Source organism: Parasteatoda tepidariorum, chromosome 11 (assembly GCF_982258835.1).
Source record: "Parasteatoda tepidariorum strain Cologne lab strain chromosome 11, Ptep-v5.0, whole genome shotgun sequence".
Taxonomy (NCBI): Eukaryota; Metazoa; Arthropoda; class Arachnida; order Araneae; family Theridiidae; genus Parasteatoda; species Parasteatoda tepidariorum.
The window spans coordinates 63,170,032-63,314,210 of NC_141765.1; the positions used below are offsets into that span (position 1 = coordinate 63,170,032).

At 28.6% G+C, this 144,179-nt stretch overlaps 3 protein-coding genes across 3 annotated transcripts in view; 1 reads left to right on the top strand and 2 right to left on the bottom strand.

Moving 5' to 3' along the window:
• Nucleotides 1-10,924: 10,924 nt before the first annotated feature.
• On the top strand, nt 10,925-69,701 carry LOC107456707 (uncharacterized). The gene is made up of 5 exons (XM_016074644.5): nt 10,925-11,073; nt 25,042-25,174; nt 45,855-45,997; nt 58,845-58,986; nt 68,035-69,701. The coding sequence occupies exons 1-5, from the start codon at nt 11,016-11,018 to the stop codon at nt 68,303-68,305; spliced, it is 747 nt and encodes a 248-aa protein (XP_015930130.1). The 5' UTR covers nt 10,925-11,015; the 3' UTR covers nt 68,306-69,701.
• Nucleotides 69,702-94,986: 25,285 nt separating this feature from the next.
• LOC107456721 (thyrotropin-releasing hormone-degrading ectoenzyme) lies at nt 94,987-135,186 on the bottom strand. Its single transcript, XM_016074666.5, has 21 exons — nt 134,249-135,186; nt 123,179-123,435; nt 121,479-121,634; nt 118,119-118,230; nt 117,149-117,269; nt 116,911-117,065; nt 113,686-113,799; nt 112,437-112,565; nt 109,965-110,030; nt 108,222-108,287; nt 107,010-107,188; nt 104,917-105,005; nt 101,943-102,073; nt 101,788-101,843; nt 101,516-101,663; nt 100,670-100,752; nt 100,396-100,509; nt 97,380-97,547; nt 96,517-96,660; nt 96,338-96,419; nt 94,987-95,514 (listed from the first exon to the last, which is right to left on the bottom strand). Exons 1-21 carry the CDS (start codon nt 134,636-134,638, stop codon nt 95,344-95,346), a joined length of 2,931 nt encoding a protein of 976 aa, XP_015930152.2. The 5' UTR covers nt 134,639-135,186; the 3' UTR covers nt 94,987-95,343.
• Nucleotides 135,187-143,512: 8,326 nt separating this feature from the next.
• The window catches only part of sel (canopy family protein seele), a 17,396-nt gene continuing 16,729 nt past the window's right edge, over nt 143,513-144,179 (bottom strand). The window contains exon 5 of the mRNA XM_016074663.5: nt 143,513-143,732. Within this exon, the coding sequence (XP_015930149.2) occupies nt 143,704-143,732 (29 nt within the window). The 3' untranslated portion in view covers nt 143,513-143,703. The remainder of the gene's footprint in view (nt 143,733-144,179) is intronic.

Here is a 144,179-nt window from a genome sequence, read left to right on the forward strand (position 1 = left end):
GAATTTGAAGCATTTAGTAAACAAATTTTCCGGAAATTAATAAAAACCTTGGAATTTTAAATTAAAATTTCTTGACGGTATGAAACTAATCTATTAAAATCATATATCTTATTTACAACCTCAAAAATTCATACTGACTCATTGTAAAAGCTAAACTCTCATAATACATTTAATATTTTTAGAATTTTTATCATGGTATTTACTATCTATTATTTAGAGTTGTCGTAAAAAACCTTCTATATCTAATATTCTTATAGCCTATCAGTTAAACCAATCAAAATGAGATAGCTTTAATTGAAGATATGGGCTTGATTATAGTGTTTTATAAGAATAGAGCTCTCGGCTACTGGGAACATATTTCAATGTTTTTAACTGGTAGCATCCAGGCTTTTTCAGCAAAACATGATTCTCACTATAAAAAACATATATTGGAGTGTGAATGATGTTTTTAGTTTAAAAACAACGGAGCTAACAGATGTGAAGACAGTAATATGCAGCATATAAATCCCTACTGTACTTTCTTCTTCCTTCAAGTTGTTGTCAGAGAGCGTTGAGTCGTAGGGCTGAATCCTTGGCAAGTCAAGATCACATAAAATATATTTTTTTTCCAACGTTGTCCAGCCCCATTATACATTACACTAAAAATATTGTTCGAACTCTGATTTGTGTTTTTCACGGTGGAGATCAAATTTTGATCCCCCCTTCCCCCAAAAAATATGGGAAATTGAAAATTCTCAAATTTCTTCACTGTACCCACTACCGAAACCATAAACTGTAAAATCTCAATAAGGATAAATGGAAACATGGTTAAATTTAACACTCTAATTCGCACCATATTATTGCATTAAATCTGCACCATATTATGGTGCCGATAATATGGTTCAACGTTGAAAAGAGCAAGCGGAACTTTTAAGATATTATAAACATTAAAAGTAATGTTTTTTTTTTTTTTTTTGTGATTGCATCAATATCTTTCAAATTATTTGTATTAAAGAGCCTTTTAATGGATGTTTGTTAGATTGGCAAGGAAGAGAGTAAATATTATTTACATAAAAAATATATTTTTCTCTTCAATTTGTTTCATTCTTTATTTATTTAAAATTTCGCATGAAATATCAAAGTTCATGAAATATCAAATTAAACTTACAATAACTGAAGCTCTGAAAAACTCTTTCGCCAATTCTGTTCCCCAAATTAAATTAAACAGACATATTATGCATAATAAGTAATTGCATTTCTTGTCAAAATTATTTTTTAAATAAACTTGTAAAAACACTTTCTACTGGAATGCATAAAACTCTCTTAAAAAATTACTTAAAAGGTGTAAAATTATAAGTTTCAATTTCATAACTTGTTAATGATAATCATAGAACAAATATCTTAATTAAAAGACTTCACTTTACATTAAAATATCATTAACAATAAGTTTTCATGGTTTCTTTTCTTTACAGAAGATTCTTTTATTTTAGAAAACATTTCAAAAGAATAATATTTGAAGTATATTTTCTAAGAGCTCTTGGACTTGTCTTTGTTTAAAATACCCCAAAGCGTTCCATTATTTTTAATGAGCTAAGAAAGTTCTAAATGAATATCTGATATGAATTTATAGCTCTAAGAATAAATACCCTGAGGGAGACTCAAACTTTAAAAGTAAGGATACAAACGAAATTTGGAGCCCAAAAGAAATGAAAAGTAACTATTACGTATCAAACCTTTTAGTTAGGCAATATTACCATTTTTTGAAAGAAACAAACAACTAAATTCAGGACGATAGCTTAAAATTTATTAAGGGAATGCTATATTTAAAATCAAGAAAAGTTTTATTGTAGTTTTAAAAGCATTTTTCCGAACCGCACGATAAAATTTTGTTGTATAATGGAAAATAAGTTAACGAATTGTTTTTTAAATTTTTTGCCGGACGCTATATACTTTTACTGCTTATGATAAACAGTACTGAAGATAATCGTCTCAAGACATTATTGCACATTTTTCTGATTTCAAAATTGCATATTCTACCCAGCTTCTTTCCGATTCACTCAAAATTTTCCGCAATTCTTACCAAATGTGAACGATGTTTTTTAGGGCTTTTGCATGTATCTTATCAAATAATTGAAAGAATTTTTATTATTATTAATTTGAGGAATTTTGTTTGTTTTTAGACTTACGCTTCTTTTAGACTTAAAATATTGTTGAAAAAAGATTAACATAGGCTATTTTCATGTACAATTTAGATCCTTATATTATAAATTTGAAACATATAGCATATCAAAATACTTTATTCAATAAGATATAAATTTATAGCAAATATGATTATATCTATAACAATGCTTCATTCAATGTGTTGTAAATTTGAAATAAATAACCATATCAAATCAATAGGTTGTAAATTTACAGCAACTGTGTATCAAAACATTTTATCCAACTCATTATACAGTTACAACAACTAAGTATGTCGATACGTTTTATTCAATACTTAAACTTAAAACAAATAAGCAGTTCAGACAACACGTTATAAATTCACAGTGACTAAGCATGCAATTCCTTTCATTCAATACACTATAAATTTCTAACAAGTACATATCAAAATATTTTATTCAGTATGTTATAAATTTACAAAAACTAATCATGAAAAACAATTTACTTAAATAATTAAAACTTAGAAAAATTATATTGAAATCGGCTTCAATAGTTTAAGTTATGAAATTTTGGCAAAAACATATTTTTAAAATTCAATTTTTCAAGGATTATTCAATAAATTAATTTCAATTTTTTATTTTTTTATTTAAAATTACATAGTTTAAAATTATGTCAAAATTTGCAAACTTCATAATTTAAAATATTTTTGACCCTTATTAAACTATTTACATTGAATATCTTTTGATAAACTAACTTTATATTTGCGTGCAAAAATATTTTGTTTTGTTTAAAATATTGGCGTATACGTAAGAAGTGAAATTAATATTAAAGGACCCAAACTTTCAACCATTCTCTTGACTAAATTATTGGGACAATATTTTCTTGGCTGCGCCTATCCGCATATTTTAAGTCAAAAGCTAAATTTTGTTAAAAAAGGTACGTCTATTAAGAGAAAGTGAATTTTTGTGTCTGATTCTGAAATTTAATAAATAGTTAGCAGTTATTAATTAATATAATTAATATTTTTCCTTGAAACCATTTTGATAGGCTCAGTGCCTGAAACCAATAATCCCATTTATAGCACTAAAGTTATTTAAGATATCTTTTTCATTTGCACACTGTACAACCAATATAACGAGTTAATAACTTTCAGTAATAAAAAGAATTGCTTTTCAAGTCAACAGTTTTTTATTATTAATTTATGGTAAAAATGAAATAAAGTATGAGCTTTTTCAGATTTTGATGCAGTTAAAGGTTTGTATAGCTTAGTAAGTTCATATTTATTTTTATATTATTAAGCTAAGGTAGCTATCTAAAGAAACTTTTTCTCCAACTTAATATCCTAATATAGGTGGTACTATAATAAAAACCAAAAATATGGAGAATAAAACTAACTAAAATACTGCAAAAGTTCTAAAGTTTTGAAATTTTAATTTGTAGAAATTATTTAATGGAATATCAAACGAAAAGTACAGGGTGGTTATGACAATTACTCAATGACCTTTAATAGCCTACCCGTTTAAGTAATTTAAATGAAGATAATGCGTTATTTAAAAGTATATCAAGCGAACTTATGACAACATCTCGATTTATTGCATTCAAGCTGTTGAACCAAATTATTCTTAATATAATGTTGATTTTTATCATTCGTGATTTCTAACGTTCCTGCGGTTGAACTAAATTATCATAATTTTAAGATATTCTAATTTGGTTTAATCTACTGCCATACTAAGGGTTACAATTATCTGAATGACAATAAGGTCCAAAATACCCAAAAATGTCAATTAGTGTACTTTTAACGTAACCTAAATTTACAAAAAAATTCGACACCTCTAAAATTCCTTATAAAACTGGTAATTAATATGAAATCAAGGAGTGATTCCTTATATTACTTGTGAACAAAAAAGTTAATAAACAAAAATCACTTTAAAAAGAATTATGTGTTTAAAATGTTTTTTTTTTCATAAACAATACATTTCTAAGGAATAAAGTGTTTTGATACAAAATAACCATTATAAAGTAACAATATTGAAGCTAAGTGAAGACGTAACACTTCTAAGTTATCATTATATTTATAAATAAAAGAAAATATGGGAATCAAAGAAGACGTAGGAATGTTTTTATTTGTGAGAAAAGAAAAAAAAACTATTTTTTTACCTAAATGAGTCGTATTTTCAAGAAAAAATTTATTTTTAATCAATAAGTGAGTTTGTTTTGTGCGATCAAAATATTTAAAAAAAATGTTTTTGGTCGTTTTAGTGAATGCACAAAAATTAGTTTTAATTTTGGATAGATATATTTTGATGCAAATGTTTCTAAACAAACAAAAAGGGTTTTATTTATTTCTTTTGAAATCTTTGTGTCAACTTCAGCTTTTTAAAATAGTACATTTTTAGATCGTATTTTAAATACTTTCAACTACTTATCATTGAATTGTACTGCAAACAAAAAATGTTATCTTTCCATAAATAAAATTACAATAAATCTTGAAATAAAATTATTCTCTGAATAAATGTACCCATTTCTTATGGTTCAGGATTCTTAAACCTCAATGTCTAAAGAGTCAGTATTTTAGTTCTCACTAGATAGAAACAGGATAGATCTCAATAGTTTAAACAGCAAAATAATTTAAACTTCATCCCCCTCCCTGTTATGCTACTTTTATAACTAATGCTATTTTTCATCTTTTCTTCAAAATAAATGGTGCAAATCAAAAAATTCTCATTGACCATAAAGTAACTTTTTACATTATTAGATTTACATGGTTTATGCGCAATGCACTAACTGGGCTGAACTAATTCTAACTGAAAGATTGCATCAATTCAGTTAGGCTGTTTGAAAAGTTAAGAAGATGAAATATTTACGTACCAATATTTTAGTGAATTTGAATAAATATGTTTAGTTATACGTTTACAGTAATAAATGAAGAATATGTCATGTCTTACGTTATTGTTCGCAAGTTTCCAATTGGTAAAATTTATAAATAAAATCACTCACACTGATTGGAGCTGTATGCTTTATAACAGTTGCATTCATCGCATTACGATTTGCTTGAAAAAAGAAAAGTCAAAAATCAAAAAGTTTTCTTATCTTACTTGTCAACTGTTTATTGCCAAATGCGCTTGTATTATTTTTTTGCCTCAAAAATATTCGGGGACTGTCACTTAGATCCTTCATCCACTTAGTTTCTCGAGAAAATTAATGAGAAATTAATTTGGATAATTAATTAGCAAAATAAATGAATGTCGTATTGTTAAATAAAACTAAAATGATAACTTTTCTCGATAAATCTAATTTTTTTTCTTCAAAAATTTCATTAGTATCTTTCATCTGCTAAGAAATGTTTTATTGAACCATTCAGATTGCACTTTTACAGGAAAATAGATGTTAGATTAAAAGATATCAGATTGATTACAGTAATGTGCTTTTACTCTTTCAGAAAAACCCGTTCAACGTTAAAGCATAATATCTGTGCCTTGAAAAGTAATAATTTGCGGCAGCTTTAATATGGTGTAAAACAGAACCATGTTTCCATACAGGTTGAGATATAGTTAAGTACGCTAATATGGATATGGTTCAATTTAGCACCGTATTAACTTTGCGGCAAACTTGAATGATACACTGTAAGAAATTTTTCAGAAAAAGTAGTTAAATAACAATTCGTTTAATTGTTATTTTACTATATTCAAACAAAACAGGGAAATAACTGTAAATAAAATGGTATTCAAACTGTTAACTGTTAGAAAAACCGTTTACTAACTGCTTTCACCAAATACGGTTAAACAACCAGAATTTTATCGAACCAACTAGGCCCATCTAATAAAGTCGCTATAGTTCCTTGCACCTGGGTACATATAGCCAAAAGGTCCAGTCTGTCAATTCTATGACCGACAGAACGGGAGTTCGAGTCTTAGCGTTGACATCACAATATTTCCGCTTGATAAAGCAAAACTAAACTAAACCATAACCTAACTCCAATGCTCAATACCTAATGAAATACCTAACTCCAATGTCAAGTTAATTTATTTTTCTACTGTTTAAAACCATGCTAGTTGCAAATGGTTAAAAAATCTTCTATTTTTGCATTCATGTCTTTTTTTTTAACTAAACTAGTTGTAAACAGTTTCAAAAAAGTAAAAGTAAAAATGTTCTTTAGCGTAAACTTTACGGTAAATTGGATGGACAGACTGCTACCAATTATTTTACCATAATTTTAGAATGAAAATTATAACAGTGTATATTGCTTCAAAATGCTCGAAAACGTCTGGCAAAGTAGACCAGAACCAGAAATAAATCCTTTATTAGTAATATAGAACGATAAGAATTACATAGTTTCATTAACCCCTTAACTTGTGCTCCCGAGTTTATTCGAGCGCGCTAAACAGGCCAAACTGTGCACACTCGAGATAATTCGAGCGGCGTTGTATTTTATGCTGCTATAATTTTTCACACTCGATTATAATCGGGAATTGAAAATAACAATGTGAAAGCTAAGAAAAAAAATCGTTTTATTGATATTTATCATTTACATAGGATTGTAAGCTATAACACTTATTTATTCAAGAATAAAATATAGCCTTTTTCCATTGAACAAAAGCACAGTATATCAAAATTTTTCACCGAAGGAAAAGATAATGCTCTAAAGTGTGTTTTTTTACATTATAAAAAAATGATTTTTTTGGCCGGTTTCTTTCAAAAAATCTGCGCGTTAAGGGGTTAAATGTCAGAGATTCTGCTGACGTTATTCTAATTGGCCAACAATAAATCATGAAGTTGACTGCGACTTCACAGCTAAAAATGTGTCGCATAGAAAAAAAAATTTTTTACTTGAGTTTTTTCAATCAATATTTAATTGAATTCTGAACTGATTTTATTTAATTTATTGTTGTAGATTATATAATCTTGTGTTATTTTCCTTTTTAATGTTTTTCCTTAAACATCACTTATGCTTTGAAATAAAATGTGACATGATTTTGATCTTTTTTAAGATAAGAGATTTTTTTCTGTATTAAATACTTTAAATCAAAGCGAATGTGTTTCATTTTATGTGTCATCAGTCCATAATTAATTATTAAATGATTAAACACTATTTATTTAGCCATATTTTTAGCAATATAAAAGTAATCATCATTAGAGTTTTTTCTGCAATGGTTCAAATAAAATGCAACACTAGTGTATTTTTTGTTTGTTTATTGCTGTAAAACTTTTTTTAATTAAATACATTCAATAATAATCATTGTCACTATTTTATTAAAACCTTAAAAAATGACTTCAAATAATAAAATATCACTTATATGGTTATTTTGTACAAAGAAAATGTATTATTTATTTAATAAAATATTAGACTAAAAAATATTACAAAGCATTAAGCATATTCTTATACTTATACATTTAATTGAGTACTTTTAATTGAGATCGCTTTTTAAAAAAATGTAATTGTTTAAACAATATATCGATAATTTTTTTAACATAGATTTTGTGAAAGGATTTGTTGTTTTTATAAAAAGAGTTATAAAATTGAAAGGAAATATCGTATAAAATAAATTCTTTATCATTTAAATATGTCTCAAAATTTAAAAATTTTATTCGAAAAATGTCAAACATAGACTATTTAAATAAACAAATGGCAGAAATTCGCTGTTTGTTTTAGAAAAAAGCATATCTAGAAACATTCCCGTGCTCATTACTTTCCTAAAATATGTATTCAAATTAGAAATTCATTATCTCTTGGTTATTATGTATACTTTTTCTTTTCAAGAGCACTGCATATATTTGAGACTAATCCTTCTTAATATTTCAACTCCATCAGGGGTAAAGTTATATAATTAAAAAATTACCTTGTTTAATTCTAAAATAATAAAATCTTCAACAGATAAGATAAACATTTTCCTTTCAATTAAAAAAATTGCAAATAAACAGATAAATTATGCATAAACTCGGATTATATTCTTTAATTTGGAAATGTGTTCTTTAATAATAAAATTAAGCTTGAAAATAATTTATTTTAATATTTTTTTATAACTTGTTCGAAGCATTTTAAAACTAATTTTTACAATGCTTTCATAACTTCTTCAGATAAGATTTTGTTTTAATAATTAAATTAAATACTTTTTGATACATAAATACTATTACCGCTCAAATTTTTTTTTATTTGCTTTCAAGCAATTTATTTTATAAATAGTCGTTTGCATTTTAATATACATTAATAAGTTAGTATCTATGGTAGAGCTAAAAAGTCATTCGTAAAGCTTATTTTAAGCATTATAGATTTCTGTTACACTTTTTCGAAACGTAGAATATTATAAAAATAATAGTATAAAAATTAGTCAATTGTTATATAGAAACTAAATATCACTTGCTTATTTATTTTGCAGGCTTTTGATAACTAAATATTACTTATATTAATAACTTACGATTTTTAATAACTTATTATATTAATAACTTACGAATTTTCTTTTAACATGAAAGATCAAAACGAAGATAATTACATTTTTCATCCTTTTGTTCAGACTGAAGTTATACTTGACTATACCTCATACGACTTATCGTTAACTTGGAAAAATGAAATATATATATATATATATATATATATATATATAGCACAATAAAAACAAAGAAAAATACGAAAAAAATTAATAAGTTTTATTAACTGCGCATAAGCTGCAAGTATATAGAATTCATAATTAATATTATCTACTATTAACTTACTTTCGTTTCCTTTTTGTTTCCGTTTTTAGATCGGTTTTCTAATTTCGTGTGTTTAGGGCATTGCTCTTTGAGCCTAATTTTTGGATTTCAGCAGTAATAATAATTTGGCGCCTGCTAAAAATCAATTAAAAAGCGAGCAAATCTTACCTCTTTTTTTTTTAAATAATTATTAATTTTCTAAAATTATTATGATTATCAAACGTATTAATTACAAGCTTTATATTATCCTGTATAATATTATTACCTAGCGCACATCCATTTTCGGGCCCATCTAAGGTAACTAACATATTAGACGCGCTTCAGTATTGCGGTAAAAAAGTGCCATAATATATAACTTTATTTATGCTTCTGTTTTCATATTTTGTAATCTGGCAATCTTGTTACGAAAATATTTTAAATCATTCTTGAAAGATTCCAGTACGCGTAAGTTCATTTTAATTCGCTCCTCACTATGTGGATTTCCTTTCGTGTACTGTTCTCTAATCTCTTTACATTTTATTTTCTGTTTTTTGCTTGATATATTTGTTTGTTTTTTCGTATATATTTTTTATTTAATGTGTTCTAATTTCGCTTCAATTTTTCTGAATGCTCCTCACACTATTGTATTGATATATATTTTTTGCTTTGGCTATATTAATACAATGTTAGTAAGCACTCCTTTTTGCGGATATAATCGTGTGGGCTGATGAGGAGATTATATCTTTTCTTTGTTTTGTTTTTTGGATTTTTAATTTTTTTTAGATATTAAAAATTATATATTTTTAAATACTTTTGAAATATATTTTTAATAATTTTCTTCTCTTGTCATTATTTTTTATTATTTTCCATATTTTCTCAATATTTTAGTTTACATATATATATAAATTTATAAATTTGAAACGTAGAGAAACAAAGAAAAAGTGGATTTAAGAGATCCCCAATAAATTTTATTAAATAATTCCTTAGTTTAAACATAAAAAAAATCTAAAAAATCAATTAAACATAAAAAAAATGTTGCGCGGAATTGTGTTGGATATACGAATTTTATATTTGTGTGCAAAAAGTTTATAATTCGTTTTAAAGGTTCTCCAGGTAAGGCGAAATGCGCAAAAAGTAATTTTTTTTCAATGTCCACCCGATGGACACTCGTCATTCAGGTATCAGTAGGGTAGATTTGTTGGCCTCTCTTTCAGAGGCACCATATTAGGTGAGCAAACGTTGTACACGAAGTAAGAATAATATATTTTGGGGGTCAGAAGTCCGAATCCGTCGAAAAAACAGGTATTTTATTTGATTGAAGTACGTTTTTGTGCCTGATTTCATAAAATATCGTTTGCACTAACTAACTAGCATATTTGAGGTCATCCCGTTATACCCCTTGAGTTCTAATGCAAATTCAATAGTTTTTCAAAGTCTTTCTGCGTACGGTACATTGCAACATCGATTTTACAAAAAGTTTAAACTAGAAAGCTCCGGTAAACTCCTGCAAATTCAGAAAATGATTAATAAATATTTACTTTGAAATGCAAGAATGTGGGACCCAATGGAGCAAAATATTGGAGATTTTACTTAAAGCAAAACAAGCAAAAAATTAAACAGAATCATATCCAAGAGTCTATGAACTTTCATAAATAATTTCGAAATAAATTAAATTTTCTTAAATCTTAATAAAATTAATAAAATCTAAAACTCTACACATTTTCACCACTACCCATTCCAGTCCATTTAACTTTACTTTTTATAAATTTAAACTTCAAAAAGCAATTGAGGTAATCAGTAATAAAGGAAGAGCAATTTCTGTAGTCACAATTTCTTGAGATGTCTGTGAAGTATGCGAATAATATACCTGTAAAACTATCTTAAATTGGGAAAAATCCAAACAAAAATTATAATAAGGAGAATATGATCACTTTTCAAGTATCAAATCATTCAGTTGCAAACCAAATAGTTAATATGTGTTTTAAAGCTCGGAGGAAACTTACTTATCCTCCTAACTCACGTTTGTTTTACAATCCACGTGTGTTTTGCAATCCACGTGCTCCCGGTATTTTATCCAGGAGAAACAGGAGCGCCACCGTTGATCAGATACAATCCCAGACTCCGGTAACATTCTGCGACGTGAACATCGCTCAGGTCTGCACGGAAACTTCTTTAAGATTTTCCGAGTTTCTTTTTTCACGACTTTTAACGAGATGATTATTATATTAACTGTGACAGTTTTATTGGAGATTAAATTGTTTATTGTTACAGGTAAGAAACAATTGCCTTGAATGATATATTTTATAATGGAAATTTTAAAAACTTTATTACAATTGTATTTAATTTGCGGTACAAAACTCATGACAAATTAAAGTTACGACCCGAATTTTTAGTCAAAATAACGAAATGAATAGTAAAACTCATATAGTAAGTGTGTGATTAATTTTCTTCAAACACATTTATAAGAATTTTTTAAAGTGGGCAGCAAGATAAAATGTTCCCATTTTCATTTATCAAAAACTATTGCTCAGAAATTTTTTGAATAGTTCAAATAATTCTATAAATTTGAAATGAAACTAAAAATTCTTTACAATTTATATTTATTTTAAATTTAAGCGTTTTGGGTCTTAACATTTGTGTCATAAGTTAGCATCTAAAAAGTAGAAATTATAACTCATTTTTCGCTTTTACATAATCATAACAGATCAAGTGAGGCCGTGTTTAAAAAAGTTTAACTAACAAGCAATAATTGAGAAGTAATTTGGTTAAGTAGAGACTGGTATAGTAGAGACCTTAGATTAGTATTAGGGATATTATTTCCAAATAAAAATTTATAGAGATATTATTTGAAAGTTTTTTTAATTACTCAAAATGAAAAATATCCCTTGAACTGTAAATAATAAATTCAGAAATGATTTCAGGGATCATTTTTTTATTTGTAAGTCTTATGATTTTATGTGATCGCAGCATTTGATACCACTTTTTATAAATTCTGATGAACATTTAATTTTTATCAATATTTTTCACGATTGAAATTCAGACTAGCTTTTTTTAAACAAATTTTAGTTAAAACTTCATAATACGTAGAATAAAACTACGCATGGAAAAGTAATTATTCTAAATATAAGAGAAATAAATGTTTTGTTATAAATTTCTTCAATTAAGTTTTAGCGAAATTAATATGTGTCTAGATCAATTTATTTTAGTTTAAAATTTCTGGACAAAAATATTAATTTTTTTCAACTTTTAAGTAATCCGAGTCTTGTCCTCGAATAATCAAAATATTTTTTTACCACAAAATGTCATATTATTAAGCATATCTTCAAATCTTTGCATGATGCTATAGGACATTTTATTAAACTAGCTTTCGTGGAGCACTTTTTGAAGGAAATGACGAAAACCAGCATTTCAGTTACATGGGGAGAAAATCCACGAAAATCTCCCACGGTTAGCCTGACAGCAAGAAAACTCTAATCCGTATTCCGTCTACTACTGAGAATATTTTACGTCATCACCGTAGTCAGTGCAAGCCGAGTGATTGATATTATTGACCTGTCATCTCTGAGATTCGAACCCAGATCATCTCAATGGGAGGAGAACACTCTAACCCCTGAACTACCGCAGCTCACGATATGACATTTGAAAAATAAATGTCACTTATCGCCTTCGTTATGACATAATAACCTCGGTTATGTCAAGCGGTTTTGTTGTCTTGCAGTAAAGGTGCCATTATTTACTTTATCGTAATAGTTATTTATTAATGTTTGAATATACACTTAGTCATTCTACCTCTAGTCTTAAGGGTGGTAGTTTATAAGAGTTCTGTTTCCATAATATCTATATACTCTAAAAAAATAAAATGGAGAAAATATGCACATTTCTTTTTTTTTTTTGATATTCTGTTTTTACTCTAGATTTACGAAAAATGTAGGGAATAAAATTATCAAAATCAAATCAATTACAAAATTATCAAATAATTAACGAAATCGTCTAGAAGTTCCATTTTAAATTAACTAAATTCGTCAAACGTCATCACTCAAGTTGTATACCATTAATTTTTAGATAAACAAAATAGATTTAGAAAATTGATGGCTTCTATAGAAACACCCCTTTACGTTTCAAAGTACATTTAGAATGTCTGAATTATAATGTTTCGGTGTTATCTGTAATGAAAAGAACTGAAAAATAAATTAAAATGCACTTTTCTAGTAAAGTTTATAAAATTTTATAACTCAAAGCTATATTTTAACAAAAAAATAAAATTCTTAACTCGAAAATAAAATAACGTTTTATGACTTACTTTAGAACATCATTAAGAGCCAAAATTTATGTCGTGTATTTAACTATCAGTTGCATATATGTAAATCAAAATAGTTATTTTTCTTGAAATGTAGTGATAGTTTCTGGAATAGAAAGAAAACCATCACTCGTATTTCTCCGAATACCTTTTTTGCTTTAAAAAATCAATAGAGTAAAATTTTATTTATCTTAAATAAATATCCGTATTTCAAAATCTCAAAACAATATTGAAAAGTTGTGTTTAAATTCTAAGAATAAATTTTTTGAGCCGTACATTTTAGCTAGAAATTCTTGACATTTTTCAATATAACAGAAGAATTTCATTCTATGACGTTAAGGAAATCATATGATATCGTGAGTAATTTAAATAAATTTAGATTTACAACAAAAATAATATTTCAGTTCAAATAGTTAAAAAAATCGTTAAACTATTTGACAATTGTTTAATATACGCATCAAAAATATAATTTATTAAAACCTTGGGCTTTTAAAGTTTTGGTTGAAACTTACTCCTCGTTTTAATTTTATTTTTTGAAACTAATCTCAAAAATTAAAACTGAATCGGCATTAATTATATACAGTATTTATTTTTCAAAGTATAGTGTACTATTCATTACTACTTTGAGTTAGTTCTAATACAGTCATTAGTTTTACGCTTTACTTTAGGTTTTTAACGTGTAGAGCATACTTAGTGACTAGTTTAAGAAATTTTTATAACAGCGTAATGGTCCCATTATACTTTTCACATTTGTTTTTCAAAGTATGGAGTACAACTAATGGCAAGTCTGAACAAGTTTCAAAGACTTATTAGTAGATAACAGCCTTCCAATCATTTTTTTCCAATGCCACCCTGGATATTGACTTCGTCATTCGAGTAACAGAAGAGCAGACGTGTCGACTGCTCCCTCAGGGGCACCATATTAGGTGGGCCAACGTTGCTTTTGCAGTAAGAAATCCAGATAGTACAGCGAGGAAAAGCAAACAACATACATACCTTATTCGGGATTCGAACCCGGTCCTTCCTGACTGAAAGTCAGCCTTCTGGTCGGCGCTTTCCAATCATTAATCTCACTGTTTATGTTAGTATTTCTAAGTATAGAGTACAGTTAATGACAGGTCTGAGCCAGTTTCAAAAGTTTATTATTAGATAACAGCCTATTCACACTTACAATTAATTACTGGTACGAGTCTGAGTCAGCTTCAAATATTAATTTTAGGATATTGATATTACATTCATTTTAAGTTATACTTTTCTTTTATCAAAGAATAGTGCGCAATTAATGAAAATACTGAGCAAATTTTTAGCTATTTTGAAAACTATTTTAAGTGTATATTGTATTAATTAAATATTATTAGTTGATGAGTATATTATATTTAAATATATAAGTTTTATATATTATAATAGCATAAAAATATGCCCTCATATACGTTATAAAGTGATAAATATTGCAAAAATTTTAATATTTCAAAAGCAAAAATATATTTTTCCTAAGGGAGTCAAATATACCGAGGCCTCCAATTACTTAATGTTGAAGAAATCAGTTAAAATTTTGAAACCAGTGAGTTACATAAAATGTCATTTCGAAAAATTATATTAAAAGTTTTTGTGCTTCATTTCATCCATTCGAGTTTCAATGTAAATTTTTTCATTTGTATTTACTTCTGCGCAGACTTTTAGAAAAATATTCTTATCTTGCGAGATTATATTAAAAAGAAGACAGAAATCGGAAAAATTCCATTCCCTTAATTAATTCTACTATTAGACCGACGACGGAAACGAAACGATTATTTTTTTCTCTCAAGAGATTATTATATAAAACTTATTGCACCTAAATTGCCTTAATTCAGATAATTTCATTATTTCAGGTATCAATTGTATTTGCCATGGTTTTGATTTTTATTTAAATGTAAATTATATTGATTAATTTATGTTTTTTTGCACATGTTTTCTTTAAGTTTTGTATTACACTTTTTCGAGAAACAAGTTTCATTATTTTCAGCAAAAAATACCATTTTTTAACTAATATTTAGTATTATTTAAACATGTAAGCATTTAAATAAAACTATTAAGAATTTAAGCACATTTTAAATACAGTAAATTGGGCATAAGAATTACCTTTTTATAGCAATAAATAATAAATAAAATTAAAAATCTGACAGTTTATAATGAAAAGAGGTAGACAACACGTTGCATTTTTAATAAAAAATTAAATTTTAAAACTTCATGCTTTCATGTATATTATTAAGCAATAATAAGAAAAAGTCATTCACAATTCCCATATTAAAGTCTCATAAAGGCATATCAGTCATAGATTTGTACTAAAAAATGATCTACAAGGATATATAATTGTGTAAAATAAATGGCAGAGGTACAAATTCAAAAAAAAAATTTTGAAAAACTGTACCAGGAAGCAAATATATTTTTTCAAAAATTGTTTAAAATTACCTGACTCAGTCATTTTTTATTTGTTGAGAAAGTTAGAAATAGCTCAATTAACTCAAATGTTCACACGTAAAAGAAAACTGTTATATACATCATTGCAACTATCTAAAGACACATTCCTACAAGGAAAAAACTTATTTTTGAAAAAGAATTGAACAAAACTAGAATGGTTTTTTCTAAAATCAAATATTTTGAGCAAAAATAATTTATTTGAAAAAAATGACATAAAAGTTGAAGAATAGAAAAAGAACAAATTCAAAAAGAAAATGCCAAAAAAAAAAGACATTTCGGCGACATCGATTACAATTAAGTTTGCTACTTTGAGAGAAAATTGAGAAAAAAAAATATATTTTTTTCGTAATGTTTTTTTTTGAGAAAAATATAAATTAAAGTAAAAACATTTTCAACTTGATAGCTAAAATATTTTTTTTAAGTTGATTGAATTTAAAATATCGAAATACTAGAACATTAATAACCAACTAACCGCTCTCTGTTTTTCTTCTAATTCTTCGAAATTTAATTCTTTAGAAATTGTTCTATTTTGACAGTTGCGTGATGAAAACAATGAATAAAATAATTTTCAATAAGAAATGTCTTCTAAAATATACGCTAAGGCATCAATTTTGTAATTAGTGAAATTTCACAAACAGTTTTGAGACATAATTATTATTTCCTTGAAAAAAAATTCGAATTGTATCTCCTTTGAAAACGCTCAGCTGCTCTTTTCTTGTATCGATTTAAAACAAGGTAAAAGAATTAAGGAAAAAAAACACGATAACCTACAGTGTTAAATTACATATTAATTACAACTCACTTTCTTAAACTATATAAAAAAATAATCGAAACTAACTCTAAAATATTGTTCCATTCTCAGTAAGAGAGGAATTTTTCATCACTTTTTTTAGACGTCAATGTCATGATACATAAAGATATCCTTTGATTAGTATATTGTTAAGCATAAGGAAACGACAGTAGATAACAGAGTATAACAAGTGTTACTAAAATATTTTCACTTAATGTAAAAATACCAAGATCTTAAGATAATATTTCTCAATGTTTTATTAAAATACATCTTTCACTTTAACTCATATCTTCAATTCATGAACTATCTCCAATAAGGTGATTCGTAAAGACCGCCCTTAATATGTAGTGTTGAGAATTCTAATCGAAAATTAATGGGAAAAAAAGCGCAAACATTGGGGATCACAAATTAATATTTAAGCCAGGAAAAAACAAAGCCATCGAAATCTGACTAATCATAAAACAAGAAAGCAAATTTAAAAAACTTCAAAACAAATTTAATTGGAGGCTGAAATTTGAAAGTGTTTTTAATAATTGACTTTTAACTCCTACCAAACCTGTTTTGTCATTTTTTGCGTCCATCTTTCTGTTCCGTGATACGTCAGATTCTTATAAAATGTTTAGGGTTTCATGTCATAAATTTTAATTCGGAACCCCCAATGCGATACTTTTCTATTTTTATTTTTAAAAGAGCATTTAAGCAAACATATTAACGGAGCTATTTGCGGAATACCTTGCTTGCATATTTGAATGGGTGCTTTGATCAATGCATAATGTAAAACATTTTAAAACTTTTGAGGGAGGTAATCATATTCAGTTTTAAACTTTAAGTTATTTCTTGTCATCCTGTATTAAACACATCCAAATAAACTATTTCTTGATAAACATACTGATGTGATACATTAAAAATACAAAAAAATACTCATGTCTCAAATGTACACTACACCTAAACTTCTTAATTTCTTTTTATCTGGTATTGAAATCAAAATACTTCTCTAGATGGACTAAATTTGTATTCGGAGCAACAAAATAATAGAAGAAATGCCGAGGCCAGGATAGCCTGGTCGGTAGGGCGCGTGACCCATGTCCGAGAGTTCGTGGGTTCGAAGACTCCCCGTGTAGTAAAGTGACTGATGCACGTTATATCTGTCGAGTCGCTAAAGTCCTCCATGCTCCCATAACAAATTAATACCTCTGGGAGTACAGGATGGGAGATCAATCGTTCTCTGATTCAGGTTAAAATTACGATCTGTGAATGAATGAATGGATGTATGAATGGGTCCGCCCTATAAACGGGTGCGACGTATGGTGTGACAGAAGTCGAATTCTTGGCCATAGATGGCGCCATTGAAAAACAAGAAACGCACACTCTGCCTTAAATTTACTCGGTTTAACGAAGCAGACTTGCCCGTGTGGCAAGTGCCATCAGAAACAACTACAACAACAGAAATGCCGAAAACAAAGATAATACACTTTTGTACAAAAAAACCGAGAAATGCCTCTATTGATTTAAAATTATACAGTAAAATGAATTGTAAGTTACACGAACACTAAAATATTTCGAATAAAGTTTGTGAGCGAAACTATTTTTGAGAATCTGGTCAAGAAATTTTTTCAAAAAAATTAAACTAAATGTTATTAGAAATGATGAATAAAAAGAGAAAAAAAAGAGGAAAAAATTTCAATAGAAATTGGGTATAAAATGGATATAATGCCCAGAATTGTATTTAAGTTTTTGTAGCAAAATAAAAAAGAAATTAGGCACAACTTCAACAAATAAATATATTCGGGGCATTATCCTTCAATCGTATACTCTCATAGAATAAAAATAAAATATAATCTTCTGTGCTGTGTTCAAAATTGTACGGAATTGAACTTTGACAGTCGTTTACTCAAAAATGGATTGATTGTTCAATGCTGGCTACATAATAAAATGACGATTACAACGGCTTACGAACTAGGAATGATTTAGAAATTTCCCATAAAAAACTTATAGCACAAGTTTAGAACAGCATTCTACTTTTTACTATTAATTACAACTAAAGTACGAAATACTTTTGTAATTAACTAAGCAAAACAAACTTTCTAACTTAGATGCTTCAAATTTTCGAATTAAATTTTTTTGTTACTTAAAAATAATATAAATATTATTGAATTAAAATTTAATTATTAGATAAAACATTACCCTATTGTCGCCTTTAAACTTTAAACGTTTCAAACGTTTCAAACTTCAAACGTTTTTCAGATTAGGTCAAAGATTTTTTTTTCATTGAAGTTAAACAACCAACAATTTTTTATTGGTGTGAAAACACTTTTCCATTATAATCCTAATATATATCAATTGCATTTTCTAATTACTTTTATTTGTTATAAATGGTATTTTTTCAAACATATACCTCCTACCTCCAAAAAAAAATCTATTCCCTATATTTGATTAACATTAAATTCTTAATTAAAAAATATTTGTTTTAAAAAAACAGCAGATGAAAATATTTAAGTTTTTTATTTGAGAATTAAAACATTATTAGACAATAATATATCTTCTAGTGTCTTAGAAAAATCGAAATAACCCTTAAACAATATTTCTGATGCCTTGAACCATAATGCGGTAAAAATTTGCCGCAATTCGCTATCTTATAAGGTTTTATTTGAACAATGTTTCCATTACTATAGTATAATAAAGTTTAAGATGTACACTGATATGGTTCAGTTTAGCACCATATAAAAATTATATCAAATTTGAACAATATTATGGTTCAACCCTCTTCAAAATTTCTTCACTGACAAAAAAGTATTGCTAAATTACCAGATTATGGTAAAATTTACCACGTTTCTGGCTATATGGGAGGACCAAAGAGTTTGGTATTTTACCGAAGTGCCTTGGGAATGATTTTGGCAAAATTTACAATAAAATTTGGCTTTATATGTGTATATAATGTGTTATGAAATTTGGTAATTGCGTCAAAGTTTGGAAATTTTATCATGATACCTTAGAATGTGACTTTAAAACTATTTATTCGACTTTATTTTTCAGTTTTGAATTTCATACTAAATGCGTGGTGATAAGAACTATAATTTTGAAAACCGGAATTTCCGATAAACTGTTACCATATGAACGAAAAAATTACCAAATAAGTGATTTTAATACCGCATATTTTGGTTTTATTAGCTAGAATTATGGTTTTCGTTTCCAGAAATGTCATTATCATACACTATGGTAATTTTACCAAAAGGTGTATTTAATAAGTTAAACAAAATAAAAAGTTTTCCCTCATTGCGTTAATTTCTTCCAAAACTTCATAGAAATTCAGAATCACGAATGTAATAGTAATGAATTCATTCAAATGAAGTTACTGGTATGAATTTCTGTGATTAAAATATCATTTAAATATACTTAATATTTCACAGTTTAGGAATAACTCTTCATTAGTTAAATTTTAGGAAATCACGTTCGTGTTTTCAAATATAACACACTGCTTTATGAAATGTCTGCTGTTTTATGATAACACGCAAATATCAGACATTTTGGAGATTTCAATTTCTACACTTTAAATATATGTTTACGCATTAAAACACCTTATTGTTTAACCTCGGAAACGAATAGCTTTATTCTTCGTTTTTTTAAATAAGGGCTGCTTTTAGTTTGTTTAACGTAAGAAAAAAAGTTGAGCTTAAGTTAAAGTTTCTCTCAACCAATCCCTGAGTTGCAATTTTACGTTAATATTTTTCATATTATTAATGTCTTGAAACAAACTGCAAAAATACTCAACGAACTCTCCTCCGAAAACTTTTTGTTTATTTGAAAAAGTTGAACATTTGAAAAATTGGCTGGCTTAGTGCAAAATTGCCAAAAATCATCAAAATCTAAAATTATATGAAATCCAGAGAAAAAAAAGTTTTTACTTTTACATATGTTAAAGTCAATTTAAATTTCATATGTTGAATTTGTCACCGTATAAAATTTCCTATTATACAGATAAGCTAAAAATTGTATTGGATGCCTAAAACGACTTACAGAATATAAACCATTAATCTTTCACACATTGCCTCAACTATCTATATAATGATTAATTAAAACTAATAGACAATGAGTAGGCAAAGAATTATTATTTTACTATTTATGTGATCAATAAATGTAGTTTGAAAAACAAGCTTTTTTTAGATAATATGCTTGAAGGTTTCCTTCTGTTATACCAAATACATAAACAATAACACTATTTAGCCATTTTTAGATGTAATTCCAAATATTATGTAATAAATAAGCTCTTTATCTGTTTTTTATACATTTTTTACACATTTGCAGAATTACACATTTTTCAGAGATATTCAATATTTGTTCTGTTAAAATCTTGGCTAAAGAGACGCAAATTTCATCTTTATTTTTAATGACAGCTTTTTATTCTTAATATTTAAAATTACTTTATAGCTTAGTGAGCTACTTAATGATCATTATGGAGATTTTATTGATTTGATATTAGCTTATTTTTCTTCTTATTGCTTAGCAAATTATCTTTAGAAATAACTCCGAAGTATAGAATGTTTAAAGAAGGAACTCTTCAAAAAATAAAAGATTCGATACAATAACTAACCTAGATTGATGAAGGTCTTATAACTGACCAACTTTTAAAGAAGTTTCTGAAAAAAAATGTAGCTTACCGGAATAGGTTAAATTTTATACTCTCGAATCAAATAATTTTGGTTAAATAATATAAATACTGTATTATTTTACAAATACATATTGTATTATTGTATATCAGAAAATCTTAGTGGTGTTCTTGATCAAATCTAGTCGTGTAAAAGAAAGAAACAATGTTTCAGAGAATTAAAACTTGTTATTCAAACTTTAATTTCAAGTAGCCTGAATTTTCCTTTTTAAAACATGCAATATCAATAAATGCAATAGTTTGCAATTAAAATTATATATGTATGTAATCCGTTGTGTAATAAAGATATATATAATTTAATTTTCAAATCTCTGTAAATTGTATCAAATAATTTTATACTGTATAAAATTCTATCCGATTCTGCTCTGCCAAGCGTAGTTTGAATTTGTCTTAATATTTTCCGTGCTTCGCGTATGCTTGATTTACAAAGTCATTTTATTTTTAGAATATGTATGAAACCTAAATACTGAACATAGCTTTATATTGTCTCGTAAAAATAACTTTAATGATTCTTATATATATCATATCTTACTTTAGTTATAAATTTTAGTGTTATTAAATAACAAACATAGTGATTGATGGCTGCGGCTTCTTTGCACTAAGTAGTGTAAAAGAACATTCTAGTTATTTCACAGCATCAGAAACTTAATGTGGATTTCGGTGTAGTGGAATGCCACATTGGTGTAATGAAGTTGCCACCATTTTTGATGTTCAGATGCACGACATTTTTTTACGGTTTACATACATACTTCAACTTGTGATCATTGACTATACGAACGTGAAATAAAAATTTATATTCGGAAAACATGTATTTCTTACACTATAAAATATAACATTTTTCTATACTCTGTGTCAAAAGAAAGATAATTTTTTTTTAAAAGAAAGTGAAGTGTAAGATTTATTTTTAATTGCGTTAGTATTTTTAACTAAGAAGTGTTTAATTAATTTCCCTATAAATTTCAATTATTTAAAAAAAATAACATGCTGTATGTAAAATATTTTGCTTGTAATTATAATTTTTGTTTTGCTGACATACAAAATTAGGTTTCTAGTATCAAAAATAAAATAAATTAATCTCTCAAAATTTATTGTCGCAAAATAATGGTGCTTCTTACTTTTAGAAAGTATCATAATTAAATGGTATTTTAAAAATAAACCCAAAAAAGTAACTACTAGACTTCAAACAGATTTCACTAAAACCTTTAGAGATAAAACTTATACGAATCATAAAGTAATCAACTACCTATTTTTCCTACTATTCAAGTTTCAGTTTTATTTAAAACAAGATATTTTTAGCATTCAATAAATTTATACATTTTCTTGGAATAATCTTTCAAGTAATTGCTATTAAGTACTAGTCTACAAAAATGTATCGTATAAAATAAATTTTGTTAAATGTTTCTTTTTCCTTTTATCTTTGGTTTTATTTGCAGAGTTCGTTTCCGCGTAAACAAAAGTCTTAAGAGTTATTTTTAATGCATGATTTTTATCAGTCATCAAAAATTTCCTTTTAAGATAGATTTATATTAAGAGGAAAATATTTTTTATAAAAATACAAGGGGAAACAGATCGATGTTTTCTTATTCATTATAGATTGAAATGACACAAAGTTTACAAAAACTTTTGAATTCTAGTGATTAAAATATAAATAGTTTGATGCTTTTCATTACATTCGAAGAATTTTCCAAGAACTGAAATTGGAATTAAAAAAAAATTATAAAGAAAGAAATCTAGAAAAATTGTATTTTGTTTTTCTATATATGCTTTAAGTTTGTTTTATTTTTATTTTTCATTCTCTTGAATGTTACTGAAAATGAAAATTTATTTTCTCTCTTAGATTTCAAGTGATTGTTGGAAAAAAAAACAAATAATTTTGTTCTTGCACAGACGAAAATTCTCTGTTATGGAGAACTTCAGATTTTCTACCATTTTATTTCCATTTTTTAAACAGCTCATTTTAAAAACTCATTTAAAATTGAAAATTTATATTGCAATAAATAAAAAGAAATTTAAAATATTAATGTGACAATCAACAATTTAATCACTAAATTTAATAAAATTATTTAGTTAAAACTTAAACAAAAACTGTCTTAGATTTACCGAAGAAACAAAGCAAAAATTAACGTTAACAGAGAACAAATAAAGTACAAAAATGGACATAGTATCAGTTCTAGGAACAAGAAGCTTCCTCATTTTTTAAATTCCTAAATGATTTGGTGTTTAGAAACTGAGGAAGGTTTTGCTTTATAGAACGAAAACTAGCGTGCCCACTTCTGCACTTTATTTGTGCTTTAATTAGTTTTTTTTTTTTTTTTTTTTTTTTTTTTGCTCAACACACAAAGTATCCTCCTTTTTTAATGTTACATCAGAATGGTTTGTAATTAAAATTAGAACATTACAATTATTATAACATTTATAATATTTATATCTAATATACATAAGACCGGTATAAATGATTGGAGATCGGACAAATTTGCAAAATAAGAAAAGAAAATATTAACAAATGAAAAAAAAATTGACGTTTTAACATGGAATAGTACCGAGATAGTATCGAAACATATTAAATTCTTTACCTCTAAAAGTTATAATCTTGAACTCAAGTTATTAATAGAAAAATTTTATGGCAAATTATATTCTATAAAACATAACAAAGTATTCACTCGCATTTGACTAAAACTAATACTATTCCATAAAAAATTTAAAAACTTGACAAAGGGAAAGTTTTTAAAGACCAACGATGCTCATATTACTGACAATAGCCAACAGATGTCTATCTATTTATTCCTTCTTTGAAAACGTCAAATTTTTCCTCATAGATTACATTCTTTTGAAAATTTAGTAAGCGATCATAATAAATAATTTCTCAATTTTTGCTTTTATTGTTTATTTCCAAAAGAACTTCTCACAGTTAGAAAACGGTCCAAAACCGTTAAAACCCTCTTTTTAAATAGATCTTCAAACTGTAATCATTTTGCAAAATAAATATAATATCGTACGGATAAATCATCTAAAATAGGAAAATTCGTCATACAATTTCAACTTTTTTTCTTCAAAATGTTACTCAGAACCTTCGTCTACTAAACTCTTCCTTTTAATACCTCTATTTTCTTAAAACATATAATATATTTTTGGAAATAGAATACTTTATAAAATTCGCAAACAATTCTGGGAAACTTTTTTTAAAACTATTTTCAACTTGATTCAAAATGTATTTTTGGAGAGAGGTATTAGTTAAAGGCTGATACTTCGTTAGTTTGTCTGTGGGTATTAGCAAAATATGTTTAGACAAAGGATGGAATAATCATAATCTCATATTTCTTCTTCGAATTTTAGTACTTATATTACTTTCCTAGATAATCTAAAGAATACCGGAATTGTTTATTTTACCGGTAAAACATATAACTAAAAACATCTTAAAATTGAGACAGGATCTTTTTCGCAGAAGACAACTCAATAGTTTAATTAAATGTGAGTATTGTACGAAATGATAACTGATCCTGATAATTTTTTCTTGGTATGTTTCTTTAAAATGACTCTTTTTCGAATTTTTTTAGATATAAAAGAATAATGGAGAACGAATAATACCACAATATATCTTAAAAAATCTTAACTTCAATAAAAAAAATAATTGTTAACCAAAACTTACACTAAAATAATATTTTAAATACTTTTATGAAGGAAAACATTAAATTTAATTTTCATCCAACAAATATCAGCTAAGGTATCAGCTGAAACTGAAAAGTAAATCCTAACGAAATATAAATGGCTTTCAATGTCAACTATAAAATAATTTGGTTTTTCATGATTTTGGCCGATAATGTTTCGTCTGATTTTGATGCAAAAAATTCTTTGCTCATTTAAATATTAATTTTCCGCCTTTGAAATGCTGGGTTCATACTTAATATATAGGTTTAAAGACTTAACGTTTAACAAAAACTCAACGAATTTGTATTAAAGGTGGTGATTATGAACTATCATGTCTATTCTTCCTTATATTCCTTAAAATTAACAGTAAAGCATTTTATATTACAGTAATTGCTCTAACTGCAAGCCAAAAATGTACACTGGTGGAATTGAACGGATGTCTTGAATCTTTAATGTCGGTTACGAAAAGTAATGATTTCACATTTGCTGCTACACGGGATCAACTGAAAACAGTTTGTAGGTAGGTAAAAACTTTAAAATTGTTATTTTCAAAATGTCTATTACTCTATAATTTTACATAGAAAAATGACAATTGCAAGAATTATCATATATCTTTGTTTCAAATAAATGAATAATATGAAACTCTGTAATAAATGCTACTCGTAGGTTACTAACATCTTTTTTAAAAATTGAATGCCGGAACAATAGTAATGAAATTGCGAATCCAGAAGTTGAGTTTGCCAACCAAGCCTGTCCTTGAAGTCTTTTACATATTGTTAGTTTAAATATATATATTGAGAATATTTTCTGTGCAAAGTGATCCATAAATACAGCCATAATATGCTTGTTAAGAATACTTGTTTAAATTTAAATAAAAGAATATTCAAATTAAAGAATGCCGATTTTTATCTTAGGGAGAGGAGGAAAACCTTTATCAAAATGCAACTAATCATTATCGTGACAAAACGCAAATGATTTAACGATTCACTATTGACCAGGGACTAAAACAAACAAAACCAGTTCATTTGCCTGAAAAAATAGGAAAATGATAAAAATCATTCTTAATCGAATTATATTAAATTAAATCAATTAGTTAATTTTCATTAAAATTTATAAAGAGCGAACATAAAATATTTTATTCTTCTCTTATTGATCAATGAAACGGATAACTTTTTATTTCTATACTAATGTAAACTCATTAGTTCACTGCCATCCCTAATCGAAATCTAAAATCTATTTTTAACTTTTTAACTCCTTATTTTTTACCACAAAAATGTTTCAGTTACATGGTTATACAAATTCTGATAGTCTTGTTGGTGATTCGCGACCGCCAAAGTATTTTCAAACCTAATATTATATTAATTAGGGGAAGTGACTTTATTTTTAGCGATATTATCTTTTGATAAATCACCAATCTTGGATCTCTTCCATGCTCCTAACTGTCTGTTGTGAACAATTCAATCACTTTTTAAATTGGTTTTAATTATGCTGGTCATGGGGGAATTATCTCCCATGGCCTGTCCTTATTAATATTATTATGCAAAACTTATTCAACTTTAATTCCTATGCATAAAAATTTAATTTTGTATCTCGAGCTCTAGAAATATTACTATATAAAAGTTTTATTATAAATATGGTCAAGTTTTCATCTTCAACTGTCATTTTCATTATCCCCGCTTTCATCAAAATCTTCAATTAGTCAATTATACCAATTCCAACTATAATTTTGTATCTCGGCTCTACGAATATTACTAAATAAAAGTTTTATTATAATTATGGTCAAGTTTTCATCTTCAACTGTCATTTTCATTATCCCGTTTTCATGAAAATCTTCAATTAGTCAATTATACCAATTCCAACTATAATTTTGTATCTCGGCTCTACAAATATTACTAAATAAAAGTTTTAATATAATTATGGTCTAGTTTTCATCTTCAACTGTCATTTTCATTATCCCGTTTCATCAAAATCTTCAATTAGTCAATTATACCAATTCCAACTGTAATTTTGTACCTCGGCTCTACAAATATTACTAAATAAAAGTTTTATTATAATTATGGTCAAGTTTTCATCTTCAACTGTCATTTTCATTATCCCGTTTTCATCAAAATCTTCAATTAGTCAATTATACCAATTCCAACTATAATTTTGTATCTCGGCTCTACAAATATTACTAAATAAAAGTTTAAATATAATTATGGTCTAGTTTTCATCTTCAACTGTCATTTTCATTATCCCGTTTCATCAAAATCTTCAATTAGTCAATTATACCAATTCCAACTATAATTTTGTATCTCGGCTCTACAAATATTACTAAATAAAATCTTTATCATAATTATGATCTGGTTTTCATCTTCAACTGTCATTTTCATTATCCTGCTTTCATTAAAATCTTCAATTAGTCAATTATACCAATTGCAACTATAACCACACCTAATTTCGTCATTATGTTAAATGAAATATGGAATACTTATTGTGCCATCACGAATAATAAGTAATAAATTTAAATGCATGATCAAAACAGTTAAAAAAAAAGCGTTGATTCAATGATAAAGAAAGCTGAGCAAATGTCTATATCATCAATAGGGAAAAGTCGGGAGAGACCGTATAACTAAGACTCGAAGGTTTTTTGGAGCTAAACTGTACGACCCAGAAACTGGTAGATTTAATTAAGATATTCACCATTTTGTTATGTAGAATAAAGCATTCCTAAAAGGTAATAGATGCAGTAGGCTGGGATAGCCTGGTCGGTAGGGCACTGGGCCCATGTCCGAGAGTTCGTGGGTTCGAACCCCTACGGCCGAAGACTCCCCGTGTAGTAAAGTGACTGGTGCACGTTAAATCTGTCGAGTCGCAAAAGTCATCCATGTTCCCATAACAAATCAATACCTCTGGTGGTACTGGATTGGAGATCGATCGTTCTCTGATTCCGGTCAAAATTACGATCTGTGAATTAATGAATGGATGTATGAATGGGGCCACCCTATAAGCGGATGTGACGTATGTTGTGGCAGAAGTCGAATTCTTGGCCATAGATGGCGCCACTAGAAAAACAAGAACAATCGCACCCGTCTGCCTAAACAGGCATACGTCAACAACAATGATGCAGTAATTTTTTTATTAAAGATTCTAATCTTAAAAAGTAAAATCACTCAGTCTTACACAAATAATGGACTAAGACTACTCCATAGGAAATTTATTTCCGCTAGAATTTCAAAGGAAAAGAAACAGATATTTTCATTTTATATGATAAATTAGGAATATTATGTACACAATTTACATGCTATTTTCTTCCTCCATTCTACTGTAGCCCAACAAAAACACTTTTCACTTCTCTTTTTTTTTTAGTTAGAAAATACATCATTGCAGGTTTTGAAGAAAACTGGTATGTTTTGATCTTCTTCATCTTCTGGGGACTACTCCATCCCCTACTTGCAGTACCCAGTCTTAACCTGAGTGCAGAGGCTATCAAAACGAAACAAAACCATGCTATAATAGACAAAATTCTTACTATTTGTTAGGATATGAATCCATAGTAAACGTTATTATCAGGGCTAAAGTAACTGAAATGACCAATAAATGAGAATAGTTTAAAAGCAAAGGAATATTAGAGAGAAGACACTTTAAAACAGACTTATCTAGATGGACACTATGATTTCAACAGCAACAAGCCCATATGGCAGCACTTTCTTTTTACCTAGTAAAATGTTATTCTCAGTCAGTCCGATATAAAGCAAAAGTAATTTTGCCATAATTGATGTGTCCGATTTTACCAGCTTTACTCGTTCATTCCCCACTCATCCCTACAAATAGTTAGTAGCCTTATGTAAAACTACGTTTTGTTTTTTAACGTGCATGTAAAAAATAAGTATCTATATTCTCTTTTTGCTCCCATTCTCATTCAGTATTTTCTGTATTCTTAATTATTTAATTCGATATATTGAATCTATAAGTGTATTTTGTTTAGTGCAATACATCAAAAAAGAGTTAATTTAGTTTATGACATCAAAACAACCAATTAACATTACTTTTAATTCCTTACTTTGAGAATTTGAACACAATAAGTCTAGGACATTATATTTTAAATCTCAATTTAAAAAAATTATTTTAACGATGACGAAATGAAATAAAATCAATTTTATTTTATTTTATTTTTGCAATTTAAGTTATAACTTAACTTTCAGTACATATGTATTTTAAATACGTAGAGAGAAAAATTCTAGCTAAATTACCGCATTGTATGATAATGACATTTCTGGTAATGAAAACCATAATTCGGGTAAATAAAACCAAAATATTCCGTATTTTAATTTATTCATTTATTCGCTGCTTTCCTTCATTGGTAATTTTTCGTTCATATGGCAACGATTAATCGGAAATTCTGGTTCTCAAAATTATAATTCTTATTACCATACATTTAGTAAAAAATACGAAACTGAAGAGTAAATTTAACCGAATAAATGGTTTTTATGCTATGTTGTAAGGTATCATGATAGAATTACCCATTTTAACCACATTCACCATAGTTTATTACAGATTATGCAACTATATTTTATTGCTTACTTTACCAAAGTGCTCAATTAAAAATTACTGAGCTTTTTGGTGTTCTCATTGTTCCAGAAATGCGATAAATTTTATCAAATTCTATTAGTTATGGCCATATTTTTTTTCTCCGTGAAAGTTCACCTAAGAGAAAACTGAGTAATTTTTCTTTTCCGTTTAACTGTTAAAAAATACACAAAATAATCAAATGTAGACCTTTCAAAAATCGTTACACTAACAAAGCAAAATTTCATTTTTATGTTCGATAATTTACCAAAAGTAAAACCTAATTTTCTAAAAGAATTTCGTTTCCGTAAAAACTAATAGTTATTTTTATACAAATAAATGTGTATATGTATTTAAACAACCCCGACTTTCAAACTGTCTGACTTAAATTTTTAATGACAAATAAATTAGATATATCTTTAATACTAACGTAAAATCGATTGTTATGAAAAAGTTAAGAACTTGTAAAAAATTGAAGACTGAAGTCAAGAATGTAGAAACAATTGCTTTCTCTTGAAAAAAATTCTCATGTACAATACATTTAAAACTCATTTTCTCTTCCTCAATTTCGAACTTCACATTTTTTTATGACATGAAATGTTTAGAAACTCTTTTTAAAAGACAAATAATATCACGTAAGTATTTTTTAAGCTGTATAAAACATGATAGATTGTCGTTTCCTTGTAGAAAATTTAAATAAGAAATAGTATATATTTGCATACCAAAGGGTAATAAGCTTATTTATTATTAAACTTTTAAGATCAAAAGATTTTGCTTTTTAAATGAGTGTGCAGTGTTATTTTGAATATTTATAAAGTATTTACAATATAAGGTAGGCATTTGGGACTTACGTATATAACAGCAAATCAGGTAAAGGCCTTTCTGATTATACTGACATATTTGCTTTTTTTCTCAGAAATGTTTTTAACAAGGATAATTGTAAATATGGGTGGATTTAAGTGATACTATGTCTTACTTGAAGGGGTCATACGCGCTTGAAAAATATTAAAAAGTGCAATAATATTAATATATTTTTTTTAGATTATTATTTCTCTAGCTACCAGAAAATTTTATTTTTCCTAAGGAAATATATATAGATCCGAAGGTGGAAGATATGAACTTTTATTTTGATAGTGAAAGTAGTAAGAAATTTTGAGCTTTTTATAAAAAAAAATAGATCATCATCATCAATGGCTCGATAGCCCAGGATGGGCCTTGGTCTTCTCAAGAAGTTTTTCCCAGGCTAACCTGTTCCTGCTGGTGTTTTCCAGTTTTTAGTTTTTGAGACCAAAAGGTCTTTTTCTAGGCCACCTATCCATCTCAAATTCGGCCCACCTCTTTTTCGTCTGCCAACTGGTCTGGCATTGAAAACTGTTTTTCTGGCAGGATCTTCATCCATTCTGATAACGTGGCCTGCCCATTTTATTCTATGTCGTTTAATGAAGTTGATTTTGTTGGATTCATTAATTGAGTGATAAAGCTCTAAATTTGTTCTTTTAAGTCACACACCATTTTTTCGAATTCCTTCAAAAATTCTTCTTAAGACCTTTCTCTCAAAGGTACCCAACATAAGCTCATCGGTACAGGATGTGGTCCAGGTTTCACAAGCATATGTTAAAATTGACCTTAGAAGAGATTTATAAAACTTTTGTTTTTCACTACATTACATTAGATTTTATGTATTTTTGAATTCCATTAAAACATCTATTGGCTATAGTGATTCTCTTTTGTATTTCTATTGTAATATTGTTGATTACAGAACACAAATATGCAAAATTGTCAATAACTTCAAAAAAATATATTCTAGCTATTAATTTTTCACAGGTGCGTACGAATCCTGACTTGCTGCAATAAAATTTTGACGTGACTTTATCACAAATTAGTTTATATATTATGAATAAATAAGAATTTAGGTAAAAAAATTTTTAAAAAAACTATGTTTATTAGAAATTTAATTTTTCCCCACCCATATCAGCACAAGACTTTGTTTTAAAGATATGTTTTAAATGAATGTCTTTAAAAAGGGACAGAGTACTAAATTTATTTATTTTTAAAATTCCTTGGCAGTATCTAATCAAAAGTTTAGACTTGTATTGATTTTTGTTTTAAAAAATGAAAGCCAATCGAAACAATACTTGCTTCTCGGTAACTGTTATAAGCGGCATATTACAGGGTAACAAAAAAATATAGGGATCATTTTTGGATGCTTTTATTTCCAAAATTTATTACATAAATTCAGCGATGCTTCTCAATATGTCGACCTCCGGCATATTAGATTTGTCTACAACGCTTCGGCCATGATTTTAAAGCCCGCAAAATGATTTCCTGGGGGATTTTCTTCACCTCTTCTCTAATAGCTCCTTGAAGGCCTCTCAATGTAGAAATTCTTCACTTATTCAGTTTGTTTTTCAGGTGTCCCTATAGGAAATAGTCGCAAGGTGCAGCATCAGGACTATTTGGAATCCATTGTTCTGGTCTCAGGAATTGCACTTGCTGATCTGTTAGGAATTTCGGGTGACCTTAGATGCATGCGATGGGGCAGAGTCCTGATGAAACACAGCATCACCATTAGGGTACAATCTGCAGTAATCATCCTTAAAAAAGGGCTTTAATATCTTCTGTATGTAATACTCAGAATTTATTTTGGTTCCAGGTTTCACAAAACGAGGTTTGGTCACACCATGGGCGGATATGCCCATCCAAACCATTACGCCTTTGGGATGAGGCACCGTGGTTGATGGTGTCAAGTCTCGCCTGTTCTGCCCACGGCTAATATATTGAACTTTAGATTTAGCATTGGTATCAGATAGATAGATCCAAGCTTCATCAGTTGTAATGAACTTTCGCCATCTGTCCTTACGGAGAAGCTTGTAGAGGGGCCATGAACGTTGCCTCCTAATCTGCACCGATCTCTCACTTAAATGATGACATTTTGGTTTTTTATGGCATTTTTTCTTCAACTTTTGTTTTAGTTGATAGCTTACAACTTGTTGACTCACGTTAAGAGCTTTAGCCATGCTTGCCTGTGTTGGTGGATCCGGTTTTGATGTCATCTTATCAAGCTTCTGCAAATCTGATTTCTTCAATTTGCTTGGTCGTCCACTTATTTTTGGTTTTGCATTATTTTGCATCTTTCCGAGTTTTGAATTCCTAATGCGACTGATATGGCTGAGTGAAATCGCTATACCTTTTTTTTTTAAATGGGTTTGTATAATCCTGTGGCTCCAGCGAAGTTCTAAAAATGCTTGTACTTGACCAATTAGCTTTTCGTCAAATTTCTTCAAAGGCATTTTTGTGATTTTATAAAATAGTATTGCAATTGAAAGTCTAATAGCAGAGCTTTGGATCAGTATGATATATATGTAAAAAGGTTTTAAAACTTTAGTGGTAGATAACCACAAAAGTGATCCCTATACTTTTTTGTTGCCCTGTATTTTACTATATTATATTTATTTGGATCCCTATTTAATAATTTTTACACTGTAAAAAATCTGTTAAATTTACGGAAGAAATGTCAGAAGGTGTGCCAGAATAAAACCGCTAATTTCACAGAAAAATATTGTTATTTAAAAACAGACAACTGTTTTTTAAGCTCATAACTATTGTTACTTAAGCAAAAAAATTTCGTCATTTTACAAACTCCGTTATTTAAAGAAAAAAACTCGGTTATTTTCATTAAATAATTTATTATTTTGTTTTTTATTATCTACAAAATATCCATGATAACATTGAGGTCGGTGAGAGCCGAGAGTAGAGCTCGTACGACCAATCAACGCAGGGATTCGAACCTAGGTTAACTCATTGCGAGGCAAGTGCTACACCCCCCTGAGCTACAGAAGCACAAGTTTTCATTATGAAGAAAACACGCAAACTGTTTTGATCTTAAAAGTCTCATTGAAATCTTATTTAAGTGTAACATTACATTTAAATCTAAAGTGACCTCCCCATTCATAAAATTGTTAAACTGCTTAACAAAAAATTACATCTAAAGAAACGTTATAATCCGGTAGAGTATCATTTTTAGAGTAAAATCCATTTACAGTTTTATTTATTCGATGTTCATAACCGTAAAATAATTACTGAAAAGTAAGAACTAGTATAAAAAACAATTATAAAATGATATGAAAAAGATAAAGTTATCGTACGAAAAGCAAAATTGAATGCCAAAAACTAGAATTTGAACTGAATGTTTTGTCCGTTTGTGATTTGAAGGAAAAACATAGAAAAACTGTTTTGTCAACAAAACAGCCTTAAACCGTCAAATATATAAAGACTATAAAATAACGGGAATTATTAACATTTTGCAAATATCGATTAAAAATCGAAAAATCTGTATTCTTCTTTAAAGAGTTTTTAAATTTATAGTTACTTTTTAGAGTGTAGTCTTTGTGAATCAGAGATGTTAGTTGCACAAGAAAACATAAATCTAGAAATTATCTTTTAAAATACTTTCGATTTGCAGGCTACTCATCATTTTTCAATCATTTGTTTAGATTAATAACCCTTAAACTATTTAAACTGAATGTGGGAATTAAATAAATATAGGCGTCGAATTTTTTCTAGAAATTTATCAGTCATGTTTCTTTACAACTTCACTACAATGATTTTCTCAGTAATATTGAGTTACAAGATGCTGGGTAAATCAAATTTTATTAAATAAGCTTTTTTTTCAACAGTTCTTTGCAAAACGTATGATGCTCATTTTAATTACGCCTGCTTTAAACTACGCTCGTTTATGCAAGGTAATAGCATGTTAATCATATTAAGTTTTTTTTTTTTTTTTTTTTTTTACTTAAGCTTGTAAATAAAGCAAGTCTTATCATAAAATTATCTTTTGAATTTTGCCTTGTACAATAGGTCAGAAAAAAATTTCTTCTTACACAAAATTTTCCTACATGGAAGTTAAAACAAAAAATTTAAATAATTATCTTTTTTCTTAAAAAAATTAATAAAATTTTTTTACACAATTCAAACATATCTCAGTAGCAATTAAAGCCCCTCAGCAAATTTTTCATGTTAATTGGATATAAAAATATAAAATATCAAATTGATTATTTAAACATGATTGAATAATTAAATAAAACTAAAATAAATAGCTTTTATGATGAGTTGAATGATATAAATTTATAAATAGCTGAAATGCTGAGCTTTTTAAAGAAATCAATGCAAAAAAATTTTGCACATCTCTTTCACGAAGAAAAAATTCTGCTAAAAGGACATTTTTAATAAAAAGTCATAATTTAGGTAATTAAAACCAAAATATACAGTATTTAAGCCACTTATTTGGTTGTTTTTTCCTTTCGCATGTTAACGATTTAGCGGAAATTTTCGTTTTCAAAATTATAGTTCTAATTACCACACATTTAGTACAAAAGTTAAAAATTAATTTAACTAAATAACTCGTTTTTATGCCATGCTCTGAGATATAACGTTGAAATTACTAAATCTTGCCACATTTACCAAACTTTATCACACTTTATAAAACCGAATTTTATTGTTAATTTTACCAAAATCTTTACGAAAGCGCTCCGGTAAAAATTAACGAAGTTTTTGGTGCTCCCACCGAGCCAGAAATACGGTAATTTTTATTATATTTTAGTAGCTTTGATCATACCTTTTATTTTCAGTTTACGTATTTCAGTGGGAAATAAAATCTTTTTACGCAGTTTTCATGTTAGTTGGATAAAAAAAAATATGAAATATCAAATCAACTAGATAAAACTATTTTAATAAAAACGAAATAAACAAACTCCCCCTTCTTTAAATACTTATTCTATTCTATCAATGTCTCAACAGAACTGTTTCCAAATCCAAGTATGATTTTTTTTTTTAGTGGCGGTAATGGAAAAAGACATAAGTTCACCAAAATCATTAAAGAAATTCAATCCTAACCACATGCCGAAAAAAATAACTGGAATAAAGTTTGTTATTATTTTACAAAACAAAACAATATTTCTTTTTGCAAAGGAATTGTCAAGAAACAGAATACTTTTTTATCTTATTATCTATCCATTAGCCGTTATACTAGAGGTTAGCTTTTGAGAATCCTCAAATTTTTTCAGTTAATTGCTTTAATAATTTTGCTAGTAGAAAACTCGAAATAAGATACCCAGAAATACTCAAAGAAGGAAGTTCGCTTTAAACGTAGTACTTACAAATCACCCTATTTTTAGAAAAATTGCAATTTTCTTTCATTGGGTGAACTTGAAGTAAAATTTGCAACAAAGTCATTATAAATTCTATTTACAAGAAAAGGATTAAATAGATTGTTTTTACACACAATGATCGTAAAAGGGAAAAATATAAAGTAACTACATGTTTCTGCTTGTAAATTTAATAATTAACTTATCACAGTAAGCTATTTTTATTCAGCACCTTGCTTAATATCATATCTATGAGCTATTTTTATTTAATAACATTAATTTTAATTCTTTACTTTGAAAATATTTTGTAAGAACTGCAACAAATATTATCGCTATTATACTGATAACTAATAGATCCCATTAGTTACATTATAATATGTGAATTTAGATACCTATTTACAAACTTATACTATCATTACATGTAATTAGATAGGAAATTTGATTACTATTTAGAAACCTAATTACATATTCTCAAATTGTCCTATCTTTATTTTGAAATGAAATGCATTGAATGGTTGCATAAATTTCTATAAATTAAGCTGAAAGATAAATGGGAAACAAGATGCTTTCCATTTATCAAAATATTTTCATCGAGTACCTTTCATACGCCAATGATTTTACATAAATAAAAAAACGAAGATTATCTAATTAACATTTCATATTCAAATGACTCAATATCTTTTCAGTTCTTTTCTTTTCCAAATAAACCATTATCCATTCACATGAAGAGAAAAAAGTTCTTGTCATGTTAATTCCTGCCAACCAAACCTCTAAGCCAAGAAATTAAAGTTGGAAATTTTAATGCCTGAACTGGACAATAAAACAGTTGTGAAAAAGTTCCGCTACACTTCAATAACTTTATATTGGATTAAAAATAGAATGCATAATTCTCTTTAATGGAAGTTAGATAAGCCTATAATAAGAGCTTTTATTTCATAGGTAGTACATTATAAAGAGAATTGCCTTACGACTCTATCTCATCATCAATCAAATCTTTTTTTATCGTGAAAACACACTTTACTGAGAGCCATGAGAGTTTCTACACTGCTATAGTAGGATTATTTTTTTCCTATAATAATGATAAGTGAATTCCCTTATCATTTGTCAAAATGTGCTACAATTTTATTTAAAAATTGATGATATCTAATGTTGTTAAACATGAATTGCTATGTGCTATATGACTCGGAACTAGTTAAACTTTAAAACTAAGCAATTCACAAAATGTCTTAATTTCCTCAAAGCATAAAAATACGAGAAAAAAATTAATTATATTTATAAACAATAAGTTCTTAAAAAAAATGTTTGAGTAACTCTCAATAACAGGAAAGTTTGGATTTGGGTTTTAAAATATTAATGAAGTCAAGCCATGAATTTTTAACATTTTTGTGTGGTTCTCTTTTCAAACGTTGCACTTAAAGTCTTTAGAAAAGTAAATTTTCAATGTTTAAAAAATGTGAAAGTTGTAAATGCCATAACAAAAGCTTGACCGAAACTTTATTACCTGAATCTATATTTTAAAAAATTAGAAAACTTTTAAACGAAGTCAATAATTACACTAAGGGACAATTCTTTTCGATTGCATCAGATTTTCTAACAGATTTTACGTATTTTCGTAACGTGATTTCAAATCTGCAATCGGTTTCTCTCTTTAAGCTACCAATTTTAATACTGATTACATGCCCTAACTCCCCTAAAAGTTTGTAGCAACATTTACATGAACCCCTATTATATGTAACGTTTTTAAGCTTGTGCATTTCGAACAAAAATTGACTAAAAGTATTTTTTTTAAATCTGCAGCTTTAGGAGCAAAACTAACTTCATATTCTGTATTTGTTTCTCAAGTGTTATCTATCAAGGAAAGGAAAATTTAATTGAGGATAAAATTTGGTATAATATATTAATGGTGCTCACAAGGGTGCCTCGTTTTTTAACTTTTTTACAGAGTAAAATGTAGCAACTGTAATGCTGTTAAAATCTAAAATATTTGTTAATTGTATTATAATCAATTTCTTATATACATTGGTATCATATCTGTAACATTAAGTGAAAAGGTGGATGAAATTCTTCTTAACTTGATATTCCTTTTTAATGATTTGAAAATTAATATTAACTAGATTAATATTAACTAAAATTGACTAGAGCAAAAAACATAGATTCAGGTAGAATAATATTTTCTTTTCTGAATGATCTAAGACATCATGTCAAAAACATTTAATAATATGTGAAACATTAAATATTTTTCCAAGTTTTTTTTAAAAAAATTTATACGTTTAAACCTTTTTATTTCCTATTTCTTTCTTGTGAACCTGTTACAAGATTTTATCAGAATGATTTTGACAATGGAAAAAGTTTTTTTTAACCCTTATAGTTATTTAATTTACAAAGAACACGATTCATAAATATTTTGCTAAATATGTGTTACACAAATGATCTTATTAAGTGAAATGTAGATAGAGCTATTATTCAAGTTCTAACTGCGGATTTGTTCAAGTATTTTATGAAGTAAATCACCCTCGTGTAATATCTTACCCAATGTAATATATAGTATAATTAAGCTCGCAGATTTACTAAGACATGCTATGTGATCAAGATTAAACTTACGCTGTTTGAATCCTCATTATTATTAAACTACTAGACAAATCTCAAACACGTTGAGCAACTATTAATTTTGAACTATGTTAAGAAACTTATTTAATAAATCAATTAAAAAATTTTAATTAAATTTTTTGAACAAACTAAGTATTTTTAAGGCATATAAATTAAAATTATCCTGATAATCAAATCCTGATAAGGATTATTTAAAATGATCAATAAGATTTCTTAGTAAAAACTTTATAAACAGGTTAATTCTAATCTTTTCATTTTAAAATGTTTAATGTCAATTACGCTTTTCGCAGTCTTTTTAACAGTTTTTGAATTAAAATATGTGTTTTCTTAAAAATTCTTTATTCAAAGTACAATAGGCATTCATTCTTGAAGAGGTTTTTAATTAAGACATTATTTTGACTGTTGGTTTACCATTTAGCCTTGTTTTTATAATTTTTATTATTATTTTTCTTTTTCCCTTTTTTCATTGTTCTGTAATTTTTCCATGTTTTCTCCACATTTTGAACTCATTTTATTAGTTCTATTTACTTACAGCTTATGCGCAGCAAATAAAACTTACTGTTTTTCTTAATTTTCTTCGTTTTTTTCCTTTTGGTCCTTTTTGTATTTATCTATTATTCTATACATATATAACTGATTAAAAAAATAATAAAAACACGCTATGCCCTTGTTTGTCAAGGAAAAGTACTATAAATTTTGCTTTCTTTGGGAAAGCATTCAAAACTGTAATTAAAGATATGTTTTGAAATCTAGACACCAATTTGTTTCATGTGAGATACTAAACCAAAGTAATAATTTTCAAGATTATGAGAAATTGTAATACTTTTAATCATTTACAAAGGTTTCTTAAATTCTTCGTAAAGAAGGATTTAAGAGGGAAAAAAAGGGTAAATTACTCCTCAGCTAGGGTGTCATGAAAAAGATGGCTCTACAATTTCAAGATCAAGGACAAATTGAAGGCATTGTTGAGGCAACCCAGTTATTAATTTTACTCACATACAAGCTGATTTTCATCGATTTGAATCTGGCAGGGTTTCATGCCTTTACCGGTAAACAAACCCTGTCCTTACATAGTGAGAGCTCAACGCCTTTTTGCACCATCGCAGCTCGGTATTATTTACACTCTAGAAATTTGGTTGTACGCTAAGATATAAATACTGCAAAAGACCTGTCTGGATACTCTGTATACATTAGATATTGTATTGTATCAGAACTATATTACTGTGTATCAAATAAATGTATGTTACCATGTGTCAAATGTTCAATTTATATTTCACATTTTTAATTTTATTTGATAACATCTATGAAAACAAAACTGCCCCAACTTAACAAGTTTTTTCTAATAAACTTTTTAATTATTTGCAAAAAGATACATCAATGTTCAAATTACATTACTACACCCCTTTCAAGCGTAATTATAGAGTTTGTTTATTAGATAAATCACATCATCTTAGGAAAACGAAAAAAATATCAATGAAGAGAATGCAATTACACAAAAAAAGATCTATCGCAGGTGGCAACTAGCTGAAGAGCTCAAAGGCAAATGATCAATAGAACAGAACACAGAGATACAAAAAAATATCTGACGGATTTTCCCCCCGGAAAATGTATGAGATGCAAGAAAACTTAATTTGGAATAAAGCCAGATCCTATCCTTAAAACCTTCATAGTTCGAAATTGACATTTCAAAATAAATTATTTATAAATCTGTTTTAAAAAATAAACATAAACATAGCGAACAAAGAATTGTAAATTATCGTCTATGTCATTTTTAGTTATCGTTTTCCATCTCAGATTTGCTTTTTGTTGCTTCGAATGTTCATTTTTCAATTCAATTTGATGTCCGCAAAGAAAAATATTTCTTAAGACAAAAACGAAAAAGAAATTTTTTTATAAAAATTACATTGGATTTTTAGATGACTGTAAGTACACTGTAAAAAAAATTTGGTGTTTAGTTACCACTATTTGCGGTACTGTGCTTAACTAAATAAGTTTTTAAAAAAACATAACTGTAATGCGAAAAAATGTAGAAAATTGACAAAAAGAATTAGTGTGAAGATATTACTAAAGATGTGCTTGTTTTTAAACCAAATGTTTTCTCAAAGAAGCTGTAATTTGATTTAAATATGAATTAAAATACACATTGTCAGTAAACACACAAATAAATGAATAAAACTATAACTGTGCAAACGGAAATAGAAAAATGTGACTACAATCACAGTAGAAACTTTTAGCACATCCTAACATCAAAAATTGTGGCTACTGTACACCAAATTTTTCTTATCGTGTAGTGACTGCGTTAATTTTGACACGTCTATAAAATTATTATTTACTGACCCAGAAAACGAACTTACGTGTCATTAACGTTTTCTGTGTCAAAACTGATTGAAAACAGAAAACGAAAATTATTGCTGACATTTCCACCAATAATTATTTTCCTTGCTAATCCATAAAAATAAAATCCATATTAATTTTTTAAAAATATTTTAAATCAAATATTATGTTAACTTGTTTTAATCAAAATAAAATACATAGGAATTGGCAGGAATTTATTGAGTTTTAATTATTGAGAAAGAGAAATAACAAACATCTTAATAAGTTATTACGTACCTTATTAAAAACTAATTTCTTTTATATATCTCATACTTATAATATTTCATACTTATAATATTTCATATTTACTATATTTCATATTTATAATATTTTTTATTCATAATATTTGAAGAAATAGAGGCAGATTTCCCTGTAAATAAAAGCATTACATGGATAAAAGGTAAATTGAAAAGAATAATTTATTTGCAAATATTAAATAGGTATTCTTCAAATCAGTGTTTTTCAATGAAAACTCTTTTACTTTCCAAGTATTCACTCTAACTATTTAAGTAAATGTTGGCTAGTTTCACGTTAAATCTATCGAGTCACAAAGTCCTCCATGTTCCCACAACAAACCATACCACTAGGGGTACTGAATTGGAGACTGATCGTTCTCTGATTCAGGCCAAAATTATGATCTGTGGATGAATACATGGATGTATGTATGGGTTCGCCCTATAAACGGGTAGTAACAATTTGAATTCTTGATCCTCCAAGTATGTAGGATAGCCAGATTCTATAAAATACTGTTGGTGAAAAAAAGTTTGGTCAGGATAGCGGTGAAAAGTTTTATTCACTTTAAAATTCACTTTTTGCGTATTTCGATATATATCTTGAACACCTACAGCGAATCACAACTTTTTGAAAATAATTGTATAACTTATTATTTGAATTTTTCGAAAATTACTGGTACGTTGCCTTGGAAACTGGTGTGTTAATAAGGCATTTAGATGAGACTAGGACAGAATTTGTAGCCCAAGAAGCTTTCATCTGACCCACGAAAAGTTAAATTTATTAAACATTAAGGTAGCTAAAAGAGATGTTTATTATATTTTTGCGATATTTTTTTCCTTTTATCGATAAAACAGAGAGAAGACAAACCTTTTATTAAATAATTACACTAACTTGGGAACTTTCAAATTGACTAAAGGAACGTAAATACACACACACACACATATATATATATATATATATATATATGTATATGTATATATATATATATATATATATATATATATATATATATATATATATATATATATATATATATATATATATATATATATATATATATATATATATATATATATATATACTGCTTGCGAGTAATAAATATAATTCAATGTAATAAAAAAAGTAATCTAAATTTCTTTTGTTTAAACAAACAAATTGTTTTTCGCTGATTTATTTTAACTCAATTAAGAAACATTCACCAATGCTGGCTATGAAATAGAAAAGAAACTCAAATATATAGCTATTTGTAAATTTGTGAATTAAAAGTATGAATGCAAATTCTGAAAAAAATGTTGGTGAAAAACTCATCGTACTTATCGTTATAAAAATATTTATATGTTTTACTTTTCCAGGTTCTATTCAAATTATTTCTTCGTTTGAATAGATTTTAATATTTAAACAATGTGAAAAAGTGTATAAAGATTTTAAATACCAAAATGCTATTTTCAAAAAGATAAAATGAAATGGAAAAGACAAATATTAAACTTAAACAAAACACTTACGTGAAACAGGATTCTTTCCTGATAGAAATTGTATTTACATAACGATTTTGTTTGTTCCTCTAAACTTTTTTGTGAAAAATGAATTCGTAGACAAACTCGTTGACTTCAAAACTAAGTGAAAACAGGCTAACATGTATAACTTATTTTTTAAATCAATATACATTTTCTATAAAGTAATTATTTGTAAAATACTTGGAGAAATTCAATAAGAAGGTTAAGATAGTAAGATAAACAAAGTTATATCATAACCAAAGTAATTTTCTTAGACTGCGTTTTTAAAAATATAATTTTTTTGTTATTGTTATACTTAAAAATATTGCATTAGTAACTACTTCTTACTTAACTATTTTCAATTCTTAAGATACTTTAGAAGTACGCATTGGGTCAAGTAGTAAACTGTCCGGTTTTTTTAAAAGGAAATAAGCACTATATTAACCCTTTATGGTTATGTAACAGCTCTTGGTCACCGGTTACAATTTATTGTCAATAAATTCCGAACGTAAAGGTATAATGATGAGTGATAAACACTGAGAATAAAAATATAGTCAGAACCACCGGAATATCGATAAATTTGCGGTATTTCTTGATCTATGGGAAGATCAGAAAGATCGGTAATTTTTACCGAAGCGCTGTGGTAAATTTTTCTTGATATCTTAAAGCATGGCAGAAGACGATTTATTTGGTTAAATTCCTTTTTGGTTAAATTCTTTCTACAGTTTTTTGTTCTTCTTACTCAATGTGTGGTAATAAGAAACTAAAACTTTAAAAAACATAATTTCTGGTAAACCATTATCATATGAAAGGGGAAATTACCAAATGAAAGGTTTGAATACCGTATATTTTGATTTTATTAACCAGAATTACGCCTTTTTTTTTACCAGAAATGGTTGGGTTGGTTGATTCTAATGCCACTTGCCACACGGGCAAGTCTGCTTGGTGAAACCGAGCAAATTAAGGCTGAGTGCGCGGTTCTTGTTTTTCAGTGGCGCCATCCATGGCCAAGAATTCGACTTCTGCCACATCATACGTCACACCTGTTTATAAGGCTGACCCATTCATACATCCATTCATCCACAGATCGAAATTTTGACCTGAATCAGAGAACGATCGATCTCCAATCCAGTACCCCCAGAGGTATTGATTTGTCATGGGAACATGGAGGACTTTGCGACTCGACAGAATTTTAACGTGCATCAGTCACCAACTACACGGGGAGTCTTTGGCCGGCGGTGTTCGAACCCACGAACTGTCGGACATGGGCCAAGAGCCCTATCGACCAGGCTATCCCGGTCCACCAGAAATGTTATTGCCATACAGTACGGTAATTTTACCCGATTTTTTTTCTCACAACTAACACTACGAAAAGTTTTGGTAAATAGTAGCCGCCATATTTTGATGTAGAGGTAAACTAAATACATCTCTGAAAAACTGTAGTTATCGCGCAGAAAATTATACAAAATTGAGAAAACCATAATTGTTTGAAAGAGTTAGAGCAAATATAGTACTAAAAATCTGCTTGTTCTTTAAACGAAACGTTTTTGCAATGTAGCCATAAATTGATTCTAATGCGCTTGAAAACATATGTTGTCTGTAAAGGAGCAATTAAAAAACGAAAATTACGTGTATAGTTCCCACCACTTTTGGTGGCAGCTATACATCAAAAGGTTTTTCAGTATAGTAACAAAAGTTGATAGCAGTTTAAATCCTTTACAAAAGTAGCTGAAATTGATTCGATACAGTAACTTTTAATTCGGAAGCCCGATACAGTATTTATATCTATGTTTAAAAAGGTGCTCCGAAGCCCAGACTGATCAGCTCTCCCTCATAACAAAATAAAAAGATTTCACTGCATAAAAAAAAAGAAAATATCGTTTATTTCGGTGTATAGGTCAACTTTTCAAACCCCCAAATTTTGATGAAAATCAGGGGGTTGGGGTAAGTAAAGTTAGACATTCCTTGATCGTGAAATAGCGATGCATTATAAACAATGAGAAAGATATACATACTCTAAATCAATTTACCCCTTTCAAAAACTATTTTCATTATATGTTATATACAATTAATACAATTATAATTTTTTTAGAAACAATACTTTAAATTACGCAGCAAAGTTAAGATAATCTTTTCATGAATATTTTAAAAAGTTTAACACTTTTAAAAAATACCGTTTTTTAAAAACCGTACCGTACTTTAAAAAAATACCTTTTAAAAAATACCGTAAGGCTACAAATGTAAAGATCATCATCTTTGTCGGATTCAGTAACGTAAGCAATTACGTCATACGGACTGCAATATTTTCTACTTCATTCTCATCTTAGTTATAATTTAATTAATTTTTACAAGTTCCTTAATTTTAGAGATTTTTATACCTGACTTTTTCAGGGATCGACTTACACACGCGACATAATAGAAATTTGCTATCAAAAATAGAGGGTCGACATATACAGTGAGATGTATGGTATGTTCTTTTGAAATAAATTTTAATATCAAAACAATGTTTCGTGATAGGCATTCTTTATTTTTGCTCCAGGGGGTCACATCAATAAATTCTACTGAGTAATTTAATACATCAGAGGGGAGGTAGAGCACATCATAATGATTGAGAATTGCTTTGCTACCAATTTCCAGAACTATCGTAAACCACTTCCTATGCTTTTATCTATCTTAATCAGCTTAATTTTACGTTTACTAGCAATTTTTCTCAAAAATTGCATTCAAATTGCCTTAGAATTACATTGTCGTGCATTAATAATTTGGAGAGCAGCTTAGCAAGCTTGTCGAGTAAGTCGCCAAATTACAATTAAAAACTATTTCTGATTCAATTTGAAAACAATTTTTGATAATAATTACAAGAAAATGTCAAATTAAGATGCTTTAGATAAATTAAAATACCAGTCAAAAGTAGCAAGAATAGGAAACTCAGAATAATTCAGCGCTCCTAGCAGCGCAAGTTGTCACTTTTGAATAGGGGTTCCTAGGCAATTTTCAATCCTCGTGATAAGTTCTGCCACCCGTCCATGTTTGTATCCGCTATACTGAATCACTATTAAAATACAATGAAATTCATTAGGATCCAATTCATTGTTCTTATGATGTTGACTTTTTATGATGCGTTAAAATTAAAATAAAATAAGATTATTATTTATTTTATCCGTTTTTGTAGTTGTTTCAAATTGCAAGATATGGTTATACTGGGATACTAAACATCTCTACAATACTTAAAAAAATGGCATTACTAAAGGAACACCAGTTTTAATTTGAAATAAGTTTTCTATAATTTTGCTCATTCACATTTATATTTTATCTTTCTCATGTGAAAAATTTATAATTGCAAATTGTGCTCCTTAACCGAATTTATTTAGTGATTTATTTTTCGGTCTTAATGAAGCCACAATCGATATTATTTATCATGAATTTTAAACTACTAGTTAACATTTGAAATAGCTTTCATTGCACGTCTTTTTCATGTTTCTTATGGAACTATTGCTTTAAACTGAAGGAAATGACTTAAACTAGCCGGACACTAAAATACCATCACCACACGCTGAAGACCCTTACTTTATATGAACCTGATTCATGCTAAATTATAAGGATTAATTGTTAAAACTTTCAAATACAATTCCTGGTCATAAAAAAGTTTAAACGTAAAAGGAATTAAATAGTACATTTTAATGTTGAATTACTACATAAATTATAATTCGGAAGAAATGAAAATCCGATGATTGAGCACTAACTTGCGTGTTCAACTTCTATGAATTTTCTTGAAATTAAACGATATGTTTGTATTTTTCAGTTCATTAAAAGAAAGCGTGCAATGCGTCGATGAACACATGAACCTTTGTTTTACTCCAACACAAAGAAAAGTGTTCAACCATGTTGTATCAGGTGCAAGACAAGTCCTAACAGATTTATGTGTTCCAGGTACTATTCAAGAAGGTAAGTACTTTAAGAAGTTTATTTGCGCTTTTTTTTTTTTTTTTTTTTTTTTTTTGTATACACCTGGTTTTTTTTTATTGTCTTGTCCATTTCTCCCTCCATTTCAATTTTAAGATTATGTATTTTGCTCAAAAATGAGTATATGCTGTTTCAATTTTGTGTTATGAAATTCAACTTCTATGTTTCGGAGCTATTTTTGACAACTTTATGCTCAATTTTGAGTTTGATACTTTTTTACGATAAGAACAGTGCAAATAGTTGCGACACGATTTTCTTTTCATGAATTCCGGTTCTTCAAAACATTAACAAAGACAAACCTTATTTTTATTACCAGAGATTGCAGCTTAGTTATTGGTAAAGGTGGGCATGGTCAAGCAAATCTAATATTCAATCGTGGGGATAGGGACCAACTATGAATTACGACACGCTTAGAAAGGAGGAGATTTTTGAAATTGGGGCAAAGGGGAGTGAGGGGTACCAAGAAGTGTAACATCGCGAATTAAAACGCTTAAAATCAGCAGATTAAATAGTTTAAATAATTGCATTTTTCCTCAAAAAGTAAGTACAAATTATTGTTATATGACCACAATTTCGAATAATGTTGTTCAAATTCGTTGCAGCCTTTCAAGGTGAACTATACCATTGTGCAGTTCTATTCTATCATTCAACAAACACGTTGCAGTACATTTGCACAATGTTGTGCAATTTTACTTTACTTTTGAACCTTATTTAGCTATATTGACATTTAAATGTTTGAAACAGTGAAATATCATTTATTAATTTAATATATATAAAGAGGGAGAAATTTACAGTATTGCACCAGTACTTGAAGTGGTATACAGAGGTAACTTCTTCTTTAGATACTTACAAAACAAGTGCATATATTTATAATTCAAAAAATATATTCAATTAAAAGAAAAATATTAGATTTTATCAAATATCAGTTTATCAAATTTTTATTCGAATTTTAAATTAATTTTTAAGTAAAGTTAAGTAAAGTTAGTTTTTGTAGTTATTTTGTGATAGTATATTAATTTTTATAAATATTAAATACCACAAAATACTAACTTCTTTTTTTAATCAAGATATTCTAAATCACTAATTAAGTTTAGTTTAAAATCTTATTTTTTTATAAATTTATATTAACTTTTTTGAAAATTATATATTATTTTATACATTATTTCCCACACTGTAAAAAATTTCGGTCTGTAGTTTCCAGCATTTTTGATGTTGAGGTAAACTATAACTTTTTACAGTGCATGCATTCAAATTCTTTTATTTACTTTTATTACTATTATAGTTTTATTTATTCATTTTATTAACTCGATATTAAATTCATTTATTCATTTTATCAACTCGATATTAAATTCATTTATTCATTTTATTAACTGGATTAAATATTATTGATTATCCATTTTTTGTCTTTATTAACTGACCACACATATTTTCATGCGCATTAGAATCAATTTATGGTTTCATTGCAGAAACAAATCGTCCAAAAGACAACCTCATTTACAGTAATATATTCACACTATTTCTTCCAAACACTTATTATTTTGACACTTTTATATAATTTTTTGCTCAATAACTACAGTTTTGAACTTAAAATAAAACATTTAATTTACCTCAACACCAAAAATGGATGCAACTATGAACATGAATTTTTTTACAAAGTAAGACCAAATGTTAATCTGCTAAAAATTTGATCACTCATTAAAATAACAGTTACAGAATCAAAGTTTTGCTGTCCTTTACTACTCATTGGATAGCAATAAATAACAAATAAATTAAAAATGAAAAAAATTAAATTAAAAAAATTAAATTAAATATTAAAGAATTAAAAAGAACAATTAAAAGAAAAAATTAAAAATGAAATTTATTTCTACATTATCAATTATTATTACACAGGAAAAAAATATTCTGTTTCACATGTTTAACTTTTTTCCTTTCCTTTCTCACATTTGTTTAATAACGTATAAATACGTCTTTCTATTAATTTGCAATGACTGAAAGTTATACAAAAATACCTACTAGGATTTTAAAATTTAAAAAGCAATATTATATTTTTTGCTCACAAATTTTCTGTAAATATTATAAAACAGCAAAGAAAAGAATGTGTTAATTAAGTCATCAATTATATTAACTTTAACAACATAATGAAGAATCTCATCTCTCTGATATTTAAAAAAGAAATTGCGCTATTTTTTTCAAAAAAAATGAAGCTAAATGTTTCAATTTCGTTGTTTTTAATTTTATTTCAAGTGAAAGAAACTGGTTATTTGGAATTCCCTAAGATACAAAATAAAGACGCATTTTTCTCGAAAAGCCCATTAATTCTTGCGTGTTGTTAACGACTTGTACAATAGTTATAAAAATAGTGTTAGGAAAAAAAATAGATGTGCGGGGAAAATAAAATTGACGGCTTAATTTAACGACACAGTGTCTCGTTGATGTGAAGTTATTTTTTTTATTTTATGGTATGCTTAAATTCCTTAGAAATGAGCCTATTTAAAAGCAGATATTAGAAAAGTCATATAAAAGTTTTTATTTTTATTATTTTATCTTATACCAAATAAGGAATTTTTATTAGCAGTAAAACAATTGGAAGAAATATAATTTTGAAAAAAAAGTATTCTGCAGGAAACTAACAATAAAAATATATGATTAATTTCCATTTTTTACACGCTCAGTTTAAATTAATTATAATTTAAACAATATTAACAAAAAAAATCTATATTTTTTTCGTGTCAACACGTTAACATTTTAATTTTAATCCGTAAGATCTTAAAATTCTCATACGAAGGACATTTTAGTTTTATTATGTACCATGAAATATTTTAAAAATTATATAAATAATTAATTTGAACTTAATGAAAATATTCTCGATTATTTAAATTTATTTAAGGTTGTTTTTGAACTATTGGTAAATAAAGCTTTTTTTACTCTAATTATTTATTAAGTATCTAAATTTTCTATTCATTTGAAACTTTATAATTATTTTTTTCATTTTTAAAAATTTATTTAAAGATTTAGTTCAAACAATTATGGGTAAACAAAACGTTTCGTAGGTTATTTCATGTTTTTTTTTATATAACATATAAGTTTAATCTATTGAATCATTATAATGATATAGAGAAATATTTTCAAATACATAAATTAAATAATTACTAGTATCTATACATCATTCGTTTCGATATCTTAACTTTTTCAAAACAAAATGTTTTAAAAAAACATAAAAATTTGTTTATTTTTACTTATAGTGATTTCACTTTACCTTTGTAAGGTAATGTTTATAATTTTAGATTAGTTGTTCTTAAAAAGTGTCTTAAAAAGAAATAAAGAGTTAATAATTTGCACTGCACTTTTTAGGTTATTGAGACCACATATAAATCAGTATGTAATGCAAGAATTAAATTTAAGTTGTTGTTGTTGTAGTTCATTTACGTCGCACTAGAGCTGCACAATGGGCTATTGGCGACGGTCTGGGAAACATCCTTGAGGATGATCCGAAGACATGGCATCACAATTTTGATCCTATGCAGAGGGGATGGCACCCCCGCTTCGGTAGCCCGACGACCTGCACGCGAAGTCGAGCACTTTACAGTAGAACAGTTTAACGAGGACCAATATCGCACACCCTCTGTCCCTACGCAGACTGATCCAAGAGGTCACCCACCCGCACACTGACCGCAGCCAGTGATACTTGACTTCGGTGATCTGATGGGAACCGGGTCTTAACGATCAGTCCACTGAGGGACGAATTAAATTTAAAAAATAATTGTATAAATTTATTATTCTTTGAATAAATTTTAAAAAAAACTATTTTGCTTAAGTTTACTAAACCAATGCCTAGCATATAAATAGTTCCTTAAATAATAAAAGTATGAATGATTTACTGTATAAAGCACTAGTAGCGTTAGCTGCTAAAACTCATAATAAGATATATGGATTACTTCTTCCGATTTCTTTTTACATCTTAACTAAAAAAAATAATGCTTGTATTGTAAATGAAATATTTTGTATTATTTACAAGGCAATTTGTATTTCCATTTACCTTTAGCTGCAAACATAGAAAAAAATTATTACAAATCATTCATTTGTAATTTTTTTCTGAAAAACTATTATTTAAAGCAAATATAATATCAATTGCTTTTTTTTTCAACATAAAATAAACAAGCTAGAGGCCACCAGTTTAAAGGGCACACAAAGATATGTCCAGTGGGTCAATGCATCCCTGATTGGTACTTGAACCTACTGTAATTTAATCTGTTTGACCCGTGGTGGCTCTGTTGATGGAGATCTTGCCCTTCAATTAGGTGACCCAGGTTCGAATTTCAGCTGCTGCCACCGGCTCGCACCGACCACAGTGCTGACATGATATCCTCAGCGGTAGACGGATCTTGGTTTAGATTCTCTTTCCATCGGGCTAACCGTCGGAGGTTTGGGAGGCATTTCTCCCTATATAACGCAAAAACAGGTTTATTCCATCAAAAAGGTTATGTTATTGTTGATTTACGTCGCACTAGAGCTGCACAACGGGCTATTGGCGACGGTCTGGGAAACATCCCTGAGGATGATCCGAAGAAATGCCATCACAATTTTGATCCTCTGCAGAGGGGATGGCACATCCGCTTCGGTAGCCCAACGACCTGCGCGCGAAGTCGAGCACTTTACGGTAGCACAGTTTAACGAGGACCAATACCGCACACCTTCGGTCCCTATGCAGACTGATCCAAGTGGGTCACCCACCCGCACACTGACCGCAGCCAGTGATGCTTGACTTCGGTGATCTCCATCAAAAAGGAATTTATATGAATGCTTGATCTAGAAGTTCTCTGCTTTTCAAATTTACAAGGCTTTCTGTATGATTACTCGAACCTGCTGCCTTTTTAAGTTTACTCGAACCCACTATCATTTGAACTCTTTTTCTGATACACTTTGTTTTTTTAATACCAGGACTTACTACCTTCTTATCGGTACTCGAACCCCACTCTCTTTTCATCGGTCCTCAAATCTAGTATCATTTGATCTATAATCGAATCATCGGTGCTTGAAAAAGCTATCATTTGAGCACTTATCGAATCCACTCGTTTTTTTTAATAATCGAACCCAAGATCCTTTTATTGATAATCGAACCCGCTATCATTTGAAAAATTTTCAAGCCCGTACTCTTTTAGTCAATACTGCAACCCACTGTCTTTCTGTCGGTACTCGAACTCGATATGATTTGAACTGAAAGTAATCGAGCAGGAGGCCACCAGTTTACAGGGCACACCGGGATACGTCCCGTTGTCCCGGTGGGCCAGTCCATCCATGAATATAATGAAAATATAAACGTTTATGATTCGACAGGAGGGCTATTCCATCTATACATAGATTTCAACCAATTCATTTGGTCGAGGATTTGACAGCCGATCCATGAAACAGGTTTAAGCGCATGAACTTTTTATTTTGGGAAAAAAGACAAAAGTATCTCAGTCAAAATTTGCAGTCAAAATTTGCAAATATACGTGATAATAAGAGCATTTATGATTCGACATGAAAGAGATTCCAGTAACGAAATTTTCGTTAATTGCTTTAGATTTTAGTTTTTTTCGTAATCAAAATAAACTTTTATACAAAAATTTGAAAAAAGATAATTACTGTTTTTCAAAACAATTACGAAACACAATTTTTTTATTTTAATTTTAATAGTATTTATAGCATATGACGTAATTTTATAGCATATGATTACATAATTTATACTAATAATATGTATTTTTTATTTCCTTTTTATAATAATTTCTTATATTTTATTTTTGTTAATTTTATTAGTAATTTTATTGCATTTTTTACTATATTTCATACTGCAGTTTATAGTGTTTTTTTTTAAATTTCCTATTTTATTTTATTTTACATTACAAATTATATTTTACGTTATATTATATATCTAGTCACGTGTTTATTTAAACATCCCTAAGTTTTACGATTCTGATAATTAATTTTAAAGAAAAAATTTAAAAAAGGCCTTTGTTAATTCACATCAAGAGATGAGAACTTAGGTTTGAAAAAGCTCATTATTTCCTGTTTCATTCATTGTTTTTACCTGAGTTGTAATTACTTATAAATCGATTTCTTATCGAAACAATTTCAAAACGTCAGATATTTTGTTGGGTTATTTATCAAACTCAATAGTGTAGCTACAAACAGAAGAAAAATTAATCGCCTTATACAAAAACTGATTATTTTAATATCAGTGAAAGTGCTTAAATAGTTCATTCTTATTTTTAAACAGTTTATTTATGTTTTTATAGCTGAGTTTGTTATATCTAATTATTAAATATTTTTGAGAAGTCATTTAGCTTGTTTTTTATTTTACTTTAAGCAATTTAGTTTAAACTAAATAGCAAGTACATTATGTAGCTAAGAAAGTAATTTTTCTTCGTAAGAATACGAGTATGGAGAAATAAACTTTTAAAATTACTTAGTTTCCATGGTGTTGTTTCTATCCATCTTTTAAATTAAAAATAAGTCATCAGTGGCTGAAAAACCTGTAATTTTTACCGAATCTGGTGTTTTGATCATAGATTCATTCTTCATTGCAGGACATTTTATTATTTTTAGGGGCCATTTACGTTTTTCGGCCTGCAACTTTCAAAATTTATTTCATAATTAAGTTTAAACTCTAGCAACATTTAAAACAGATTTAATTTTTACTTTAGCTACCTAAGATACTTTTTTCCTAAAATTTTTGTTCAAATTAATTACATTTCGTGTTCTGTTTGCGTATTGAGGCCATGCTGTTACATAATGAAGCCAAACTCTTTCCGTGTTGAGTCTTTTAGCAATACTATACAAGTTATTAATTCTTCGGTATTTATTGCTATCTGTCCGATTATATAGCAAGGCATTCTAAATTTTCCTTATCTTTTAATTTTCTGATTGAATTTTTCTTTCAAAATATTTATTAATATTAATTTTGAGCAAGTTAATTTTTTCTTGAATCATTTTGTGGAATAAAATGCTCATTGTTTTAAACAATGAGGGAGAGTCATAAATAAGGGATTCAAAAATCAGTAAATATACTAAACATATCTCAAAACTATGATATATATATTATATATATATTTTCCGGATATCTATTATTTTTATTTTTCCCTCCTTTTTTCATTGTTCTGTAATTTTTTTTCATATTCTCTCTACATATTGAGCTATGTATATATATATATATATATATATATATATATATATATATATATATATATATATATATATATATATATATATATATATATATATATATTAATAAAACTCGTTTTTCTCTCTTTTCTTTTTTTTTTTTGTTTTTATTGCGCTATGATATAGTGATCATATTTAATGCAGCTTTAGCGCTACTCTTAACTTACTTTCGTTTTTATTTTGTTTCCGTATTTAATTCAGTTTTCTAATTTCGTGGGTTCAGGGCGTTGCTCTTTGAGCCTATTTTTTGGATTTCAGCAGTAGTAATAATTCGGTGCCTGTTAAAAATCAATGCAAAAAAGAAAATCCTGTTGTTGTTTCTTGAAATAATTGTTAATTTACTAAAATTATTATAAATGTATAATTAATTATCAAACTTATTAATTATAAATTTTAAATTATCCAGTATAATATTATTACCTTGATCACATCCTTTTCGGGCCCATCCAAGGTGACAAACAAATTAAACGCTCTTCAGTATTGCAGTAAGAACGTGCCATGCGATATCACTTCATTTATGCTTCTGTTTCATATTTTGTAATCTGGTAATCTTATTACTAAAATATTTTAAAATATTCTTGAAAGATTCCGGTACGATCAAGTTCATTTTAATACCCTCGTTACTATATAGATTTCCTTTCGTGTACTGTTCTATAATTTCTATACACTTTATTTTCTGTTTTTTGCTTGATATGTTTTATTTCATATATATTTTTTACTTAATTTGTTCTATTTTCATTTAAATTTTTTTGAGTACTCCTCACACTATTGTATAGATATATCTTGCTTTGGTTATTGATACAATATTAGAAAGCACTCCTTTCTGCGGATATAATCGTGTGAGCTGATAAATAGATTATATCTTTTCCTTACTTTGTTTTCCGGGTTTTAATATTTTTTTTAGATAATTGAAAAATATTATTTTAAATACTTTTGAAAAATATTTTTGATAATTTTCTTCTCTTTTCATTATTTTCCATATTTTCCCAATATTTTAACTATGTATATATATATATATATATATATATATATATATATAATAAATAAATAAATACAAGAAAACACGAAGAAAGTTAAGAAAAACAATAAGTTTCATTCGCGGATAGAATTATTTACTAAAAATTCCTTTACTAAATAATTTCCTTTGTTAATCTATACAGTTTTTCCATGTGCAAATCCATTTCGGGCAAATCCGTGGATAAAATTGTTTGCTAAAAATTTCTTTACTAATGTATATAATTTTCCATGGGCAAATCCATTTCGGGCAAATCCGTGGCTAAAATTATCTACTAAAATTTTCTTTGCTAATTTTTTCATGTGCAAATCCATTTCGGGCAAATCCGTGTCAAAATTATCTATTGAAAGGGTTTTTTCCTTGATAATTTAAACAATTTTTCTATGTGCTAATCCATATCGTGCAAATCCGCGGCTAAAATTATCTGCAAAACAGGCAATTTATGTTTCTCTTTTCTACTTTATATTTTTCTTAAATAAACATCTATCTTCTAAAACTATTTATGATCAATTTTTAAAATTATCCAGTTTAATATTACCTTGCGCACATCCATTTCGGGCCCATCCTTGGTAACTAACAAATCAAAACTCAGAATAACAAATCACTTCAGCAGTGCAGTAAGAACGACACTTTAAAACCCTCTTGTTACACTCAATTTGCGCTTTTGTTTTCATCTTTTGTTTTCATATTTTGTAATCTGGCAATCTTTCTGCGAAAACATTTTTAAATCATTCTTGATAAATATCCGTCCATGTAAGTTGAACTGATTTTGCTGCTCGCTTTATAGTCCCCCCTTTTTAATGTTTTTTCTTTTTATTTTATTATCTGTATTTACATGTTATTTTTACTTATTTGTACTTTTTGTGATTTTTTTTATTTGTTGTTATTTTTTAAAAAAAAATTTTGAGTGCTCCTCACACTATTGTATTAATATATTTAGCTTTGGCTTTATTGATACAATATCAGAAAGCACTCTGTTTTGCGGATATAATCGTGTGGGCTGAAGAAAAGATTATATCTTTTTTTTCTGGCTTTTTTTCCGGTTTTTTAATTAACATTTTTTTTTTTTTTTAAATAAACTGTTTGTTATTTTTCACTTATTATTTCCCCCCCCTTTTTCATATGTCTATTATTTTTCTTTGTTTTATTCTTCGTTATGAACTATATATATATATATATATATATATATATATATATATATATATATATATATATATATATATATATATATATATATATATATATATATATATATATATATATATATATATATATATATATATATATATATATATATATATATATATATATATATATATATATATATATATATATATATATATATATATATATATATATATATATATATATATATATATATATATATATATATATATATATATATATATATATATATATATTTGCTTTAAAAAATATCTTTGCTTTAAGATTATATTAAATAATAACAAAGGTTTTTCTCTTTGTTAAAAACCTTTGAAGCTTATTGAAGGTCTAAAAGTATTAGAATTTCAGAAATTAACAAAGGAAACAGAATTGATTTTCCTTTCTTAAAGGAATATATCAGCCACAAAGCTTTTTTGCAAAAAGGTCAAAAGATATGAAAAAAAGTGCACATCACGATGCCGCAATTTATTTATCTCGGATTACGAAGGAAATAAGAGAGTTCTAGAAACTAAAATAGATGAAAGAAATACGAGAGTCACTGGAGGTACGAAAATCACAATTGATGATTCGCAAAACTTCTAAACACATTCTCCACAAAAACTTACTTAAGTAAGATTCACAGAATAAAAGTAATTTGTTACGACAAATTCTCTAGCTATAATGTCACTAAACATTATTTGTCGAACACATTGAAGCTATAAGATTCTTATTCATTTAGTATTTGGTAACTATATATTTATATAAAGTTAATAACTTTTAGACAAAAAAAATAATCGAGCATGCTTCGCCTTACCAAAAAACTACTTACACACATAAAAAAACCTATTAAGTTGTTTTTGACATATTGATGTTTTATATAGGTTACTGTAAAATATGAATTTTCCGAAGCGATACAGAACAGCTTCATTTCGATGAAACCTGTGTTTTTAATGGATGTACAGCTGAACCAGCAACACCTGTGGCACAATAATGTTTTATGAATCCCTATATTTATTCCTATATCTATATAAACCATATCCCATAATGGTTTTAGCAATTTTGTAAAAAAATTAACCACGATAATAAACACATTTCGGTTCGCATTTGAAGCGAGAAAATTAAATCACCGTCGAAATCTAACGAATCATTATTGAGGAAAGCTGGCAGAAAATATCAGAACTTGCTTGATTGACTAGGGAAACAATGAGGAATTGAAAAGTGATTTTTAAAAACACTTCAATGACTCATAAAAGTAGCAAACGGATGCGGGTTGGGGTTTCTCAACCAGCTTATTCACTATTGATTATCAATAGATTTTAAAAGCATTTTTGCTTTTGATTCGCTTAAATATTAATTTGTCACCCCTAATGCTCTAATATTTTTAATTCCTTTTATTGTAATTATTCAAAAAAATATGCAATGAAGGTGTTAATTACAAACAAAACTGTACACTATCCTATTTTGCACAAAAATATTTTAATCGCTTTTTCTTTGTTCAATTTTGAAGACACTGTTAAATGGGTAAGATTTTTTGAGTCAAGTTTTCTTGCATCCTTTCGACCTTTCATTCATCACTTTATTTTTAGGAATAAGTAATTCTGCCCCGCCCAATTCTAGGCACTCAGAAAAGTTTATAGAATTCTAAAATCATGACAAACAATCTGGCAACTGGCCAAGAACAAACAAAATTATACATAAAATTTACATTGAAGACATCAAAAGGAAAGAAATGTTTAAATAGACAGCAATGAGAGCAGCGTATCAAAAAATTTATCATGAAAATCAAGATCAATTAACGTGACAGTAGCTGGAATCCAAAAATGGGTATAGCGATAATAGTAGTAGATTATACAAATTTTTCTTATTTAACCTATTTTTTATTGAATTTTTATTTTATTTTTTCATTTCATTACCTATTTTACATTTTTTCATAAATAAAAATTTTAATATATAATAAAGAAATAAAGCAAACACGACTTTGAAATGCTTACTACCAGCATATTTAAGCCCTCATCAGCTGATAAGTTAAAGTAACAAAAAATTTGTTAAAATAAGGATGTAAATTCTAAAGTGTCTAAAACTAGTGTAAAACAAATACGTTATTAAGTTTAAAAGTTTACATATAGAAACTAGCCAGAATAAAGTCTCTTTGACTTAAAAAAACTAATTAATCAAAATTAAATCACTATCATTAAAAAGATATAGAATGGATTTTTAAACAACATAAGCTCAAAATACTTTAATAAAATACTAAGAGCTATATAGTAAATGGTTCCATTTGGATTGAAATTTAAAATTAGTCAAAATTATGAAAATCTAAAATCTAAAATAAAAGTAAACCTCAAGCTGAAAAGTTCTGAAGTTGTATCCAGAAGTAGTGGAAAAAGTTGATCTCCAGGATTGAATGTTTTTTAATAATCGTTCATGAAACCCTTTGTTTATTGGATGCATTTAGCTAGTCCTTTTCATTTTCTGTATGAATAAATAAGTTGCCACTAAGTTTTTGGAATATAGGGCAATTTATTATAAGATACTTCATATCATGGGTGTTGTCTAAGTATCTGCAATCAAAAGACTTTATCACTAATTTTAAGTCACGACATAATTTTAGCTTTTTTTAAAAAAGAAGTTTCTAGCATGGTCAGTGGTTAGTTGTGTACCTCGTCATTTAATATTTAGACATTGAAACTTTTTGTGGTAATTATTTTTTATTGTATTTTTAAACTTCTAACGTTGTTCTGCATCTCTTTCCATTTATGATTTCATATTTTGGTCTTGGAATATTTTGAACTGATATAATTTATTATATTTTTTAATTTCTTGAGCAGTTTCTTACACATCACCTTTTATTTGTCTATTACTATTTAGACTTTAAAATAATTTGAATGAATATTTTTATTAGATTTTGAAAAGTTTTAAGTGATCCACATCTCTTGGCATTCATCACTTAGTGTATAGGCTTTGGAATACTTTGAACTGATATTATTAATTGTATTTTAACTTTTTCGTGTAGTGCCTTTCTCAGAACCTTTCATTCCTCTTTTAATATTTTGACCTTCAAATGATTTAAGCAAATATTTTTTATTATATATTTAAAATTCTAGAGCGGTCCTGTGCTCTTTGCATATCTCTTTGCATTCGTCATTTAATGTATAGTTTTTGGAGTATTTTACACTCATATTTATACTTTGAAATTTGTAGTTTGATGCCTTACCTTGCACCTTTTACTCATCTTATAATATAATGACCTTTCAATGATTAGAGCTAATATTTTTTTTTTATTTTGTAAATTCCAGAGCAGTCCTTTATGCTCTTTTTATGTTTCCAAACAATCATTGCTTAATTTTTTTACCTCAGTATAACTTGAGCAATTTTTTTTGTGCTACTCAGCTAGCTGTTTTAGAATTATATATTTCGTTTAAATCATACTAATATATCTTTTTATTCTAGCTTACCTGGCTCATGCCTCGTGTTTTATTAATATTACTTTAGACGAGGAAAAATGTGCTCCAAAATATCGACATTTGATCAAGATGTCTGAAAATGTGAATGAAAAACAAAATGTAGATGAAGGATTAAAAGGTTCTTGCTGGTAAAACACTTTTTCATTATTTTTTCTTCAAATTCTATGAATGCCACTTGATGGATCTGTTTTTCTTAAAGAAGAAATACCTATTATTATTTTGTCCATTTGTATTTTTATGGAAAGAATTTTTTATATCTTTTTTATGTAATGATTTTGAAATGTAAGAGCTTTATAAGTAACTATTAATTTTTTAACCCAAAATACAATGTGTTCTTACATGTCAGGGAATAACTCAAAAGTAGTTAATAACTTTTAATATTTTTAAGACACGTCATTTTATAGTTATATCTTACGCTAGATATTAAGAAGGCGTGTTCAATATCAGGAATTGAGACGTGTTTCCTTATCAAAAGAACTTACAAATATTAAATGGAGTGTTGATTACAAAGTTACTAAAAGTAACGATTATTTAAATAATCCGTCTTATAAACTTATTGTTGCATTTTGAACCTTAATGCTGTATAGGTAAAATTTTTGAAATCTTACTCTATTGAAAAAAAATTTGTACCTGTTGAACCACTATATCTTGCAAATTCATAAGTTACGAAGGAGAATAACTTTACCGCAATAATAATTACTTCTCAAATCTTGTTTAATCAATACTATTGTCAAGTTAATTGAATATATAATTTATTTTAACCCTTTTTTAGAATTCAAAGAAAACTTGCTCGATATTGTGGTTCAAAGAACAGATATTATGGTACAAATTATCGATATCAAGATTCATATAAATTTTTTATTAGTCAATAGTTAGGGAAGCGAAGCCAATGTGATTAAGGGTACCACTTTGATCCGCTATTTTATATCGTATAATTAAAAGCAAAAATTTTTAATCTTAGCATCTTATTAACTCTTTCTCGGTGATTGTGGCTTTTTACTTTCTTAGCAGCGATATTTTTTCTTCTTGGAAACACAAGTGTGATGAATTAAAAAATTTTAGCAATTTTATGACAAATCACATATTCAAATAATGCAAGAATAGCTAATTATAAAAAAAATTCCTCGACTTCCGAATGGACAAGAAGATATTTTTTTGTATTGTGTACAGTATGGAGCAAAAACAAATTGAGACTTTTTCAAAGTTTTGTATTTTCAGTGATTTTTGTCTTCGCAAATAAAAGTTGTTTTAAGGTTTCGGTTACTGAATATAATTACTCAATACAAATCAAAATTTTTTGCTTAAAAATATTTTTTATTTTAAAAATTTAATTTGAGTGAGAAAATTATGACCAGGCAAGGAAGAAACTTGAAACTTTAATAGACGTGGATATGGATGTGACTGGAAAGAACAGGGCTACTATTTTTCTGTTCAAAAAAAAGTCTAAAGTAGCGAAGGGGCTTAAATAAGATCAGGTTCCATAATAGATAGTCATCTTGAAATGCATTTCAGCTTCTGATTTCAAGTTTCTTTGCTCAAATAAAGCATTTTTTGAAAGTCAATTTTTTGCTTAGTACTGTAGTTATCAAATGGAAATTTCAGGAAATTGTGAAGTACTGCATGTTTTATCTATTTTTATGGTTTTGGGTTTTTTTTCTTTTGTTCATCAGTATTAAATGTTCTACGTATTAAATTTAAACTATAAAAATATTTTCCCTTCGGTTAAAATCCACTTGTAAATTGTATCTATTCAAAAAAGATTTAAAAACAACAAAAAAAAATCATTAAAAACATTTTCTTGGGCTAATTTTTGTTCTAGAATTCAGTATTGCATTTTTGAATTTTTTAAAAAATATGCTGGTAGATTTCTTTAGTTGTTTTATAATTAATTTTAGGACATTAAATAATATAAAAAATATTATTATAAATTTTTATTTTGCATTAATGGGTTAAAAAGCGTGATTACATATTTATTGTTGGTAATATGCAATTTTGCTTTTGTACAATGTTGTAAATTCTTCAATATACTAAACCTAATGTAATAATACATTTAATTCCTTTTCTTTCTTGGAAACCATAAATTTAAGTAAAAAATTTTTGGACATTTATAATATTTTACTCAATGTTTTATAAATTCCAAAGCATTGGTAAAAAAATACACGTTTTATTTTTCTATTTCTGGATCGGGAATAAACTGCTAGATCAAATAAGTTTCGGGATGTCTTTAGATTCTTTTGCCGAAACTTCAATCTCAGCAGGAGATTTCGCTTAAATTTTCATTATTTATTATTTTTTCAAAAAAAAAATCAGGGTACATGTTTTCTAATTTAATGATCTAAATTAATTCTCCAATTAATTTAGATCATTAATCACTAATATACAATATATTATTAAAAAAATTGTGAATTCTCCATTACCATAGTTAAAAATGCCACTTTACGTACTTCCTGTTGGCAATCTGCAATGCTGCTAAATGTAGCAAATTCTTCAATATACTAAACCTAAAGTAATAATACATTCAATTCCTTTTCTTTCTTGGAAACTATCCATTTTAGTAAAAGTTTTAAGGCGATTCAGAATATTTTAATCAATGATTTCTTATAAATTTCAAAGCATTAGTAAAAAAATATACGCTTTTGTATTTCTGGACTGGAAATTAAATGTAAGAGCTAATAAGTTTCGGGACATCTATAGATCCGCTTGCCAAAACTTCAATCTTTGCAGGAGATTTTGCTCAATTTTTTTGTATTTATCAATTTTTCAGAAAGAAAGAAATGCTAGTATAATTTTTAGTAATTTTCCCATTTATTTTGCATCATTTACTACTAATAAAAATATTATTAACAAATTACGATTTCTGCATTACTGGGTTAAAAATGCCAATTTATGTACTTCCTGTTTGACTCTTTGACAATGCTGCTAAATGTTGCAGGTTCTTCAATTTATGTAATAATAGGTTTATTTCCTTTTCTCTCTTGAAAACCATTCATTTCAGTAAAAGCTTTGGGGAGTTCTAGAATATTTTATGCAATAATTTTTAATAAATTCAAAAGCATCAGTAAAAAAAAGACCTTTTTTATTTCTGGAACGAGAATAAAATGTAAGAGCAAATAACTTTCAGGACATCTTTAGATCCGCTTGCCAAAACTTCAATCTAAGCAGGAGATTTTGCTCAATCGAGCAATCTTCCTATGATATAGTATCCCTTTTGAATAAGGAATCTATCAGTGGAAAAATGGCATTCATTTCCTGGGGGCTTTTTTCGAAACGAAAAAAATTGAGACAGAGTATTTTCCAAGAAGAGAATGGACCTTCGAAAGAATCTTTTCTGTGGAATGTGAGTATTTCGAAGTGACACTCAAACTCACGTTTCAGATTATTAAACTCAGTAGGGGAAGAAGTATGTTAACAGTTGGCCGAAGTTCAAGGTTTTATCGACCGTTTTGAGTGACGGAAAACAATGTTCCCTCAAAAGTTTAGGGATTAATGTCTTTCTGTAATTCTTTATGAATATTTACATTGTACGAATGCTTTCCAACAATTTTTCTCACACTTTAGAAAAATGTTTTTCGCCTAGTCATCAATATTAATGATTCTTTTTGAGAATGAAATTCTCAGAAATTTCACTTTCCGGGTAGCGATTCCTTTTCTGAAAACGAAAATTGTGTTTTTTTGTAGGTTTTTTTCAGGTTTATTCGTGAAATAAATCATGACAAAAAAGTGCTATTTTTTACGTCAAACAAACGTCAAGTTCATTATTATTGATATTATTTTTTAATTAAATTCTTGAAGTTGAATGATTATGGAGAATGTTTGACTTGAATGACTAAAATTCATAGTTTTTAGTGGAGTGATATCTATATTTTTTTATATAATATCTATTGTTATGTTCAACAAATGAAATAAAACGAAGATTAAAGATATGGCCGTTTCAAACGAAAAATAAAGAAAGTCATTTTCAAGCTCTTTTAAATGATAATAATGATGTTGACGTATGCCTGTTTAGGCAGAGGGGGTGCGATAGCTCTTGTTTTCCAGTGGCGCCATCTATGGCCAAGAATTCGACTTCTACCACACCATACGTCACACCTGTTTATAGGGCGGACCCATTCATTCATCTACAGATCGTAATTTTGACCTGAATCAGAGAACGATCGATCTCCAATCCAGTACCCCCAGAGGATTGACTTGTTATGGCGAGGACTTTTGCGACTCGACAGATTTAACGTGCATCAGTCACTTTACTACACGGGGAGTCTTCGGCCGGCGGGGTTCAAACCCATGAACTCTCGGACATGGGCCCTCCGCCCTACCGACCAGGCTATTCCGGCCTGATAATAATGATAACGAAAAGATTTGGACCATGGTAGCCCAGTGGTTAGGCAATCGAGTTCCCGTCCAAAGGGGCCAGGGTTCAATTCTTGATTCCACTAAGACCCACTGCGTACATGCGACGTGCATGCTCGCAAAATCTGTGGAATTCAAAGTCCTGTGGTCTGCCACTAAACAGTACCATGGATACAGTGATCTGCCATTGAGTGATGCTGACATCTATCCGTTGGGTTCTAAACTAAGAATTACTTTCACCTAAGCTAAGAATTACGTTGATTTTTTGCTGTTTTTTATTGATTTGTGACACCCCATTTGCATTTGTATGTTTTTATTTTTGATAAGAAACAAATAGATATTAAAGATAGCATTTACGGAATACCTTATATAAAAATATCATACATATTTTTAGAATATTCTAAAATTAAAATTAAAATTAGACATGTTCGGAATTAAATATACATTGTCAAATTATTGCAGAGGTCAGTCATAGTGAAAGTCAGAATGAAAGCATCAAAGCCAGTTTGTTTGAATAATTAAACTGAAAGTTGTTACTAATAATTATCTATCACTTTACATTGCATTGCGCTTCATCCAAAAAGCAAACTAGTTTGGATGCTTTTAGTCCAACCTTCATTGTGAATTACCTCTAGCAGAATGATTCACTAGAATGCAGTAATTTTTTTTTTTGTTTTTTCTCTCTTAACTGTATACTGAGATCAATGATTATGAAATGCCTCAAAGATACGATGCCTAATACCCAACAAAGTTTTAACAAATACGCCGAAGAGCCAATACATTATGACCAACCTCCATCTATAACATTGGGCTCGCCCAGGTTTTCATGGTTTCTCGCCCAGGAACAATGCTTACATGGGGCACATTAGGACCCATAATCCTCATGGAGCAATCCCTGACGAATGTAAGCCACTTGAACATAGTTGCAGACCAGGTTCACCCATTCATGGCAACAGTTTTTCCTGCGGGGAATGGTGCTTACCAACAAGATAATGCACCATGTCATAAGAGTCGAATCGTCATGGATTGGATCGAGGAACATTCCAGTGACTTTCAAGTCATGTCTTGGCCCCCAAATTCACCTGACCTTAATCCAATAGAGCATTTGTGGTCCTACTTGGAAAGCCAAATTCTTGCTGCCACGCTGCCCCCTCGCAATGTGTTGCAGGACCAGTTGGAGAACGCTTGGTTCCAGATACCTCAGACTACCTATCAGCACCTTGTGGAATCAATGCCACGGCGGGTGCTAGCAGTTTTGAGAGCTAAAGGTGGTCCTACATGTTATTAGCAGGGTGGTCATAATGTAATGGCTCTTCGGTGTATAATTGTATGCTCATTTACGAATATGCAACGTAAGTATCTTGTAGATATGATTTCTAAAGTTTAAATAGAAATTGATTTTGAGTTATAATTTTTTCCTCAGTTCTGAGTTAGCTTCCTGAAACCAAACGTCCAACACATTGGACGACATTTTATATAATGTTATTACTTTAGAAATAACACTTATGACTTTTTCTGCTTGCATGTCTTCACTAATCAATTGTCAATGTAAAAATGTAATTTGTTTTACCTCATTAGTCGAATTTTTTAATTACAATAAAAAATAATAAGAGAAATGAGAAATAAGATTCAAAGTTACCTTTCAGACAGTTTTAGGGCACATAACTTTGTTACTGTTTAAGTCCGATGGATCTTATTTCATGGCTAAAATGTGAAGAAATTAATAATAAAAATATACTAAAGTATGAAAAAGTGTTAAAAAATAAAATTTATCATTTTTTATGAAAAATTTTAAATAATTGATATTACAATTACATTTGGAGATAATCAAGAAACTTTATTAAAAATTATTTCGTTTATGAGTTTACTTTCTTGTAAGCTATATATTTCTAAGTAATAAAATTTTTACCATTTTATTATATCTCGAAAGGTTAATCGATATTTCTATCACGCTTTATCTTCTGGTGTTAAGATGCTATCTAATTTAGAGTTTGTTAATGAGATTTTTTTCAGAACTTTCTGTCTTTCAATTAACATAAATTAATCGTAGTTTTTATTTATCTTAAATACACTTTTTAGATCAGAATTCGTGCCTCTTCATAAGCATTATCTATTCACTTTCAACTCATTTTGTTATCAGTCAATAGACACGTAAACTGGTTTTACATGCATCAAAATGTGTACTTCACATAATTTTCTCTCACCTTTTTGCCTAATTGCTTGAGAAGCTTTGGTTATCGTTTCTGGTCATCCAAAATATAAGTTCAAAGGAAAATTTGTGATAGCTTTTACTGATAACTTTTACATAAACTGTCATTTGTGAATCACTTGTTGCAAAGGTAACAAGCATGTTCTAAGTTTTCAAAATTCAATGGTTTAAGTAGCATAATTCCATTTTGTTTTACTTTTAAATTATTACAACTTTTGAAGTAATAAAATCTAGTTTAATACAGCCATTGTTTCTAACCATATTCAGTGATTAGAAAAATATAAACGTCATTTCCTATTATTCACATAAATGAATAAGAAAAAACCTGAAAATCATTCAAACCACCTTTTAACTATTAAGAGGAGAAAAGTCTTATGATTGACCTGTCACCATTTCAAATATTTCTGCAATCACACAGCTATTTATTTTAATCTACTAGAATTATTTTTTAAATAAATCTGCATTATAATTCTGACTCTTTAAAAGGCACTCTAATAAGTGTAAGCATCACATTTCGGAACACTTGTTTCATAAATTTCAGAATGCTGAATTCATATATATTATATAAACTTTGATGTGCTAAATTCAAATATGTTTGATGCTTTTGATATGCTGAATTCAAATATGTTCTCAGGATCGAAATTATGAATTTATATATCTTCAATGAATTTCGAGGTGCTGAGTTTAATACTTTGAGGTCATTACAAAATTTTGAAATGCTGAATTCAATACTTTGAGCTCAGTTGAAGTGCTCCAATATTATTTCGCAAATATCTTTTTTTTTCTTTATTAAAAAAGAAAAAAAGTTAGAAAAAAAGTAATATTCTAAAGTGAAGATAAAGACTTGAACTTTCCAATTATTGGGTGTGAGGCTCAAAACATGCGATGGCCATAAATTCATTTTCACCTATTCTTATACATTGTTTATTCATTTTACCATGACCTAAAACTATTAAAAGTTTTAATTTTAAGCTAAACAGATTACTTTTAAAATGCTTTGATAAATAATTTACCAAATTTATTTACTCTCGAATGTTACACAGCTTGTCCGTTAAAACCAGATTATAAAAATGTTTTTTAAAATTTACTTACTCTCGAATATTGGACAGCGTATCCTTTTAGACGGTATTTCAAAAATGCAGGGTGTTCCGTAATGATCTCCGTCTTCATCAAAAAGAGAAAGCAAAAAATAATACAAAATGGGGTTTTCCAATTTTTATTAGAATGAAAAAAAAATGCTTTTGAAATCTGACTAATCATGGAACAAGAAACAGAACAACAAGACGTAACAATAATAAGCAACAAGATAGGCTTGATTGTGAGGGGAAACGGAGAAGAATCGAAAGATGATTATTAGAAACACCCTCAACTTCCAACTAAACCAGTTTTGCTGCTTATTACATCTGCCATCCTCGACTGTTAATGGTCAGATTTCAGCTGCGATATTTTTCCTTTTTTACCTCAGTTAAATATTAATTTGCGACTCCAAATGCGTATGCTTTTTTGTTTTCACTTTTGATAAGAATTCCAAAATTTCATATATAGGGCAGTATTTTATGAAACGCCCAGTTATGCAGCATAAATTTTCCTACATTACTAACAAATCTGAGAATGATTATTATAATATGTAAGAGATTTTGCTGTAATAATAAGTGTATAATGGTTGTGTAAATGCGACTAAGCTGTGCAACTTGAAAAGTCGTTATTTTAAAAATACTCTGATTCGCAAAAAAAATCCATTTATTTACTAAGTCCTTTGCAAGTTTTCATATTTTTTTCGAAGTCGAATTCGGCCCCAGACAATTGTGTAGATTTCTCAAGTCTTTTAACGATGAACATGTAATGTTGTGAAATCAAGAAATTAATTATTAAATAATTCCTTTCTCTAATAAATTTAAGCTGACCAGCGTCCCCAAAAAACTAAAAACTTGTAGTAAAATTTCTAAAAGTATGTTTGAAAACTCATTGCTTTACCTTTCCAATTTAATATTCTGAGAACAGAAATCAATCGAAGAGATTTTCTAACAAAAATATATTTGTTAAAAATAATTAAAAAGGTAAAAATGTAGGTTTTCGAATATTATTTTAGAAATTTTGTTACCAGTGCTGAGGACGCCGGTCAACTTGAATAAATTGCTTATTACATGTCATGTTGAAATTTGTATTTACCCCTCTTTTTGTTGACACAGATTCTAAATTCATTGTTTTTTACTAGAACTATGTGATTCGAAATTACATTTGATGATTTTATAATTTAAAACTTAATTCCAATTTCGGAGAAAATGTAATTAATTACAAGTATTTATAGTTAGTGATTATAATTTTAAATATTATAATAATCAATCATGAATTGCAATTGCAAATGTAAAGATAATTACAACTAATATAAAACTAGAATAATAAGTAATAATGGTCAACGATTGCAAAAACAGATATCATTACATCCAATCTTATCTACAATTGTAATTTTAATTTAAAATAAGCCTGACCACGTGTATTTTTGATTATAAAGTAATTGATTGCTGTAATTGTATACATTAGCCAAGCTCTGGTTAAATCCTGTATAAAATGCATTTGATAAATAACATTGTAACGTTTTATGTTCTGTTATAATTTGCAGTGCTTTCAGAGAATTTATTCTCTGCAAATACGTCTATGTTGAACGAGACTGTGGACCTGATGCTAATGTCTTTTTACAACAGCATTTAGATCGAATTACAAGCCCTTTGTTACACGAGCACTGTGCCCATTACACTTATGGAACTGGAACCTGCAATTCATCCTCAAGCGATTTGAACTTCACAATCTTTCCTCCAATGATACTAACATTATCTCTTTCGATCGCAGTAATGAATTTTCTCTTTTTCCCCACTTTAATACTACATTTGTAAATGGATAAGAAATCGATACAAGTGGCACAAAATTTCCAAGACAGACTTACATCATTTCCTGATACTTACCCGTTAATGTATTTTGAGTGCTTTGTAATTAGTAGGGTTCTGTAGTTGTCAATGCCAAATCAATTTATATTGTTCCAATATTGGCCACTTCTGAATTCTTTTCGCATGTATGTATATATATTGTAAGTATGTGTAATATATATACTTATAATAATGGATGAGACACTTTCAATTTTTGGCATTTTTTTAAATTTCTTAAGAAATACTTAAAGGATTATCTGATAGCTTTAAAGATGTTTAGTTCATGCAATTTTTCATACTTAAAATTAAAAATAAAAAATATAAAGCTATGAAATTTAAAGCCATTAGCTTGTAACTTGTATCGATTACTTTAGTTGTTATTTTTAATAACTGCATTAATTTTTGTGAACCCAAAGTAAATATTTGTGAAAATATGGACATTTTAATAAAAAACTAATTTTTTCACTTTCGTTCTTCCATTATATCTTTTTAGATATTCAATGGAATTAAACAAAATTTTTGGAGCAATTAAAGATTAATTACAAAATTGTCGATTTAAAATTTTAAAAATTTCGTTAAAAACTGCACAAGCTATGAGTATTTAAGCTTGTTCTTTTATACTGCATATACACTTAAAAAGTTTTAAATTTTTTTTCATAACTTTGTAGTAAATCGTATTTGAATATCTTAATTTGATTTGAATATTTTAAAAATTCAAAAAGTTTCAAGCAATTTTTCAAAGTATAGTTTTCGTACTTTTCAAAAAAAAGCTTAAAACAATCAGGGGTTTTTCACAAATTTTATTTTGTATCATAAGACAAAATTTAATATCAAATGATAATATCTTACAATAATCGTCTGGAAACTAAACTTTGATGGTATGGAAATAGAAAACATGCAAAAAAAACAACTTTTAGGGGGATGTGATCCCCTACAATGCCGGTCTCATTTTTAATAAATCTTGTTTTAAAAATGAGACCAGCAACGATATACACAAATTTAATTGTATTCAAAACTGGTATACAATTAAATTTGAGTATATCGTTTTTATTTCTCTTTTTAAAAGTACAAGAGCTATTTAACACCTCTAAATTACAAAACAATCCTTTTAGTATTTCTTTTGAAATTTGAACAATTTTCTAAAACTGAAAGTAGTGTCTCTTCCTTTAGTGTGTGTGTATATATATATAACTTATGTGTACATTAACACCTAAAATTGTAACATAATAATAAGTTTTGAATAGATTAGCACAATAAAACAGTTTTTAAGCAACCAATGTATATACATCTTTGAAAAAAAATTATTCTCATTATGTTATTTAAAAATGATTGTATATGCATTCTAAATAAAATGGTTTTAAATTTGTATCGCCTTTTAATCACAAAAATTATTCTGTTTTTTTACTCGCTATTATACAAAATCTTATTTCATAAATGGGGCTAAGCATCCCCTGCAATTGGAAATGCCACTGCTTAACTCCTTCCTCGTATAATTTTAAACATAAAGCAATAGATTGGGAACTTCAGGATTAAGTATGGGGACAAAATCACCTTCGTATAAGACTTTTTAAGTGAAACTCATTCACATTTGTGTTATCTGAAGAGAAATACCATGAAAACTTCATATGGCTAACCCTTTCGAACCTGACGGGACATATATGTCCCATAAGACTTTCCAAGTAGATAGTTAAGCTAAAGATCCCATTTTAACATTGGATTTGCACATCACAGTTCCTCTTTCTATTTGGATAGTAAGCAGCACTTGTAAAACTGCCATGATGGCATAGCTTTGAGAAAAAAAATCAAATTTTTGTGAAGATGTATGCATTATTTTGTGAGGAAAATAACTGAAACAGAGCTAAGAAAAAGTAATCGTCAAAATATAAGCATTGATTATACATTTTACGTTGTTTTGAATCATAATTTGTATGATTTTTGAAAGTGTATCATTTTATTATCATTTGTGACCGTTGAATGCTGATGGAATGACATATGCCCCCTCAAAAAGACTAGGACACCAATGTACTAAAGCCTAACCGCGAGAAGTGACTCTAGACTTTTAGAGAAAAGTATTTGTAATATTATCAATGATAAAAAAAAATCATAATTTTCTGAGCAATAAAATTCACACATTCACACAATCACAATTATGAGCAATAAAAGGTCGCGGGTAATTATTTAGGAGAGAAAAAATATTGAAACTTTTAACAATCACCAAATTTGGTAAGCAAGGGAAATACTTAAAGTATCAAAAAGTAATTTTATTTAGTAAAACTGGAATTAGATCGCTTTTCTATAGGAAGTACCTGAACTTTTCTTCATCAGATAAATTTGTTTTTCATTATTTTAATCGTTTCTTTGACTTTATTATCTACAATAATGACTGGTCAAAGATTTTTTACTTAGCTAAATATTAATTTTTGACCTCTCTTTTTAATTTCAATCATAAAAAAATTCTAAAAATATATATTAAGAGTGGACATTTCGGAACACTTTATATAATCTTTTCAAAGTTAAAACAAGACTTTTTCAGGTTAAACTATTATACTTGGAGTACACAAAATTTTAAATTAATTTTAATGAAGGTCAGAAAAATGTAAACTAAAGTTTATTAATTGCAATTATTAATTCTTATTATTTTATCCATACTATGCTGCATGCTTTGAGTTCTGAAACACAAAATTTAAAACTAATTTAAATAAGGGTAAGATCAAGAGCAAATTTAAATAAATTAATTACAATGATTTATTTCTAATTATTTGTATCAAAGATGTTACATTCAAAATCTACTGCTACATAAAATATCTCGATATTTTAGCTTCAATCTAATCTTACGTCCCAAAGTTAAGTTGAGTTGATGATGAAGAAGGTCTATATCAGTCGTTTTTATTCTCCGTGTCTTTGAGAGAAATGAAGTTGTCATTACAGGATGGGGTTGAGTTAAGATGATGAAGAATTAAAATTACAGGGTGATCGTAAAATTCAGCAATTCAAGAGTAAAGATAATTCGTCGCATAGTTGGCAACTTTCAAAGATTCAAGAAATAAAATTTTGATTCCAACAATTTTAAAGTGGTACAAAATTATAAGGCGCTCGTAAGACTCGTCAACCTAGAGAACCCTTAACGGAAACGCTTTTTTCCCCCAGAGGCTTTCACAATCTCATTAGATTTACGTAAATTTAAGATTTGTAGATTGGGAACTAGAATTGTTAAGTTTAGCTTAAAAAGAACTCTAAATTGTGGTTTTCATGGTAGTAAAGAAGACTGTGGAAGGAAAACTCCGATTGAGTAGCACAATGTATTTGATCAAACTTTCTAAGAGGAGATGCTTTACAGACTCTGGGGAATGACAAGGATCACACCAAGGGGAGTTCACAGGTTCGATCTTGTTCTAAATTGCATTGGGAATTGAATTGGATACGAGTTTATAGTATAGTATTTTTGGTTTAGAAATTGGTTAAGAAAGATTTTATTAATTTTGTAAAAAAATGGGAGTGTAGGTGTGTAATTTTATGAGTCTAAGCGTGATGAATAGGAGAAATCCTCGCGAGATATAAAGGGAACAGCTCGAGATACCACTGTGGCTGGTTCTGAAGTTAAAATGTGGGTTCGTTGAGAGGTAGGCTGAAATGGGCCTTGATTCATGCGATCGGAAGGGAGTTTTAGGATGGTACTTGATGATTTTTTTGTTTGTTTTTGTAGCAGGAGTATGCTACGAGGGCTAGCTGAAATTAGAGCAGTAATTGCAGATTTGCTGTCCGATTAAATTACATAATCAAGATACTCCTGGGCAATTTTTTTTAATTGCTAGCCGAATAGCAGAAACAGAATTTGGGGGATGGATTTGAGAAATATAGCACATATTGTTTTTTTTTTTGAATTAGCAGCCACAATGCCAATGTTATTTTTGGACTCAGAATTGAAAAGTTATTCCAAAGAGTATGGAGGTTTTTCATGAAGAATTCAATTGTTTTTAATTGCTTTGATCGGGTGGTCGTTTACACAGGAGATCTGCGAAAAATACCAAAATGTTAAAGAGAATGATATTGTATTTACTGATACCGTTTCAACTGAAGATCTCCTCACGGAAGTGAGAACTTTGCGGGGGAACAATTTAACAAGGACCGATATGCACCCTCAGTCTCAACTCATCCACCCGCTCACTAACCGCAACCAGTGATGCTTGACTGCAGGATCCAGTTCATTTCAAACTTTAATAGCCCCATATAGCATTGATGTAGTTTTCGTTTCACGAAGGCTTTTTGGAAATCTAACAAAATGGTATTACATTGAACAAAAAGAAATTTGACTCAAACACCAGCATTTACTACTTAATTTTTATTTTTTAAAGTAATCAAAAAGTTCAATATATACAACGGAATCTGCACTATTTATATGCAGGTTGTAAAGTTTTTAAACAATTCTATGTGGTCGTGTATCTATTCTCTTCTACCAGCGCGTCTTTACAGCTCCTGTCGCGTCGTATCTCTACTGTTCGTCGCTGCAGTGAAAAACCATTCTTACCTTATACACTGCTGGACAATTGCTAAGGACGGATAACACTATCATCCATAGCAACCATAAAATTAAAGGAAGCAAAATGTGGAAAATTAGAATAAGTGCGGGATATAGTAAGAAGAGGTATGCGTATGCAAATTTTTTTTCCACGTCTGTTCATCACGTGATTGCGCTGATAAGAGCTTTAAAGGTTTTGACGCGTGTGGAGAGTTGTTGTTTCAAGTCAAAGTTTTACAGGAAAGATTTAGTTGACGAACTTGAAATTTTCGGCATGTCTTCCCGATATCACTTAGATGATTTTAAGCGTGGCCGAATTATTGGAAAGATCGAAGAAGGGCGAAAAATAACAGATGTTGCCAGGGAGTTCGACATCGCTCATAGCGTTGTTTCACGGCTGTGGAAATCATTCAAAACTACTGGAATGTGCAGTAGGCGGCACGGGGGAGGTCGTGTTAGAAGTACGACGCCTGCAGAAGACAGATACATCGCCCTATCAGCAAAAAGGAACAGGCGCACCACAGCTCAGCAGGTGGCAAATCAGTTTCTTGCTGCCACAGGAAAGCAGATCTCCCGAAAAACTGTTTCCAGACGTTTGAGGGGAGGAGGACTATACGCCCGAAGACCTGTTGTGTGTGTCCCATTGACCAGACAGCACCGTACTGCCCGTTTGCAATGGTGTCGTGAGCATCACAATTGGACTGAACAGGACTGGGCATGCGTATTATTCTCAGATGAGAGTAGGTTCAGTCTGTCATCGGATTGTAGACGTCAACTGATCTGGCGCGAGAGTGGTACTGGTTATCGTCCAGAAAATATCCAGGAAAGGGATCGATATACGACATGTCATGGTGTGGGCAGGCATCATGATCAATGGCCGCACGCGCCTACATGTGGTTGAGAATGGGACTATGACGGGCCAACGATACATTGATGAAGTTTTACCTCCTCATGTTCGTCTTTTCCGTGGTGCTGTCGGTGATAAATTTATTTTTATGGACGACAACGCAACATGTCATCGAACACTCGCTGTTCAGGATTGTCTAGACAGCGAGGGTATTCAGCGCCTCGTATGGCCATCACGTTCTCCAGATCTAAAATCCATTGAAAATGTTTGGGATGCTTTGGGGAGGCAACTTGCTGGTCGAAACTATCCTCCGACAAACAAGAACATCCTCATCCGTGCACTGACAGAGGAATGGGATAAATTGCCTCAACAGCTGCTGGATAATGTTGTGCAAAGTATGATACGGCGTGTAGAATGTTGCATCACACTACATGGAGGACATATCCCGTACTGACACCTTTCTTCAAGTTGCCTGCTGACATTTCGATGCATTGTTCCATTTTTCCGTACGCAGCATCAAATGAACATTTTCTTTCTTTCAGATGTTTCATAGCTTTTGTACTTTCCAGAACAATGAATATTCTTTATTCTAATGTCTGAACAGTGTGGCAACTATATTTTATCCTACTAGACCATATGTCTCGCTTAATGTTATGCTACATTGCAATTTGTGATCCGTCCTTAGCAATTGTCCAGCAGTGTATTATTTAACAATACTGTTCACGTAAATCGATAAACTTGAAAGATGTATGCAAATCAAAAAAAAATATATTTTTCAAATTGTGTTTCGTGTAAAAAAAAGAAAATTTTTGTTTTCATCATTAAGCTACATATTTTGTTCGTCCATCAAAAAACAATTCCGACTAGTATAATGTCTTAATTTTAGCTTAATACGATCATAAAGGATTAGTTTTGGTGAAAACCAAAGTTGAAAATGTGAAAAACACTGTTTTAAGGAACCGTCGAGGAAAGTTTTTGAAGTCTTATACATTAGGACATCACTGTAAAATGCTCTGTACCTTTATCAGTGCTAAGTTATAATAATATTACTAAAATCTTTAATATGCTTTCACTTTATTCACTCACTTTAAAGCTCTATTTTTAATTTGTCACAATTATTCATGAATGTTTTATCAGCTTCATTCTACTTCTCGCCAACCGCTTAATCATCATCTGTTGAAATCGAAGTTTATCAGTTTTTTTCAGTAATTTATATTCAAATTTAAATCATCACATGAGTTAAATAAGGATAATCTCATACGTCATTCTATGAGCTAAAGTCGAAAAATATATTTCTCCATTTCCTGTTGCCAATTAGGGTGGAAGATAACCCTAAAGCTGCCTAAAAATGCATTTTTGTAATATTCATGGAATGAAAAAAAAAATTTCTTCTACGTCTGATATGGAAGTCTCCATTTTGCACTCTCTTATAATAAAGGGTTAGAAACAACATTTAAATTCTTCAGAAATCCAGCTATATTAAATAAAAACACCTTTTTTCATATAAACGTATGATTTTTTTCAGATTTTTTTCAACAACATATAATAAAAATCCACAGCTATAACAAACAGTTTACAAATTTATCTCCAAGCCCATTTACATGTTGCTTCGGCTTATATCAATTGGAAACCTTTCTTGAATCTTCACATTATCAAACTATGTGAAAATTATAGGAAAAAAACTTACACAGCAGTGTTTGCCCTCAATTAAATTTATTTTGCACAGCGATAGTACTGTGATTAAGGCAATGTGCTATAATTGGGTAGAGCCAGGATTCTATCACCGGTAGTGCCTCCAACAATCAATGGTCAATCGTATAAAGCTAAATGATTGCCAGTTTGGAAAGTAAAATCATCTGGTGCAAAATGCTGACCACTTTGTCACTAGCATGTCGGTGGTCTCTAAATTTCTGAGCCCTAACCTCCATGACTCTATTTATCAACAACTGGTTGTTGCTTGAGTATACTTTTTAAAGATCTGAGCGCAAATAGCTTTTTCGTTCCTCAAATAAATTTAACTCTACCACAAAATTTGTAAGCTACAAATCGTTTGTCATTGCCCCCCTCACCACTCGCCTGGTCAGCAGAGGGGAAGATAAGGATTGATAGATTTATGAAGAATTAGAAGGCAGAAAACCTTATCTTAACAATTTGTTCCTGAAGAATATAACATTTCTTTCAATTTGTTTCTGTGGGGTATCTATTTCATTGAGGAACGGAAAAGCTGTTTACGGAAAATAATTTTAAATTATTTTCGCTTTCGTATATACTGATAGTCTAAAAGGCTATCGTTTGTTTTAGCTAATGGATTGAATTTACCAATCATAAAATATATTAAACTCTCTAGTTTTCTTGCAACTTTACATCTTTGACTAATGTATCATAATTATCATATTTTAGGATAAGTATAGAAAAAAAATATTGGTGTTACCTTGGCGAAAACCTTTCTGTTAGTTATTTTAAGAATAATGAAGGTTTTTGTTTCATTTTAGTTTACAGATTATGTATACCAAACATAAAATATATTAAAATGCCTAATTTTCCTGCGATTTTACTTCTTTGTATGATAATTATAGTATTTTAAGATAAGTATAAAAAACTGGTGTAAAGCATGCTTTGACAATGTAAAAACCTCTCTGTCAGCTACTTTAAGAAATAATTACTCCTAATATAAAAGAAAAGTCATAAGGTTCTTCCTAAGAGGGAACTAGTGAATTATAGGAGGTATCCGCATAAAAACTAATTAATTTAATTACTTTTTGGAGAAAATATTCAATCACACAGACCTACACTAAGACGCCTATGAATTAACTTTATAATTGGGAGTTCGCTGATGTCTTAAATTAGCATATGCCTTTAACTTCCTTTCAAGGATTTTGTATTAAGGGTGTGGTGGGGATAAAAGTGTGTCAGTTCAATTTAAAAGCGAATGAATCGCCTTCTACTGATATATTTAACTTGTTTTGACTTCAACTATTAAATGAGTTTTAGAATTCTGGAATGAAAAGATGTTATCTTCATTTACTTTGCTTAAGCTTTGTTATTTATTATGAAATGATCCCAAGTTTGCATACAAAGAAAGGAATATGTTTAACCCATAATATTAAGATGAAACATCAAACAAAAACAATTAATTGAAATAAATTAAATTTTAAAGTGCTCATTATATGATGCAGAAATGCCATTTGTATGAAAAATTCAAAATGTCAATGGCATTTATATTCATTCTAGATTATATCATACTAAACAAGTACTGTTGAAAAAATTAAGGCGATATAAATTGTTTTAGTAGTAAAAAATAGCCAAACGGAAGGTTTTGCTGCAGAAATAATAATTTACAAATAAAAAATGGTTAAATACATTTTAATAATTAAAATTTTATTCAATATAGTACTTAAAAATATAATTAAAAAAATGAGAATTTACTTAATTATATACAAAAATTATATACTTTTAATAAATGACTTTTAAAAGTTATATATTTTTTTAAATTGGCAGACTTTTTTAAATGAGGATTTTATTTTTAAAATTGACAACAACTTCGGTTGGAATATAAATTACTACATTGTAGGAAAATACATTAATTTATTAATCTGAGCACTCATATGTTTTAACTCTAGCACGTATATTCTTAAAGCTTAAGATAAGGTGAAAGCTCACACTTAAGAGTTTAAGGAGCACTCTTAAAATTGTTTTTTTTATAAAACTTCTGTTTTTTAACACACAATATTGAATGTAATATATATTTTTATTTCTATTAAATTTTCGCATATTAAATTAACACAGCTTTAACTAAACAATTTTTAATTTAATATGTGCTCTTAACGTTTCTTGAAAATGAAATTTTAATTGATTTTTCTCTTAACTGGTTATTTTACTCTTTCATCTAAAGCTTCAGTAAAAAAATTAATTAGGATTAAATTTTGTAGTCTTAATTTTTTATGTTAATCCATAATTTGAATCAATATTTTACTCAGTCCTAAAAGAAAATTTCTCTGTTTACAATTGTTAACTATTAGTAAAAATTGTGAATTTCATAATAATATGTTAGTGAATATACCTCATAAATATCAAAAAATGCTCAGTTGGAAGTTGTAACTTGAAAGTATTTCAAATAATTACCCTTCTTTAACAACCCTTCTTTATTACTTATCGTAATCAAATTTGTATCTTTGCTTTATCACATCCGCCTTTTTGTTCCCTGATTTGTCTGTTTCGTTAGTGATTTTTTTTTCTCGGTTAAATATTAATTTATAACCCCAATTCGTATAATCGTTGGTTAAGGATTCTAAAAGTACATATTAAAGGAAGTCATTATAGAGCACACTACATTTATAAATCCTCGTCAAGCAGAAAGTAAAAGATGAAGTATTTAAGAAGAAAAAAAATTATAACATTATCAAAATCTGTCAAACTATTATGGAAGTCAATCACAAAGAATGTGAGAACGAAGAAATTAGATTTCCGAAAGAAAGTGATAGGCATTTCCAAAAATCTTCTCTCAGCATTCATTTAGTGCATTCCATTGTTCAGTTTTCATATAAAACTTTCAATCGTTCAGTTTTCATATTGATCTTTCAATCGTTCAGTTTTCATATTAGACTTTCAATCGTTCAGTTTTCATATTGGACTTTCAATTGGTCAGTTTTCATATTGGACTTTCAATCGTTCAGTTTTCATATTGGACTTTCAATCGTTCAGTTTTCATATTGAACGTTCTATAATTCAGTTTTCATACTGGATGAATCCTGCTATCTCGATAGTTTTAATACTGACAGAAATTGGAAAATATATTAATAAAATATTAAGCCTTCTTTAAGTGCTGCGTTTCATGGAAAGCGAGGAATTGTAAAATTATTTCTCCAACTACTGAACGTAATACAACCTTAAAATTATGTACAGTTCGCAAAAAGTAAACGAACTACCCTGACTAACCTTAGATCAAATAATCAGATTACTAGGACTCAATCTTACTAATTCACGATTAGATCATGATTAGACTACACTAATTCATTAATTAGTGTAGATGATATTTTAAGTTACTGACTGAGGCATAAAAACGTATTTTCTGTGAACAAACATACTTTTCTCCGACGGATTTGAATTCCTGATCCCCAAAATATAAGATATTATTACACTCTGGGAAATATGGTCCCAATAGTTTGGTTAGGAGTGTAGTCGAAAGTTTGGATCCTTTAATTTTAATTTTTGCGTATTTTATTTGCTTATTCAAAGATAATTCTAAGAAAAATATAATTTTCAATCATTATTTATTATTTTTTATTTTTTTATTTTTAAAATGTCCTATTTTTAAAATCCCATTTTCCAAAAATTATTCGCCCGATTTCATTCAAATTTCATGTTTTTCCATGCAAAATTATATTCTTTAAAATATTGTAAAAATTTATATACTTTATTTTACGTAATTTATATACTTTATGACTATTGTTTATAAAATAATAAAAAGTAATAAATAATTAATAAAAAATCTTCTTTGTGTAGATATTAAATTAGATTATAAACTTTCTTTGGATAAATGAATTTTATAATTGAGTGAAAACATTTCTCAATTCACTTAAATTCTCAAGATATGGGGGAAATACGCAAAAATAAAATTAACATTAAGGAGTACAAACTATGGACAGCTCTCCTGATCAAACTATGGGGACCATATTGCCCAGATTGCGGCTACCCCCTATATTTTGGGAATCAGAAACTTGATTCTGTCGAAGAAAAAGTATGCTTATTCAGAAAAATATGTTTTTGTGATTTCGTAACTTAAAATATCGTCTGTACTTATTTATTAGCATATTTGAGGTCACCTCCTGGAACCATTAAGATTGAGTCCCAGTACGTGAAAATCTGATCATTTTCATCAAATATTACTAAGGGTGTTTCGTTAATTTCTTTGTGCACTGCATTTCGCAAAATTAAAAAGAACACTTTCTGTGTGTTTAACTAATACTTTAGTAAATATTAATTTTTGAATACTTTCTTTTTTAATTTCCCCGCAATTTTAGACTTTGATAATTTCGTAACATTTAGCATTCCGTCAAAAATATGTACAAGTCTCTTGACAATTCTAAATAATAAAAAAAAGGTTTCCAACTAGAATAAATATTTTTTCATTTTTATCATTTTTTAAATTTCCTTTATTAATAATTTAATCAATTTTTCAGTTTATTTCTGGGCATGTAATATTTATGAAAAATAATCAGATTGGTAACTTTTGATTTAGAAATTAATGAGTTATTGGAAAACAAACGAGTAATGTGTATTAAATTGTAGAAAAATCTACTAATCCATGAATTCTTTGAATTAATACTTAAAAAAAAACATTTTGCTATAAGAAATTCATATCTGACAAACTGAAGAAATCTATAAAATAATCAGTCTTTAATGCAATACGCGTTGTATTCTCATTTCACTTTTGCTGATTCTTTTATGCTCGATGTTCCCAGGAAAATATGTAAAAATTAAAAAATGATAATGATTCTGAATTTGACCTATTTTGTTGCGTTAAATATCAGTTTTTTGAATTTTAAAAATAAATTTTAAAATTATTGATGATTAATAAAGAAATAATTTAATTAGTTAAATGCTAAAACACAGTATTGTATTTCATGGTTGAAAGTAAAGCTGTACTTTGTTAAATTGCAAACAAAGAAAATCATAATGAAATCTTATCAAATCAGTCAAGCATATTTTTTATCCGCCCTTGGCTCAATAAATACAAGACCATTATTTAAAATTTTTAAAATAGTTATTTCATGAATATCAGAATGAGTAACAAAATAATACTAAAATAAAAATTGGGTTTGCATACAAATTACTTACAATTCCGTCTGCTTTTTCGATGCTTTTTTCATTTCCTTAACTGAGATTACTCAAAATAATCCTAATAGCCAAAATAGTATTCAGTATTTAAATATGATTTGATATAAATTCAAATTTCATATTTAAATAAATATGTAAAACATCAGAATAAGTCTAGTTTTTAAAAAAAAACTGCTATCCAAATAAAAAGGAAAATTTATTGTCTTCCATTAATGTTAATGTCTTTCTTATCAAAGTTTTTAAGCAAAATATGTACTATTATTTAAGAAACATGCGAGTAGTTTAAATTAACAAGATACTTAATTGTGTAGCTTTGATTATCAAAATATTTAAATTCAGTGTCAGATATTTATACAAAGCTAAAAATTTTAATGTAATTTTTTTAAAAACAACTATAACTATGCACATTTACATAAACATTAAGTATAAATTACAATTACTTTTTAACTTTTTTTTCAATAAGGCATTGTAAAATTACAAAACATCGTTTTTTCACAAAATAATCAATGTATAATGATTAATACTGAACAAGCATTGAAATTTAATTTGGTAAAAAATGTTTTTAAAACCTTAACTTTATATTAATAAAAATAAACGTTTTGACCAATAAATAATAAATTTTACCTCATTTCGTATCCAATAAATGCAAGAGCATATTACAAAGGTTGCATTTTATGCCTGAATTTTAACTTTTAATTTAATTACATGGAAAGAGCAATATTAAATTAATAATCCCATTTTACAAATGTTTTTTAAACGAAATTGAATTTGAATTCAACTGCTTTGTCAAGGGAAATTCTGTCAATAGCTTTAAAATTCTTTCAGAAGGCCGTAACTATTCAATAAACTACTATGGGGAGATAAAGCATTATTTTGTGAAACTATTTATATCAGCTCGGAGTCACTTTTAATTATGTTCATAGAGAAGTAAGCTTTAGTTCGAAATTATTTAAAAGGCTCGATTCAAGAGACTTGAATTAGATATTCAAAACTATTTGGTTAGTAAGCTTAATGCGAAATGTTTAATTACAGACTTGTTTTAATTTCAAATTATTAAAGTCATTTGTATTGATTTATTACAAATGCTTTTTGAACAGTAAAATTGACTTAAGAGAAAATAAAACTTTGTCAATATTATATGGAAAAAAATTGAACATTGTTAATACTATATTGAAAAAAAATTTAACATTGTTAACTTGAAAATACTACATTTGGGGGGAAAAAATTTTGTTACATTTATACAAATACTTGATTTTGCCTAATTCAGTAGTAGAGATTTCAAATCTGAAACTGTTTTTGCTTCTAAAGCCACAAATTTTTTAACGGACATTTTAGTCTAGTTGTTGTCAAAATGTACGCGTTTGAAAACGTTATATAACCGAAGAGCCATTACATTACGACCACCCTGCTAATAACATGTAGGACCACCTAGCACTGCAGTTCCAAACGGCTAGCACCCGCCGTGGCATTGATTCCACAAGGTGCTGATAGGTAGTCTGTGGTATCTGGTACCAAGCGCTCTCCAACCGGTCCTGCAATTCCCTCATATTGCGAGGGGGTAGCGTGGCAGCACGAATTTGGTTTTCCAAGTAGGACCACAAATGCTCTATTGGATTAGGGTCAGGTGAATTTGGGGGCCAAGACATGACTTGAAAGTCAGTGGAATGTTCCTCGAACCAATCCATGACGATTCGACTCTTATGACATGATGCATTATCCTGTTGGTAAACACCATCCTTCGCAGGAAAAACTGTTGCCATGAGTGGGTGAACCTGGTCTGCAACTATGTTCAAGTAGCTTACAGACGTCAGGGATTGTTCTATGAGGATTATGGGTCCTAATGTGCCCCATAAAAACGTTTTTCCTGGGCGAGAAACCATGAAAACCTGGGCGAGCCCATTGTTATAGATGGAGGGTGGTCATAATGTAATGGCTCTTCTGTGTAATTGTATATGGGTTGCCGAATGGAAAGTGGCCTCTAGTGATAGCTTCAGGAGCACGGAAGCAATAGCAGCGTTACCATTCAGGGTTACAAAGGAATGTAAGAGGAATGCACCGCAGGCAGCGATGACTGATTAACCAGTTCGTATAGCGGCATATAAATTAAATGTAAATTCGTGCCATAAAGATGAGGACTTCCACAACTTCATCAGTATTACAATCACCAGCCACCTTTCTTTTGCTCAAAGAAGATGCTGCATAGATGTCACTAATCGCAAATCTTCGATTACCTCTAATCATTTCACCGATAGCAGCATTACATTCATGGAAGATAGTGATACATGCTTGTCCAGGTCAACAATTTTGGCAAACCTGATATTAATGCTTGCCTTTCATGACAATTTTCACATCATTTGTTCACAACCGTTAGCCCTAGACAGTTTGCGCCATAATTTTTGGCAATAAATGATAGTATAACGCTCGCCTATCTGGCATTATAAGGGGGGGGGGTTAAAATTTCCGCTTAGTTCAAATGTAAATATATAGCTCTATATTTATACAGTGTGGTTTTTATTATATAATTTCAGAATATGAAATGAATGATAATTGTGAAATTACAAATGGCTTAAGTTACACATTTAAAATATATATAACAAACAAACTAAATACTAACTAACAAACTAACTACTTATACTTATACTAACAAACTAAATTGAGATTTTGATAAAATAAGCCCAGTTTTTAAAAAAAAATTAAGAGTACGTTTTAAAATTAAGATTTGAAAATTATTAATGATATAAAATTTGTCAGAAAACCCATTGTATGAATAAAAGAAAAATATATCAATAAAAGTTGTAATAAAATATTATTTTCTAATTAAGTTTGAAATATTCAAAAAAATCAGCTGTACATAAGATATACTTTGGAGCAGTGGTTCCCAACCTGGGGGCGATAAAGCTTCTTAAGGGGGCGATAATCCTTAGGGGGGCGATCAGGGGGCGACGAGTACTCAAAAGATAAAAATTGCTAATAATATTAATAATAAAAGCTATTTGAGATTGAAATTGAAAATATATATGAAACCTATGGTTCTGGTGTAGACAAAGAATTATGATAGTTAAGAATTAAAAAAAAATTCAAGTGCAGGATCGTTTTCGTCATACTATTTGGTATCGCAGGCGGAAATCTGATAAGTCACACTGTTCTTCTGAGCAATAATACTGTTTCCAGGCGTATTGATGAGATGGCCGTCGACGTTGAATCAAAACTCATCAAATTTCTGAAAGAAGGTAAATTTGTGCTGCAGATTGGTGAATAAACTGTGATAGATAACAAAGCTGTTTTAGCTTACACGAGATTCATAAATGAGAGTAAGGAGATTAACGAGGAAATGTTGTTTACTAGAACTTTGAACACAGATACAAAAGGATCGTCGATTTTTAAATTGGTCAAAGATTATTTTGAGGTAAAAGAAATCCCCCTCACAAATGTAAGTGCTTGTGCAACAGATGGTGCTCCAACCATGTCTGGTTGTCATACTGGGTTAATGGGTCACCTTAAAAAAGAAGTACCGGAAGTTATCTCACCATTCATTATGTCATTCATCGTCAACTTTTGGCTGCGAAAAATTGGTTATTTCGGGCATCAATAAAATAAAAGCTAATTCTCCTAATAACCGTTTGTTCCGAGAACTTTGCCATGAAAATGATGAAGATTTCTTCCTGCTCCTACATACAGCTGTGAGATGGCTTTCAAAAGGAAACTGAGCCGTTTCTTCGAATTGCTGGATTCGGTTACTGAGTTTCTCGACACCACTGATCCTGTATTAAGTGAGAGTTTGAAGCAACGCAAGTTGGAAACTGCGTACCTCACGGATATTTTCGAAAAAATGAACGAAATTCAAGTAAAACTTCAGGGAAATAAAATGAACATTATCAAGGCTAAGGAAATCATATCTTCATTCATCGCCAAGTTTGATATCTACATGTCAAACATTGGTCGCAAAGAGCTAATGCAATTTCCAACTCTTAAAAAGTGTTCAATGGCAGATATCGAGATTCTCGAAAATAAAATCTTAATTTTTACTGATCACCTTGATCAGTTATGGAATCAAGATTTAGAGATTTGATGAAATTAGAAATTCCGGATAGGATTTTCAATCCTTTCTCTTTTGAAGTTGGGGATAAGCTTCCTCTTTCTAGACTGAGATTTTAGATTTGAAGTATGACTGTGAGGCTAAAGTCGTCTTTAAAAAATACGGTTACGAGTTAGGTTGGGTAAAGCTTATGGTCACTTATCCACAATTGTGGAAACAAACTGAGCTGCTTCTTATATTTAGTGGAGAACTTATTTAGTGGAGAGAGGATTTAGTTCTGTCTTCCAGCTGCTCACAAAGCAAATAGATAGGTTGGACATTTGTTTCAAAGGAGACCCGCGTTTAAATCCGACGAGCATAAAACCTGACATTCAAGCTTTAACTTGAAATACACCAAGCACAGGGCAGTCATTGAAGTGGTAAATATGTACTTTCTCCCTCTTCATTTTTTTTCTCAAATTTTAGTTAACGTTTTTACTTTTTCTTGATTACATTAAAATATGAATTTAAAAAAATGTACTTTTGCTTTGATTATTCCGTTTTAAATATCATTTCTTCTTGAAAGAAAAAGATGTACAATTTTTTTTTAATTAATAAAAATGACAGGATAAGTGTGCTTTCTTATTTGCATTACAATTTAGATTAAAATCAAATAACATAGCATATTTTCAGTGTTTGGTTGTTCACAAGCAACAATAAATGGTTTTTTTTGAGCAAAAAGAGAAAGGGGCGATATGTGTCAGCCAACCCTAAGAGGGGGGCGATGGTCCACTAAAGGTTGGGAACCACTGCTTTGGAGTAAGGAGGAGAAAAATGGAAGGTAGTAGAAATCACTAATATAATTTTATTTAGTATTTCTGTATTGCTAAGTTAATAATGCATGGAATGACATAAAACTATTGTTCTATGATTCATTGCTTCACAACAATACAGAAAATTAAGTAAAATTATATCGCTGAATTATTCTACTACTATCCATATCTTCCTCTTGCTTACTCCAAAAAAATAAAAAGCAAAGCAAAATAATATCAGAAAATACATAATCTAATATTATATAGCATCAAAACTAATGCAAAATAATATTATGGCAAACGCTAGATAATATTAGTTTGCGTAGAATCTAATATTATATAAGGCTGAGCAAACAGCTACCTCTGGTATCTTTCTAATATTAGAAGTTGTGCAAGATAATGTTAGATTTTGACAATTTTCTGATGTTATCTAATATTAGGTGCTACTTGGGTACTCCGACAGTTGAACACATCAATCTTTTTACAACTTTTCATTCTCTTTAAATTCTTATATGCGAACTTGTTAAACAATTATTTCCTATTTGTAGAGAGCTTCTACCCTTCTTTTTTAACCCTAAATGATTGCGCTGTTATCTCTTCAGTAATTCTGATGTTATCAAGCCTATCCATTTTTCATTTACGTAATCAGTATAAATTTAAAAGCAATATCATTTCATATCACATTCAATATCACATCAATCAAAACATATCATTTCATACATTGAGCAAAATATGTACGACTTAAAACTATCATATACTTTCAAAAATAATTCATTTGGAAATAATTCTTCCTTTAATTTATTTAATTCTAAAAAGAGACAACTTTTGAGACAAAAGTTAGATCAAGATTTCTGACATTTTTTTCTTTATATTTTGTTAATTTACTAAAACAAACATTTTTTTAACCTATTCATTTAAATTTGATTTGTATGACATTGCTCTCATTGCAATTATCTTTTAAGGAATTACAATTATTAGAATAGTGTCAATTAATGGTCTAAACAATACAATACTGGTAATAATAATAAATAGTTGCCCATTATTCTTAAATCTGTAAAAATAAGGGAAATCCTTCATTGATTTATTCAGAGACATTATAACTTATTGTGTAAATTTAATCGCGTAAATTTTGTTTAATTTATCCAATTATTAGTTGCTTTTTTATAATAAGATTATATATTCTTTTGTTAACTAAAACTCATATTTTTTTGATAATTTTATCATAATTCAAATACTTAATTAATAGATTCTGTAGTGATAAATTTTCTGAAAAAATCATATTAAATAATTTGGAAAGTGAACTTTTAAATGTGATAATAATCTTGAGGATAATACCAAACAAATCTTACAATTTTATTTTAAAAACGGCTGAATTTTTAAGATAACAAGATATAACAGAAATTTAAGGATTTCGAATATTATATGAATTTCATGAAAATTATATGAAATAATAATTCGACGAAAAAATTCTTTAAAAAAATATATTAGCTAGTATTTTTTAGATTTGTCATCTTGGAAGATAGTCTACGCTTAAAATTCGTTATTCACGACTTTATTAGCTAGCGTTTACATTAAATTAAATAATGTTTTAGATAGAGCATTTGCAAGCTCTTCAAAAACTTTATTTCATGAAACGCCGTGCTGCCATCTATATCTCAACGTAAGATTCAGTTTTCATATTTCACGTTAGAAAATACATTAGTTATTTCCTTCTTCGTTACTTTCTTCCTCCTTCTTCAATCTTCAATTAATTATAAAAAGTATAAGAGAGTTACTGATTAATAATCGTGAACTTTATAGGATGTAACCATCTGTAGACATTCTTTAGTTTCTGACACTTTCATATATATGGATCTTAACAAGATGTTTAATAAATTAAGAAGTTACATTTATTTATTTTTTAATCAAATACCAATTTTTATTGCTTGGTTTTTGTTTTATTTCAAATGTTAAAATAATTAGGAAATTTTTAAGCATATAAATAAGCTTTCTATTTAAAAAAAAAAAAAACTATGCATAAACCACAGTTTCGCAATTATTTAAAAGTATGATTGATTTTGAGCCTGTAGACGAAACACTGTTTAAAGGCATTTTTTTTTCAATAAACTAGTAAATTTAATATAACATTCTGAGGCATTTAAAATTTATTGTATATACTAAACACTTATTATAAAAAAATATTTTAATAATTTTTTAAAGATTACTTTAGGTTAGTTTTTTATCCTTCCGTTTTTGTTTTACTCTATACATTTTAAAATTTTTTAACACTTATCTTAAAAAGTTAACCCCTTAACCACATTCACTTTAATTGAGCTGTACAGGCTTTATAGACAACCCCAACTAACACAAGTCATCTGTAATTTTAGATTAAGTTGGCTGATTTGAAGAAGCTGGGAAAATAATTCCTCTAAGATCCTCACAATCAAGAAACCCAAGAGATGAGCGGGAAAAAAAGAGACACCGACAAGATTTATTGGATAATCTAATTAAAGACTTGAAAACTTTGAAAATTAAAAATAAGAGATTTGTCACTGCAGATAGAAGTTTATTGTTGAGACAACAAAAACCTGCAAAGGGCTGTTGTGCTTGTGAATACAAATTAGAATTTATACAAATGCATTGGCGTGCCTAGTGGAAGGCAAGAGGGTATATCTGCCCCACGGCGCAGCCTTAGAGTGGTGCAAAATTTATTAAAAAAATAATTAAAAATAGATTCCAAATTAAACTATTTTTCCTTTTTAAATATCACCAATTTCATTTGCAAACTAATATTACCATAATTATTTTAAAATTCTTATCCGGTTTGCTGATAAATTGAACTATGCGACTATTAATAGCATTGTAGTTTGCTATACTCGAAGGTGTTTTTTGTTTAAAAAATATTTGAAATTAAAAATATTATTATAATTATATATTTTGTTTGAAAAATATATAAATATAATTATTATAATTGGCGATATATTGAATGATAAATGTTCTCAGAATAAAAGCTTATTATTCAATAAAACGCAGTAAAAGCGATCAAAAATATCTAAATGGAATAGAAACTACATTAGTAATATAGGCTGTTAGATTTTAAATGGATCGAAAATTAATTAAAATATCAAGTTATGTTGTTTTTAAAAGTTTTTAATTTAAAGTTGAAAAAACTTATTCTATGTAAAATTTAATAATTACTTTAAAAAAAGTTATATAATTACTTTTAAAAATATGAATTATGAATAGAGTTGGTTCTAATACTTAACGCCTTAAATATTATTTTTGAAAAATTAAATATCATAAAATACACAGCAAAAAATTTCGGATCAAATTGCGTGTGAAGTAACGATACTTTGGTTGTATCATCCGTAAAATCCATTTTTATAGTAAAATATTATACCGTAATTTTTAATTAGAGTGATTCAAGGATTTTACGGTAATTATTACTTTGAAACTTACGGTATATCAGATTTTTTGTTCGCAACATGTTCTGGAAAAAATAGATTTTGCGCTTGAAAGTACCAGCACCCTGACTGCCAGTATTTTTCACTGCTTTTTTATTTTACGATTTGGAATTGAACCCAATAATTTTATGAATTGTTTGACTTTTTTAAATAAAGAATGCTATGAATTAACATTTTTAACAGGGACATGAATTAACATGAATTAACATTTCTACCATTATATAAATCATTTCGTCATTTTCATATCGTTTTTTTTTTTCAATTTTCATTATAAATCATTAAATAATTTTTTTTTCAGTTTATACCCCGATATTTAAGAATTTAAGTAGAAAAAATTATAAGTAACTTGTAGTTGATGGGTTTTAAAAAACAAAAGAGTAAGGTGAATAAAATTGGCGAAAAATCTAGTATAATTAAAATTAAATGCTTTTCAAGTTTGCTAAATGAAAAGATATGAAATGTGCGAAAAAGGCCTTCTAAGAACACAAGAAATATGCTTCGTATTTTTATTTTACTTTTATTATTTTTTTCTGTATTATTACTATATGCCATCAAATTATGCGAAAGTCAAAATATAAATATTCATAATTCTGAATCTGACATAAAGTAAATCTAAATTATTCATAATGGACATAAGAGACATAATAAAGACGTAATCTGATGAGTTGTGACACAATTTTAAAAAAAATGAACCATAAACTTTTTTGGGAAAACACAGCCCAATTTTTTTTATTCGCATATTTCAACGAAATTATTCCAGTAGAATTTTAATGAAGTTCTGCTGATTTATTTTTTCAATCATGTATAGAATTAGAATTCAAAAGGAAAACCATTTTCAAACATTAAACCAAGTAGATAGCTATACAACCACATTACTATGACTGTAATAAATCTAAATACTAGCGTTATAAAATAAATACTACTTTAAAATAAAATCTGGACTAGTTAAATGAACTCATACAACAGCTCACGCATAGCAATTACTATTATAAATAACATTACTACGATTAATTACGTGGATATGTTAGTTTTAATGATGTATAATTTCTTAGACGTCACTTTCTCCATTCTTTTTCTCTCAGAAGTAATTTATAACGCTTCTTCTTTTTTATCTTTTTTTTCTCACAAAAAGACAACATGCATTCTTGTCTGTCATTTAAACAAATCTTAAAACAAAAAAAGAACCACCTAAGGCTAAGAGTTAAGTACATTTCTTAAGAATCAGATATGAAAACTTCTGACATTAAGTGGTGGGAAAAATTAGTCTTTTATTAAATATAGGGTTCGAAAATAATGAGAACCAGTTTTTCTTTATCGTTTAATAACCTTAAAAGGCCAGTGCCTCTTCAAGTGCAATAACTTATTTTTATTCGCATCTTCTTCACGAATATGTTTCCTTTTATCAAGTATTTTTTCTCTAACAAACCATTAACACTGTTTATACAAGGATTTTGCGTATTCTTATTTTGACCAGAAAGTGTTTTTGGCACTTCAGAGCAAATAATTGCATAAAGCAAACCAACATAAAGTACAAATAAAGATATTATTCATGTTGTTATGCGTTATTCATACATTGTACAAAGTATACCCTATCCTCATTTGAAAATTGCTCAAACTTTTGGGACTTCAAGTTATGAATTAAATATCGATCATTGGAGTAATATATATTTTGAGACACTGATGCATTTTTCTGAGCAACCGTAACGTAATTCCCATGTCTTCTGATAAATGAGTGCTAAATTGTCATGATTTTAAATTTTAAGTTAAATGTACATAGTTTTATCAATACATTGAAATATGGATGCGTATTGCTGTGCAGCCATAGCTTAATTTAATTTCTTTTAGAACTAGTCACTGCAATAATGTTTGAGATAAGAATGTTTTGAGGCACTACAGCGTTGTGACTCATACTTATTCATTAATTAATAAATAGCACAGGAACTATCCATATAGTTTCCATTTCTGTTTTCCTGAAAGCATAAATAATTGAATTTACAATATTGCGGCGCTGTTTTTACTATCTTTATGAGCTTTTAATGTTCTCCTTTTACTCAAAAATAAAGAAAAAAATTATATTTATAAAATAAATATTCAAAAATAGAGATATCAAACATTCAATCTATATTGTAGAAAATTCGATTTCATATGATCTCATGAAGCAATAAAAAAATTACGATGGAGAGTTAGGTATTAATGAGACAAGCTTAAAAAAATGTTTTACTGAAACATGCTTTTGCTAGGGTATAACATAAGTTTGTATTGGTAATTGGGTTCGCAGAAGTTTCCAATTACGAAACATAAATGAAATACATTATTGTTAACAATATAAACTTCCATATATTGCAAAAAATTGGCTATTCAGAAAGCAGTGTAGAATTACACCTTAAAACTGCATCTTTACTTTATATTTTATTAAAAACAATAATTTGTTTTAATTTTATTTCTGTTCAGCTGTACGCTAAAAAGAAATTTTTATTCAACGTTTAAAATTAATTTCATCATTTTTTAATGAATATGACTCTCAAAATTAATTTCAGAAACAATTTTAAATGATTTTTTTTAAATATTAACTTCATAAACTCGTTCCGTTATTTATTTCACTCATGACAAACTATTTTAAAACTAGTGATATATTAATGTGCATAAAACTGTATTAATTAGTTTAACAAATAACGGGTTGTAAATATGAATTATAACTGAAAATTATATTAAAAATTCAGTATTGTAAATTTAATAAAAATTTAGTTTTTATAAAATTGCATTTTATTTTCAAATAAGTTCAATTTACATTTTGGATTTAATCATGCATTTAAAAAGTTGCACTTAAAATATCAGTTACTCTTAACGCTGTATGTAAAAAAAAAAATTCGAATCAAACGGAGAAAAGATTTAAATATTCTGTGACTTCAGATAAAAAGCAGTAATTATATGCCTTATACAATTTAAATGAGCTATTACTTAAGTTTTAACGAAAGTATGTCAGAAATTGTTTCACAATTATTTCAACGCATTGAAGCAATTCTTAAGATATACAGAACTTACTTATGTAAATCAAATTAATTTGTGGTTCCATTTGCAATAAAGCAAACTCTTTTTTTTCTAGAAATTAAATCTTGAGTGTCGACACTAAAACTCGCCAATCACTTCACAGATTCAATAGTTGTTATTACCATAGTAGGTGGCTATTTCATTCGGAAATATACCCCCACTTTATGACTTTTGAGAGCTCTATCCACGATTCTTTCGATATGGCACATGCTGTTTAACGCATAACGATCTGTTCTATAAATTTCAATTTTGTAATGCGTTATATTTCTCCGCAGAAGCTGTCCTACCAAGATTTAGGCATAGTACACAAGCTGGGAAAGATCTTTTTAAATCCTGTAATTTTGAACAAAAGATAAAAAGATTTACGATAACATTCTAATGTCATATCCTATGTTTAATGAATAGCTTTAAAAAATATACACGAACCATTTAAAATCGCATAGCATCTGAGTTGATATTGCTTCTCCCAATATCGACAATATTTTCTGCAAAAAGGTGATAAATTAGGAAATATTTTCATTAGGAATGTATGAATGTCAAATTGTATAATGTTGCCAGTTTCCAAAAAATTGAAGTCTTGTATTATATTATTGCTGTTTCAACATACACTAATACTTTATAGCGTAATTTGTGTCACACAAAAATTAAATAAACGTATCAAATACTGATACGTTTGATACTACAAATAATGTACTGATATGATAGTTCTAAGTGAGTATAATTCAATTTAGACACCAACGCGATGAGAGAGACTGCTAAAGTGCCCCGATTTATTTAGAGAGAAACAAATTTCTCGAAAACAAAACAGAAATAATATATAAGGTGCCAAAATTAATCTATCTTAATATATATATATATATATATATATATATATATATATATCCAAAAGTTCAGCACGGGGAGAAAAATGTTGGAGAAACTGTAACTTGTTGAAGAGGAAGAAGGAAATATGCAAATATGTTAGATAACAGCCAATCATGGTTTCTGGTAAAAAAATATGCAAATCATGCAGTAGTATAAGAAGCTGGATTAGTGAAGATTTACAGGATTTGCATTTAAGTTTGAAATAAAATTGGGCTCAGAAAATATAATCTAAAATTTTTTTCAAGAAAATTTTTTTTCAAGAAATTTTTTTTTCTATGGCTTCAAGGAAGACGAATGTACGATTCTGAGCACTAGCGTGCAGTCGAATGCATTGAAGCAAGATAATCCATCACAGGTGTTACTCTTTTCTTCAGTGTTCACCACCCCGTCATCTCACGAACATGCAAATAATTCCAAACCAGTCAAGCAAGTATATGAAGACCTGTGGCCTGTGATTCAATGGTTACGACTCCCGTGAAAGATCGATAGGTATTATTGCTGTTGTATCGACGAACGACCTCCACAAGTGGGACTTTTATAAAGGTAGTAACCATAAGATTACGACTGCCATAGCTAAGACGATATCTGCCACTACTTTTCACAGAAGATTACACATAAAAGGAATCTATATCAGAGTACCATAAGTTTATATTCCTCTATCCGTCCAAGCCAAAGAGGCACGATTAAAGTGGGGGCCACGAGCGTGTGAATAAGACTATGTCTGATTAGATCAACGTTATGTTCTCAAGTGAGTTTAAATATGGCCTACCTCCGATGACAAACTAATAAGGGTCTGGAGATAAGCCTCACGCTGAAGGGCATTGAATATCGCGCATTTTGCGGGAGAAACATCGTAGTCTGGACAGGAATTTCAATGGGATATTGCACCATCCTGCGCATGTACAGACGGGATTCCTTGACTGCTGCACGGTATTGGGATGAATTCCCAGACCCTATTGTAAAATTGCACAGCAGGTGGTCCTACTTTCGTTTTAATGGACGTTCTCGAAAAGTTGCCATCGTCATTGTCTACAACTATTTGGAGAGTGAGGGGATTGCACAAATGACGTGGTCATTGGATCATTATACAATGGATAATCTTCGGAATAATCTCATCAGAGCTGTGGGTGCATGCTTCCCACTTCAGCTTCTCCCACAGACTTTGAAACTGCTCTAAAAGAGGAATGGCAATAAATTGGACTCTGAGGCGGTTGACCACCTCATATCAGGAATAATCAAAAACTGTACACTCTGTGTCAAAATAATGGGTGTGCAACTTGATATAGAGTTTTGTTGTTCTTTTTTTCAATTTTAAACATAACTTTGTGAATAATGTAAATATGGCGTCAACATATAGTTTATGCTAATTCAATATTGTTTTGATCGCTGTAAGCTATTAGTTGTATTTTTCCCGAATAAATAAATTAATCTTACTTGCCTCATTTTCAGTCAGTCAAAGTATTACTTGTCTGGTTTTTCGCATATCACTGCTCCCTACTTAACTCTTGAAAGTGAGTATATATATATATATATATATATATATATATATATATATATATATATATATATATATATATATATATATATATATATATATATATATATATATATATATATATATATATATATATATATATATATATATATATATATATATATATATATAGTTCTTAGTTCTCTTCATTAGTTCTCTTTGCAAATGGCAATAAATGAATTTCTATAATGTTTTGATTATTAGCAGCCACCATTCAGCCTGGGGGAGGGATTAGGTTAAGTTTATCACCAAGGCTGAGTCTTTCCCATACCATTAGTGAACCTTCACCTAGCTGTATAATGGAAAAGAAATTGCTATATGATGACATAATATTTATGCTATTTTCCTTCTAGGATGAGTAAATGGTGTGCAACATCACATATATTACGTCATATGAAATATAGCCGATATTTTAGACATAATCAGAAGTAGCAATATTTCGACATTTTTTCCTCATTTTATACTTATTCAATGTTTTTTTTTCTTTTCAGATGGGGCAGGGAGTGAGTTATTCCTTGTAAATATGTGTTTAGATATTGAGTTTAGATATGTATTTAGAAATATAATTGGTTCTCATTGGTTTTCTTTGCGTCTAGTTATTGCACAAAATCAAGGTGGCTATATTTAATTGGAGCACCCTGTATATAAAGAGAGAGGGGAAGGAGGGGAGATGGGAAAAGAAACTGTGTTGTCTGCCATTGAACCAAGCAAATACTTTCATCCAGGCAAAATTAAGCTATATACTTCATTTTCGATAATTTCAAAAGCATACATAGTTCATTTTAAAACACAAAATATGTTATCTTGCTAATAAACAAAAAGAAAAACACATATTTGAAACTGATTATAATAAAGAAAAAATTATATTTCAACAACTTAAACAGCACAAACATTATTTTCGTTTCATTATTAAAAAACGCCTCGAAAAACCTTTTGCTTTTTAAGCCATTTCTTTTTTAAACTTTCAACAGTTCATTGCAATTCTTTTGGCAAATGCACAAAAATCACAGAAATAATGACAAACAAAATGAAGAATAAATTATATGCAGAGAAAAAAAGTTACTTATGTTACTAGAAGAACGCAGTTCTTATTCATATAGATATATAAGTCTCCTGAATAGAGTTATCTTGTAACCATGTATAAATATCATTATATTTCTCTTTCATCCAGTTTGCGTTATTTTTTGATCTATGAAGAGCTTTAGTCAAAGCGTGACGAATTCCTTGTAAAGATGAATATCTTCCTTTTAAGATACTTTGAAGCTAAAAAGAAAGTATAAATAATATTTACATGAACATTTGTAGTTTTTAGACAGCGTGTTCCGTAAAAATCACTCATAAAATTGTATTTTTAGAATACCTATCAAAAATTAAAACAAAAAGTATAGGGATCTCAAACTATTATTTAACTAAGAGCAAAAAAAAAAAGAAGAAAGAAAGAAAGCAAGAAACAGTTTAGGAAGGCAAGAGAGAGAGGAATAACAAGACAGATTTGTTTTGCGAAATGAACAGAGAGAAGGTGAAAAAAGATTATCAGAAATACTTTCACTCTTTTCATTGCTGATAGAATTCTAAAAATACATATTAAGAGCGGCGTTGACGGAACACTGAACATAATTGTAATAAATCTAAAACTATGAAAACTAAACTGAGTGATTCTCCGAACAACAAAAATACTCAAGGGATAGAGCCTTTCTATGAGATGACCCGGGTACGAATCTCAGCTATGGCTAGTCGATACGAATTCCGCGCGCGGTTCGCACCGACCACAGTTCTAGCGTCAGTGGCAGAAAGATCATAAGTAAAGGTTTCCTTGCCATCAGGCTAACCATGGGAGATTTTCGAAGTTTTCCTATCCATGTAACGCAAATACTGGTTAGTTCCATCGAAAAAGTCCTCCAAAAAAGAGAATTTCTCTCAATACCTGATCCAGAAGTTCCCTTGTCTTCTGGATAGGGTTCAAAATTACAAGGCTATGGAGCGGAACATTAGTAGTGGTAAACTCAAAATTGGTCAGCTGTTATATGACAGTTATAAAAATAAAAAATAGCTAATGAAAATTTAGTTGCATTGTTGAAATACTTACTTCTTCTATTTCATTTTCACTATTTAAAGATGCTGTTACTCGATCTACAATATTGCCACCGGCAAAAGCAAAGGAACCGAACCTGCAAGTAGTATTTAATAAAATATATTAAAATTACGTTTTTAGAAAGTTAATAGATGAGTAAGGTAAAATAAAATTTAGAAAAGTGGATGATTTACCTGAATGATATTTCATCCATATGATTTTTGAAAAAATCATAAACAATATCTCTGCCATAAAAGTTTTCAGCTATATAAATAAATACATCACTTCCATCTTGCAAAGGTATACCTGATTCAGAATTCATCGCTCTTTTAAGAAGCCTGAAATAAATAATATTAAAATTTTAATTAATATTAGATTGAATTTACGGAATTTCGCTTTGCAATCATAAATTAAAAATTATTTTTAAATGGATTGATATGCTTGTTAATTCATTGAATTTAATATACGAACTAAGCAATTAAATAAATTTTAATTTTTGCTTTTGATTGTGCATAGCTTATTTAAAAATAAAAATGGAAAGTTAATGCTTTTTAACTTAGCATTAATATTTTACTCACGTTTAACATTCCAAGTGGGACAAGCCATCAAAAGTTGAACTAAAAATAAGGGCTGCGTCTGTTTTATTATTCGTAATCCAATATAATACTCTTATCGTAGTATTTTGTTGATTTGGAATAAAAGTGATTAAGTATTATAGATAATAATGTTTGTTAACTAAGAAAAAAATAAAGTTTGTGATTCCATGAAAAGGCATTGGTTTTAATAGTATTCCTTTCACGCTAATACTTATTTTAGTAAATGGATAAAGTAATTAATATAAAAGATGCTAAAATAACTGACTTTTTTATACTAATCTTCTCTCTGAATTATATGAATGGAAAATATTTTAAGTTTTATAAATATTAATGTTTGTTAATTAAAAAAAAATTAAAGTTGGTGATTTCATGAAATGGCATAGGTTTTATTGGTACACTTTTCCCCCTAATACTTATTTTAGTAAATGAATAAAGTAATTAAATCTTAAAATAGTTCATACTTTCTCAAAAGTCTCGTTTCTCTAGTGCAGGCTAGCGATTTTAGCAATATGTTCTTTTCTGGTTTGAAATTTTCGTCTTGATAGTGTTTCCACATGAATTCCCAATCGTCAGTATTTCCTTTAGCGATTCCAGTGCACAATACAACTTCCCTGACATCTGCTGAAATTCTGAAAAGAATTCAAAATAATTGAAAAACTCATTGGTAAAGGATTTTATAAAAATATCCCTCCACTAGCCTGCTCCCACACTGTAAAAAATTAGACAACAAGATTGATCTTCAAAATCCTTTTAAAACGAAAAACATACAAAACTATGCAAATTATAATACAATTGAACTGATTTATTGCAAATAAAACACCTTTTAAATTGCTGTGAAGCCTACCTGACGATATGATGCCACTTTGTACAAAACACTACAGCTGGGACCTTTTAGTACTTTTTTACGTGTTACCTTTTTTTTTTAACAAATTCATGTTGTATCTGAAATCGTGAGATATTTCTCTTCGAATATTACTCATTTTAAGTATAGAATATTTTAAAGGAGTATTTCATAAAATTATACATTTACTTATAGCATAATTTTTTTACTTATTGTGGTAATTAAGTTTAAAAGAAATATATTTGTGTTAAATGTACCTGTTGCTCATACTTTGGTCGAGTCGAAGACGCAATAGAGAAGCTGAGCCAAAGTACAATAAGAATATTTTTTTTACGTTTTTTTTTTTTTTTTTTGTTATGCCTCTAACAAATTTTTTTTTTTTTTAATTATTTTTTTTTTGGAAAAAAATAATATTTTATAGTATTTTATTTAAAAAAGAATGATTTATTGGTACTTATCTACTTCAGTTTGATTTTCAAATGTAAGTTACACTGGGGTTTTTTTTTTCAAACCAAACCATTTTATTCTATTTTATAACCGTCGTTGAACAGCTGACCCAACTTTATGGGTTCACGACCACTAATGTTCAACTCCGTAGCCTTGTAATTTTGAAACCAATCCAGAAGACAAGGGAACTCCAGGGTCGAGAATTGGGAGAAATTTGCCTTCGAGGAGGACTTTTTGATGGAGCTAACCCGCATTTGCGTTACATGGAGAGGAAGACCACGAGAACCTTCCACGGTTAGTCTGACGGCAAGGGAACTCTAATCCAAGATCCGTCTACCACTGAGGATATTTACCGTCAGTACTGTGGTCGGTACAGGCCGGAAGCGGAATTCGCATCGACTGGGATTCGAACCCGGTTCGCCGCATTGGAAGGCGAACGCTCTATCCCCTGAGTCATTGCGGCTCAAACCAAACCATTTGAAAAAAAGTTAATCAGTGACTTAAAAATCAAAAAAAAAAAGTTCTCAAGCACAAATTCCTAGAAAATCTAAAATTCTCATCAAAGCAGCCGATACACTGTTTAAAGTTCCGGATCAAATTACGGAAAAATTTCTGGCACTCTAGATGCATCATCGTAAGTCTTATTTTACTGTAAAATAGATTTAACCGTAAAATCCATTTCTACCGTAAAATTTTATACCGTTTTTTACAGTATTTGTTTAATTATAGTGATTTTGGTCGAAATATTATTGTAAAAATTACAATTTTTGTACCATAAAATTTTACAGTAAAATTGAATTTTAGAATAAAAAGTACTGGTATCTTGAATGCTGGTACTTTTTTACCGCAATTTGTTTCTGAACTTTTTACAGTGTAGTACTTGTTGTTACAGGTATAAACTACATTTAATATTTATAAAATTCCTTCCCTAGGTGGCGCAAATAGTCACGCTTGTCCAAGGTGCAAAACTCTCCCCTATTTACTAAAATATTTGCTAAATAAAAATAATAAATAAATAAATAAACAAACGCAACACTATTCCTCTTGGTATTTCGAAAATCTATTTTTGAATTGCGAATTTAGTAATCATTGCAATTGATAATATTTTAAGGATTAGGATGCTGTTAAATGTGTAGATCGCTGAAAGTGCGTAAAACATATCTTGAAATGAGCATTTGAAACATGGATATAGCTCAAAATGTGCGTTTAAGAAAATAGATATGTCTTGATTTATGCTTTTGAAAAAATACACATTCGAAAAATTAGACTTAGCTTGAAACGCCTGTTAGAAAAAAATTGACATTATTCGCAATGCCTATTTAAGAAAATGGACATAGAATTAGATTCCGTGTTTTAATATATTGTTATGATCATTGTGCTTCGAAAGAATTAAATAGTGAATAATAATCAATCGTAGTGTTTAATAATAGTTTTTCATTTTATAACCGTCGTTAAAGAGACGACCTAATTTCTCAGTTCACGACTACTAATGTTCAATTTCGTAGCCTTGTGAGCTAGAAGACAAGAGAACATCTGATCAAATATTGGGAGAAATTTGCCTTCCAGGAGGACCCTTTGATGGAACTAACCCGCATTTGCGTTACATGGAGAGGAAAAACACGAAAACCTTGCACGGTTAGCCTAACGGCAAGGGGGTTCTACCCCATGATCTGTCTACAATTGATGATTTTTGTATGCGCAAACGGCTGAACTGTGATAGGTGTGAGACGGGTGCGGAATTCATATCCACCAGCCGTCGCTGGGATTCGTAATCGGTTCACCTCATTGAAAGGCTAACGCTCCTTAGCCACCACTGCTATTTAAATGTAGTGGGTTTTTTTAGCTTTAAGTGAAATGGAGGAGTAAAAAAATTGTGTTTCTTGTTCCTCAAACTGAAAAAAGGCGTTTTATGCTACGCTCATTATTTCAAACGCGCATTTTAAGTTATACCTGTTTTTCCAAGCACGCATTTCAAATTATGTCCCTTTTTAAAGATACACATTTTGAGCTTATGTCTAAATTAAAACGCACTCTGACGACTTATGAATTATTATGTTAAATTTACAATGAAAAAAAAACTTTTTGTCTCATTTTGTATTTTTCGAACAGCCTCTATAAAAGGGACGGTAAAAGCTAACGTTAAAATGATTACTAATTAAGTCACTTAGAGAGAGGTAAATTTTACTTACGTTTCATTTTCCGTGGATCCATTTTTCCATTGACGAAACAAAGTTAAAGCTGCTTTAATACAATCCTCATTTTCATATTCACAATTCCATTTTAGAATTTTTTTCCTTAAGAACCTAAAATAATATTTTTTAGTTAACTTAAACATAAAAAAATCATTAATTTATTCATAAAAAATCATATAATGATAACTATGATTTCCTTTTTTATTACTTTTAAATAAGGTATAAACTTTTACATACATGGAACTAAGTTATTTAAAAAATGTTTCCGTACCTTGCAAGTATATCATCTTCATCGATTTTCGAATTCCAACCAAATTCTTTGTAAATTGGCGTCATTAATGTCAAAAGGTAAACCTAAAAATGCTTGTCCTTTTTACTACGTTAGATTATATATATTAAGATATTAGATATGATTACATAAAACAATCAACCAAGTCGCTAATATTTTATATATCAATTTTAAAAATCGCGCAATAGAAAAATGACTAAAAATTTCTGATTGAAAATTTTTGTTTATTATAATTAGTTAAAAAAAATTGATAAATATAGACACATAATGCTAAATGACAAAAATCTGACAAATTCTGAAACAGTGTGAGATTTCAAAAAAAAAAAATCCAACAATTAAAGAGCTTAATGAAAAAAGTTCTAAATATATTTTAATGAATTTAGAAACATAAGCTTTAGGAAATATAATAATAACAGGAACCGTATTACAGAACACACACCACTTAAAACCATCTTGTATTATTACCTGGCAAAAAAGAGCATTAAGTACTATATATATCATTGGCCATACCATGTTTTTAAAGTGAAAAATAACCCTTATTAGCTTTTAACCTTAAATTCTTCAATTGTATATTCTAAAACATTTGATGAATACAAATAAAATAATTAGTAACTAGATAAACTTTTTTTCGCGCACAAATAAGTCCAAATGATTAAGTACAGTGTTAAGAAAATATTCATTTACTGCCATTGCAAGATTACGAAACACAGAATTGATTTTGAAGTTTTAGAGATATTAAAAACTGGAAACTCATATCTGACACAGTAAAAACCTATTTAAATAAGAAAACAACTATTTTTAAAAGAAAATACTTCAAAAGAAAGATACCTTCCAAGCTTCATGACCGGGAGTTTTAGCCAACATAAGATCAAGGTAATTAAAAGCAGAGAAAGCTGCTTGCCATGGTAAGAACTCCTCTTCTAAATATAGATATTTAGTCATATTCAGAGCCAATGAGTATTCAATTCTGTCAGATCTACAAAACAAATATAATTTTGAACAAAGTTAATCAAATTCTTAAATATTTTTAATACTGTTTTTTAAACTGATAAAAAAATAAAATTTAAATATAATTTAATGCCAAAGTAAAAAGAAATTACCTAGCTAAATTCAAAGCATCGTTCAGCAATTGCGCTCTATTGATGACGTGTATATCCTATATGAAGAAAAAATTAAGTTATGGTTAATAAGTTATTAATGTAAGTTTTTAGTGAAAACCAATATTTCTGGTTTAAACCATAACGAATTTCTTTACCGTATGGTTTTCAAGAAGTTGCTGAAGCAACAATTCCCAATTCGAATCATCGTAATTGACACGGTAGAATCCAACTTGTTGCAAATTAGCAATGATCCAAGTATCATTATCAGGAAAATCTGAGTACTCACCTAAAACAATTCAAATTTGATTTAAAGAATCAATTAAAATATTCAGAATACATGTTTCTATTTAGAAAATAACAGAACTTTTGATTAAATAAAAAGTTTTCGAGGCGTGTTTCCTTATAACAAAGTTATTACTCAAAAATATGAACCAGTCTCGATTACATTTTCAAAAATGAATTCAAAATTATTTAAGAATTATAATAAGCAACGTCAAAAATATCAAGATCCATTTTTTCCCAAAGTGTAAGCAATTTTTGTTCTACTTTAATTTCAGAAATAATAACTATATTTAAGTTTTTGGAAAAGACAATTTCAAAAATTAAAACCAAAAGTTTTCGGAAAAAAGTATATCAAGATGTGTGCGCAACTAGAAGAGTTTTAGCTTAACTAGAGTAAATAATACCGATTGCGTATTCGGTATTCAGAAAAATCCCGAGAAATTTAAAAGAAATTATTTCATAATTTGATTTAACTTTCACAGCAAATTAGTAAGAATATATATGAGTTTAAGAAGAATAGCTATGCAATAAGTTGAATGAAATCGATTGCAAAAGAAAATCGCCGGTGATCTTTTAAATCAAGATCTAGCACGAAATGCTAGTTTACGAAAATAAACAAAGCTCGAAATGAGTGTTTAGGAAAATGAGGACAGCTCAAAATGCACTTTTACAATGTTAAGTAATGAGCTTACTGTATAATGATACTTTTTGTACATATTTACATACAACAGATGTAAGTGTGTATCTAACTGAAATGTAAAAACATATATATTAAACAAAAAATATATGTTTGTATGTATATTCCAAAAATTTATGTATAGTGCCCAAAGAAAACACGAACCAACCTGAATAACTTTTGATGTAACTATCAAATCTCCACGTTCTAGAGCTCAATCTTAATAGTTTGAGGAGGTAACCTCAAATATGCTAATTAATTAATGCAGACGTTATTTTAAGTTTCGAAATCAAACAAAAACGTAATTTCTATGAATAAACAACTTTTTTTTCAAAAGATTCGGATTTCAACAATCAAACAGTTTTCAATGCTTTCAGTCCAGCCTTTTCTCGCTTGTTATTGGTTCGATTTCAATAAAGTTCTTATATTTTCTTTTCCTAAATATTAGTTTTAGTCCCTAAGTTTGTTTACTTCTTTAACTTCATTTTTAACAATGATTCTAAAAACATAAATCAAGAGTTGTCATTATGGAACAACCTGTGTTTAAATATAAAAAATAGTATTAAAAATAATATATTTATAAAATATTGCAAAAATTGTAGGAGGTCAGTTTCTACGAAGCTAGTAAGTCGATTTTCAAAAAAAAAAGCTTCGTTTGAATCATTTACTTCTTGAAAAGATCAGAAATTATGAATTTTACCGTTAAAACTTAAATTAAGAAATGTTTTTATATAAAAAAACTGGCCGTTATAGCAATTAAAAACTTCACAGACTAACCAAAAATTTCAAAAATTCATATTTTAAAATGCGTACCAGAACAAGAAATATACAAAATGTAAATTGTTTGATATCACTTAAACCAATTCATTTTTTTAAATTGCTTTATGTACTTTAATATCACTGAATACTATATTTATATTTTTCATGTTAAAGGAAATAAAATGCACATAGGTATATTAGATCTTAAAAACAAAGATTGGAGCCATTTGAGTTTTATCAATGGATAATTGTTGCTTAAAATGCTTTGAAAAAAACACTGCAAAAAAAAGTTACTAAAAATTAAGAAGGTGATTTAGCAAGTATTTTACATACAATGAAAAGTATGAAGAAAAAAAACAGAAATACGTGTACGAAGAATAACTTTTGATATAATGAGAGAAATTTAGCTAATAAAATGCAGTCTTAATAATTTAAAAAATAAATAATAAATATCCCAATTAACTAGTGCGGATAATAAGCAAGATTAAGAAATTTTCTTAAGATATATGGGTTAGCTATGAACAAAGTATGATCCAAATAATTTAACGAAGAGCACCTATAGTTGTCTTTTTTAAAGTGCTTCATGAATTTTTACAATATCTTTGACAAATTGATCAAATTGGATAATTATTATACCTTTTTCAAAACTAGTTTAGCTAAACATTATTTTATACATAATGTTTAATAAAATTAAAAATAAGTTTGAATTTTTTTTAAATTCAATAATGAATATTTAATTCAATAATGATCATTGAATTTAAAGGCATAAAAACTTAGCAACCTCTTAATTTATTTTTCAAATAACAAAATCTATAATGTATGCAAAAATTAGATTTAATAATTTTAAATTTTTTGTTTTTCCCAAAATATTCAACCTGTTCCGTTCAACTTTCATATTGTTGTCATTTAAAATTGCTTTAATAAATATTATGTGAATTTTATGCTTTGCAGTTAGCAATCCTTTCAATTATCAATAGATAAAATGATTAAAAATGATAAATAATAATTAATTTAAAATGTTTGAATAAGCAAGAGTTGGCTAAATTTCGCAATTCCAGAGATGTGTTAAAAAATGCTGACATTAAAAGTAACATTAAAGGGCTAAAACATCAGATCACTCTCATAACAAAATCTTTCGAAGTATATTTTAAAATTTGCAACTAGCCTCATATTTCGAGGCTCCAAAATCTAAATCTATCAAAAAACATAAGATAGGTTTCTTCAGAGAAGTTATGATTTTTTTTCTTAAATCGCATTGTAGTAGACAGAAGCAATTAATTGGCATATTTTATTTGTGACCTTCGATTCGTTAACATTGCATTTTAGTAAATGATATTCCCATCATAAGATCAAAAGTTATTCTTGGTGATTTGTTTCTTTTTTCTTATTATTTTTGATAACTATAAATTTACCTGATATCTTATTCAACCACATGTCTGTCCCAGTTGACCAATCTAGTTCAATTCCATTGGTAAACGTTAAAGGCACAGTCCAAAGGCTGCTAAATGTTTAAAATACTACACTATAGTACAGTTTTAACTAAAATATTTAGTTTACTTATTATAAGGGCGTCTCATAAAAAATAAAATAAAAAATCATATTTAGTTAAATCAATTTACAATATGAACTTAATAAAACAATTGAAAGGATCAGTGCAATTACAAGGTAAGTCAAAATTGTTGATATGAGTTAAATGAAATTTAAAAAATCATTAGGTCAACTCCCTAACACTATTTACCTTAGGAAAAAACTAACTGAATATTTTTGGCCGATTCTTGACCTAATCAAAGCATCAATATTGTCCATTGTCAAATATGTAATAAAATAAGGAAAAGGGTCTTACTTTGTTATTGCATCCAGCACTTCAATTATTAGGTTGAAACAAAAGTATCTTCTGGTACTAAATGTTGCTCACTATCGGGTTTTCCGAAGAATTTTTACTTTGTTATTGCATCCAGCACTTCAATTATTTGGTTGAAACAAAAGTATCTTCTGGTACTAAATGTTGCTCACTATCGGGTTTTCCGAAGAATTTTTAAACTACGCTATTGACTAAAGCAACAAAGCATAAGGGCGCAAATAACGTATCTAACAAAGACAGACTATTGTTTCGATACTTCAAAATGAATTTAAGCATTAATACCTACTGTAACGAGTAGGCATCAGTGCTCGGATACACAAAGAAGAAAAAATAACAGAATAACAGTTTTTCTGTTATTTTCTCTTCATTATGTGTTTCAACACTAGTTATCTGAACCTATTGGCTCGATTGTTTGTGGTCGTAAAAGTACTTGATTTTGCAGCAAAGATATTATTTTTTCTTTGGAGTACAAATCAAAATAAACATCAGAAACCATTTCAAAGAATATTTTATTTTCATCAAAAATTATTACAAAAATATTCAAATTAATAATTAAAAATGTATTTTAAAAACTTATTTTTAACAGCTATTAGTTTAAAATTCGAGTCCAAGAAACAAAACTAGTTTTTAACTAGTTCGTATTAGTTATCGTATTAGTGAATCATTATTTTAGTTGTTTTCGTATTAGTGAAGTAATCGTATCATAGTATCGTATGATACGATTACTTCATCGTATTAGTGAATCATTCCTTTTGTTGCCTAGTCTAATTATTTGATAGAGTTATGTAACATTTTGAAACTTTTGTGTAACATTTTGTGTTGTAGCTCTTATATCAATCATAAAATTTTTAAAAAAAATACATGTATGTGTTCATTCGACAAATAATGGCACTTTCAGATGAAAAATTAAGCATGAGGATAGATACGGATTCATTATTATAAACCTCGAATCCAGATTTTGAATTTTCGATTCGAATTTTTTACAGAGAATTTTTAAAATTTTATTTTAAAAATCAACATTTAAATTATAACATTATATTTTTTTTAATTTAAAAAGTTTTGAGGCATATTGATTCGTTACAAATGTTGACGTCAGTCTATGAACGACTGGCTATTTTTTTTTACCGTTTTTAGATTCTTAAAAAGCAGTATTAGTTGATTATACTTCAAAAATAATTCAAACCCTAAATATGGCCACCATCAATGCTGCTGAAAGTATTAAAAGAATGGTAGACAGCGCATACGCAATAATTTCAAGACATGACGTGGACATGCGCGCTTACATCAAAACAAGAGCTCGTAAACAGAATGTATCGTGACGTGCATTAAAAAATATTAGCGCCACTAAGAGTCTTCATACTTATATTCATTTGCCCAAATCACTTTAATAAAATCACACTACACGCTTTGCTTTTGAATCAACAATATTCGCTCTGTTTCAAATTTTTTAAGTATGTGAGGCTTAACAGTGCTTTATTATCTAAGTGTATAATAATCAATAAACAAATCGAATAAAGAATAAAATGAATTTAAAGAAATTATTAATTCGAAATAGACTTCTATTAACAGATATTTCAGACGAAAGAGGCTGTTAATAATCTGGGTTTTTTTTATTTATTTTTTTCTTATCAAAAATAAAATTACCTGCTATTCTTCTTTTCGGCTCTTTCGTCATCATCTTCTTCATATTCTAGACTAAATGGTTCTTGAGTTATAACTGCTGATTTGTTTTCATAATTCCTTATAATATTGATAACAGGATAGCCAGATTGATTAGTCCATGTAGTCATTATTTGTCTTATACCATATTTATTTCTGTTCCACTGCAAAGTATTAAGTAAAATTTTTAAAAATTGCTGTTTGAAATATGTATTTAAATTTGATGTGATTGATGTAAATTTGATATTTAAATTTGTTTCTATGCAGAAAATTATGCCAAACATTTTGTTAGAGAGAGATTAGATCAAGTATGAGTAGTAAAAAATATTAAGGGGGGTCATAAATAGCTAAATAAATACTTTTAATGTAATAATCACCACATTTTTTTTTTGTAAAACATTAGATAAAATATGAGATGTAAAAAATTTTAGGTTAAGTTATGAATATCTTATGATTCTTTTTGTAGCTTAATAAAAGTTTGGAAAAGAATTTCCGAACTTTTCATGAAAACATACTTTATGCTTTATGAAAAATTATGAGAAATAGAACTTTGAATAAATTGATTAAAAACTGTTTCTATAAATATTTACTTTAAAGAAATGTTTAAATTTCCAAAAAAATAAAACTTCAAGAAAAAATTTTGTTCTTTCCTTTTTGATCAGTTGTTTGTTTGAGAAGATAATTATTTGAAAAGCTTTTTAACAAAAAGTCATTTTTATTTTTTTAATTACACTGTTTTTTATTTTAAAAGATACAATTCTGCATTGTCAGTGACCTTTTACTCAATGAACTTATTAAGCGCTGATGTTCCAATTAAAACAACATGCGTTTTTTTAAAGAAAAAGATTTTGCTACTATATTATATTTTGTATTAATTTTGTGAAATTTAAATACTTATGTATACCGTAATGTATTTTTAATGGAAATATATAATATATTACTTAATAGCATTTATTTTAAACTAAAAGTTGTACTAATGATAGAATATATCCACTATATTAAACTGCAAAATTCATTTAACGTGTTAAATCAAGTATAACATGTTTTCTAAAAGGTGAGCGTGAGCGCACACCCTACATTTTAAGATATAAATTATGTCTTCAGCCCAATTTGACAATCTTGATGTGGTACATTTTTTAGCATAATTTGATTAATTTTGTGTCAAACTAATATTCAAGATAATCATGCACTACTTACAAGATTCAAGTTCTGCCACAAGTTATTTTCGTTGGAGCTTTTGTATGAATATTTCGAAAGATAATTCTAGGGAACAAAAATGCATATTTTAAATTATACTCAAATTAATAACATTCAAAATATGATTCATAACATGATTCATTCAATATTTATGCATAATCCATTTATAACATATTTCATTCATAACATTATTCATTCATAACATGATTCTAACCAACATGAGTAATTAATAACATTCGAAAACAAATTCAACTATAAAATTATAACACACTTTTTAGAAAGAGATATAAAATTTAAAAATTTTGCTTCATGGTGAAATTGTAAGCATTAACTATACTTAAATTAAAAAATGGGGCCTTACAATAATTATACTTTTAGTTAACATCTTGAGATTAGGATTTTTTTCCATGACAAATCCTTTTCATCATTGATGAAAGCAAAGTATAAATAATCTACGAACTTCCCTTTGACCTCATCATAGGCCAATTGGGACAAACTATTCTAAAATATTTTAATTAAAAAAAGCTATTTTAAATAGAATAATTCAAAAAAAAGTTAGAAAATCCCAATTTTTAGAAAATGCCTTTAAAGTAAACGTATAATGTATCAGGCTTACTCATGATTGTCTATGGTGTCTCTTTAATCAATTCTAAAAATGCAACAAAGCTCGCACATTACTTTTTTCATCCCAACTCACTTTTGAATATTTATATTTTTTAAATTTTATTAGGACCAGAAGTTATCAAGACTCATTTTGATAATAGCTCCATTTTGTTTTCAAATTTCATAAAAAGGAGTTTCTTGAAGTGTAGAAGAAAAAAAATTCTTAATATTGTTTAATGAAATTTAAATTGCTTAATTTATATTCAAATCGATTTTTAGTTAAAGCAAGTTGTGTTAAACTTTTTTAATTTGTACAGAAATTTTGATACTTTGCAGAGCGTCTCAAAAATTTACAAAGTTTCTAATTTCTTAAATAAAATATAAAGTTTTCAGACCAGAACTTATACTGAAATTTTTCAGATGGTTTCGCAATACTTAACATTAACATACAAGTTTTTTTTTTTAATATAATTTTAGCATTAATGGTTTAAGTCGAGTTTTGTCGCAGAACAAAATAATTTTTAAGTTTATTTCAGCCATTAAATGTTGCACTCCCATTACTGTTGTTGTTGTTGACGTATGCCAGTTAAGGTAGAGGGAAGCGATTGTTCTTGTTTTTCCAGTAGCGCCTTCTATGGCCAAAAATTCGACTTCTGCCACACCATTCGTCTCACCCGTTTATAGGGCGGATCCATTCATGCATCCATTCATTCATCCACAGATCGTAATTTTGACCTGAATCAGAGAACGATCGATCTCCAATCCTGTACCCTCAGAGGTATTGATTTGTTATGGAAACATGGAGGACTTTGCGACTCGACAGATTTAATGTGCATTAGTCACCATTTACTACACGGGGAATCTTCGGCCGGCGGAGTTCGAACACTCCCATTACTTGATCCGTATAAAACTCTTAAGATCTTTTTCGCCTTTTTAAATATCCAAGATGGAGAATGCCTTTAATTAAATCTAATTCATCGTTCTTTTTGTAGATATTTGGGGGAGGGAAGCTGCTTAGACACAGATTTAAATATTGAAGGACGTAATTTTTCTTCTTATAATTTATTTCAAATCTTGTGATTTTTATGATCAAAAATCAGTTTCAAATAAATCTATTAAGAACGTTGATTTAAAGCTTACCTTTATGCCTCTTTTAAAACCATCTTCTCCAATAAAATGTTGCAACATTCTCACAATGGCACCACCCTACATATTAATAAATATAATACAGTTTTTCAGAAAAACATATTTTATAAGTTGAAAGTAACAGTTGATGTAATTGTAAAAATTAATGAACATTATGTGACAGAAGAATAAAATGAATACTAAGTTTAACATTAAATATGAGAAAGTGGAGTAAAATGATAAATTGGGTATTAGCAGTATAGATAGCAGCATCTATCCAGGGTATTTCCAGGATCTGTCCTGTAAATATTGGGTTATGAAGACCACTAAAAGTATTATAAGTTGATATCAATTTGCGAGCAATGGAAATTGAAATGCAAAAATTTGGATACAAATTCTTTATTTTGTGTTTCTAATATTTGGATTTCACAGCACAAGAAACTACCTGTCAACCGTAGTTTTTTTTTTATCCTCTGTAAAATGTTCTCGAACTACAATTCGTAACTTTAAAAATCGTGTGTGAGCGTTGTAAAAAATTCCTGATCAAATTAAGGTAAAAAATACCGACACCATGGGTGCAGAATCTGTAAAATTAATTTTACCGTAAAATCTCTTTTCACCGTAAATTTTTATACCGTATATTTCGCAGCAATGATTATTTAAATAATGTGATTCAGTGATTTTGCAATTAATATTACTGTAAAAATTACGATATAGCAACTTTTTCTCTTCCGTAAAATTTTACCACTATTTGATCCAGAATTTTTTGCTATGTTGTTACGATGAGTTTGGATACCGACATGCTAGTCTAGATCCAAAAATAGTGATGTGGGGAAAATGGGCGAGGAGTTCGTATAAATCCTAAATAACCGTTATATCTTTTAATCAATGTTTCAAGTGAAAATCTTAGACACATATTCACTGTTTCTGCTGTGATGACAATGAATTAAAACATGGACCATGGAAACTTTAAGTATAAACTTCATTACCTATTCATTACCTTCATTACCTTCATTACTTATTTTTTATCCATAATTCCTTACGTATTTCTTTCATTTTTTATTATGACATAATATTTTTAATGTTGTCTGTGTCTTTTTCACTAAGTACGAATGAGAAATTGTTTGAAAATAAACCTCTTTAACTTGATTTAATTGTTCATATATTAGTCTTCTTGAACTTCACCTTTAGTCATCTTACTCTCCCCTTCACTGTAAAAAATTCCCAATTAAAGTACCGGCACTCAGGTTATTAGTACTTTTTACCGTAAACTCTATATTTACTGGAACATGTTGAAGAACAAAAAATATCTGATATATCGTAATTTTTACAGTAATTTTTACAGTAATAATTACCGTAAAACCTCTGAATCACTCTCATTTAATGAATATTACTGCAAAAATTGCAGTACAATATTTTACAGCAAAAATGGATTTTAGGTTAAAATGGATTTTATGGATGATGCACTCAAAGTGCAGGTACTTTTATATCGTGTTTTGATCCGGAATTTTTAACAGTGTATTGGATAATATAACAAACATAGCTTTTTTTCTTTTTTTTTGTGGGAAGGAAGGAATATTTTGTCATTTTTCAAAAGGAAATAAAATTGTTTCATCGCTTAAAAACAAAGCAAAAGCACTCTGGTTTTCATACTATTTACTGAATTCAAGAAGCTTACGTTCGCCATCTTACCCCATATATTCTTATCTTACTTAGGTAATCATGGCCAATAATTGAACACTGTTTCTAAACCAAATAATAATTTTTTAAATGAATTCAGACAGATTCTGAATTCATATAAAAAATAAATAAAAACAATGATTCCCATAAGATGGCGAATTCTTCTAAAATACGATTGAAATTTAATAAACCTAATCGTTCAAATTAATTTTTTTATTAAAAAAAAACCAAGGCAAAGAAAGATAAAATTCTTTAAGCAAGTAGCATACAAAACTACAGAGAAAGAAAATGAGTTTGAAATTCAATTTGACAATAGAACAAATAACAATATTTTTACAAATGAATTTTATTCTTCGCACTGAAATTTTATACTTCATAAATTTAAATCACTTCACTTTAGTTTATACTTCATAAATTTAAATCGATCTTCTCAAATCTAATCGTTGTAGTACAATCTAGTGTTACCACCTAGTATTGCCACCATTCGACTTCTAAAATATCCTATGACCAAAGAAATTTTTAAAAAAAAATTATTACTCCGAATAAACTACGCAATTATTACCTCAAATATTTTTATTTAAAAAAAAGATTTATTTTCTTCGTGCATATAGGTTACTAATTAAAAATCACCTTTTTTCTCTTAGTATGAAGCATATCTACTCTTTCCAAAAAGCAACAATAGCTTATGAGTAAAGGAAGTAAAGTTCCCTTTTAACTTTGATTGAGAAGTAACTGCGATTTTTGTGCCACGTAAGACAAATATATATTTAAATCTGAAAGAAAAAAGTCTAAGGGTATTGACCTTACCTTTAAATATGATATAGAGTCAAAATACTCCAGAACTTGGTCAGGATGGACAGGAGCACCCATTGCTCGAGTAGTCAATAAGCTATCTGTTTCCATCACTTCATAGACAGATGAAATGAATAGATGCATCTAGAAAGAAAAAGACACGGATAAAAATATACTATATCTGGATGTATTCAGAAAAAGAACTAAAGGTTAAAAATAGAATATTTAATTAAAATTGGGTAAATCAGGATAACAATCAGGAAAAAAAATTTCAGAATAGTCAGGACATTTTTGGAATAGTGTATTTTAACCAGACTACTTTTAAAAAGGGTAAGCGAAAAGAACTAAACCAATAGAAAGTTTTTAGTGTAATAAAGACAAATTTTATCGCAGAGGATTTTAAAAATATTTTTTTTAAATTCAGATCTACTTAGTTCATAACAGTATCCAAATATTTTTATTAATGGAGCTCTGGATAACTCATAATAGTTTCAGATCAATATATAGAAAATTTTAAATTACAGTTGTGTTAAGGAAATAACCATTATCAATATTTAATATTCCTTCATGTCAATATTTAATTAAAATTTGACTTCTTTAATCAAATAATTTTTGAGTATGGTTCCAAAAGTCTTGATAAAAAAACACCACTTTACATTTTTGTACTGAAGTAATTTTGTGGATGATCCCTCAATTAACCATTTAAAAATGCAATGCTATAATTACACCCCATTAATTGAGGGTCAAGAACCATCAGCTGTTGAATATAATATCTTTCTAATACCGGAAAAATCTGGTTATTCCATAAAAAAATATTCATATTCGATCAAATAAGTTATATATAAGTTATAAGTTATATAATATTCGGAAAAATAAGTTATAAATTATTCGATGGAATAAGTTATTTACTTTCTATGGTTAACTGTTTACTAATTCACCTTGTAAGAAATTTTAATTAAACTATCATTAGTAAAAAAAATGACTGAGATATTTTTTACATAATTTTTTATAAGGTTTTATTTATATACTGATCCTTTATTCCTAATCCTTTGATTCCTTAATAGTGATTTAAAATTTTAACGGAAATATTACTATCTCAGGTGATTAGGATTAAATAACGATAAGCTATTTAAAATTATTTTAACGTTAAGTTGAAAAGTATAACAAATTCATATTTTTATTCTTTTAGTTTTAACGGAAATGCATAGAAAATCGAAATTACGCAATATTGAAAAAAGTAAAAGGTATTAAACTTTTTACTTACAATATTCCATTTAGACAAAAAGGATTGGATGCCAAGATATTCATAGTAAGTAGCAAATCCTTCGTTTAGCCATAAATTATCCCACCAAGCAGGAGTCACAAGATTACCAAACCACTAAAACAAAATTAAATGTTTTCATACTTCTTAGCTTTCAACAAAAACAAAATATTTAACTTTTATTTATTTTTTTAAATGAATTATGGTTTCATTTCGTACCCTCTGTTTCTATAATAAATTTATCAAGCAGTTTCGAGCTATTAAAAGGATGACAAAGAGTGCCAAAGAACATGCTAATAAAATTTCAAACTAGACTCTCTAAATTTAAAAACGTCAGAAAAGTCAGAACATTTTTGCTTAAAAGGAGTAGAATTGAATCTATAATTCTCTAAATCAAATTTTTAATTTTTTTAAATGAGGATTTGTATTATAATCTGCATATTATATATGTATCTGAATCTGTTTTATTAAAATCTGCATATTATATATACACTGAGTGGCCAAATTATTATGACCACCCCTTCAGAAAGCTGTTGGGCCACCTTTTGCGCGTATTACTGCCTTAATTCGTCTAGGCATGGATTCGATGAGATGTTGGTAGGTGGTAGAAGGTATGCCAGACCATGTTCGTTGAACTGCAATTGCCAATTCCTGCAAATTTGATGGTACTGGATCCATCTGTCTGAGCACCCGTTCAATTCTCAATTGGATTGAGATTTGGGGATTGTGCTGGCCAACGAAGCTAGTTAAATTCTCCGTCATGCTCTTCAATCCATCTGAGGACAATGCCAGCTTTATGACAAGGTGCGTTGTCATGCTGGAAGTATCCATCCCCGCCAGAGTACATCATTGACATAATCGGATGTACTTGATCTGCGATGATACTTAAATACCCTTGGGCATTAAGTCGGTGTAAGAACCCCATCCACTACTCTCACCATTATTAGTATAAAAGCAAAAAAGGCCTTAAGATTGATAATAAAATTAAAGTTAAGATTATTCGTCGCGTTAATCAATAAAGCATATTAATTTAATAATGGAAATAAAAAATTAACACTTTCATTACGGTAATGATGAGCCTTTGTCCCTGCGCTTAGAGTTCCCACGCAGAACTAAAATTAAAACAAAATGCAAATTCCTTTGAAACTAGTTTATTTTAATTAAAAAAATAATAATCAATTGCAATCAATAACCATATTCATTAATACAATAATAAAGCGCAGTAAATATTCATGGAAGGCGAGTTATCTCGTCCTACGTGACGAAAGATTTAAGACCCTTCCTGGAGAATTTCATCCTTTCAGAAATTTATACGATATTCAGCGAAACACTTTTCTACATAAATTTAGAGGGTTTTTTTGTTTTTTTTTTTTTGTTTTTGTAATTATTGTAATGAGTGGAAATCTGAGGAAACGAAATATGGTAAATATTATGGGTGGGTTGAAATATCCCACCCGATCTCTTACAACTTTTTTCGAATTTTCAAAATCTCATGAGACCGATATACATTGAAAATTCTGAAAAGAAAACGTTTCTTTTCATATGAAATATTTGTTTATACTACTTTAAATAGTACAATAACCTTTCTACACTGAGAAACATACAGAGATTTAAAAATCAAGGAACACAGATAGTTCTGAGATAAATATATGTGTAACTTTTAATAAATTAAGTTAATTTATCAGATTTAAGAACTTACAAAAATTAACAGGTTATTACAAAGTACTAAAATATAACATATTACGAAATAAAACTTTGATCATGCCTTCCTTCATAGTTGCAGGCGTCATGAGCCCAATCGTTACAGTTGAGGCACTGTATTCAACTAGTCAAGGATTTTGACTTGACGTAAACCTAGCTAGTATCCTTTTGAACTACCCGATTTTGTCCAACTGTCGAGGTTTTAAACGTGATGCAAAACCTGTTTTAATTGCTGTAAAAATGTATCTAAAATAGATGTTACAAATGTTAAACTAACCAAAAATAAGTTTTCAAGCAATTAGAAACTGCAGAGTAATATCAGTGGTGTAAAAATCAGAACTGTTTGAATCAAGATTTTTGAAACATTGTCACTGACAAACAAATAGCTAATGCTGTGTTTCATTCACCTCTAAACAACATGGTGAGAGTTTGCAATCAGTTTCATGTGATTTCAAATAAATGACATCCGTAGTGAAGTCCAAACTGCCGGGTCCTAGTCATATTCCCCAACCCGGTTCTCTCTAATTCTCTCTTAAAGGTATAGCATTCTCACAACAGTCTGTTGGGGGCCGGGAGATCATGAAGAATAAGGCTCCACACTTTCATAATCAACGGCATGATTGTGACAATGCAGTCATCACTGCGCACCGGCCACCTTTACTTCCAAAAGTAGTTGGTCTAATACATCGATCTAAAGCTGAGTGGGCTTCAAACCTCCACTAGGGATTGAACTCCAATTCTTCACACTGACAGTTCAGCTTTTTAGCTATCGAATCAAACTCTTTTCTGCCCAGCAAGGAAAAAAAATTGTAATCAATCCTAACTTCAAATTGCAAATGTTGTGGATTCGCAAATGCACCATTTAAAAATGATGGCTTCATCGAAGACAAACTGTACAGCCATAATTTAATTTTGTGAATTATTATTAGGATATTTTTTAAATATTTACAATACTCTTTATAAATAGAATAAGCGTATTAAGGTTACATGATTTCCACTTTCTCCACAGTTTTACCTCCTCTTTTACCATGGTTTCAGCATATCTTGCTTTTTCTCTCTTCAAGTATATTCCAACTCTTAACTGAAAACTCTTTACTGAAACGTACTACCGTGGGCAAGATGTACCAAAACCATGATAACGGACAATGGAAAAATGGTAAAATCACGTAATTTTAAAATATCTAGTTACAAAAAGTATAGTTGCATGATGAACAGACCTTTTTTCAATATTTTGATTTAATCCATTGCTTTTCCTGAAACAAATTTCAAAAAATTTCGTTTTTCCTTCTATCATAAGAATAACCAAATCCCTTAAAATTCAATATTACGAAAAAAAAATTAGCTATCTCACTTTCTAATTCATATAACAATTTTTAGCATTTGAAAGAGAATTAAATAAATTAAATGTTGAAACAATTTTTTTTTTTAAGAATTCTGTTTTAGACTCCTATATAGAATTGGATAAATTGTGGGAAAACATTTTTTAGGATCAGTCGGGTTATTTAGCAACAGAAAACAAATACATACCTGATGAGCAAATTCGTGAGCTATAGTTAAAGTTACGGCTACTTTATTTTCAGTTGATGATTTCATTGGATCATATAGCAACGCAGACTCATCAAACGTTACAAGACCCCAATTTTCCATAGCTGCATGTAAAAAGCTTGGAATGGCAACGAGATCTATAATTAAAAAGAAAAAACTTTTTAAAATACAATTACAAATTTACTCAAGCTTTTTGAAAGTAATTAGTTAATTTGTGCACCTAATTTTGGCAAAGTGAAGCGAACTTCAATGTAGTCTTCTAAGAACTGTAAGATTTTGGGAGCTATAGATAGAGCAAAATCTCCATATGAAACCATATCCTTACGACTCCAAATTTGAATCTAAAAACAATGAACATTTATAATTAAAAATATTTAAAAAGTGTTTAAAATTAAAACGCTTAAATTTTACTTTCACTAATCATTAAAAATTATGATTAAAATTAATCTTTTGAATTCTACACGTGATTTAAAACAAAATAGGCAGGAAACTACAAGAGATTGATTTTATATAACTTGGACATTTTTATCTGAATCAACCTTTAGTAAAGATTTAGCGAAAAATTGGAATATAATTTGCTACATTGTTTTGTTGTATAATTCAAAAGCCTGTACCAAAACTCATGCATGATTTAAATGTGCACCACTTGTGCAATGAAAGATAAAAAAGATTTTCAGGAATTTTCAAAGTAGAGCGTTACATGAGGAGCTATATAAATTTATTTACTAGACATGCTATTTCTCGTTTTGGTGTATTTCCTTCCCAATCATACAAATTAGGGTCATAAGACCTTTTTATTTATTTATTTTGTTTATTTTATTTATTTATTTATTTTTGATTTATACGCCAGAAAAGCCATGAAGTGATTACTATTCTACGATTTACTATTAACGATTTACTATTCTATATATAACTTTATACTGTATACTATATAAATCAAAAAAAAAACTTGCAACAATTATTTATTTAAAATTCATGTTTCCCACCAAAATTTCCTCTAGCATGAATGACATACTCTGTTTAAGCTTTCGCGAGGTTACAAATTCTTTCTACATAATGTTATTAATAAATAAAAGAAGTAACTGCGCGGAAGCATATTTTACAACATATGCTACTGTACAAAAATAGTTACTTAATAAATTAAAACGCAATATAAAAATTTTGTTTCCATAATAAATTAAAAAATAGACCTTATTTGTTCTGTTTTCTGTATTTGATGCAATGTCTCCAACAACAAATGAAAGCAGATAAGTTGACATTCTTGGCGTCTCTTCAAAAGAAGTTATTTCCCATTCATCATCACTAAAAGGAAAAATATAAAAGCTGATTTTATATAAATAAGAAAATCGGAAAGAGAAAATTTCAAATCTGTGTGTGTTGTTTATCATGAAACTATTAATGTTTTTATGAATTGTAAATAAAACATTAACCTAGTTTTCATAAATAACAAGAGATAATACTTTTAACACCAAAAATTAAACATATTTTTCCTACTTAGAAGGACGAATTGCCCGAAAATGCACTGATTTTCTGCATTCTTGCATTTCTTAAATATTTATTGAAATACAAAAATATTATTTATAAAATGCTCATATCTGCAATGGATATGATATTTAAATAAAAATAGAATTATCAAATTTGCAGTTTGAAATGACACAAAGTGACAAAAATCACACGAAGTTAAAAAATTAGGCATGATAGATATTATCAAAAATAAAACTGATTAGTACAAAAATATCACACTGTGGTTCTAATTAGTACTAAAGATAAAATAAAATTGCTCAAGAGTTCAAAATTTAGAAGCTACTGAATAAAAAAATAGAACTAAATGAGTATAAATAGAACTAGAACGCAAAATCTAAACAAAAAGATGTAGATGGTTGAAATTTTCTCAAGATATAGTAATCTAGGAAGCATAAAGATCATAACATTTCAGCCAAATTTAATAAAAATTTCCCAAGTTGTAAGTGATGAAATTCTAAAATAGTTAAAAATTGTACCCTTCATCGTTTCCCAATGAAAGAAAAATAAATTGTCATAATTTATAAGGTATCAAAGTAAGAAAACTAGTTAATAAATTTTAAAATCTAATATTTAATATTCTTTTTTATTCATAAATTAATTTTAACCTTATATTTCTACTGATGGAAGTACTACATTGTAAAAAATTCCGGATAAAATTACAATAAAAATTACTGGTACCTTGAGTGTAGCATCCGTAATATACATTTTACAGAAAAATCTATTTTTACCATAAAATTTTATACCGCAATTTTAACCATGATAATTATTTAATTACAGTGTTTCCCAGTAAATATTACTGTAAAAAATGCGCTATATCATACATTTTGTTCCTTAAAATGTTACAAATGAAAAGGATTTTATGATTAAAAGTACCGACACTCAGAGTGCCAGTACTTTTTACAGTAATTTTATCTGGAATTCTTCACAGTGTAATTAAAGACTAAAAAACGCAGAAATTACTCATAAAATGTATAGTTTAAAAGAAAAAACATTTTTAATTACCTAAAAAGTCTTAAATTGTTTGTTCAGCCTATTCGCTTCAACCTGTTTGTGCCTAGCACCTTTTTTTTAAAAAAAAAAATGGTTTCAGTTTATTGAAAACGAAAGAAGTGGTAGTTCAAACTTCTCAATATTAAGATCTAATTTGCAGAAATAATTTAGTTCTGACTGCAATACTATGTAAAAAATAAAAATATTTAAATTTGGACCCGAAATCAAAGCATAGTGCTTTTTTAAACAAAAGTGGTAGATATCAGAAGGAAATGTCAATTTTGTATGAACAAAAATATGCTACCATTTTTTTGTGCAGGTGTTTTATATATATAAACCACTTTCAGCTACTGGGCATTAAAGAGTTAAGGAATATATATTTACCATAAAATAATAACGTATGCTCACATTCATTTCCTTTTAAATTAATATTTTGGCCCCTTTTAAATTTAAATAATTTTCTGAAGTGATTCAATTATGCAGTATCTACCAATAAGTATTTGGACACGTGTGATTGAAAAGAAAAACAAACTTTACTCATAATCAATATTTGGTAGAGCCTCCATGAGAGGCAATTACAGCGTGAACCCTCCGAGGCATACTTTCCACAAGTGCTTGTGTGACGGCTAGTGGTATTTTTTCCACTCGGCTTGGAGAAGACGTGTAAGTTCCTTCACCGATTTTGGACGGGTAGTACACCCCTTAATTCGGCGATCCAACTCATCCCAGAGGTCCTCGATAGGGTTCAGGCCAGTTCATTCGATCAACCCCATTGGTCCCATACCAAGCCTTGGTGACCCTCGCAACATGACAGCTGGCATTGTCGTCCTGGAAGTAACAGGGGTCCACCCCGTAAAACTGCCACAACGTAGGAAGCACATTGTCATCCAAAATAGTGCAATAGGCATCTTGAATGGAACTAATACCGATGTTCTTCCCTACACGATATATACCGGCGGAGGGCGTGACGTATCTCAGGACAGCAGATACAGTCATTTGCATAGGTGTCTAAATATTTATTGATAGATAGTGTAGAAACATATACTGATTTTAATTATAGAATACTATGAACTAAATATTAGACTGAAATTGACCTTTAAAAAGGATTTAACGCAAATTTGTTAGAAAGTATTTTTCATCAGTGCAAATGATATATAGTTCATAAGAAAAAAAATTTCACTCAAACAAGACTCAAATGATAAGTTAAAAACAATATTCCTCTTAACAATTTGTTTAACTTTACATTTATCGTTACGGCGTTAGATCGTAATGTTTTCAAATTTCCTGATTATTTGACATCACAGTATCAAAATGTGACTCAAAAATTCTCTCGTCCTCTTAGTTCAATACTACAAGAAAGTTTTTAGTTCAAAAGTACTTAGTTCAAAACTACAAGATTATGAAGCTAAACATTTTAATCTACTATCAGCTATTTGAATACACTATTCACCTAATGATGATGGTAAAATAAAATTGTATTCGTAGTTTAAGAATAAGAATTTCACTATGAAATCTTGCAAACATAATCTATAAATATCTCATAATCAGAATAAGCAATAAAAAATTGATTTATTTTAATCAAAAAATTTTAAATACTTCTTTTTGAAGGTTTTACGAAAAAACGCAAAAGGTTACGTTTAAAACCATAATTTCAAGGCAGGGCTAACTTAAGCAAATGAAATACTATAAAACTTTAAGAAATAATTAAACTTTTGAAATATGACGCTCTTTTGTATTTTAAATAATGCTATTTTTCCCAACAAAGAAAAAAAATATAGTAGTGGTTTTATCGTGGCAAAATAAATGCATTTTGAAATTTCACTTTTCAGATATTTAATTTGGCAGATTAAATAGATTATAAATTTTTGAAAAAAATTTATACAAAAAGTTATCTGTACCGCAATAGGCTAAAACAAAAAAAAGTTATACGCTGTAAGAGTAATAAAAACTCATATTACATTGATATTTTTCCTGAAATAAAACTTACACAAAGATTATAAAACTTTACATTTGGAAGTATTACAAATTCAGCTTACATAGTTATTTTTTCCCGAATTGGCATATTAGATAAAGCAACAGCTTTTTTATCATGAACTAGGTTGAGTTGGAATGTTGCTTTATAGCCAGGCTCGTCAAAACAAGGAAAAACTCTTCTTGCGTCACTTGGCTGAAATTGTGTCGATGCAATCCAGCTGAAATTACAAATTTTTATACACGTTTATAGATAATACATTTATCAAAAAAATGTAAAAAAATATAAGCTTTAAAGTTCAATGCGGAGTTCTGTAACGTACAATGCTTATAAATTGGTTGTTTCCTAATAGAGCTACTTCAATGGGCTCTCTGCAATGGTCGGAGATTAATCTTTGCTGTTGAACCGAATACAAAACTGGAGCATGCGCACTAAGGCATGAATGCTATTTAATCTGCAGATGAAATCGAACCAATGCCCAAGCCGTGGAGGTGAAGTCTAAACCCACTATACCTATCGGGAGGTGCACTGTATATGAAGCTATACATTTTTCAATCTTGTTTTTTATGAAACCATAATTTTGCACTTTGTCTCATCTGGACCCTCTTTTGAGTATAATTTATTTTATTATTTTTATTTCCTGATTTTTTTAAGGGCTTTAAGGTGTTACGAAACACATTATTTAAATATTTTTGAGTATAATTTTCCACTTTGTCTCATCTGGATCTCACAAACTATTTATTATATTTTTAGGATATTATTGGTAATCGAAGTACAAATTTTTTTATCTTTACCTTTTCAGTTTTTAATAAGCTGTAAGGTGTTATTTGTGATTGTGTAAATTTTGAATCTAAACAAGTCTAATCTTGTGTTCTGCTTATGACAGATAACTTTTACAGGGTGGTATTAACATTAGTAATTGCCTCGACACACGTCAAGCAGAACGGACAATCTGTTGGTCAAAAAAGAGTAACTTTAACTATAATCTTTCTGTACTTCATAATGTAAGAAATTAAATTTTACTTCAAAAATTTTAAAGGTGGAAGAAATTGGCATGCTTCGAGAGCGCAAAAATAGGCGTCCATTTTCGGAACTCACCAGATGTAAATGAGGAAAACAAAAATTTTGAAAAGACAACCTTAAGTTGCCAACTAAAAATAAAATAAAGATGAAAGATAAAACTAGAGCTATGGTGAGGTAATCATGTCATTATCAAGGGAATCGGCATTCATATGAATGAAGCAAAATTTCGAGCATAAGTATAAACTTGTGTGACAAGGATTAAAAGAACTTTGAGATTATCCAAATAAAATTTAGACCCAAGGTTACCAGCAACATATAATTTATCGAATTTTTGATGAAGTGTTCACTTAATCAAAATTTTAAAGTGCGTCTGGTTTACCTTATGGAGCCAAGACTGCATTGATAAGGAATGCGGTAAATACCCCCAGCGATTTTCCATACTGATAGAACAGTTAAGGAACTTAAATTTAATTTTGATAAGAGTCGTGAAAATGACTTTAAATTCAAAACAGGACAGGATATTGGCTATTTTTTAACAAATGGAGGAATGAGTGTCTATTTTTGAGCGATCGAAACATGTTGAAGTGAAATGAAGTTTTTTACATTGTCAAGTATATCTCTCCTTTGCAGCGTCTTAAGATTATTCATTTTGTCCTATACTACAAGCTTTCAAAAAAAATATTGCATTCTGAAAAGGGACAGTGTTATCTCTTTTAAATTAAAAATTAATAAATAACTTACCTGATAGTAGAGTTGTCTGCCGAATAACTACTTCTATACAAACCAACAGAGTTATTATTGATTGTACCAGTGAAAGAAATATCCAGCAAATATTTCGTCTTTGGTTCCAATGGTTTGTCTAGAAGTGCCAACATCAGTTGTTTCTGAGGCACAGAAGACGGATCTATTTTGTAAGTAGAATTTTTCTCTTTTGAATCATCTATTGAAGAAAGGTTTATTTGGCTAATGTTTAGATCCCGGGAGTGAAGAATGATAAGCTGTAAGCAAAAAGCACTTATTTGAAACATTAGTAAAAAATAAATAAAGCAAAAAATTGTGTAACTAATTGAATCTAACAAGGAAGGTGCCCAAAGTAACTCTCGAGTATTCATTTGCAAATAAAACTCGAAGATAGAAATTAACATGTAATAAAAATTTTGCCTTTCTCTCTTTTGTCTCTGAAATATAAATTTTTAAAAGTACCAACTTGGATAAAAGAAAAAAAATTGAAGAGAGTCATCAATTTTTTGCCAAACGAGCAATAAAATTCATTCAGGTAAAACTATTTATAAGAAATTCAAACAAAAAAGTAGTCAACGCAGCTAAATTATTTATTTTGACGAACAATAGCCATTCTTCGTTTTTAACAAAATAAGAAGTCTTCGAATAAACAAAAGTCTCAATAATACTTGCTTGCAACACAAATATTTTAATAGTATATTAAAAATCAAAATTAGTTTTTTAAACAAATATTTAGTTAGAAAATAATTACATGTTATCATTTGCTAAACAATTGTTTAGTTTCCTTGTTATCAAATTCTTTTTCTCAAAGTACTAAATACAGCACATTGAGCAACTTTTTACAGTAAAAACTCTTTTATAAAAATAATTTGCAGGTTGTGTAAAATTTGTAAGCATATTCTTCTTATCGCCACATGAATAAAAGCTATGCTTATACACTATATACCAATAAGTATTTGGACACCTTTGCAAATCACTGTATCTGCTGTCCTGAGATACGTCACGTTCTCCGCCGCTACATACCGTGTAGGGAACAACATCGGCATTAGTCCCATTCAAGATGCCTACTGCACAATTTTGGATGACAATGTGCTTCCTACATTGTGGCAGTTTACGGGGTAGACCCCTGTTACTTCCAGGGCGACAATGCCAGCTCTCATGATGCGAAGGTCACCAAAGCTTGGTATGGAGCCAATGGGGTTGATCGAATGGAATGGCCTGCCCAATGCCCAGACCTGAACCCTATCGAGAACCTCTGGGACGAGTTGGATCGCCGAATTAAGGGGTGTACTACCCGTCCAAAATCGATGAAGGAACTTACATGTCTTCTCCAAGCCGAGTGGAAGAAAATACCACTAGCCGTCACACAAGGACTTGTGGAAAGTATGCCTCGGAGAGTTCACGCTGTAATTACCTCTCGTGGAGGCTCTACCAACTATTGATTATGAATAAAGTTTGGTTTTCTTTTCCATCACACGTGTCCAAATACTTATTGGTAGATAGCGTATAAAAGCGACGTTTTACAGCCACCAATTCTCTTCTATTTCTGACTTTGGAAATGGGTGTCACATATGGAGAAAAATTTTCGTCTAAAACTACTTATACTTTTAAAACTGGACAAAAAATACCCGCATATACTTGCTAGCCATAGCATCTATCTATATACAAACTTTCGACTCGACAGATTCTTGCTAGTTAAGGTACTTTCCTTGTAAGATTAGCATTTCAAATATTTAGATCTCGTGTTCTTGAAGGATATTAAGTAAAAAAATAATTTGCCTAAAACGTTCAATTGTCTAATGATTTGGAACTAAAATTATATTTAATTCATTGAAGCATTTTGTAATAACAAATTAAGTACTGTCTTTTTCATCAGTGGCAATAGTAATTATCGGTGAGATGGCATTTTCGGATAATTAAAGATGGAATTGTTACAAAGCACATTGTAACAACCATTTGTAACTCTCTTAACAAATGGCAATAACTGTATTGTTTTCTAACATTACATTTATGATTGAATACTTTGAAAATCCGTGTAATGATAATTTTATAATTGAAGTATCAGTTTTGGGCAGCTTTTTCTTAGTTGCTTTAAAAATATTGTTTTTATGAATATTAAAATTCAGAACTTCTGAGAAAAAGTAGAAATATATTACTTTATATAATTTTATTTTCAATGAAAGTAATTTGTAAAAAAAACATGTTTATTTTTTTAATCATTGTTACATTGAAAATTTGAAAAAATTACTAAACCTTCTTTTCTTTTACATTTTTCTAGATAAAATCAATATGAGAAACTTTAGGCAGCAATTTTTTGGTTTTCTTGATTCTGTATAGATCATTCTTTAGTTTCTTTAAAATCAAGGAGAGAAAAAAATGGGATCTCCTTTTCACAAATCACAATATAATTATAAAATTATATGAAACATTCAATTTTGCAAAAAAAAAATCCAAAAAAACTCAAAAGTCAAAGCAAAAAAATTTACTTTAAACTCCCAAAAATATTTTAAAAAATCAATAATTACAATGAACTATAACTATTTCTGAAGTAACATGTGATAAAAGTATACAGCAAAAAGACACGTTCCAAATGCAGAAATCTTCCAAACTCTTCGTATGGATAATACAATAATAATAATTCGAACAGTGTCTTAATGAATTATTTTACGTAATATTTCATACTTTAGTTGACTAAAAAACATAAATAATTAGTGCATATAAGCTATTAAATTTTTTTTTTGAGTTTCGGCCAGCTTTTTCCGAGTTCCGACCATTGCGAATCGACAGTAAAAGATTATAAATCATATCTTTGAAAGATTTCCTTTCTCTACTCTAAAAGAGTTTTCTACAAAAGCTTTCCTTCAGATAAAAGATCTTTCATTCTTCTACAAGAGCTTTCACTTTGCTCAAGAAATAGGACTTTTCTTAAAAAAATAACAAAATATTGATTCACTTTGGACAACAAATTATTGATTCACTTTCATATAAAAATTTCTGCACCACCCATGACTGTTGAATATGGAAAATCTGTTTTATCTATAATCCCTTATTTATACCTTTTCTCTCCGATTTCTTAGCTTTATTGTATCCTATATTCTACGAATTTGCTTAAGGAAAGAAATTGGGCACACATAATATGAAAGTTTCATACTTATTAAAATATTCCCAGCAAGCTTTCACATTAACATGGAAACATAACAACTTATAATATAATTACAAATTTTTACAGTGACCACCTTTGCTTTTTATGCAGGACTGTGAATGTGATACAAAATCACCTACTATTTATTTTATATCACTCCTTACTGAAGGATTTTTAAGAGTTGCCATAGTTTAAAGCGCTTTGCGCTAATCAATGTCTTCAAGATAGACTAAACGGCCAAATCCTTCGAATTCAAGTCCGGTAAAAAAAATATGGTTATTCTTAAGCTGTAAGAAAATAAGCATCGCATCATTTTTGAGTGCCTTTGGCGATTTGTTATGGAGCAAAACATTTGTTATAGGTACCGATTTTAAGGTTCTAAAGAATTTAAGCGACCAAGGAAGCATAGAAGGTTTCAAAATGAGTTCGCGAAATGCTGTGATAAAAATATTAGCTTTTAAAGTTTGACCAACTTATTTCTTGTCATCTAGAAAATAAATTTCTTAAGTGAGAAATACCAATGACCAGTTAAGGTTTTGGAGGGGGGGATCCCGAGGGGTGTATAGAAACTAGTAGGACATTCCGGTGCATTTTAGGGAACTTTTAATGAGCATATTAGTAATTTTCATTTTGTAATCCTATCTTTCAAATAACAGTATAATCTACTCGTAATATTAACTAATTAAATGCTAACTTTGCTAATGTTTAAGTTAATTGTGCTAGATTAGTCAATAGTGAAATACGCCATCTATATAAGTCTGCATTTTTATTTTTAAACAGCAAATATGCCACTGAATTCCCTTATAGCAATTTCTAGGTAAAAGTGAAGACAATAACTCAATATGGAAATTTATTAAATTATTTAAAGCAGTTCAATGTAAAAATTTTATTAATAAATAAATTATAAATCTATAAGCTCCTACGTATTGTATGTTGTTTCTTAAGAAAGAAGAGGACTGGTCGGTAGGGTGCTGGGCCCATGTCCGAGAGTTCGTGGGTTCGAACCCAGTCGGCCGAAGACTCCCCGTGTAGTAAAGTGACTGATGCACGTTAAATCTGTCGAGTTGCAAAAGTCCTCCATGTTCCCATAACAAATCAAAACCTCTGGGGGTACTGGATTGGAGATCAATTGTTCTCTGATTCAGGTCAAAATTACGATCGGTGGGTGAATGAATAAATGTATGAATGGGTTCGCCCTATAAACGGGTGCAACGTATGGTGTGGCAGAAGTCGAATTCTTGGCCATAGATGGCGCCACTGGAGAACAAGAGCAATACCCTAGCAAAAATCAGCGATGTAGCTAACGTGATGCAGTACGGGTCATAAATGACAGTAGAGCTAAACGACAGTTGCGGCAATGCCTTCAGGGGAATATACGTTCAATCGTTGAGCAACTGACCATCCAGCTAAACCAAGTGGCTATCAATAGTGTATCTTCAACATGGTTCAGAGAACATTGCTGTGTATAGGCCTTCACAGCAGACGCCTAATTAATGCAGTGTTGACTGCTATTCTTCGGCGACAGAGGCTGGAACTTGCACGGCAATACTGCAACTAGACGCTTACTGAGTGGCGACATGTATTACATGTATTGTATAACATATATTATCCGATTAATCTCGTTTTATGCTCCATCGGACAAGTGGACGTTTGTGTATACAGAGTGAAACGTCTGAAAGCGAATACCCTATAACAATTACCGGAAGGATCCAACTTATAAGGAGGGAGCATTATGATATAGGGAAAATCTTCGTGGCACTCCCTGCTTTCGCTCATCATTGTTGGAGACACGATGGATCAACACAAGTACGGATCTCTCCTTATGGACTACGTCCACTTTTTACATGCAAATTGTTTTTCCTCAGGATGTCATCTATCCTGCTAGTAGATTGTCCTGCTGGTAGATGAGATGTCGGGATGTCATCTCATCTACCAGCAGAACAATTGCGACGCGTCATACAACTCGCGGTGGTTCAAAGAGCAACCAGGATGAATTAACCTTACTTTCCAAGCCTCCAAAAATTCCTGGCCTCCAAATTTTCCGGACTTATTCCCGATCAAGAATCTGTGGGACCACCTAGATCAGATTGTTAGAGCCATGGATCCTCAACCGATTAACCTAGCGTAGCTGGCCACGGCACTAGTAGGCAGGTCTCAAAATCTCAATGAACATCTTCACTAAACTAATTAACTCGCTTCCTTCACGTCTCGTTGCGGTCCTCTCAACGAAAGGTGGTTATTCTGCCTTTTGACCGAAAGTCACATTAATCTAATTGGACTGTATAGTTTCATTAGACATTACAGACAAACTAGACTAAGGCAAATTGTCATTGAAATCAATGTATCAAAAATTATTGATACAATTATGTCCAGTGCACAAAATAAAAATCGAAGCAATTTAATAATGTTTAATCTAGTCATCCTTTTTCCCGCACTAAGTTGCAATTAAGTGGTTGAGATTCTAAACTTAAACGTTCTAATTAGTTTGTGCAGATAGTATTTTAAATTCAAACACAAAACAGACGAAAAAAATTCATTTTCTAAAAATAAACTCAAAATAAATTTTTTTAGACCAAATTAGATTTTAGAACCTTGAAATATAAGGGGTGGCCACAATCTGGCAAACATGATCCTAATAATTTAGTCAGAAGACTGATCGCACGCTCCTTTAATGTTAAATTCAATTTTGGATTACTCTGTCCTTTCAGTTTAATTGCTTGAGTGAATTAAAAACGTTTTGCATACAATTACGAAACTCATTTATCCAAAGCTAATTCTTGGTTTTAAAAAAAATTTCTTTAATAGTGCTTTTTTTATTGAAAATAATGCAAAATTTTGAGTTTTTACTCAGTTTAAATTATGTAATTTAAAATAACAAAATCCTTAAGTGAAAGGGAATCGATCAAATAGTTCTTGAGGAAAGAAAACTTTAAAATATGATTTTTTTTTAAAACTTTATTACCCAGAAATTATTTTACCGATATCGTTCAAATGTTGTAATTTGTCATTTAAAATTATTTAATTAAAAAATTATAGTTAGAAATTTAAAAAATTTTTGACTATCATAAAATTAAAATAATAAATTATATTTTGCTGGGAATCGCAATATATTATATTTTGCTGGGCAAACAAATTTCACAAATTTTGCATTTTATTCTCTTAAATTATTCTAGAGAAATTATGAAATACGCAGAAATAAAAGGAGCTCAAATAATCTCCTGCCTAAACTACCGGCTGCTCTCCGGACTAAAGTAATGAGGTCGTGTTTTCCAAATTGCGGTAAACCCCTTAGAGGAGTGATTTCCTAAAATTTCCTCTATAAGGTAAGCCCACCTCCAACCCCTCTTTTGAGAACCCGAATCAGTAAAAAATAATATGCTTATTCAGCGAAAATATGTTTTGCGTCTGAAGTCTGCTCTAATTAATTAGCCAATTTAAGTTTAAATCCGCGGACCATTATAGTTGTCTCTTAGTAAGTGTAAATCCCATCAGAAGATCAATAGTTATTAAGGTACTCTGTTTTTGATTTTATTATTCTTTTTCAAACGACGATCATTTTCAAAGGTTGTCTGTGGACAAATTATACTTCAATCTTTTTTTTCAAACCTGATTCTTTTTTTTTCTTCTTTTTCTTTCAATATTATGGTAAATTGCTTTATAATAGTTTGAGAAAAAAAGCGTATATTTGAAAAAAAAGTTTTGGAATTTAGGATAGCTGGTAGTATATTTTGCTGTAATAATTTTTTTTTTCGAGGGTATATACCAAAAATCCATAACTACTAATACGAAATTTTAATTTTATATTGTTTTACAAATTTTTACTTACATCTAAAGGAAAAAATAAATAAAAATTATAGAACATGAAACAAAGGTCTAAAATAAACTTTTCATTGCTAAAATGAAAAACTACCATTTTACGTAGGGCTTATATACAAAAAAAAAAAAAAAAAAAAAATGAAATAAAATTCAACCTTACTTTTTAAAGAATTTGATAATCCACATCATGAAATTTTAATAATCACAATGAATTAAATTAAATTAAACTTTTGAGATGTCGAACGGACAAGATCGAGAAAAATAGGGTTTATGGGAAACGCAAAACATTTCTGAAGATTTGTATGTGCTTTTTTTGAAGCAGCTCTGTATTGGTCGCTGCAGCTTAAATTAAGTACAAATTAAAAGGAAACACGTTATTTTGTAAGCTAAAAGCTTTCATAAAGTGTTTAAAAAATGTGTGACATTTTAGGGTGGCGTTGCTTTTAAGAAGATTAAGCAATGCCTAAATAACGTATTCCGAGGAAATATTTGAAAATTGAATGTTCAATGCAAAAGTAAAGTTTTAATTTTCCCTTCATTATATTGTTTGAATAAGTTTAACTACTGTTCTTTAAATGATAGAATTATTTAAAATTTTATTTTCTAAATGAGTTTTCTGTGTATAAAGTTAATAAAGAAAACCTTATATGGGTCATTCTCACAAAAACAGTCATTTTCATGTCCCCAGTATATTTTATGTTTGCTTTACAACTTACGAAAAAAAAAATTTCAGGGAAAAGTGTCTTTCAGAATGCAGACTAACAAAAGAATAAAAATAAAATTATCGATTTTTATATTTTATTTATTTTAGGTAATTAAAATATACCAATATGTCATTCCCTCACTTGTCCCCACTGCTGATTTAAAAAAAGAAAAAAATTGTTTCTGAAATAAAAAATAAAAAATTTACAAATTCGTGTTTTTTATTTCAGAATATTGAAATATAGAATTCAGAAAATCAATTTTAAATTTAATTTCTCATAAAAATATTAACACAGCACTATTTTAAACTTTGTCCCTACTGTTTCGCATCATTCCCTCACAACAATGTTCTTATCACCTGCAATCTTCTTAGAATAAAAATATTTCAATAAAAACTTTAGCAGTTAACAACTGGCATCATAGAACAAAATTGCAGTATGTTTCCATTTTCAACTTAAAGAAGCTTTGCTGTGGAATAAATTTGAATGAATCAAACCAGGTAAAATTTTTTACATTTGTCATTCCCTCATGTCATTTTTTAGAGAAAAATACAACTTCATCGAGAAAGTGGATAATGTTTCTTGTATGAATATAATTGTATGTGATTGACTTCAGAAATTAAATAGGCCTAACTGTTATTTTTAAATTTTATTAAATTTGTCATTCCCTCACTAGTGTATAAAGTGAGGAAATGATGCTGAAGTGAGGGAATGATTCAAGATGAGTATATTATTAAATATTTTTTTGGTTCAATCGTGCCAGCCAATTTTATTTCCCAAACCTGTAAAAACTGTTAAATATATAAAACTAAATTATAAAAAATATTAGATATATATAGATTAGATAGATAGATATTAGACATATTAGATTATCATTTTCAAACTTTAGGTAGATGTAACTTAGATAAAAACATGTATTAAAATAAAATACCATTCCCTCACTATTAGTGTCATTCCCTCGCTTTTTAAATAGTGAAATTAATTAATTTATTTATGAATTAATTTAAAAAATTAATTAATAAATTAATTAATAAATTAATAAATTAATTTATTAAATTAATTAACTTATTTATTAAATTAATTAATTAATTATTAATTATTATTAATTAATTAATTATAAATTAATTATTTAAAAAATTAATTAATTTAAATATTAAGTATAATTTATAGGATATATACTTTCTTTATAATGTCATTACATATTTCTATTAATATAAAAAGTTTCAGAGCTTTTTATTCACTTTACTTTTTTGGGATTTTATGAACTGAAAAATGACAGTTTTCGTGAGAATGATCCATATATATATATATATATATATATATATATATATATATATATAAATGCATTGTTAATTATGACGCTTTCTGTACATCACTCGCGACGGATACCTATAAGCATTTAACCATATATGGTAACATTACTAATGTAAGCAAAAAATATTGATTTTGAAAAGTAATAAGTATGAGGTGTGGTTTCGCATTTATTTACTTTATTTCATTTTTATAACTGGTGTTAAAAAGCGTTGAACTGTTTGCGACTATCAATGCTCAACTCCGAAACCTTGCAATTTTGAATCCAACTCAGAAGACAAGGTATCTCCTGGATCAAGCTTTGGAGCAAACTAGCCTTCGTGAAGGATTTTTGATTAAGTTGAACCGCATTTGCGCTACGTAGAGAGGTAAACCCCGCAAATACGCTACTTCAGTTGATTAAATTATGAAGCGATGTATCAATTTCTGAATGACCATGTCACACCAGCTCCCTGCCATATTCTTAAGAAGGAATTGCACCTTAACTTTTACTTCTTCGCCCACTAAACCTCCTGTTCTCCAAAAGTTTCAATTAAACATCAATCATCACCTATCCACCATATAGTTCGACTTTGAACCCAGTGAATACCACTTAGGTGAATCTATAGCGGAAAGTGATTTAACTTCAACCGTAAGATAAAATATGAAATGCCCTGAAAGAATATGGAAGGAAGCTTGTATGACATGGGCTTTTCACCAAAGATGTGTTTGCACTTGGATAGCACTAAAGTTCACTGATAAGGAATAAAAAAAAATTTCACAATAATTTTTTGATGTTATCCAGTCATTTAAATAATTTTTTTCAATATATTTTTTTCATTCATTAAATTAACAAAAACTAATTTAATGAACTTAATCAAGCATGTCTGTTGTGGAAATTCTCTCGTTACAAATCATATTATTTTCAGTCTCATTCAATGATCAAAAACAAACAATTTCACTGATGTAATGAACAATTCAAGTCTTCTTTGATATAACTATAATATTATTTTAGTATGAATTACAATTTGCCTCATTCTATCTTAAACTTTTTTGCCTGGCAGTATATTGAGAAAAATACTTTTTTTTTTCAAACTTCTGACCAGCCATTAGGCAAAAACGAAAGCAAAATATTCATATGCCTGTGACTGAAATTATTTTAAACTGACACTTTAATTACAGCCAGCTGAATCAAATTTATTTCACTCCTGTCTTAAATCTTGAGTCATCTCTATCACTACGCTTACAGCCCTATGCCGTGTTTATAAAATTTAACCAAAAACCACCTATTCGCCGAGTCGCAGTTTTAAAGAATATTATGTAGGTTGAACGACAAAATCATTAAAACAAGCTAGGAAAAATATGAGTGTAACACATGCCTAAGAAATAATGCATGTGGGAATAATTGCGTATAAAGAGCCATGCAGCTGAAACTTATAGGAAAGGAAAGATATTTTCTTACTGCCACACTGCTGCCATCAAAATTATAGATTTATATAGTATTTACATGTAGTAAAATGTGTTATTTAATAAATATTGGATTAAAATAATTTTTTGGGAGAAGATTTTCAGAATTTTCTAAGACTCTTCTCTCAAAAAATTTAGAAACTGAACTTCATTAATTCAGAAGTGAATGCAGTACTTTTATTTTAAATTAGTCGGAACTTTCTACAATCTCGGAGGCTTTCCTACCAAGAGGTGTTTTTAAAGACATAAAATAGTAGTTATATGACTTAAAAATTACAATTTTTTAGTATCCGAAATCACACTAACATCTTGACCCAACTATATTTTAAATTTATTATAATATTAAATTAATAAAACCTTATTTTATATTATATGCAATTAGGGAAATCCAATTTTCATAAGAAACCAAAGATTTGCATAATGCTTCTTGCAGGTCACGCGATCTTAGCAGTTTTAAAAACTAAATAAATAATTTCAAATGTTAACATTTTTTTAAACTTTAAACTCAATTTCATTTAATTATTTCGAAAATGATAATCATGAAAAACGTTTGATAATATAAGTATTTTTAAAGTTTAAATATTTTTAATTATTTTATATTCATCAACATGTATAACTATATTTTGTTTCGAAAGCTATAAATTCAACACTTACCTTTGTTTTTTTCATACATTCAAAAAGAATTTGAGTATTTCCTTTCGTGGTAAAATTATATGTTGGTGGCATGAAGAGTTGTAATGTTAGATTATAATGAAGAGGGATTAAGTGATCCGGAAGCATTCCTGATTCCATATTATACGTTTCCTCGTCTGATTCTTCACCAGCTATTTGTCTTTCTGCAACTCTATATGAAGAAACACTAGTCCGAGTATCTTCAATAAAATAGCTGCCACACCAAGCAAGAAACATAATCGTTCCAATCACTAGTACCGTTATTTGAATAGCTCGTAAAACTTTGAAAAATGTATTTCTAGATTCCACTGCCCTATCTCCGTATTTGGACGATCTTAAAGTATCAAATGTATCAGTATACCCTCGAATCATTTTAAAAAGTAATTATTAAACCCGTAAGTTTCAAAGTATTTCTTCAGAATTCAAGAATTAATATGAAATATCACTGCAATTTTTTAGTCCGGTGAAAAACCGAATAAAAAGACTTAATTCCTAAATTCACAAAAGCATTGAAGTACCACAATATTAAAGTACAAAAGCTATTTGGAACCAAAGAAAAGAAATAAGCCAACGAAAAAATACTTAAATGAGGATAAAATAAGAATTTGTAAATCCTAAGATGCAAATTTTTTAACATATATTTCTCACACTGTTAACACTGTTAACTGTTAACTACGTTATAATTAGAGATGAAATAGAATCAAACTTAAAGCGTATCATTGCGAGCAGCTTTAAAATTCCAAGCGGCAACTAGAGCATTTATTCTAAAGAAAGTTCAAACTGCTACCAGACTAAGTATATCTAGACCCTTGAACTTCTGTATAATAAGTTATGACAACTTAGACATTAAAAATCGAAAGTCAGAAGTCAAGCACCCGGCTACGACCAAGACCAGTCAAGCCGGTTAACTTAAGTGTAATAGCCTATGTTGCTTTGTTTTGATCATCATTTATCTCTAATGCATCATCAAAATTACTTGCCTTCGAGCAGTTTAATTCTTACTCTTCTCTGAAAGCGAAAGTGTCACATCTATTAATGAAGGGCATGACATTCGTAGACTAAGATTGACATTTCAAAGCAAAAATATGGCATTCCCAATCTGCTTTTGTTTGATATTTAGATGAACCATCTTTATAAGCAGATCCTTAACATGATTGAATTAATTGCAGTAAAATATTTTATTCATTTTTGTTCAATGTTTTAATCAAAATAAATGCATTTTGCATTTCTTAATTCGATTCTATAAAAATATTAGCTAAACCGTTTAATTATACGTAACTCTACAGCGTGCGACTGTTAATTTCCGAGACATCTAATAACACTAGAAAATATAATGTGAATTACATACTCGTTTAATATGTTTTAAAGTAATGTAAGTATCAGAAATAACTTTATAACGTTAGATTGTTTTCAATGACTTCGACATCCTTAAACCTTGTTTCTTTAGCAATAGTTTCGGCGATAATAGGGCTAAATCATTTACCACATTCTTTGAACAAATCTCTTGTAGACATTTCGTTTTAAAAACTGAAAAATTAACTGTTGGACATCGATAAGAAAGTCAGAATTGAAGAGTTTTAAAGTTGATCGAAATCTTTTACAGCCGAGTACAAAAGTTCATTAAATCAGATGGAGGTTACTTCTAAACATTAAATAGATATATAATTCCCATAATACTTAATGAATATGTAATTCACATAAAGAAATTCAGGAAATTAGTAACCGCATCTTGCATATAAAGTTCAAAAAATAAAATGCAAAATCAAAAGGTGTGGAACACTACAAGAATCGCTAGCATTTCACGGATATTAAATTTTTTATATTTATATATGCCCGCAATTGTTTTCAGTCGAACTTTTGGATGCAAAACGAAGATTTAAATGATGCTCAAAACAATAATTCGTTGTCGTGACAAAAAAAAATTACTTTTTTATAGCCTTTTATTTTATTAGTTTTCGAATCATATTTAAGCAATTTGATACTTTCTTATTTCCATTATAACGTTTCGACAAAATTTAAAAAACAGTTCTCTGCATTAAAATTCTTTTCTTTAAATATATTATCACTTATAACAAGTGGGAACATATAAATGACGCTAATTCTAAACCTTACAAATATTTTTTAGATATTTAACATTAAATTATACGGCTTTAAGAAAATTGGAAAGAAAGTCCCACTGTCAGCACGTGCTAAAAATATTAAAATAAAGAGAAAATGGTAACTCCTCGAAAATTATCCTATCATAAACTTTAAAACAAAATACGATTATAAAATTGTTTCAACCCTTAAACGAGGATGAGACACCGGTTTCCCTATTTTATAATTATAATATTATCCCTATTATATTTAGTTTTTCTGACGCTCTAATTACAAGCAAAAATGTATTTGGTATTTATTAATAACAAAAAACATTCTATTAGTTACTAAAAAATCTTTCAGATTATCGAAATTATATTTGTACTAAAATATAAAATCCAAAAAAATAGTTTGAAAGAAATTTTCATTCAAATTCAAAAATTTATCAATATTTAGTTTATTTTATTAAAGAAATTTCAATGATGAATAACTGTTTCTCTTAGATCGAAATAACAAATTCGAATAATTATTGTTTCGAAGTGAGCCGTGTTTGGAAGATTTTACAGTAACACAGAAAAAGACACCGGTGTCCGATGCTGTATTCCATGACCAAAAATTATTAAAAGCTAAATATAACATTTTTCACTTATTTTAATCTAAATTAATTCAAAATAATGAAAATTTTTAATAAAAATTCCGCATCTAAGGGTTAATTTAGGATAGAGTTATTTATTTTGAAGATGTTTACTTTATAAGTCAAGAAGAGGGGAAATTAGTAAGCTCGGAAATTAATTCACTCGAATGTGCTGTCGAAGTCGACCACTTAATTAGAAACACATTGTTAGAAACTTTAAGAATAACACATTGTTGGAAACTGTCAGAATAACACATTGTCAGAAACTTTAGTGTGTTGAACAATACGTTTAAATTTACTGCAACCTTAAAATAGTGCTTTGATAAAAACCATTTTACCTTACAGAGTATATATGCTTATGTTTGCTGTATTTAAAACTAGATATTTCTTAACAGTATATGTGTAATGTGACTTAATCTGACTGTTTCCTTCGCTAATGATATGTTCACGAGTACTCAATTGTATAGTAAATGACTCCGCAATATAAATGGTTGAAGAAGTATATCTAAAAAACGATGGGTAATAAAGATAAATGGTTGGCATATTTTGAAACAGCACATTTTATTTGTTTTGCAAAATGTACTGGATGATAAGATTTCCACAACTTTTTAAAGTTTTATCAGGGATATATTTATCAGTGATATCAATGTGTTAGTTGTGGAGAAGAATACAATACCACAACCAAAGTCGATGACTGGATGAGATGAGGGAAAAGAATGAATGCAATGACTCCATTAACAAAAAAAACTTTTGCCAAAAATGAAGAAAAGTTTGTTCGAAAACGATTGATTAAATCTGTATATTTGGTTTTGTTTAGTAGATTCTTTTTTTTTTCAAGATAAAATTCATTCCTTACAACTTATTGTAGTCTTTTCATCGGTAACTGTATGAAATGCGTTATTTTCCATATTTTAATTTCACTTTCCCTTTATGCCGGGATAGACTAGTTGGTAGGGCGCTGGACTCACGTTTGTGAGAACGGGAGTTCGAATCCAGCCGGCCGAAGACTTCTCGTGTTGTAAATGGTGACTGGTGCACGTTAAATATATCGGGGAGAGCCGCGATGGCTCAGGGGATAGAGCGTTCGCCTTCCAATGAAGTGAACCGGAGTTCGATCCAGTCGATTGTTGGTCGATACGAATTCCACATCCGGCTTGCGCTGCCTACAGTTCTGACGTGAAATATCCTCAGTGGTTGGTGGATCATAGGTTAGAGTCCCCTTGCCGTCAGACTAACCGTGGGAGGTTCTCGTGGTCTTCCTCTCCATGTAACACAAATGCGGGTTAGCTCCATCAAAAACTCCTCCACGAAAGGAAAATTTTGCCCAATACTCGATCCAGGAGTTCCCTTGTCGTATGGATTGGGTTAGTAGAGCATTAGTAGTCGTAAACCCATAAAATTGGGTCGGCTGTTCAACGACGGTTATAATATATATATATATATATATATATATATATATATATATATATATATATATATATATATATATATATATATATATATATATCTATCAGGGACACAAATTCTTCCATGTTCACATAACAAATCAATAACTCTGGGGGTACTGAATTGGATATTGTTCGTTCTCTGGTTCAGGGTAAAAATTACGATCTGTGGATAAATGAATGGATGTCTGAATGGGTCGACCCAATAAACGGGTGTGACGTATGGGTGCGGCAGAAGTGAAATTCTTGGTCATAGATGGCGCCTCTGGAAAACAAGAACAATCACACACCCTCTGTCTTAATGGCCGACGACAACATCAGCAACTTTTCCTTTATTGTATTAGACTTTCATCTCACCTCGACATTAAAGAGAAATGGCCACTTGTTAGTTTAATTTTTTTTCACATTTTATTATCAATATTCCATTATTTTTTGCTTAAATTAAGTTGAGTGCATGCATGAGTTCAAAATATACAAAAACATTTATCTCTATTCATAGTACATTAATTTCGAATTGAAGAAACTGTGGCAATCTAACCTAGAATTACCCTACTTCTTTTAAAATTTCGCACTTGAAGAAAAATTGTTTAAAAAGATCTGTTTGTACAAAATATTAAAACTATGCAAAACCATTATTAAAAAAAGAACTGGATATTAATATGTCACACGCACACTTGTATTTATATACACATCTTATTACGAGAAGATTATTTAGTTAACATTCATCAACTAGAAAACTATGACAAACGATATCCATTATTTTTTGCTTAAATTAAGTTGAGTGCATGCATGAGTTCAAAATATACAAAAACATTTATCTCTATTCATAGTACATTAATTTCGAATTGAAGAAACTGTGGCAATCTAACCTAGAATTACCCTACTTCTTTTAAAATTTCGCACTTGAAGAAAAATTTTTTAAAAAGATCTGTTTGTACAAAATATTAAAACTATGCAAAACCATTATTAAAAAAAGAACTGGATATTAATATGTCACACGCACACTTGTATTTATATACACATCTTATTACGAGAAGATTATTTAGTTAACATTCATCAACTAGAAAACTATGACAAACGATATATTATATTAATTGGCAGATAGATTTAATAACAATTTCATCTTAGCTATAAAAAAAATTGGTTTGGGAACTTATGAATCAAAAAACAGCTTATTAATTATTTATTTACTAATGTCAATAATTTAATAAATCAATTATAAGAACAAAAACGTTCTAATAAGATAAATTAAGTTTAAGATCAGTTGTAATTTAAATAATTATAGCAAATATTCATTTGAGTAACATTTTTGCTCACATAATTATAAATAGTTGTCTGTATAATTTTCATAGGATCAGAAACCTCTTTTCCTCTTTTCACTAACATCTAACGAAGTTTAAATAGCTGGAGTCGGAGTTGAGCAAATTTTCTGATTCCGACTCCAACAAAATTTTCGTCCACTCCGACTCCATAGACCTGATTTTATTCAGGAACTAGTTCACTTGTTCGGTGCTTAATGGAATCACGAGAGAGGAAACTGTTAAGCCGCATGACCATAAACCACTGAGAAGTCCTCTTACGTAAACTAAAAAAAAGAATTAGAGTTTTATAATTAAAGAATGTTCTGTTTTTACTAAAAGCTTCAAAAATGCATAACTCTCATCGTTAAAGAGCACAAAGAGATTCCTTCAATTATATAAATTTATAGACAGACTTATTTTTGAATTTTTTACCGTTTCTTTCTTTTGAATTTTTTACGTCAAGTTGTGCTACTGCTGAATAAAGACGATTTTTATTTATTTTTTGTGAATTACAACATTAATATTTCAATAAAAATTAGAGATAAATGTATAAAAAAGTGAAAAAGCCAGATTGTATCTTAAGGATAAAAGAAGCTTTTTTTAATGATTGAAGTCTATTTTTTCGTGAATTTGGTATGTATTTGTTGAGTTTGAAAAGAATAATTAAAAATTAAGGAGATATTAATCAAAATTCAAATTTAGGTACACCTTATTAAAAATGTTTTTTGAGTGACCATTTTCTTAAAAAAATGTTAGAACAATATAATGTGAAATGCTTCGAAAATACTTGTCTACAAGAAACCATGAAAAACTTCAAAAATTCATGTTTAGTTTAAAAAAAAAATAAAAAATTATAAGATTTTACAGAAAAGTGACACAAGATTCAAACATTTGGATTTCAAAACATTTGAATTTTAAACAATAAGTTTTGATACCATTTCATGCAAGATTTATTCCAAACTTTATTTCCAAAAATGCAGAAAAAAAAATTAACTCCCTAATAACTTAATAAATTTTCAAGGTTTTTTATGAAATCTGACCTATGAAGTATCTTCTCCTAAGACTCTGTGTCCAATATATTAAACAACATTTAGTAGAATTTTACTACTCCTTATATATGTTTATAATTACAAAGCGATTATCTATTTCAAAATATATTTGGTTTTATTGAAAAATTTTATTGAAAACTCTTAGTCGGAGTTTTCAACTGTAATGAAAAAAATATATAAGTTCAATTTGAATAAATTTATGGACAGTCATATGGCGTATAAATATCTTTATCATTTGAGTCTAATGGATTTTGCTTCCTGACCGAAATGTGAAGAAATACACTATAAAAATATCATACTATATGTAATAATTGAAAATATTAAACCCTTTTTATCTTGAAAAAAACTATTACATACATTTTTTGCCTCAAGTAGAATAAAAACCGTTATCAAACGCAAGAAATCAGGATTTTTTTTTTTTTACAAAATTGCCCCACGAAAAGACGCATAGAATAATCTTATTTCAAAATATTTATTATGAAATATATGTGCGTATATATATAGAATTAAATTCCTTTATACATAAATTAGCTAAACACTTAAAAAAAATAATTCTAGATTGACACCACTTTTATTTTCACCTTTTAAGGCTTACTATGCTTCCACAATTCAAACGCTTATTTCTAGATGGTACTCGATTGTGCTCCCTACGAACAGCTTCAATGAGGGGAAGGAACTTTGAAAAACCTTTATTTTTTACTAAAATAGGTACGTTATATCTGAAACGATTAATTTTTAATATATATATATGGGCTTTTTTTATCATCACAAAAAAAAGACTTCATTATAAAAATAAAATTTAAAAAAAAGACTTCATTATAAAAATAAAATTTAAAAAAAAGACTTTTTCTTGCTGTAGTACCAACTGCGTACTTAGTTGAAGCAAGGTTTTTATTACTATTATTCGAACATATTTTATTTTGTTCGCATAACGTATTTTTGGGGTTTTTTACTCAACATAATTTTAAATATCGGCTATTTCACTGTGCCTTCCAAAATAAACTTAACTTGATCAGAAGAATTGTGCCTATAGTTTCGGATCATCCCAACACCTCTCCAGATAATCTGATACCAAAATATGCTGGTAGTATATATTCTACCTATATGAAAAGGGCTTAATAGAATATAATGATAAGCTACATTTTCAAACTGTTCAGGAGACCATAGTTTAAATATATGTAGAGACAGCGGATCAAAATGACTTGACTTTAATACCCACACATAATTTCAGAGAAATCTGCAGAAATTTATGTATAGGCAGGAAAGTTTAATTCATTTTTATTTATTTTATTTTTTTCATTTAGATGATATTTAAGTTGCAAATACAAAACCCTGCCTTCTCTCAAAAAACATACCTTTAATTCCTTGGATTTATATTTTTGTTGACACTCCAACATAAAGTGACTGTTCTCCTATCTAAACTATTAAGACATTTTCTGGATTGCTGCTAACTCTCAGATTTTGAGTCAAGAATCTATACGTGCCGAAAAAATTTGTTTATTCATAGAAGGATTGGCTTTTTGCCCAGAAGAAACTTATTTCTTCCAGGACACTGAAAAAAAGTTGAAAACAAAACAAAAACTAATAACTTTCATTTTTTAATTTTATACTGTTTTAAAATCTATATAACTTAAAGTAACTTTAAATTTTGATTTATGTTATGCTTGTGGTTCTTTAAAATACTAAAGCTTGTCTACCAAATCAAATTTCAAAAAACTAATCGATTTGAAAATGAAAATTCAGTAATTTGCGAATATAAATGTACAGTTAAAAACTGTTAGGTTAATCTTATAAATTATTTTATGATTAGATATGCAAAAAAACTGTCAAAAATAATTGATAAATACCTTTACCTTACAATGTAAGAATTGTTTTCAATATTCATAATTAACAGCATTTGGTTATGAAAATTCGCATGTAGTTTGTATTTATGAATATACTATGACTTTCAGTTTAATAAAATATATACTTAATTTTTTTTTACATAATTATAAAATATAAAGTTCCACAATACTCCTTTATGCATACCACTGAAAGAAACTAGCTTTAATTTTTATAGTTCATCACATTTTTCTTTCCAATCTTTGCTTTTTATTTTCATTTATTTAAAAATGATTTGTAAAATGATTGAAATTATACTATTATTTAAACTATACTGAAAATATTAACTGCTTCAAATTTTAATTAAATGTTTGACTTTTTTATTAAAGAGTTTCTACCACTTGAATTGTTGGAGATTGTTATTTCTTCCGGGGGCAGTTTATTTCCACTCTGGAAGAAACTTGCCATCCCTGATTCAGAGAAAGCATGCTTTAGTCCCTTTTTGTAACTTAAAATATAGTCTGCATTGAATAACTTATTAAAGGTCAGGTCCTTGAACAATTATGTCCAAGTTCGTCAGAATCCAATCAGTAGATCAAACGTTACTCAGAGTGTTACCTTTTTTAGTGCACTCTAAATCTGCAACCGAGACTTTTTAACAATTAAGTTATAAAAGGCATTTTTAACTAGGGAAAAGTAAATAATGGTTAATAGTTTATAATTAAAAGTTTCCATTTGATTTTCAAAGAAATTTAGAAATTAAATTGTTTTACACTGACTTAATGACTTATTTGCTTCAAAATGCAGAAAAATATATCTTGGCATATGGACATATTCCATATTCTGGAAAATTAAGCATTTTACATTTGATGCCAAGAAGTTAGCAATCCTGAAACTATATTATTTAATTAGACATAAGATATGATAAACACTCTTTATTCACTTTCAGAGATTCATTAATTTACATATAGAATATTCATATAAACATAAAAATCCTATATAAAAAATCTTAATACAACTTTAATAACTTTTAAGCATACATAGTGCCTTGAACATATTTGTAAAGAAAATAATTTAGTAAAAGGAGTACAAAGTGTTAACAAAACTATAATTATAATTCAGTTCTAGATGAGCAATAACCTGGAAGGAAAAAAAATTGATATTAGAAATTTCAATAACCACCAAAACTGTTATTAAAAAAAAAATAATAGTGTTTATTAGAACAATTTGGCATTTTTTAAAATAAATCAATCAATCCTAGTTTTACCAAATTTCAGGGGTCTGTCTAGGTTTTTTTTTTTTTTTTTAAGTTACCTATTTTATGAAAATTTTCACAAATTCAATTTCACAAATATTTTTAATTTTCACAAATTATATCTAATAATTTGAGAAAATTAAAAATTGGACTAAAAAATCAACACAAAAATATGGTAAAGGAGGAAATATTTTCAAAAATTGTCATTACAAAAAAAATCATTTATGACAGGTAAATATCTATATTTTTTCTCATATATTAAAAAACTATTTTGTTACTGTAAAATTTGGGGCTAAAAATTGATTCAAAATTAATCATTGATTCAAAATTAA

What these genes read in the sequence shown, in the direction of transcription:
- LOC107456707 (XM_016074644.5), top strand. Translation starts at nt 11,016, where the DNA reads ATGATTATTATATTAACTGTGACAGTTTTATTGGAGATTAAATTGTTT. An exon ending in TAAATTGTTTATTGTTACAG is followed by an intron (nt 11,074 to 25,041) that starts GTAAGAAACAAT and finishes TTTATATTACAG; the next exon opens with TAATTGCTCTAACTGCAAGC. An exon ending in GGATTAAAAGGTTCTTGCTG is followed by an intron (nt 58,987 to 68,034) that starts GTAAAACACTTT and finishes TATAATTTGCAG; the next exon opens with TGCTTTCAGAGAATTTATTC.
- LOC107456721 (XM_016074666.5), bottom strand. Translation starts at nt 134,638, where the DNA reads ATGATTCGAGGGTATACTGATACATTTGATACTTTAAGATCGTCCAAA. An exon ending in AACTTCTTGAAAACCATACG is followed by an intron (nt 101,844 to 101,942) that starts GTAAAGAAATTC and finishes TTCTTCATATAG; the next exon opens with GATATACACGTCATCAATAG. An exon ending in GGATCCACGGAAAATGAAAC is followed by an intron (nt 97,548 to 100,395) that starts GTAAGTAAAATT and finishes AATTCTTTTCAG; the next exon opens with AATTTCAGCAGATGTCAGGG.